Here is a 121,211-nt window from a genome sequence, read left to right as displayed (position 1 = left end):
TAAGTGTAGATGAGTTGGTTTCATAAACGTCTTTCTCATTCTAGATCATGTGTCCACGTTTTAGGTTTTGGGTTGAATTGTATTTATAACTTAGCATTGGTACAATAATTAAGATCCTTGCCCCACTGATATAATCAGGTGTGAAACCTTACAAACCTGTATTCATGCTATTTGTTGGCTTTCCTTACTGCAGCATGTTTGTAGGGGGATCACAGTTAAATTGTGGTTTGAATGAAAGTGAATATTCAGTTTGGCAGGTGCATCCTGTCACTGATGTCTTAGAAGATCTAACAACCAAAACTGTTTCATTTTTTTATTCCACCTGTTCAGAATTATAAAGGCTGAGCTTTTTTATTTTAGACCAGAGACATATTACATGTATGTACAACATAGTTTTCACATAATTAAACCTGTTTCAGTGACTCTCCAGTGACTCTCCATTACGGTTCTTACTAATTGGTTGTAGTTTAACAAGTTTAGTCTGTGAGGTTTATTACTTCCTGCCATGGTCAATTTTTGTTTCTTTTCCATTTTCCTTTTGTTTTCAGGGTCTGGTGATGCATCATGCATCATCAAAATACATACTGCTTGTACTAGTGACTCACTTTTTTATGGACTGACATTTCTGCTGAACCATTTCTGAACCCAATTTCCGGCAGAGTTGGTTTGGAAGAACAATTTCCCAACACTCCAAAGACACTCCAAAGCTGCAAATCTTTCCACCCTGCAGCGTTTTCGATGCAATCTTTAATTTTTATGACTGATATTGTTCTGTCCCTCCCTCTGCTGCCCCAACTCGCTCCTAAACTTTATTCTTGTAGCTCAGCCAAAATTTTTGTGTTCTCAAATCATGACTTTTAGTTGAGTTCTACAGAAGAACTGCTGCATGTCCCAAGAAATTACTAATAAAACAGCTAAGACACTGTTTACAACACGCAAATCAGACAGCCAGTAAATCCTTAATCTCTGGTTCAAGTTCTTGTTTAAAATTTTTTTGACAGAGAAGTTGAGATTTAATACAGCAGTAAAACACATTACTGTAATTATGACAAACAACTGGGAACACAGCATCGCTTGTTTATCAGTGTCTATCCAAATCTCATATTTTTCATTGACCACATCAATGTTGTATTTATGATTTATTGTCATGAACTGCAGCTTTTACTCATAGACTCAGCATTAAATTATATCATGTTGCAATGCACGACAGCATTAAGAAATACAAGGAGGTGCTCTCTAAACTGTACTGTCTTCTATGCATCTATACACACACATTCTATATTGTGAGTCTTTCTGTGTGTTTCCAGATTTAGCTGTCAGTCCTCCTGGCTTGTAAATACATCATCTGCACTTTATCAGCGTTTAAGGGAAGAATTTTTTTGGTGCACTTTTATTGTATTGCATAACTGATATAAATCATGTTAGTACACTATGAGAAGTAAAATAAGAATTTGTGCTTTTGAATAGTCTAACAGACTTTTGGTGTTTCAGTGGAAAATAAATATACACAACATGACATGAAAAGTGGCTACCTTTTTATTTCTGCATAAAAAGCCACCCACACAATCAGGAAACACACACTCTCTTTATATTAGTCATGTTTTCCTGAGAAGTGGCTGCAGTGCATTTACACTTTGTAGTCTATACAAATATCATGGTCCTAAAGTTGAAGTTGAGATAATCTGTGCAATTTCTTTGTACTTTCTTTGTTTGGTTAGACAGAATTATATCCTATTTGAGTTAGCTTTTATAGGGAAAGCAGTTGTGGACTGAAACAGATTGCATGATGGCAACAGATGGTTGATGGTAAATAAGAAAAACTGTTTATTGCAGCTTTATAGTACATTAGTGATATAATAATTTCAAGGTTCATATTATTATTATTATTACTTTGTGTTATTTTTATTATTGTTGTTCTTGTTGTTAATAGTAGTAGTAGTAGTAGTAGTAGTAGTAGTAGTAGTAGTAGTGGTGGTGTCCTTAGCCATGCCTTTATTTTGAAATTTGCTGTACTTGAATGCGATTGGCTGATTTCGCTATGACGCCTGACAGGAAATGGCCACGCAAGCGCAGGGTATCATAACATTGCATGTGAAGTGTATTTGCTCGTCATTATATCGTTTAATTTCATTCATTTAATGTCGCTTTTTCGTGTCCGTCTTTGACAAGAGGAGGTTCCAGAGGAAGGAAACAGTTTTGGCTGCGGTGACATGAAAACATGTCGCTGACGGCTGAGAAAGCTAACGTTAACCAGCAGCAGCGACTAGCTAATGTTAGCAAATGGCTGTTCTGCTGTGATGTTTGTCACTGCGCAAAGTAAGTGAAACCGTGTTATTTTACACACACACCAGCGGCTCTAAAGGGTTTTAATGTCGATACCGTAATTCATAGTATCACTCCAACCTGTCTCCAGCTTGAATTAGAAGCTAACAGCTAAGTGTTTAGCTAGCAGGGGAACTGAGAGCTTAATAACGGCCTGGTCGCTCGTCGAGGAGCCCTGCGGTGCATGTGAGACACCTGACTTCTCTCTGTTTTTTTCTGTGTTTGTGTTTCAGATGACAAGAAGACGAGCAGAGTAGAAGTGAAGCTGTGTGTCCCGTACAGTTAGCTAACAGCATGTGACTGTGCTCATCGCAGAAGTTGGTTTCAGTCAAAGATGCCTCGTTTGGAAGAGTTGGCCAACGTTGCCCTCAGGGTGCCAAGCATACTGGTGCTAGACCTGCTCTATAAATGTGACATTGAAGGCTTGACAGAGCATCTGAAGGCCAAAAATGAAGACATGCTCTTCAAATACAAATATGTCATCTGGAACATGTACTACCTTTGTAAGTAAATGACAAACTTCATCTAAATCTAAGCCTGTAAATATTTGGGCAGATACACAATTTAATTTCTTCAATCTCAGTAGTTCAGCATGTTCTACTCAAAATAAAACAATTGATCCTCCGTTAAAGGACCAAGCTTCAGCTGTAATTTGAACAGATTCACATGGATGTTGAGGAAATGTGTGGAAGATAAAACCCAAGTGACACATAGTGACAGATTTGAACTCTTTATAAGGAATAGTTATGTTTAAGATACTGACTGAATGTAATCTAAATATGTTTTGGTCATTGATCTTAAGAACAGCTGAACTTTGTGTAGTTGTGTAATTTTTGTTTTTTGGCAGATTGGGGACATTTTCCATGGTGGAGAAGGTAAAACGAGGGGCTGTCTTAGTGCTGAAACAGTTCTAGTCTCTTGGCAGCTTAAACTCCAGCTGGACACTGCGTTACTATTTAGGAACCAATTTGACAACAGGAAAATGAAAGTAAATGAGAAACTGAGCTTATGTTCTGCCTCTACTGTGAATATTATATTTCCCTCCTCTCACTGTCATGTTAGTCCCGTCCAAATGGCGCTTTTGTCAACCTGATAAGTAATGTCAACAATTAAAAATACAGCAGATCTGATGAAGGGGTTGGATGTGTCTATATTATGTGTCTTTCCTGGTGTCAATGAGCATCTGTCCTCTCAACTCTCAATCAGAGAAAACAACATGATTCTCCTTTACCTTTCAGGTCACCTTATAAATATGGTGGTGTTGGTTCTGCCGTTGAGACACATTGTGACGCTCTACCTCCATATCCTTGCTGCCCTTCTCCTGTATATGGGGCATCAGATTTCCAAGTGAGATGCGCTTTTACTGCTGCTACTACTACTGCTACTACTACTACTATAACTGCTACTACTGTAACTGCTGTACTTAGATTTATTGTACCTGGATTGTTTTTTTTTTCCCTGTCCTGGCCACTGTTGCTCACTTTCTAAATTTGTGGTGTAAGAACAAGCAGGTTTTTCTTTAAAAGTTGTGTGTTGGAAACTATAAAAAGACCAATGATGTAAATAAATAAATTTTAAAAAGTGGTTAAAATAGGAACTCATTAGATCCAAAATAAATAATAGCCAAAGTTCCAGGAAATGATTTTCCTTAGTATGATAGTTTTCTTTTAAGTGCTGTGCAAAATGCAGCATAGACTACTCCTCAGGTTGTCGAGTGCTGCTGTGTGTTCTGTTAATGTGTCTGCAGAAACAAAACAAGAAACAGTGTATATATATTTTAAAAAACTGTTTTTGCTGTTCATCTTTTAGGGATTATGTTCGTGAGGAGCTGCATTATGGTTACGAAGGAGCCGTGTATCTAGATTCTCTGGCCTTTAACAGATTTGTCTCTGCAATGACTAGTGAGTCCCAAAATTGAACCCGCATGTTGATACATCAGATATAGTCTCAGTTAGGTCCATAGTCATAGACAGTGATAATATAAAAAATAAATGAAGGGAACTGTTGAGTCTAAAATACACGTCCATCCATACAGTTGTGGAAATTGTATTTTCTGCTCAGGTCAGATTATCCTCAGCACACTCTGTGCCTTCCTGATGAAGACGAGAAAAGTGTGGTTGTTTTCTGCTCACATGCTCCCTCTGCTGGCTCGACTCTGTGCTGCTCCTCACACCACCCTTCTTACTGTTAACACATTCTCCATGGGACTGACCGGAGCAGGGATCACCTTGTTCCTCCTCTCAAATCTCTTTGTGCCATATCGCCTTGCAAGGGCTGCCTATTCAGAGCTACTTCAACTGGAGGTACTTTTGTTCTGAAGTTTGTTTTTATGCCAAAACATTTTTATAGCACATGCTGTTTGTCTAAAGCAGCAATTGTCTAAGGCATTCCTGTCAAGTTTTTAAAAAAGCACTTTACCATATATATATATATATATTTGCATTTATATTATTGGATTTTTTTCTATTTGTAATGGAACATGACCCACAATTTAATCTGTCCACATAATGAAAATATGCTACGCCTTTACCTCCTGGTTATTGGTTCAGATGTGTTTTTTCACCGTTACGTTTCCTGTTCTTACACTCTTCATCACGTCACTGGTTTCCTGTCTCTCAGGTGATCGAGCTGTACAGACTTCTGGCTGTGGGAATCTCTCTGTGGAACCAGTTTGCTGTCCCTGTGCTCTTCAGTGTCTTCTGGTTTGTTCTGTTCATTGTCCAGCTGTGCTCAGACATCATGTCAGGCAACGCTGCCTCTGCAGTCCATCAGGGAATCATGTTCTTCCTGCTCACAAGGTGTGATGTGACTATAATATTATTCCTTTGTGTACATGTGTTCCTCTTACACATGTTTTTAATGCTTTGATGTTTTCTCTGTTTGACTTGTTAAACTCTGCAGTGTCTCTGAATGTTGTGCCACACCATATTCTCTTCTGGGTCTGACCTTTGTTGTTTCCTACCTGGCTCTTGGACTGCTCAACCTATGCAAGTTCTACCTGGGAGGTTATGCGGCTGTTCAGAATGAGAATGTCATGCACAGGTGAGATGTTTCCTCCAGTTTTATAGTTCAGCTTGGTGCACTTTCCACAGCTAAACCTGCAGTAACTGATTGTTTTCACACCCCTGGGGGCAGCAGAAGGTTTTAAGCTGTTAAACTTATTAACAACCACTAGTTGATTTACACATAAAGCAGCTATGGCTATGACAACATCATTCATTTGTGGATGTGTTAGTGACCACCTGTCATATTTCTAATATTCTTTTATTCTTTTTTTTTTTTTTTTTTAAAGCTATTTTAATATTTGTCTCTTTAGCTGCTAAAGGCTTCACTCTGCCTGCTGGTACTGAGCAAGTAATGTACAGATGGATTTTAGAGCTTTTCACTGAAAACTGCAAAAACAACACCCTGTGAATAGTGAGACTGAGCTATAGCAGTAAAGTTGCAGCTGGACAGATAGACAATGAGCTGAAACTCCTTGTAAAGTGGTGTAAAGTTGAGTGGAACCACACTTTCAGCTGATGGTTCATTGTTCACATTGTTGTTATGGAAATATGTTGATTCTCCTGTATTTGTATTGGCTTGTTGGACTGCACGTGCAAAACGTGATAGCATCTTTCAATAGTTTTGTTTGTAGTGTTGCATTGTTTTTGTGTGTGTTCTCTCTTCCTTGCAGTAGCTGAAAATACCAGCATGATGTGCAAGTCTACAGTCAAAGTGCTGCTGTCATGTGTTACTTTGCTTTATCCTTAATGTTTTGTCATCCTTGTTTTCAGAGGAGTGACTGAGGGCGTGACTCTGCTCCTGCTTGCTCTTCAGACGGGTCTGTTAGATATGCAGGCACTGCAGCGCACCTTCCTCCTCAGCATCATCCTCTTCATTGTGGTGACTTCAACCCTGCAATCCATGATAGAAATAACAGATCCAATTATTCTAGCCCTGGGTGCATCACGCAACAGGTACAGTAACAGCAGCAACAGTGATTTTTTTTTTTTTCCTTTTAATAAGTTAGGAAGTATTGTCAAACCTTCTCTGAAGGTTTTGCATAGTTCTCTTCAGTGTGTTTTTCATTAATGTTTGTTTTTTCTGTGCTTCAGGAGTTTGTGGAAACACTTCCGCGGCCTCAGCATGTGTCTGCTGCTGCTGGTTTTCCCAGTGTTTATGGCTTATAAAATCTCCCAGTTCTTTCATATGGACTTCTGGCTCCTTATACTGGTTTCTAGCTGCATGCTGACTTCACTCCAGGTAAGGAGAGGCACTTTATATTTGTCTTGTGAAAGAATTAGCTGGATTATTGTACCATGTATTTGAAGATTTGACTGAATAACCTTAAATATACATGTCCTATCAAAAGACAGTGTCAACTTATGAAGCACTTCTTTATTTTGACATTATTTTAAATTGATTACAATTTTCATCAGTTCTTTTTACTTAGAGCAACAATGATTAGGTGATTGATCAATTAGTTAATTGCAGTAGCTTTGCCATGTCTGATTTTCAAGTAAATAATAATGATGATATGCCAGTTACTCTCTTGTTTCAGCTTTTGAATGGGATGCTTTTCTGGTTTTCTTTGACTTTTATTATTGGAAAGTGAATGTCAATGGGTTTTGTACTATTTTTCAGAAAAAACAAGACATCTGAAGACATCACCTTGGTTATTTGACATTTAATAGACTAAAGAGAATCAGTTGAAGAAAATATTTTGCTAACAAAGCGGGATATAACAAATAATTGTTATAATTGACCTGATGTGCAGTAGACAATCTTAATATTTTAGAAAGAGTGCTTTTAGTAAAAGGTTGTAATTCACATTATTTTGTCATACTGCTGATTAGTTTTGATGCAAAGTACTAAAAATAATTGTTTCCTGCAGGTTATAGGAACTATGCTGATCTACTCGCTCTTCATGGTGGAGCTATTTCGCAGTGACCCTATCGAGAGCCTGGACGAAGTGATTTACTGGGTGAACGCCGTCAGCAGGGTGCTAGAGTTTGTGGTGGCGCTGTGTGTGGTCGCTTACGGAACCTGGGAGTCTCTGTTCGGGGAGTGGAGCTGGATGGGCGCGTCAGTGATTATCATCCACTCATACTTCAACGTGTGGCTCAGAGCTCAGTCTGGCTGGAGAAGCTTCCTACTCAGACAGGAAGCAGCTAAGAAGATCAACTCCCTCCCCAGAGCCACGGTCGAGCAGCTGCAGCAACACAACGACGTCTGCTCCATCTGTTTCCAGGTCAGTCATAGGGAATCATCAGAGTGCTTATGAAGCAAAGCTAAAGCAAAATATAAAACATGGTAACTGTAGTGCGGACCACATTGAGCTGGCCTCATATATGTGCAGGGGTTTTGGTATTTTACAGTTTTGTCTTTGTTTTTCCAGTGTTGTATTTGAAGAGTAAGCCTAGAAGAGGCTTAAGAATTGCCTCTTCTTATCTGTTACCTGGTTTCTGGTTTTCTGGCATGTGAAACCTTGTGTGAAAACACCAAAAACAAAATAATACACAAAATAACTTAACAATATAAACATTAGAATCTAAAGTTAAAATACAGTGGCACTTTATATTCAACAATATTGCCCAGCTCTGCTTACGTGTGGCATAGACACGATATAAACTACTGTGTATTTATAATACTTAACATGCATGTTGTACCTGTTTTACCAGTCTAGCCCCACCTCCTCTTCTTCTGGTTTAGATATGAGCGTTTGGCTCTCAGCCATGTGTTTTTGTGTCCTTGACAATGGTCACATGTTTGTCAAGATAGCAGCAAGAGAAAATGCTGATAAAATAACAGGGAAGTTATAGAGAAGTTATTTAGAGCAGCACAGATCAAGCATTCTTGGATGAAAGAGTCAAATAAATGCAAAGTAATAAGAAGAAAATAAGTCAACAAAACAAAAGCTATTTGTTGTGTGAACTATATGTATAAGTATACATGTACAATACGTGTAAAATACACATACTAAAGTATATAGTAGTAATAAATAAAAATAATAGTAAGTAATAAAATATAGTATTGTTATATAGATATATGTAGTAGAATGTAGTGTTAAATAAAATACTGCTATACAGGCCTTAATGGTATTTCCAAGTCAGCAGCTGCGTTTAAATGTTTCTCTGTACCGGTTTTCCATCATACGTTGTCTATACTTGTAAAGTATGTATGTAGTAGAATGTATGTCTATATTTTTAAAGTATGTAGTATATATGTCTATATTTGTGAAGTGTTATCAAGTCACATGTGTCTCTCTTCACAGGAAATGAACTCTGCCGTGATCACATACTGTGGACATTTTTTTCATGGCAACTGCCTCCGAAAGTGGCTGTACGTGCAGGAGACCTGCCCCATGTGTCACCAAACAGTCCGGCCCTCTGTGCCGAGCCAGAGCCAGACTTCAAGTGACACTCCAGTAGCTCCGCCTCACAGAGACATGGGGCCAGAATCAGCTCCACAAGAGGGAGATCTGAACATGGACTCTGGCATGCCCCGGGTGACGCAGCAAAACGATGCGAGTTCTGATCCCAGTGAGCAGCAGGAGGACAGGAAAAGCTTTGGAGATGGAGATTGTGGAACAGAAGAAAAAGACCAGATGGGTGAACCTCTCAGAAACACACCTCAGGGTCTTTGTTTCAGCTCCAGGGGAGACTTTGTTGGATTTGTCGGCCCAGCGTCAAGCTGCTCTTCAGGTGGCCTTTCCAGTTCCCATGTGCTGCTGAGTAAAACGGCTAACATGCACAACCAAGATGAGGAGAATGGAAAGGATTCATCACTACCATTGATTCCTGGTGCTGTGTATAAGAACATGATGGAAGGCCTGTCCAACTCTGAAGGAGCAGGACTTGAAAACAGTATTACTAGACTGCAACAGAATGACAGTGGTAAACATAACAGCTGTGATGGGACAACTGAATCATGGAACAGCCTTGATTCACCAGAATCACAGAATGCTGATAAAAATCAACAGGCATGTGGGTTGCACCTTGCAGAGAGTCAACCTTTTGTCAAATCATGCCATGAGAATTCTGAACTTTTCAACTGCACTGACAATCCTCAGAGTCATAAAAGTAACGGCACATGTTCAGATTTGGACCTATCCAAGTTCAGAGAGGGCGAACCTGTACCACAGATGCCCCCACTCTCCTCTACAGACGGCACCTTCTCTTGCACAAGCACAGACAACCGTGACTGACTGCCCTGCATCAGTGCCTTGAAGGGGATAAAAGGGTGATGCTCCATGAAGGAGAAATAAACACATTTGCCTTTTCTCTGCGAACCAATAGAAAGGAAAAAAAAAACTGCATCTTTCAGACAGTGTAATGAATGTGCTTCAGTCTAGCAAACAAGTCTGGACTGAACAAAAAGACTAAATTGTGTTATTACTTGTAAAGAAATAATAAAAAATAAAATAAAGATTATAACAACTAGAACCATGTACAACTACCAGGTAATTATTTTGCTTCAATATTCACCAAATTCTAGCAGTTTACAAGTAAAATTGTTTACTTAGATTTACTTGATTAATTTTCATTATTTCTTTTCCAGTGTCCTGGTAATTCTTATGTAAAGTGATTTTGTGCAATGTGGCAAAAGGCAGCCTTTATTATTCATCAATCAGCCCTTTGCACTCCAAAGGGTTTCTGTCTCCCAGTATTGAATTATGGCTTTGACCATGTACTTTCTTTCATTTTTACTGTAGTGTCTAGATTAATAAAATCCCACTGGTGCATAGTGGGGCTGGCATTGTGTTTCAAACATACAAAGTATAAAAAAGAACATTACTCCTTTAGTTCTAAGCAAACAGTGACAGTTGAGACAAGAATGATTTTAGATAACATATTCTATGTCACTTTGGTTTCAGCACAGTATCATAATCATTTTCACAAAACGGTTCACTTTTTTTTTTTTTAAACTTTACAACTTTGTCAGATTAACACCCAAAGATATTAAGTTAACAATAATACAAGTGAAATAAATGCAGAAAGTTTAAAGATTCGTGAGTGACTGATTAAGTACAAATCATTTTTTGAAAACGTGTCCTAGCTGATTATTAACTACTGAAACAATAAAAGCTGGGACGTCTAGTTATAGAAAATGTACTGGCAACTACCGGATAATTGTCAACATTGCTGGTTTTCTTAAAACACACATGTTGGTCAACTGTGAGTTTGAACTGTTCAGGTGAAACAAGACATTGTAAAATGTCATTAAGGCATGTGGGACATTGTGTCGCAGAACTGACGAATCCTAGTCGCAGGAAAAGTGAAAGGACAACAAAACAGGTCACAGATCACAAGAAATCCGTTTCAATTCCGGGTTCCGGGTTGTTAATCCAGCTTTGTTGTGGCTTTAATTCGAGTTATTGTATGGCAGAGGTTCTGATTCATATCCTTTACCAACTAAATGCTGGCATGTCTTGACTGATTCTTGACTGATCAGCAACGTGACCAGTTGTTTTTTGTTTTTTTATGTTCCTGCGGGCTTGTGACCAATCTTCATCACCTCCGCCCCGTCACGGACTGAGCTTCAAATACACGCAGACAGCCGCTAGTTGGCTAACGCCGTCGACCGAAACCAGAGGAGCAGCTTTGTCGACACGCACTTATTGTTCAGCCTCGACAGGGGACGCAGCTCAACCAAAAACGGGGCTTTGAGACTACGGGGGCAGCGAGGGCTACCGGAGGATACTGTCACATTTGTGTCTGGGCGAAAATAAGCTGGATAAGCTTCGCCAGCTAGCTTTGTTCCCAACTCCGCGCATACGTAGCTTTAGCTTGCTAGCCGGCTAACTACGCTAGCTCGAGAAGCAAAGGCCGTCGATTTGTCTAAGGTGGTGGCTTATCGTGGAGTGTTACGGGTTTCTGGCGCTGCTTGGATCGTAAATCCGTCAAATTAAAAAGCAGAACACCGAGAGAGGATGGCTCTGAAAAGGATCCACAAGGTAAGACGGTATCGTTAATGTTAGCTAATGTTAGCTAGCGTAGTTAGCTCGCCGCGCTGCTCTCGATACTGTACTCAGTAGAACATGGCGGTGGAACGTATCCAGAGAAAAGAGCTTTATTCCTCTCATTCTTTATCATTTGGTGTGTTTGTTTGTTTGTTTGTTTTTCTTTTTGGTACCGGTCAACACGGCTCCGGCTGTATGCGGCTAGCCTAGCTAGCGTTAGCATTTTCAGTTACAGGTCGGTGTGTTTGTCGAAGTGGAAAAGACGACAAAAAAAACACACACACAAAAAGAGGCCGCATTAATTTCCCAGCACTCCAGAGCTTCACATAAAGACAAATGTTTGAATGTAGGTTACTAATCCTTCACTGTAGCTTCTAACTATTGTGTAACATCGATGTTACTAGAACCATGACTCATATTTGTCATTGACTCCAGTTGTGTTCATGAAACATTTCCTTGGTATGTAATCCCGTTTGTCCTGAGCCTGTGTGCATCACAGGGTGTGTGCTGGCAGTCAAACTGAGGAAATTGGCAGCCGTATGATAGTAATACCTCTTTAGTGTTCACATCGGGGCCTTTATTTTTTTCCACTCTGCTGGTGACTGGAATCATCTTCCTGGAAAACCCAGAAACTTGCTTGTGAAATGTGTGTCAGAACACTTAGGGTGGGGCAGTGACCTCCACCTTTTTTAAAATAGCTGTAGACCTAAAATAACTGCAGAGGCTGTGCTGTGTTTATGCTTATGTATCATCTTGCTGATAAATGTGGTGTGGATGATAACACAGTGGGCCCTGTGCCCCTGAGCTGGTGCACAGTTGAATGGCAGGAGATAACAACACTGGTGGTGTGGGGGGGGTTGTGAGTTGTGAAATCAATGCACACAACGTCTGGTATCGACACCCTCCATGTTGGTTGGCATTTATATGAAGGGTAGACACTATGCTGCATGTTGATTTGAGACCTCGTCTTCTAATTGTTTTGCCTGTGCAGGTGACTCTGGTCTAATTGGTTATTGTTCTAAACCTATTTTCATTACAGGAGCTTAATGACCTGGCTCGTGACCCTCCAGCACAGTGCTCAGCCGGCCCAGTGGGTGATGACAGTAAGTGTCCCAGTGTTCGTCAGGTTTTTAGGACTGTGGCAATTAGTCTAACAAAATTAATATGCAGCTATTTTGGCAACTGCTTTTTTGTCATTTTTCAAGCAATACTACTAAATAGTTGAGTATATTATCGGTTAACTTGATAAACATCAGAGACCAAAACTAATTCATAGTTACGTGGCTACAAAACATTGTTGGTAAAAATTCATAAAAGGAAATGGTTTTACTGTGAAGACCGTTTAGAGTCCTAGTTCCTGTCAGATCACATACCTCCAACCTTTCCCTGTTTCCTCACCTGTGCTTTCTGTTCTCTGCAGTGTTTCACTGGCAAGCAACAATCATGGGACCCGTAAGTAAAGACTTTGACATAATTGTTGCCTTTTCCTACAATAACGCAGAAAGATGTTGGAGTCTGTCACTGCTGTTGTGTCCCTGGCTGATTTAAATGTATTTATCAGTCAAAGGTTAAAATTTGACTTGATAATATGAAGCTGTGGACACAAGGTTGGGATCATTGTTTCTGAAATATGCAAATGCATTTTCTCTCCCCCCTTAGAGTGACAGTCCATATCAAGGAGGTGTTTTCTTCTTGACAATTCATTTTCCAACAGACTACCCCTTCAAACCACCCAAGGTAAGACAGCATGAGTGATAACAGCTGAAACGAGGTTCGCCTCTTTTGTGCTTTGCTACATTTTATAATTAAAGGTATGCTGTCAATCAAACATCTGTCTAGAAGCACACAAGTCTTTACAACACTCAAATAATGACCTGTAGATACAGTGCTAGAACTAGGTCAGTCATTTTATGAGACACTGAGTAACTCATTCCATACTTTGTAAACGCTTAAAAGTAGCGTCAAACGTCAGTGTGGCATCATTAAAGTATTTGTCAGTTTGACAAGCCACACAAAGTAATACCTGTCATTCCAGAAGTTGAGCGTCCGGTGTCAAGGAATTGCATAAGACATGGTGTGTGATGCGGGCTCATCTTACTTGTCCTTTCTGATATGTTTTTTTTTTTCCCCCTCCTTTTTCAGGTTGCATTCACAACAAGAATTTACCACCCAAATATTAACAGTAATGGCAGTATCTGTCTGGATATTCTCAGATCACAGTGGTCTCCTGCACTTACTATTTCTAAAGGTATGGATACTCTGAAAGAAACAAGGAGCTTATCAGCCCCATCACTTTTTAGCAGACAGTGGGATCTGAAATTAATAATTCTCAAAGATGTAAGTTTAAAAAAAGACCTGATGTGATTCTGTCCATAAATCCAGTTAAATGTCCAAATCATGTGCATTTAAATGTGTATCTTTGTTTGGGGGGCCTAAAATTATTTTGGTCAGTGTTTTATTTGTGATTTAATGTTAAAACTCCTTTCTTGTAGTTCTTCTCTCCATTTGCTCACTCTTATGTGACCCAAACCCTGATGACCCATTAGTGCCAGAGATCGCACGAATCTACAAAACAGATAGTCAGAAGTAAGTACATGTTCCTGTGTGTGTGAAAAACTGTTGTCTAAACATATGAAATAATCAATTTCATATGTTACACCTTTTAATGGTGTATCATTCCCACTGACTGTGACCTTGATAGCTGCTTACTGAAATTCACCTGAGTCATACTTAACCTAGTTTCACTCTGTCAGGTACAATAAACTAGCTCACGAATGGACACTGAAGTATGCCATGCTTTAGGGTAAGGCCAGGAGGCCGTGCTGCATCTTGGATAGTGTGATGGGACTGGTCGGTTGTTATGTGACGCTCTGGTATTACTGGCATAACCAGAGGCTGTGTCTCTGTTTTATTTATTTTAATAAAAAAAAAAAGTCTGCGGTGTGTGAGTTGACTGACTATACTAATCTCTGGCTGGTTGTATGTGTAGAGTGACATCTTGGCCACACTCTGCCTTTTACATGTGCCTTGATACCTGCTGCTGTAAATAAGTCACTAGAGTTTTTTCTTTTTTTGCTGAGCAGTCCTGTCCACAGCTAAAGCGTCCCTTGTCTGAGTATTTGTGGGATGCCACTAACGCAGAACAGAGAAACTGACATTTAGAATTAATGTCTTAACTCCTGCTAGGAACAAATGAAAGTTGGTTAAGAGACTTTTTGATCTATTGCAGACTCATTTGAGTTTGATGGCAGTCAATGAAAAATTGACAAGTTTTTAAAAAAAAAAAAAAAAAGACAAGGATTCATTGTGTAGCACATGAAATATACTTACTATACACACCAATGTCAGTAAAGTGTATTAAGACAGTTTAAAACCAGATTTTTATAGGGAAAGGGAAAGTGTCTTATATGGCCAAGTATGGTAACCCATACTCGGAATTTGTGCTCTGCATTTTTACCCAATTCCAAAGTACACACACATACACACCCAGAGCACTGGGCAGCCAGCGCTGCGGCGCCCGGGGAGCAGTTGGGGATCCGGTGCTTGGCTCAAGGGTCTCACCTCAGTCGTGGTATTGAAGGTGGACAGGGCGCTGGCTATTCACTCTGTGCCCCTGCCGGACCTGAGACTTGAACTTGCAATTTTCAGGTTACAAGTCAGACTCTATCCATTAGGCCACGACTGCCTAGTTGTTAGTTGTTGCAGACTATTTTCCAACACATACCATAAATTTAACATAATGATAAGTAAATGTAATGTAAATTTACACAAGCCAACTCTGTTGTATGATAATGCAATTCTCACCAATGACCATTGGAAAAATATTCTTGGTCAGAAGTACAAAGACACAAAAAATAAATAACAGCATTCCTGAATGATGGTGTCTGAAACTGAAATCTAGCAGTCAAACAGCAAGGACAACGTGCATTGAGTTTCTGGTTGCAGTTAAACTTTCAGGTGTTCAATGAACAATAGGCAGTGTCTTTAAACGGTATGCAATAGCAGCATCATGACTACTGTTTCAAGAAAAGGGACCAAATCATCTGCTGACCTTCCTCCTGTAGCAAGTCTTTGCACAAATACTTGGAATGTTTTATTGAAATGAAGAGATTCAAGTGGCTGCTTAGGGCATGAGTCTAAACGTGGTTTAAAACATGTCAAAATTCATTTTTATGTCAATATACTTTTATTAAATTTAAGTCAACCCTTTTACTCAATTGATTTAATCTAGTAAAAGTCTAGGACTTTCTATCTGTTATGGAGCTTTCTTAGAAACAGGATTTCATCTCTGTATGAGCATAATTTCTACTTGTCCCTAATGTTGGACACCAAGCCCTGGGTTTGTTAGGGTCGAAGCAGTCATCTTTGCATGTGAACAGACACTAACTCCAGCATGGAAAGGTTGGTTGGTGCAAAAAAAAAAAAAGTAGGCTTACTTGTCATTCATTTGTAAAGACATAGCCTGACTTATCATAGAAATACTGCACTGTTTCAAATATTAGAAACCTGTGAATGAAGTACATGGTATTTTATTTTTGTCTTGCCTTGTTTAAAAAGCATGTGCTTAAATAAATCCAGACAAAAATTAGGGTTATGGGGTGATTTTGGGGGGGAGGGTGGTGTCTAAATATTCATGTTAATCTTTGTTTTTCTCTTTGCAGATACACCAAAATGGCAAAAGAATGGACACAAAAATACGCAATGTGAGGGCATTACTGGGAGAACTGGTGGAAAATCTTGCTGTTGTTTCAGACTTAAAATTCCAGGATTCAGTTTTTCTTTCACTTTTTTTTTTTTTTATTTTGATTTATTATTATTATTATTTTTTTTTGTTATTCATTATTTTACCCCTCATCCTTTTCTCCACTGTGCGCTCATAAGAAGATAGTGTTTTCTCTCTAGGACACGTGCCAGTTTCTGTGAAGTTTCAACTCCTGTTTTATATGGAGTTTTAAAAAAACAAAACAAAAAAAAACACCATGGTTCTAAACACTTGGCTTAAGCATGCACCAGTAAGACCTAAAATTGGTGATTTTAATAAATTACTCTGCACACACTTAGTAGAATCTGATGCGACTGGTCTCCGGATGCTGAGCAGCTCCATGGTGGTCCAGCTGATAAACTGGCTGGATCCTGTGGGGTTTAGTTACTTAAGCCTTAGGCTGGGTTTCTCAGAGGATTGGTTTGAAGGAGAGAAAAAAAAAAAAAAAAGTCCTAATTTCCAAATTTTTAAATCTCCAGTTGGCACAATTCTGTTATTTAAAATGAAAGTGGTCATATCTAAAATGGAAATGCTACTTGTTTGAAAGATTTAGGAAACTGGTTGGTGGTTCCTGGGATATTGTGACGTTGGTATGTACTTCTGATCATTAGTATAGGTATCTATTACCCGAGGAGAAAAGTGTATCTTATTCCACTATCAGTGTGTGTACAGAGAAGCACAGCAGTATATATCAATGTTAAGGAAACAAAATATAAGAACTTTAATGTTGTATTTTATGCATGTTAATAAAGGTAGGCTATTATATCTGATGTTTCTGCAAATTTAATGGATTGTAAGGCTGAACAGTTGGAAAAATATTTGGTTCCTCTCGATGGCTTTCTATTTTTTTTTGTTACTTAGAAGCCAGTAGATGAGCAGTTAGTTTTATGCCCACTTGAACACTGTCTTCTTGTAGCCTTAAAATATTGATGCAAAGCTAATGGTTGATAATCAACTTGTGGCTCTGTTTCTTTTTAGTTTTCCCTTCAATAAAGTTACTTAAACCATACAACAAAACCTAGTGCTGCTTGTTTTTCATCTTGAATGCACTGAATACAAACTTTACCTTGTTGGCAGAGAATGACTTGTCACAGGATAAATCACATTTTCACTTTTGTAGAGTTTAAAAATGCTAAAACTTCATTCATACAAAAAAAATTCATTTTAATTCACTGATTGTAAAGAATTGACTGACGCTGGTGTTCAGTAATATGTTTAAATAGAATTACATAGTTTCTTACATTAAGTTTTTTTATATAAATTAAAGGCTGAAAAAGATGAGACATGTTTTTGTCGTGAATGAGACATTTCCACATCTGGAAACCCAAATAACTGCACTACCAAGCGGGTGTACGTTAAGTATTAATGTCAATAGATTAATTAGAGCTTGTAAACATGTTGACGTTTTACCAGACACAAACATATGTTTAAAAAAAACGTTAAGTATTTCTGATTTTTCATTAAATCAGAAAATGTGACACTCGTAGTCCGATCGCCTGACAGTCACGTGGAGGTCATGTGACAAACACGGAAACAGGTTTATTGAGCAGTGTTTCGTACAGCTAACATGGCGCCAACAAACCGCAAACTATGACTCCGTGTGGAAATAATTTCATTTGCGTGTTAGGCGTTTTGTTGTGTGTGTGTTTCCGTGTGTTTTCCTCGGTAACGGAGCAGCAGCGGACCGTGAGTCTGAACGGTAAATGGGGACTGTCAAGCTCCGATGGGTCCCTGTCTCTGACTGCACAGGTGCCCGGATGTGTCCACTCAGCTCTGCAGCAACAGGGATACATCCAGGTGGGACCAATATGAGCCTTTGACCCAATCTCATGTTTTAAGTGCTTTTACTGTTGCACATGAAAACAGTAAGAATGAGTATTTCTGAAATCCTGGCTTTGTCTAAATGTCAGCACATGATGTAACAGCAGGTGTCAGTAAGAACCTACATCAAACTTTGACTGTAGTGAAATAAAAATATCTTTATAAGCAGATTAAGCCTGAACACTTTTCTTGCAGGACCCATACTTCAGGTTCAACGATGTGTCTTATCAGTGGATTGCTCTTGACAACTGGACATACACGACCGTGTTTGCTGTCTCTGCCCAGCTCAGGTGAGTCCAACGATGCATTTAGTTTCTGAGAGTTTTCTGTGTGCGGATGCTGACTCACCTGTGTGTGCATGAACAGGGCCAGGCAGAAGGTGCTTCTTGTCTTTGATGGTGTCGACACTGTTGCATCAGTTTGGCTCAATGGAATCACTGTCGGAAAGACAGACAACATGTTTCGTAGATATGTATGTTAAGCATCAAATGAGCGGTTCTCAATGCACAGTACATGCGTTCTTCCACTGCAGTGTTTGTTTGTTTGCTCTCTTTAAAGTATGTCTTTTTCTGTGCAGGACTTCTCAGTAAGGGACCTGCTGAGGGACGGGGACAATGTGCTGAACGTCAGCTTGCTGTCTCCGGTTCTTTATGCGTCCGAGCAGAGAAAAGCTCATTCTGCCTACAGAGTTCCTCCTGAATGTCCCCCAGATGTCCAGAAAGGAGAATGTCACGTCAATTTCATAAGGAAAGTGAGTAGGTTTTGAGTCAAATAGGCACACCAGTCATGTCCCCACAATACCAGTCATGTCCCCACAATACCAGTCATGCCCTCGAGTTTGTTTTAAACAGATAAAGCAGAGAAAACAAAAGTTCAGATGCCAAAAATCAGGTTGAAATAAAAAAAATCGTAGATTTTTAATATTCACTCACTGTGTTTTGGTGCAGGAGCAAAGTTCCTTCAGTTGGGATTGGGGGCCTTCGTTTCCGACGATGGGACTGTGGAAGGACGTTCGACTGGAGGCGTTTGACATCCTGCAGCTTGTCCAGATTTCTTCTGTTCCTCTTTACAGTATGTTCCATCAACTGCATTTAAAAAGATTTTGATTACAAATGCAATAAAAAATAACTCTTAAACAGATAAACAGTCAATGATCGGTGTTAAAACTGACTAACACTGGGTTCTTCACTGCTGGCAGTTTGGGTAAAAGAACCCAAAGGAAACTAATCTGGTTCCCATTAAAAGTAAAAAAATATTCCCCAGTAAATGGGTTTTTATTTGTCTAATCCGTTTGTTTGTCCAGATTACAGCCGATCTCAGTGGACGGTCCAGGTTGAACTTCTTGTTGATGCTGTTGAGACAACTACAGGCCAGATCACACTGTCCATACCTGAACTGGACTCTGACCAGACCTTCCAGACAGAGTTTCTCTCTGGAAAGACCAAGAACATCTTCATCCTAAACATAAACACGGTACTCGATACAGTCCAGTCAGACTATTGTGTGTAGGAATGAGAGATTTTTAGGTTGTCTGTCATATCAATATAATATATTGCCTTTATTTTTAAAAACTATGTTGTTGTAAAACCTGCTTCCAGAGCGACCAGGTGAAGTTGTGGTGGCCCAATGGACACGGTGACCAACCCTTCTACCTGCTGACCCTCAGAGGTTTTCAGGATGGACTTTTAATCCTGAATACCGAATCTAAGGTCAGAGGTTAATACCTGTCTACTTTTACATTCCTTTCATATTATGTTTTTGTATTTGCTTAAATCAGCTTAAATCATTGCATTAAACCTGACATAGAAAAATCCAGTAACTTTTAAGTGGAGTCCAAGTGCTGATGAAATGTATCCTCCAGGTGTATTTTCGCACAGTGGAACTTGTTCAGGAGCCAGTCGTTGGGTCTCCAGGTCTGAGCTTTTATTTCCGCATCAATGGGAAACCAGTTTTCCTGAAAGGGTCCAACTGGATCCCAGCCCACTCCTTTCAGGACCAAGTCACCCCTGCTGTGTGAGTTTAGTTGGAAAAGCTTCTTTGCCTTTCATTCCTGAATGTTAACCACAAAATTATGACATTATTCTTGGAGACGTTTCTTCTCCTCTTTTTTCTCCTTCATTTCATCTGAGTCTTTGAATCCATAATGAGTTAAACTGGATCAGGATTTTTGACCTTTTCAGTTTATTCTTACTGGGTTTGTCCAATTTTACATACATGAATACTAAAACTACCTGCTCTCTGTTTGTCCTGCAGCCTAAAGAACTTGCTGCAGTCAGCGGTGGATGCCAACATGAACGCCCTCAGAGTGTGGGGGGGAGGGGTGTATGAGCAGGATCTGTTCTACAGCATTTGTGATGAGCTGGGAATCATGGTAACTGCTGTCATGCTAATGATTGCGTGATGCCACAGTGACTCATGGACATATTATAGAACAGACGGACCCTCACAGTGATAAATATGTGTCTTTAGGTTTGGCAGGACTTCATGTTTGCCTGTGCTACATATCCCACTGAGGACAGATTCATACAGACAGTAAGAGAAGAGGTCGTCCAACAGGTGAACACTGTATTTAAATCACTGATTTGTTTTTTTATAGTTCACTAAATGTCTGCATACTGTGGAGAAGCAAATGAAGAAGTACTTTTCATGCAGTGGTTCTATTTAAAATACATGAATGTGCAGTTTGTCTTATTGAGGTTTGTCTTATTGTGGCTCATCAGGTTCGGCGCCTCAAGTCTCACCCCTCTATAATAATTTGGAGTGGGAACAATGAAAACGAGGCGGCTCTGGCTACAGACTGGTTCAATATCCCAGCTCCTCAGAAGTCTACATACATCAAAGACTATGTGACGCTGTATGTGAACAACATAAGGAAGATTGTGCAAGAGGTGAGTGAAACAGTGATGCCACATTTTAGAAACCAGCCATATTACTGAAGAGTGTAGCCTTTAGTTTAGTCACTTATTTTCAACGTGCTTCATCTTCTAATCCAATTAAAAGTCAGTAGAAACAAAACGCTAAGAAGTGACAGCCTAATATTTTGCTTCAGGAGGACCAGAGTCGCCCATTTCTGGTCTCTAGTCCAACAAACGGTGCTGAATCGGAGCAGGAGGGATGGGTGGCAGCAAACCCTTATGACCCTCACTACGGGGACACTCATTTCTACAGCTACATTCTGGACTGCTGGGATTGGAGAACTTTCCCTCGAACACGTTTCGCCTCTGAATATGGTTTCCAGTCCTGGCCTTCCTTCTCCACCCTACAGCCGGTAACTGAATAAACCTATATTTAGTCTTTTATTTTCCTAGTTCATTTCACCTGCAAACTATTACTTAGCATAAGGATTGTCTCTCTGTTCTTTCTGTGTACAAACACTTTACAACTGCTGACTCCAACTACTGCTGCTTCCTGTGATATTAAGGTTAATAAACCTTACATGGTTCATAATCATATTCCATGAAACACCTTATTGTAACAGAGCGTAAGTATAATAAAACAGGAAGAGATAAAGGGAGGAAACCTGGGGAAGATAATACTGTAAAGATAAGTCTTATACGGTTATAAAATGGGCTTTTATTTTGGTGAAATATTTGCAGAATGTTACATTTGATGAAAACATGGCTATAATTATAATATATACTCAGAGCCCCCCCCCACACACACACACACTATATATTATATATTTTATAATGGTATAATTGTAATGTCCTACAACAGGGGACCATGCTTCACCCACCAAATTAATCATTAACAAATGTCATTAAAATTGGAACTAAACTTAACAAATTGATATATAATAATTATTACTACCGGTTCTAGTATTATGGGGTAAATAGCCATATAAGTATTATTACTACCGGTACTACTAGTATTGCAGTGTAATGGTGTTTTGTGTGTGTTGTGACCGTTCTCCAGCAGAATCTATTGCTTGAGCTTGAGCTTGGTTTAAATTACAATAAAAATATCCATCACATGTTCAGAGCTTAGTAAAGACCCTTATTGTTTTGCAGTCTGGGCACAAAGACAAATTTTTATCGGTCTGGTTTTGTGATGTTTCAGGTTTCCGTGAACGAAGACTGGAGCTACAACAGTAACTTCAGTTCCCATCGTCAGCACCATGAGGCGGGGAACCAGGAGATGTTACTGCAGGCTGCTTTTCACTTTCACCTGCCAAACTCCACGGAGCCTTTGAAGAGATTCACAGACACTCTCTACATCACCCAGGTACCACCAATTAATGTCTCAGCTAGAGGGGACAAGGTGTACAGAGGTACAGTGGCTTCAGCTATGGCTGAACAGGTGTCAAGATGTTTTTAGTACGCAGCTTTTATTATTAGGGAGAAAATATAACTTTTCATATTCTTATTTCAAGCCCACAGCTTTGAGTATTTCATCCAAATGTTTTTGGTATGTGAGGAATCAGCACTGACAACTTTCTGTGTCAGATCAGTATTTTGCTTTAAATACATAAAAAATGCATAATTTTAAAATGGTCTACCTTCCTGTACAACATCTAAACACTGCCTATATGTAGTCATGATCTTATTTGGTGTCCAGGTCATGCAGGCTCAGTGTGTGAAGACTCAGACAGAGTTTTATCAACGAAGTCGGAGTGAAATCATTGAGGGCAAAGGTCGCACTATGGGTGCTCTCTACTGGCAGCTCAATGATATTTGGCAGGCACCTTCCTGGTCGTCAGTCGGTGAGAGAACAGAGTGTTAGGCTGATCTGTTTCTGGCACTTTCATCATTGGGTTTTTGTATTTGAACTCCTGCATTCAACACTTTGTAGAGATTTGGCAATGAGAAGTATAAAATATAATCAAATAAAATAAATAGTAAAAATATAAAATATCCTTTTGGTTTGTGTGTGTGCGCAGAGTTTGGTGGGAAGTGGAAAATGCTGCATTATTTTGCACAGAGCTTTTTTTCGGCCGTCCTTCCTGTCGGGTTTGAGGATAACAACACGCTGCTCATCTACGCCGTCTCAGACCTGAATCAGGACCTGAAGCTCAGGGCTGTGGTGCGTTTTTAATGAACTCTGTCTTTGCATCACATCACTTTGACATGTGCATTTGTCCAGTGGACTCACAATTAATGCACAGTAGGTTTCAGTTTACTTTTATTCCCATTTCCTCACTTCCTTTGAGGTTCTTACTGAAATAAAGGTTTTTCTATACTGGAGTTAGAATAATTAATAATTTTGTTCAGCATTGCTCTGATACATCAGCAGAAACAGTTCTGTTGTTTTGTTGATCAGGTGACTGTGTATTCCTGGGCTGATCTGGATCCTGTGTGTACACTGAAGTCAGACCTGATCCTGGTTCCCGGAGGCAGTGCTGTGCCTATTTTTAAAGAGCCTGTCGCCACCCTGCTTGTAGGATGTGGGCGCTGCACCCGTCTCACCTGTCTGCTCACCTTTCACCTGGAGGACCCCAGCAGTGTCCAGCAGGGTCCCACCAACCATCACTTCCTGTGCTCACCCAAAGAGGCTCAAGGGCTCCAGAGACCAAACATTACAGTAAGTTTTAGTATTTTAGAGCTAGAAAATGAGATTCAGGAACCTGAGGAGTTCATAAAAATCTTTAGAGGCAACAAAACCAACATTTTCACACATATCAGAACATTTAAAATGCTCCTAACAGAAGCATAGAGAAATATTTAATATGGCTGTACAGCAGTAGATGGAACACAGTGAAACAGTGGCAGACAGAAACTGTGTGTGTGTGTGTCCTTACAGGCCAAGGTGCAGGAGGGTAAAAGCAGCTACACCGTTACCCTTCATTCAGCCTCCGTTGCTCCTTTTGTCTGGCTCGACGTGGGAAACATCCCTGGACGTTTCAGCTCCAACGGCTTCCTGATGGTTTCTAGAAACATGACGGTCAGTTTTAACGCGTGGCGTCCCACCAGTGTGGCCGAGCTCTCCAAATATCTCACCATCACATCTTTAAGGGACGTGTACTGACCTGAGATAAGCCAGAGTCCATGTTGAGGTGTACCAAAGTGCAGACTAAAGAGACAGAAAAACTGGTGACAATCATGTATCTGAGCTGAAGCTGCTAAATGTCCAGGTAAAGGGTCTTTTAGAGAAATGCTTGTAGGTTTTTGAATGTCAGAAGGATGTTGTTGGACTGTAGCTGATTTGTGCCATCTTCTATATGTTTGAACTAGTTTTCTGGCCAAACAAGGTAAAAACGTTTTTCTTGTTGAAGCAGAAAAGCCTCAGTAACAACAGTTATTCTGCTGTAAATTCCCCAACAATGGAGGTTATCTGGCTGAGTTAGAAACTCTTAGCAACTGGGGGACCCGCTGCATTTAATCACTGGCAGGAAACTCCAGGACACATCAGAGTTTCATTCACAGAAAACCCATCAGACAAAGGAATGAAAGGGCCACATGAACAAATGCTGTTTATCTAAGGTGCTTTCAGAATCACTGCGAAACATCTTAGTTTTCTTTAGTGATTGAAACGGATAAATAAATGAAGTGAAGCCAAATAGCAGAACTGTTTGATTTTCAGGCCATAATTTGTGTCTATTTAATAAAGACCCTCTTTAAATCTAAGATGTCTTCCAGTGATGAAGGAAGTTGCTGCTTTAGATGCAGTTTAATCCAGTGATTGTTTATTGTGCACTGAAAACTATTTTTGCATGTTTGCACTTTATTCAGACTCATTTTACATCATGGATGTGTTGTGTTACTTACAGTACTGTCCAAGTTCTCTGCTGTATTAGTTTGCATTGAATCACAACATGTATGTGAAGTGTCAGTCACTGCTCAGATCAATTCTATTTTCTCTCGAATGAATTAAACAGCAATAATAATAAAGTGTCAGCTGTAGGAATTTCCACAACCTGGCAACCCAAAGGTTTTTCTCTGTAGTTGTTTTTAACTGATTTATAAAGTATTAATAATCAATTAAAGTTTATTATTGAGGCCTTTTAGAATCTGCTAACCATCAAAGTGACACTTACATGTAAGGACCAAAATTATTACACTGGCTGGGCCAAATTCACAGAATAAGTATTTTTACTCTTAAAATACTTTAAGTACATATTGTTGCAAATACTAATGTACTTAAAGAAACAATTGAACGCAGGACTTTTACTTGTACTGAAGTACTTAGAAATGAACACTGCTGCTCCAGTAAACTCCCTTATTTGAACATTTTGGAGCTGTTCAGTACTTACACAGTTGTGTATACAGTTTGTCATTGCATCACACCCGCTCTTCCGATCTCTGCAGACCTTTGAGTCCTGCTGCATGCACCGTGCAGCGACACCCGGCTGCCGCCAGGCTGCGACACCCGGCGACTCACATCTACCAGTGTTTATAATCTTTTTTCCATTTCCAGCTGTTTCATAGATGAACTAACGCAGGTACAGATGTAAACCAGCCACACCGGATTATACACTCTGCATGATTTTTCCGTCCAATACAGTCACCACACACAAACAGGAGTGTGTGTGTGTGTGTGTGTGTGTGTGTGTGTGTGTGTGTGTGTGTGTGTGTGTGTGTGTGTGTGTGTGTGTGTGTGTGTGTGTGTTGCATACCAAGTGAGAAGTCACAAAGGAAAAAACACTGAAACAGTGCGTGCGCGCGGTCCCTCACCACCGTCTTTCCTCTGTATGGCTGATCTTTGAACCTGATCCGCCTCATCCAGTCCCGACAGACCTCAGGGTACTTCAGGGGGGACTACTACTACCAAAATAAATTGAACCAGCCTGGAAAAAAAACTGCAGGACTTACTCTGTGCCCCGCCGAGGAGGTGATCCTGGACTGCGCCGCGGATGTCCTGATGTTTGAGTGAAATGTTTTCAGATGCGCACAAGTAGCAGGTTTTCCACAGGACGAGAGTAACACTTAAACCTAATGATGTTTAACCTGAGGTGCTTTTTTACGTGTGTTTTGGCTTTTGTCACAACGTCCCAGAGTATAAACGTGATTGGACGGGATGGACAGAAGTTTTTGGAGAATATTTTACGCTATTATGGTGAAAACAAAACCATCTCAATGGAGAATCTGGAAGATTTGCTGCTGCTGGTCTCTGACAGACGAGCTGAGTCAATAACTGAGGAAAATCCACTGGCAAACCAAGATGTGAGCACATGTGACTATTTATTACCAGTTTAACATATTGATCAACATTTACTTATTATAGTTTTTTTTCAAATTGTTTTTATATCTGTAGCACATTTGTTTGACATATATTGATTAGACTTATTTCTGACTATTGATATGATCATTAATGACCGTTTTATTATGTGTCTTATTCTTACTGATCTCACTCATTGAACTTTTAGAGGTAATTCCTGCCTCTTAACGATCCTTTAATGCTCTAAGATAATATTTAAGTGTTTTCATGAATTATATAACCTTAAACTGTATAACCTTAAACTTTAAAGAATGGTCTTTTGATGATGCTTTGCCTTTTAAACTTCAGTGCTACATTCATGAATGAGTCATTAATGAGTCCTCTTTTATCACCAGCTAATAATAATAATAATAAATTTATATGGCACATTTAATTAACACTGATGCAATAAGATTCACAAAAGAAAGAAGACAGATGCGAGTAATTGGAAAAACATCCTGCAAAGCATCAGGAGGGTTTTTATAGACAAGAGAGCTTGATAAACAATAAAAAAGCTGTCTAATCATGTCTTTTGGCCCCTCAGTGTCCCTCAGCACAGCAGATCTTGTCCCACTTTGGGTTCAGTAATGTCAGCCAGCTGACTGTGGGACATCTGGGGAGGATCTGCCCTGCTGTGTTGACCCAGGTGCTGCTGCCCTCCTGCCCCTACACCGCCCTCCAGGCTCTGCCTCAGCTTGACTACAGTGGTGAGTTGCTTCATCCCAACTGCTGCATGTGTCTGTCGCTTATTTGTCCAGACCCCTGCAACTCAGATAGTTCCTGGTTCGTGGAGGTTTGTTGCCTCAGGTCACGTCTGGCAGTGCTTTTATGCAGAGTGACACAAATATTAGAGATTTACTGACAGTGATGATGTGGATGACTGAGTGTCTTTGAGACTGATTGGCTTAAGTTTCATTTTAAATCGAGGGTGAAATTTCCTCCCTTGCTTTCCTGTTTTGTTTCATTGTGAACCTCCTTGTAACACACCATGTAAAGCTGGTACAATAAAGTTTATTAGCCTTTAACTGTATTCACCATTAAATGAAACAGAAGCATATGTGTTAATTAAATGTCTTATTGTTGTGGCCTTGTATTCAGGTTTCCAAGTTGTTATTTTTGCAGTGCCGGTGCTGAGAGAGATACTACAAGAGATACTATATAAAAACAATAAAGATCTGGTACTTTCTAGGGCTTGTTAAGTTTGGAAATGTCATAGGATGTTTAAAAATGTCTTGTCTTAGTTTCTAAATGCTGACGCATTTCACACATCTCAGTTATCCTACTTTCTGATGTTTCTCAGTATGAGGAATCATTTTTATCTACATGACAGAACGGTTGGAAATCTCTTCAAATAAAATATAGCATTTGCAAGAAAGTATTATGGGGTCTTAGCGCCCTGGTGCAATTCAGTCCCAGAACCCCCCCTGACCCAAAAGAAGTCAAGCTGACCAACAGGCCTTTACCCACTCGTCAGCCAAATCACTTTTGTGTTCATGACACCTGATTATTTCCCAGTTATTACCTTCAGGTCTGTATCATCTCTGATAGTGTTTGTTTCTGTTGATTATCTGACCTCTGCAATGCTTTCTTGACCAATAATTGCCTTTTTATCTTCACCTCACCTGATTTTGAGTCGTGTAGAGTTTTACAAAGTGTTTCACCTTATCTGGACACTGCTCAATCCAAGGTTCATTGTTGAAACATTAAAGCACATTGGGCACCAACACTGTGTGCAGGAGATTGTGGCTTCTGAACGAGGCTTCACTGGGTTTTGACCCTGTTGATATACTTATTTGAGGACAGGACAAAGGTAGTTTAACTCTTCTGCTAATCTTATTATTTATATGTGCTGCACAAATGCTCAGCTATGAAATCTGTGTTTCAGCAACAAGCAAATATTGTCCAAGTATCTTTCTATTGTCTTCTCTCAGTGTCATGTGAGGCTTCAAATGTTCTCCCAGGTAAAAATAAAGTATTAGAACAAGACAGACTCATTTCTCTAAAACTATTTAGGTACCAATACCGAGGTGGTGTCTGTCGGTACGAAATGAGGTTGTCACACTGTCCTGGATTGACTCACAGAGCCACTGACTCATCCTCCTCCCTGTTGTTCACAGTGTTGTTCATGATGCAACTGTTTCCTCCCTGACCTTTTGAACTGAATTTTCCTTTTGCAAATAAATAGTGTTAATAGTCGTCTGCTGAGCTACATGCTGAGGAGGTCAGCTAACTGCAGCCTTATTCACCAACCCTTTTAGTGTTCATTAGTCACTAATGGCATATGGTTTTATGCTAAAGTTAGCTGTAAGCTGTCATGACTGTTTAATGCAATATCGCATTTCACAATGTTTTTATTTATAAAACATCTAGACATGGATGAAGCTATAGGAAACTATAGGATTGTAATGTTGACTAATAATGGTACAGTAATCTCTGTTTATTGTTTCTTTCCTGGCAGTGTGGGGTTATGGGTTTCTGGCCGTCACTGTGATCAACCTGGCGTCTCTGCTTGGGCTCCTGCTGATCCCCTTTACCAAAAAATCTTATTTTCCTAAAGTGCTGACATACTTCATTGGCCTGGCCATCGGGACACTCTTCTCCAATGCTGTGCTTCAACTTATACCAGAGGTTTGTGAGGGGTACAGTGGGTTTAATGGACACAATCAGCAAATCAAAAATTTGTGCATCACTGATGTTCTCCTGTTTATCCACAGGCCCTGGGGTTTGATCCCAAAACTGATAAGTATGTGCTAAATGCAGTTGGAATATTTGGTGGATTTTACTTCTTGTTTTTCATGGAGAAGGTGCTGAAAATGGCTCTGCGGTTAGATCATGAGGTAAGATAACAGCGCAGTAAGTGGCTTTGTTATGTGCTAAACATTTTTCTTTCCGTTGTATATTTATCAGTGAATTACCCCAGTTTATTGATTAACACACCAGGTATTTACTGTTAGCATGTAGTGCTAAATAGCGAATGTTAGAATGCTAACACACTGAACTGTGAATGTGGTGTCTTTCTGGTCCTTAGCATGGCCACAGCCACTTTACTCCTGCAGAGCCGCCTCAAGAAAACTCCCTCCACAATGGAGACATACTGGGGAAAACTGATGCTATCATTTTGACTAACATCACCACCATCGGCTCTGACAGGAGCAGCTCGGACACAGAACCTGCACATACAAATATGACAACTTCTCAGGTACCAAGTCACACTCAGGTCATCTATCACAGTATAACATACAGAGGCTGAATTAAATTGTACGAAGCCACTGAAGCAGTACTTTTATTATACACTGAAGTTTGCTGTTTGGTATTGATCACTGATCAGCTTCATGACCCCTGCATGACAATCAACCTTGTTCTCAGTCAGGTTTTATCTAATGATTAGCTCAGCTCTTAAAATAAGCTTGTCCTCCAGGAAATCTAATCTAAAGTGTTTGTGACACTGATAGTGATTTGGTGTCCGGCATATTCCACTATCACAGAGCAATTTATCAAAGACTGTAAATACATGATTGCATTTTAAACATCCGATCACTCATTAGGGTGTGGGTTCCATCATACGGCGTGCAACAAAACCCACAAAGTAATATCAGTAAAATATTATGTGATTCAAAATTGTGTCATCTAAGTTGAGGTGGTGGGAACTTGATCATGTGTGTGATTAAAAACAGGTTAGACAGACTCCACTGAACATACAAACACTCAACTACAAGCTGAATGCAAAAAAACCAAGTATGCCAGTGACCAATGCAAGAAACTAAAAATGATTATACCTGTGATTCTGCAAAAACACCACAGCTTTCTGAGTTTTAGTGAAATGGTGCAGATGTGGACAGTATTTCAAAATACTAAGAAAAATGAGCAGAGAATTATATCTTAATGTGAGTTGCACACACTTCTTTTGTTTTTCTGTGATTCCCCCTAATAGGCTGTTATCAGTGACAGGTGATTAGAGCTGCTGTTAATGTTTAACTGTCAAATCTTTTTGCGTCATATGGAGCAGTTTGGCTTTGAAGGGGTCAAAATGCGAAACAAGCAGACAGACCAGTGATACAGAGGCATATAGCAGGGAAACCGAGCTGAAAGCCTCAGATCCTTCCCCTCCTGACTTGAGCACAAAGACTCCTTGTTTGGCTGTGGCTGATAGAAGGGGCGTTTTGTCTCTCAGAGTATCTTCCGCCAAGGCCCAAATGCTCTGTTTGTGCCCAACTGCTCTCTGGTTTCCCATTAACAACATTTCTGCCATGATATTTGTAATTGAAGAGCTCATTTGTGATGCTGTTCACAAATTCAGTAGAAACTAACATTTCCTGTAGTTGATTTATTTTTTATTTTTTTGTGGACCAAGCTGGACATGCTTATTGTCAAAGTATGTTTCAGCCCTGCAGGCAGCATAGCTCCTTCACTGGCTTCAGAAGATGAATCCCACTGACTTGGTGTTCCGCTAGTTTACATCCCTGCCATGAGGTTATATGTTAACCTTCCTGTTGTCTTTGCGTTAATTTGACCCATTTTCAAAAGTTAATATGTGATAACTTTGGTTTTCTTCCATATAATTAACTAAAGGTGACATGGATGGTTCCCTACTATAAGTGTAAAATATATGTTAATATGTTGGAAACAAGTTCACTAAAAAGGCGCAACTAAAAAACTGGTGATCATTTTATACCTCATGCTTTATAAGCAGTCAGAACAGAACGGGTCACTTTGACCCAGGAGGGCAAAAGGTGTGTCGTGTTGTCTTCAAGTTTACTACACGCATTTGTCCTCCTTCCAGCCTCTGACAAGTTTATTCCTTAGCTGTAAACTGACCTGCAACGTAAGAAACTCATATCACAACAGCATTTAGCATTTAGCTCAAAGCTCCACTGAGCTGCCTGGTTGGCTCTAAACCTGTTTATATTTTCAAATATATTCACCAATGCCAAAAGTAAAATATTTAACTTTGTGCCTAATTTTCTTGAATGATTTGAACTTTGGGTTTTAGAGATGTCACACATGTCACTGTTTGCGTATGTTGTCACTGTAATCAAACAGTAGCATGTTGCCTTTAACCTGTTCCCTCACTATTCCAGGATATCCAGGTGTCTGGTGTGTTTTGTCACTGGCTGAGGGGCCAACGAATCACCAGCATCAAGACTGTGGCGTGGATGATAACTCTGAGTGACGCGCTGCACAACTTCATTGATGGTCTGGCTATTGGCGCCTCATTCACTGTGTCAGTACTGGCAGGGTTCAGCACATCTACTGCAATTGTATGTGAGGAGTTTCCCCATGAGCTGGGTGAGTGGTAATCAGTGTGAAGTCATGGATTATTTAACCTCTTCAATCCCAGTCATTACTTTTTTAAACCTCCAGAAAAGGAAAATAAACAGGGAAACAGTGTTTTACATCTTTTGAAACTAAAATGAAAAGAATCTATGATCTCTGTTGACCTCTAGTGACGAGCTACAGGATTGCACTAACAATGCATTTCTCTAACACACACTGTTATTAAATTTTCCTTATGCTTTGGTAAAGAAAAAGGGCATATCTCTTCAATCTGTGTACCTTCCATCAGTCCAAATTCTTGGTGGAAGATTTTTTGTGAATGCGAAATATTAAAAAAAGTTCTTTTAATGGAAGAGTTCTTTTAATTTGTTCCCTCTGCAGGAGACTTCGTGATCCTACTGAATGCTGGTATGAGCATCCCACAAGCAATTTTCTTCAACCTTCTTTCAGCAGCATCATGTTACTTTGGCTTAGTGTTTGGCATCCTGCTCGGGAGCAACTTTGCCCCCAATGCAATCTTTGCCATCGCAGGAGGAATGTTCCTGTATATTGCACTGGCAGACATGGTGAGTTAGAGGACATTATCCGAGGATACTGAAGAAATGTTATGTAATAGCTCCTCTTGCCTGAAGATGCCTTTGTTGGTTCTGATATGAGCAAATTTTTATGCTTTTGTTATAAAAACAATCAAGGCCTTGGAATCCAATGTCAGCTGTAATCAAGTTTAATCAAAATTGACTTTACTAACATTATTCTTTATTAACAAGCAATGATATATATATAATGTGTTACTCAGAAGGATAAAACTGGAGAGATATTACATGATTGTGGCCATGTTGACATGATTGTAGCTACAGAAACAACTGATTTACACTTCCTTTTGTACATTATAATTTCCTATTATGCTACCTGTTGAAAAATCAGACCATTATCCCTTAAAGAATTGAGTACAAGACAAATAACTGACTCTCTTTGTCTCAGTTTCCAGAGATGGATAGCATAGCACGAGAATATCAGCAGACTTCCACCAAGCTCATCTTCTTCCTGATCCAGAACGCAGGGCTGCTCACTGGGTTCACCATCATACTATTAATCACCATGTTTGCAGGGGAGATCAACCTGGGCTAAGAGAAGACAAATAAAAGAGAAACAAAAACTGAAAATAAAAATTGTTATGAGCAGCTTCTCTTTCTGTTCACAGCTTACCGAGCTGGGCAGGAAAGTGACTGTAATGTGAATGTTTTGTACAATCAAAACTATATGTTTAAAGGAAAAGTAATATTTGTATATGTTTTGACTATCAGTTTACTGTAATGTTTACTCCATAAAAAGGGAAAATCTTTACAATCATTTGATGTATGAAATCTAGTCAAATTTGTTTTAAGGAGACAATAAATTATTTTTTCAGTCTTTGTATATTTTGAAATAGCTCTGTTTATTGTACCTCAGGGGGGCTGTATTTTGAAGTATTTATTTATTTGAAGTAAATATTTTCTATTAGTGAGAACAGTTCTTTTTCAGTGTTGAATAGCTGTAGTGTTTTGTCTGTGTACACTCAGACTTGGTTGTGTATTAGGTATACCTAAGTAAAACTAGTTGTCTTATACAACAGTCCTATTTTAGAGGTGTTGATTCAACTATATAAATGTTTCAGAGGCTCCTACTTGTATTTGAATCCATTTAGTGGTTTTTATTTTCTGTCAGACTTTGATGACACTTGTCAGGCCTCTATATTTCATCATTTGGATTGCTGTTGGTCAAAATTCAACTCTCCTTACTGAAAGTATCTCAAAACACACACACAGAGAAAGAAAATCAATGTAGTTCAAAATACGTTTCAGGTTTTAAAATCATACCCTCAACTCGTAAACAATACATTCAACTGTAAAATAATAGGAGAATTATACAATTTTAAAAAAAAAAGCTTTTAGTAATAAAAAGAATAGGATGTTTTCCCCTAAAAAAATCAGATTTTTTTTCTCTATTTATGAATAAAACAAAATTTCTCTGTGGCTGTCAATCATCATTAAACGGAGTGGAAAATGCTGTGGTCCCTTTGCGTCCCGTAAATATGAACATCCAAGGAAAATAATCAACAACCGAGGGGATGAAACATTGATCGTTAGCCTCCCTGTTGTAATGTTGACTCACATAGACTGAATATCTTTGGCAGACTTCCCCCAGTTGATAAAGATGCGTTTTAACAGATCTGTGCCAAAAGATCTGTGTAGCAGTTGCATGTACAGAAAGCATGGAAGGCATTTCTCCCATTTTTTCTAGTATACCGTGAACGCACTATTTCCGGTTGCTGTTTAGGGAAGTAGCGGACACATTATATGCGACAGTTTTCATGCTCAGCACGTTCGTACTCAGACTTCAGGTGTTCAGGTAAAACAGGTAAGTCATGTCCATTTATCCTTTCTACCTGTTAACTGGGTCTCACAGCTCAAATCGACAGCGTTAACAGTTAACACTGATGCTAGCTGCTGTTAGCTAATCCGAGGAATTGTTGTGGCCAAAAGTGTGGCCTGTCGGTGGCACGAGCCATTACAGGAGCGGCCTCTAGGGGCGCTGTTCTGTGGCCTGTCTGGTCCGTGCCTTTTAATCTATTTATTTATTTATTTAAAATTAAAGAAAACCCAGAAAGACTTTACATACAGACCTATATATTCGGGAAAGTCGTGCTGTATTTTATTTTTGGACTGTCCGCGAAATCCTGCTTAGTGTGACATCGTGTTGTGATTTTAATACAGTGACATGCGTTTATATAGATGCCACAAACCACCAGGACCACACATGCCATGGCACGGACCAGACAGGCCACACTGCTGCCACTCAGACCCCTAGAGATGGTCTCTGTAATGGTCCGTGCCACACACAGGCCACAGAACAGCGCCCCTAGAGGCGGAATTAGAGTTTTCGCGTGTTTACATTTTCTTCAAGGTGATAACGTAACGTAATCGATCACCAGGATATACGTTAAGCGTAATGTTGATTGATTACCTGATCAGGTTGATCGAATGGGAAACATAGTAGGTTTAAGTAGCGTTACCTGGTTTACTTATTCCTCTTTTAACAGCCTCATGTGACCTGCAGACTTGGCTGAGGGTCATTGTGGTAAAAAAGTGAAAGTGTGTTATTGTCTTTTGTCTGCATTTGCTGCAGTACTTATGCAGTACTACTTAACTAAAAGTACAAATACAACAATATAAACATACTATCATGCCAGGCATGCACATGCACACATTTAACTTTCATAAAAAATAAATAAGAAGCAAAATATCGGAGAAATGTGTTTATCTGTAATTGATCATAAATGAATTCAGATGCATCAGTGTGTAAACAATCATTTTCATTTATTATTCATTCCAGTGATTCCCAGACTAGAGCTCAGCCCTCTCTGAAGGGTCACAGGATAAATCTCAGGGATAGTGAGATGATTCATGTAAGAGAATAGGAAATCTGTAGTACGTCAGTAGTGCCAGTACGTCCAAGTTGCCCTTTAATGCTACATAGAGTACTATGAGTCCTACTTTTAGGGAAGTGCTCCAGTATTCTGTGATACTGAAAAAGAAAAAGACACGAAAAGAACAACAGAATGAATATATGATGACAGATTGTTGATCTAGTCCTTGGTACTAGTTTCTCATGTCTCGCATTTTCACTTCCTGTTGCTTTGAAAAGCAGTGCAGAGTCATGGCCAATATTCAGGTCCGGAAATATCGGGACGATGATGCTGAGGCTGTGAAGGAGATCTTCACCTTGGGGATGAGTGAGCATGTCCCTTCATCCTTCATGCATCTTCTGAAACAGCCGGTGACCCAGATGGTGCTCATGTGCATGTTCTGCGCTCTCCTGACCAGCTCCAAATCCTTCCTGCTCCCCATCCTGGCTGCTACCCTGCTCCTGGCTGGGACCAGACAATTTGTCGTCTACATGTTTAACCAATATATTGACACCTCCCTCAGGAAGGACCTGAACAACATCTCCGAGACCTACCTGAAGCAGAAGGACTCGTGTTTTTGGGTGGCTGAAAGTGATGGTCGGGTAGTCGGCACGGTGGCTTGCCTCCCCTCCAAGGAAGCACTTGGGTGCTTGGAGCTGAAACGCATGTCTGTTCGGCACAGTCACCGTGGGATGGGCATCGCTAAGGCTCTGTGTCGGACAGTAGCTGATTTTACCCGTGACAGAGGTTATTTAGCAGTCATCCTGGTCACCTCCGTGGTGCAGACAGACGCCCAGAAGCTGTATGAACACATGGGCTACGTGAAGATAAGAGAGTTTCTTGCTCCTGAGCTTGTTGCCAAAATCATGAACTTTACTCTGTTTGAATACAGACTCGATTTACAGAGAGATGAGAAACTGACGTAAAGACGGTGTAACATGTCAAGGTGACGGTATCACTAATCTTTCCATTTTCTCTGCTCATGTTTTGCCAGTATGTTTTATTTGAGGTAAACATGTAATGATGACAACACAGTACCCACATGAGGAAGTAATACACAGTTGCAGTACAAGGTTGGATATAATTTCTCTTGTTACACTCACAGACCAGATTGACCATTTATTGATTTCTCTTTTTTAAACTTCTTCTTCTTGTGTTTTTTCAGCATCATGAAAGGAATTTAAATTGTTTAATTTTGTAAATTTGATTTTTGAACATTAATTCATACATCTGAAGTTTTTATAAATTATGTGAAACATTCATCCTTTTCTTTACTGTACCTTTATGAATGCCCTGATGGGACACATTGGCTCAGGATCTTTTCCTCTACTGATCTTATTAAAGAGGGACTCCATGCAAATTTGCAGATGAGTCTTTTTACAAGTTTTAAGAAGTACAAATACACATGCTAAAAAAATCACATCTTTTGTGGTTCCAGAGGGAGCTGGTAGAGTCTGATAAAGACCCTTAAGTCAGTGTCTGTTGAGGCTGAAGACCACAAGGTAATCTCTGCTTGAGGCTGCAGGGCACCAAGTTTTGACAAGGAAGAAGAATGGTCATCCATCTATTCTCTATAACTCTTAGTCCAATTCAGGGTCATGGGAGTTGGAACCTCAGCTCTTAGCGGACAGAGAAGCAGGATCCACTCTGGACAAATCGAGAGTCTATCACAGGATAAACAGAGAAACAGCTATGGGCAATTCAGAGTCTTCAGTTAACCTAACCTGCATGTGTTTGGACATTGGGAGGAAGCACCGGCAGAAAACCCAGACAGACACGGGGGAGAACATGCCAACTCCACAGAGAAAGACCCCAGTGTCCAACAGTATTTGAATCCAGAACCTTCCTGCTGTGAGCCGACAGTGGAAGACGAATGTGCAGAATAAAAAACAAACTAGTTTCTGCACTGATTTTTAGTGAAAGTGCGACTGGTGGAGTACTCTTTAAGTGGATCATGTGTTGACCATGATGTGACTGATCCACAGTTTCACTCATAGCAGGCAGCTAGTTCCCATTTTTAGTTACATAGAAATGCATCCTTAGTAGGCTTGTTGTCCTGCGATCAGTTTCCCAGAACCTGTTAGAAAGCAGAAACTATGCGGTTGTGTGTAGAGCTGACTGACGTACATGTGTAATTTGTTCTTCCCCCTTTTTGCTTTAATCTAAAATCTACCCATATCTGTTTCTGTGAGGGAGTCCAGATACCTTTTCAAATTAACAGCTGATCTTGATTTATTATTAGTGGTTAGCACTGTTGCCTCACCTTTCTGTGTGGAGTCTGCATGTTCTCCCTGTGCTTGTGTGGGTTTTCTCCAGGTACTCTGGTTTACTTCCACAGTCCAAAAACATGTATGCCAGGTAGTGATGGGCAAATGATACCGAGGCTTTGGAGCTTGTGTCACTCTTCCTGAAGCGGAGTGATTCGGAACGCTGTGTCAGAGCTTGTATCAAAACACCAGTGTCACGTGACTGATGACCTTCGAAGATTCGAACGTCATCACTGTTTCGCTTCGCGCTTCATTGCTTCAAAATGTTTCGAAGCTTTTCATTGGCTCATAGTCTTTCAGTGTGTGTCATTGGCTCATGGCGTTTCAATGCATTCTGAGCCAATGACAGCTTGACAGGTTTGACAGATTTGAGTGGTTTGGTGCCATACCAGCTATATGAGATGCATCATTATGCTTCAAAATGGGGTTGTGAGGAGATAGAGATTTGGAGAGTGAGAGTGAGAGTATTTTCATGGCGAGTCCCACCAATAAGTGACGTTCTAAAGTTTGGGATCATTTTGATCTCATACCACCAAATAAGGTATAATGCAGTTTATGGCATACATGTTATGTTTCCATAATTGAACTGTATTTTTCATTTTTAAATGGGTCTCAAAATTATAATTGCTTGTAGGTGTGGTGTTTGCTCTGCACACAAGAGTTGTCTTACAGCAACAACACATCACCTATGCTGAGACACTTGCGTGCCAGGCATGATGACAATCATACCCAGCAAACCAGTGACCCTGTTAACACTGGAAATCCTGATAGTAAGCTAAATATATATGTATATATACTGTATATATGTATGTGTGTATCATATTCATATAGCAACTTTTCTCCCACACAGTGTCCAGAAAACAGAAGCTGGATGAGGCCTTTGTGGACATGATAGTTAAAGATGGTCAGCCTTTTTCTATCGTTGAGGATGAAGGGTTCCAAAATTTCATTAAAATCCTGGACCCATCATGCTCCATTCCAAGCCGCAAAATTGTGAAGGCAATGGTGGAAACACGGTACACTGTAACCAAAGAGAAGGCCTTGGCAGAAATTAAGCAGACTTCAGCTGTTAGTTTGACTGCTGACATGTGGACACCAGTCAACATGGATGCGTACCTTGGTGTCACTTGCCATTATGTGTCAGACAGCCTAGATCTGGCTACTGTGCTTTTAGGTGTGCAGTATTTTCCTTTGACCCACACAGCAGCTAATATATCAAATGCAATTGCAAATTTGTTGACAGAGTGGGGAATCACTGAAAAGGTCTGTGCAGTGCTGGGATTGGTTACTGTCATGGGATTGAAACAGTGCCAGTGCTCTTTAAAGGTTGCTATGGCTTCAGTTGTCCACCAGATGTCACCGTCACTGAAGTCTTGAAGCTTTCAATCTTTTTCGGCACAATTGTTAGGAAAGCCTCAGTGCTTCATGAGGCTTCACTTGCACACCACTAATGTCTGGTTGATTGGTGACTCTAAATTGACCATAGGAGTGAGTGTGAGTGTGTGAGGTTGTTTGTCTCTATGTGGCCCTGTGATGGACTGGGGACCTGTCCAGGGTGGACCCCTGCCTTTCACCCAAAGAGAGCTGGGATAGGCTCCAGCAGATCCCTGGGACCCTGGTTAGGGATAAGCAGGTAGAGATAATGGATGGATCTTATACTTTTCCTTGGGTAATATTTAAATTAGCACATTGTCCTTTGGTGATTTGCCAGCTACAGTTTCCTTCCCTCTAATTTTAACTTACTTATTTACCAACACCAGCATGTAACTTATCTTCAGTTTGAAAAGTGTAGGACATGGATAAAAGAAGAAATAGGACCACTCAGGAAAATAATTGCTCTTTATGTAAGAAATTATTTTGTAATGAAAACACAGGATATTAAGTACAATAACACACATTTAAAATACATATACTCTGCCGTCTTTTCTATGTGTATTTAAACCATGGAAGCTGTTATCTGTGAAAAGATGTATATTCTCAGGGTATTCAGTGTTAGAAATTTCACCGGGCTCCTCGGGGCTGTGGTGCGGGCTGGGTCAGGCAGCAGCTCGGACACCTCAGGCCGGATGTGTCCGGTCAGACTTCCATGGATGGATGTAGCCTGCTCGGGACGAAGCTGAGCGGTTAGCCGGGTTTTAACACACAAACAGGTAAGACTTGACACACACCGGTCTTCGAAACGATTGGGGGTGAATTCAGAAGATGTGTACACACCTGTCTACAAATATAAATGTGTATGTCTTTTTAAAATAAGCTCGGTAAGATATTTATTTTTTTTTTTTAATGGAGCAAGCTAACGGCTACTTTTGCTAGCAGCTGGTCAGGGAGTGTCCACTGACATCACCGAATATTTATCAAAAATGATCATTTTATATATGTTTTCCCACTTCATAGCGATTAAAAGACAGTGTTAGCAGTTTAAAACCAGACATTTATCAGTGAAAACCACGAGGTTACACATATTTAATGAGCTTTGTTGTGAAGACAGTATGGAGCCCATTAGGATAATGAGGCTCTGTGCTAGTTTAAACTAATTAAGCCTCAAACCAGGCAGTTTTTCCTCTTTTTTTTTTATCCAATTTGGTTAATTTGTCTGGAGAAAAGGTCAATTTAGGCAGCAGCCACACCCATGTTGTAATTTAGTCTGATTCCCACCAGACACACCAAGCAAAAAATTATGTAATTTAGTTTATTTTAGGTTTTTAGCTGCATTGCTCTTAATTAAGTAGCTGACATAACACTGTGGTGGTGCATGAGGCATTGGGATATGTTTAAAATAGTGGTTCATCCTTTTTGCACCTTAGATATAGTTTAATTAGGTACTTTCTTAATAATTTAATGCACATGAATGAATAGTGATGACCTATTTTTCTTGTCTGGCACAGTGAAAACACCAGGCTTGAATATCATTAGCATGCAAAAGAAGGCACATTTATAGATTTAACATGCAATTAAAATATGTTTATCCACACAATAGAGCTATTCAAAATATTTTTAAACAATTATATTTGTTTATCACAAAAAAAATAGCAAATAAAGCTCATAATTTCCCAGAGCCCCAGATGACATCTCTTATAGCTTTAAATAGCAAATTCTCACATTTTAAAAGACCTGGATGAGAATTTGATCATCACAATTCTTACTATTTAATTTTGCTTTTAATCAATCAAGAGGGTGAACTACATGGGCATAGGGTCATTGAATTGCTTACTTTTGAAAAATTGGATGAATCTATTATTTGACAATAGAAGAAATAATTTTTAGTCCTTAATAAATGTTTTGGTGATGTAGGTAAGAACGATGACATGATGATGATATCTTTTATCCTTTGATTCAGCAAATTATTACAGAGCAGTCTCTTTCACATGCCAGACTTTGTTCATATTTGTCCTGCTGAATGTTGTCTTCATTTATGTCAGATTTCAGGGTGCAGTCATGCTCATCTTTACCTTGTTTGGTGCCGTTGTTTCTCTTGAACCAGCAGACAGACTGAGGTGCAGCGTTGTCGTAATGTTTCTTTTAAAATCCCTGAATGTCACTTCACTCTTCAACAGACTCACAGCAGCAGACGGTATTTGGCTGAGTCAGTCATGGCTCTCTCTCTACCATTGTCCTCATCTTCTTTAAGGACGCAGTTCTTCTGATTCTGTCTGTTAACTTCTTTTACAGTCCCTTCCTCAGACAAATCCCCAACACCCCTTCTTTTGGTTCTGCCTTTGTCATTTGCATTTGGGTGCAAAGAGGCTGCAGAGGTTTGTTTTGTGTCTGTCTCTCATGTCTGAAATGTTAGGTTGGGTTATCTATATTTAAGCTGAAAATGTATATATGTATTATATATATATATATATAAATAATACTACAGTGAGGGCTGTTTGTTGACATGTTCCATGCTTGTTTGCTAAAGTGTTATGGGTGTTGCATTATTTGCTAGAGTAAGGCTGGGGTTCTTTTGTTCTGCTGCTGAAATTCACATCAGCGTCTAAGCTGAAAGCTTTTCCACTAAAACCCTGCAGCGTTTGCTTCCATTGCAAATAGATGACAACATAGAAATAGAGGGGACTCTGAGTTAAAAAGCCCTGGCCACGCAGCTCACTGATAAAAGAGTTAATCCTCGCTCTGTGATGGGCCTCAGCATCAGACTGGGCCCTAATGCAATGTGTCGGCTTTTGCTCTATCACCTGGGCCTTTTGTGTTCAAGTAAAATGAAAAGGCATCAGCACAATTTGAACTAGTTCACTTTCCCATGTTTGAAAAATGCTTATTGCCTGTCTTTTTGCTTTTTTATGTAAATTCGATATTTTTACCTTCCTAGTGCTTATGCTTTTAGTAGAAATGGTTTTTGAAGAAATTTTAAAATAATCTGGCAGAGACTGCACTGCAGGTATAGCTGAGTTTTAGAATAATTTTGGGCTCTATTACAGTATTTCTTTGCTGTACTGATGACCTTAAATGAATTGTTTTTGTGAAGTTATTGAGCATTCTCAGTTAAAATGATTATTACAGGATTTTGTACTTTAATGATTTGTCTTATCAGGACCTATACTGCCATTTGATCAGCCACAGAGCCTTACTGAAGAGCCCCAAATCAGCGCTAGACATCTACATCATGCTGAATTATGGGACATGCGTAGGAATAATGACTGTCAGGTGTATTTTGGGGAGCTGTAAGAGGCATATTTGCAGGCTCTAGGACCCAGCACCTTTGTCTGGGCCTCCACCACCCTCTTTTCTACAGAAGCCAGTGCAGACACTAGCGCAGGGCAGTGCTGCTCAGCTGATGCACTCAGCAGATCACGCTTGGCTGTTTTCTACTCTTCTCTGCTCTGCGTGGCTGGGGGTTTTTTTCCTCGTCTATTCATCGGAGGGGGGATCGGCATCGTCTGCCTCTCAGAAACTTCCTGACGGAACCAATCGCTTCGGCGGGAGGAGGAGGAACAGGGTGTTTTGAGAGCTAGAGCTGTACTGTGATGGTCAGGATAGGGGTGATGTGATTGCGAGGAAGACGTTCTGGCAGCATCTCTGAACCCCCCCCACTCTCCTTCCGACCTCCTCTTCTGTCTAGCTCTCCACAATAACACGCTCTTTCAATCAAGACAGGCGTTTCGGTTGGGTTGGGGGGGCACGGTGACCAGGAAACATGTCACAGACTAGGAGGAACATGCACAACCGGGTGAGTCTGTACAAGGCGTTTATGCATCCAAGTCCGGAGAATGAATGGGCCACAGACTGAGGTGTTTAAGTTAGATATGTGCGTTGTTTTTGTTACGTTTGATCATTTTTTTTCTGTCATCTCCTAATCGATTTCTACTTTGAATAAAAGGGTTTCTAATCCGTTTTAGTTCTGCATCGCTCTGTCTGAGTTATCACCCCTTTGTTTGGCTCAGATGCCCCTTTGGGTTCGGCATCGCTGCTGTGATATTGGGGATCAGACCTTTGTGATCTTTGACCCTGTACACTAGGAAATGACGTATGAGGTGCAGGCAATAGGTTAACCTCACAGGATGACATCATGCTTGCTACATGCAGTATGCTTTACCTACTCTTTTCTTTCCCTCATTGCACAGAAAATCCCTTTCTTATGAAGAATATGCATTCAATTTTAGAGACTGCATGTTAGCATGACAACAATTTGGTAGCTCACTTTTTAGACAAAACAAAGGAGCATCATCCATCTCACGGTTTGATCAGTGCAGCACATAAGTCTGTGTCACTGCTTTTAGCTTCTTCTAACATTATAGTCAGTTTGAGCCTGCATATGTTGTAAGAGTAGAGCGACACTAAATAATTCAGCATGCCCTCCTTGGGTCCTCTGAGCCTCCAGCACATGGCAAACGTGTCGGAGCAATGACTGAACAACCCTGAATGCTTCATTACAGACTGTTAGTGTAAGCAGAGCACAGCAGCTCAGCCACAGCACTTTAGTTTGAAATATTTTATGGCTTAAAGAGGGCATGAATTATAAAACGCTGTAGATGTTTGATTGCAGACAGGTGCATTTGAGATGTGTTGTTGCCCTGAAGGTTTCCTGCTTCTGAAACGTAAATCTGAAATGATTTAATCTTGTTAAGTAGAGGTTTAAAAGCCCAAATAAAAACCCTGAACTGTGGCATAGAAAACACCTGACAAAGAGACAAAGAGTCAGTGATGCAGCACATACTGCGCATAACCAGTTAAAATGTTTGTTGCCATGTTGGTTATTCATAATAAGCTGGAAAATTAGACTTTAAGCAACAGGAAGATAAAATGATCATCTCTTATTTTCTCACTATTTCATAGTGTCATGTTGCCCACAAACATATATTGAAGATATCGAAAAAAATTTAAGTCATCGTTGAACAGAAACCTGAGAATATAAATTGACAGCTATTCTCCTCAGTGCAGACCTCCATGTGTTGTGGCTGAGAAGGGTTTTTTTTTCTTATTTACTGTGTTTTGACCAGTAAGGCTTTTGTTAAGTTCATGTAGTTGAGAAATTTAAAGCTGCAAACTGCTCATGAGGAAGTGATCACATCCCTGAGCTTATAGTTTTATTGTTTTAATGACTAGATAGAGAGAGAGAAACACTGAAACCAAACTGTTGATATACTTTATATTGAAATACTATGTTCCAACATAAAGGTCGCTGGGGTTAAACACCTTGACCTGGGGCGATATAGACTGTTTATCAATCTGTGCAGTGCAGACCTTAACACTAATTTATGTGACTTTTTGGAAAATCTCAGACAGTTCTGCACATGTTGATCCGGGCAGAGATTTGCTATTAGTGCTAATCAACTTTTAGTAAAATTATTGTGTTGATTAGTCAATTATTTGATGTTAATTAACATCAATAATCAATTGATTGTGTTAAATTTTTGGGCAAGAATTTGCTCTTTCCTGATCCTAGACAATTCACACATTAAATGAAAAATAATTGTACCTGCAGCCTTAAATTGTATTATTTAAAATGTAACGTTTGTGTTAAATTTGTTTGCTCTAGGTCATTGTTTTGATTCATCAGTTAAATTGAAATAAATAGTAGAAAAAATATTTGATTATATTTCCCCTATGGGACCTGTGCTCCCTGAAGTCCATTTTACTTTTCAGAATCAGTGTGTTGAATGAAAAATTATAATTTGTGTATTGTTATTTAGTTTTGAACATTAAGGTTTCATCAGGGAGTCGTTTCAGAAATAATATTCTTCAGCTCAGGTGCTGGAAGCAGAACTGTGTGACACAGCAGTGGATGGGACAGATGAGGGTATAAAAGCTTCTGTTTAAATGTTTTCAAGTTTCTGATGTCTGTTTATTCACCGTCGTGTGGAGGTTTCTGTGTTGTTAAACAGCAGCACACAGACAGTGTATGGTTACAGAGCACGTTCTCTCTCTGGGTAATAAAATCTGCTCCTTTCTGTGCTGTTCTGCTGAGTCACCAGCAGTTCTAGCACATCTCGCTGTAAATTGGGTTATGCGGGATTATTTGATTACAAAATATTGCAGCTTGAGTAAATTTCCCCTGCTGAAACATCATACTTTGTGATTTGTTCTGCACACATCAGACCTGAAATCTGACATCACAGGTTATTGTTGCCCAGGAATTATCACAGAAATTTGGCCTTTCAGCTTGAAATCAAGACCAGTGCTGTTAAAGCATGCAGGGGCATTTAGAGCACAGAATAAGCACAGGGCCTTACTTTCACTCCTGTGTGGTCCTGCACTGCTCAGTGGGTGTGAATGACACTAAAAATGCTTTCTGTTCTACCTTTTCCCCTCAGCCACTGTGTGCTGTGTGTGTCCTGCAAACACTCTTTTTACTGTAAATGTCCAGATGGTGTATTACAGTAACGTCTGACATTTTCAGTATTACAGCAATTATACAATTCATCCTGAAGGGCATGAAGCATTTTTTTTTTTTTTACTGTAAGGTCACAAATGTCATTAATCTTTTCAGTGTCATAGATTTCAACAGGAGAGTTTTCACATAGTTTGGAAAATAATCACCTCTGCAAACCTAAAGCACTCAGAAAAACCTTGATATAACCTTGATATATTTTCATGTGCCGTGAGCAAATGTTAAAGCTTATTTATATTCTCAAATTATGTAAATCCTCATTGGTCACTGACCGCACTAAGAAACTGAAACTGGAACAAAAAACTCATTGTCAGCTCTGTTTTTTTTTTTTGTTTTTTTTGATGAATCATTTATGCTTTACCTGTAGTTTAAAAAAAGTAGTTTGATGTTGAGTGACCTATCATGGGGGCCTTTGTAAAGGAATCAAAATCAAAGTCCTTAACTCCAACTCCATGTTTTTCTTGTTTTTTCTCTGTCCCACCCAGACCACCAGCAGCGGCAGCAGCAGGATGAGCTCAGACGGGGGCGGGCGGCCCGTCAAGGTGGGCTCCCTGGTGGAGGTGATCGGGAAGGGACAGCGGGGCACGGTGGCCTACATCGGCACCACGCTCTTTGCCTCTGGAAAATGGGTGGGTGTCATCCTGGATGAGGCCAAGGGCAAGAATGATGGCACCGTACAAGGCAAGCGCTACTTCACCTGTGAGGAGAATCATGGGATTTTTGTGCGACAGTCACAGGTAACAGCAGCAGTATTTGGAAAATGATGCTTTCCTAATGCTTAATATTTAGTCCTATTAAAGAGTGGAGAGGATGGTGCTTTTCTTTCCACCAGTTTATTTTTTATGATCTTTGAGATTTGGTTTTTCTTTTCTTTGACGCAGTGGGTTTGTGTGGGGGTTGATGTTTTTCATTGCATGGGGCCTACTTTTTCTGTTGCTTCAGGCTGCTTGGTTGTATTTTTTTTTTTTTTTTTTTTATCCAATACAGCTCCAATGTTCAGCTCCAATGAAAAATACTGCATAGTGCACCTGCCTGTTAGTGTGTGTGTGTGTGTGTGTGTGTGTGTGTGTGTGTGTGTGTGTGTGTGTGTGTGTGTGTGTGTGTGTGTGTGTGTGTGTGTGAGATATCAATTTTATCAACTTGAATATTATTTCCCCAAAGCCACTGATTCTCATTTCTGTATGTTTTAACTGTGTGAAGTTGTATATCTCTCATTTGGGAGTGAAACTCTTCACTTGTTTAATTTGAGAATTACATCTTGATCTGAATAACTTTTTAGTTTATGTTCCAGACATCAATTTAGATAAAAAAAATAAAATAAGACTTCTTGTAATCTGTAAGAACATGGGGCAGTGACATATTCAAATGAACATCAGAAGAGTTATTTTTGTGGCTGTGCTATAAACATCTGTGTGTTTCTCATCTGCTGATGAATTAAAGAGCTGACCATAAAAACCTGTGTGTTCGAGAAGACATGACTGACCTTCACTGTTTCTCAGATCCAGCTCGTTGACGATGGAGCAGACACGACGTCTCCAGAGACACCTGAGCCCGGCACCGGCAAGGTTCTCAAACGAGGTAAGAACACACACACACACACACATGTTCAGATGTTTTAGGATTTTGGTCAAATTGCACAGTGAAATTTAGTCAAACCAGACCCTTCACAAACAGAAGCTGCTGTGGGGACATGTCAGCAAACACATACTGGTGTTTGCAAGCAAGAAAAACATCTGAATGTGAAAAGTGCTGCAATATGTGAGCACAGAGAAGTCACCACATCCTACATCAACACCTGCTACCTCTTACCTCCGTTCTCGTCCTGACTGGTCATTGATCTTTGTGGAATAGCATAAACAGCAGTAATGTAACACAACATTTTGGACCCCATTCATATGCAGTCCCGGTGGGCCCCCTTCCCCCGTTACTATATCCATTGTCAATCCTGTGCACATGCCTATGGTAGGTTTGGATTTATTCCTTCATCTTGTGTTGTGTAATGTTTACTAAACATCCACTTACAGATTAGGCCCTAAGTACTTAGTTCCCTTGTTCCGCTTGCTGTTACATGGGGTTTTAGTTGCTCTGAGTTGCTTTGACCTAAACCTTAAATTGTGTCACGTTTTTTCAGTGTCACCTTTCGCTCATAAATAAATTGGTTGTTTTGCATCTGAAACGCCTCGGCCAAGTCTGCATCTGTATATGAGTGAATTAAGCAAAGCAGCTCACTCACTGTGGTTTACAGTGTCAGCTCAAGGTCTAAAATATAAATGTGCTGTGATAAATATCTCATTACTAAGTGGTCTCATTTAGGTCACCGTTCAGGAGATGGCAGAAGAATAGAAATAGATGCCAGATAACAGCATCATACAGTACTTTCAGGAAAGGTTCCAGGATATGATCTGGTCTGATCTAGTAAGACTGATTTTAAACAAAAATGACCAGGTGCTTATTTAGATATGACATGGACATGATAAATTGCCGTCAGTGTAAAGATAAGGGGCTTTATATACTTAAACATACAAGTATCAGGTGCGTTCTTCCAGTGTCAACTGAAGGCAGAACATGGACCAAGAAAAACTGATTTGAGACAGGACAGGTCATGAGGTTTTCCACAACTGAAAGTGTCTGACAATCCTGTATAAGTATCTGCCAGAAAGACAATAACTAATGTTGACTCTAGTTTGTTTGCTTCAGTTCTTTGTTGGACTTTATACCCCATAAAGGATAATAAACACCGATTATGATTCAAGAATTTGCCTTTTAATGTCTTTGTTTCTCTTTTATCACATCAGAGATCCTGGAGACGCCCAAGTCCACTAAACTGGTGAGTCAGAAAACTGCGCACTGTGTCACTAGGTTCCCCTGCAGCAAATCAGAAGCAGCTGGACACACACACACACACACACACACACACACGTATGTGCATACAAACACACACGTACGTGCATACAAAGACACATATCTGCACACACCGACAAACTGTAATATCTAAAGTAAATACTACGAGTTCCTGTTGACTGATGGATAACATGACACTGTGCTGCACCTGCTCTGGTGTTTCAGCCTGATCTAACACTGGGAGTTCATTCACTTTTTACTCTGGTTGCAAATATCTTGCCTTTTTCACAGGTTCTGTTTGAAGAAAGTGTGTGAGAAGGTGCTTGGTAACATGGAAAATAAGTGCATTTGTTTAAGATGAAATGCTTTTGTTTTAAATGTCTGAAAGAGACAGTATTGTCATCCATAAATCCTAAAATATTTAAAAAGTCTATTGAAGATTTACAGAGTCACTTTAGAGAAATTAAATATAATATATAAATAATTAAAATAGTCTTAAATAATTTCCTAGTATTCAGGAGTTTCCCTGAGAGCCACATCTGTGAAGTTCTTTATCTGACCAGCAGAGGGAGATGTTTACTAAAAAAATGCACCCATTGCTGTGGTGTGATGCAGCCACGGGTTATTTCTGAATGTAAACACTAAACAGTGGTTTGTTTAACTTATTCAAATTAAGATGATGTGATTTGATGTGTGGCTGTAGATCTGATCACCAATACAGGTGGCTGCTTATACTCTTGAGTTTTATTTATTATTTCTATAAGGGTTCATGTTGTGTTGCCAGCAACAGATTCTGGACAAAAAATTTTAAAGAAATGCTAAGAATTTTTGTTTAATATAGTCAAACTCTGGGAGGATTTTTGTGATTCTAAATGAACAACAGTTTTCAAGCAACAAATGGAAATTTTCAGCTTTATCTTCAGTGTTTTTATGACTCAAAAGCGTCATAGGATTTACTGACCTGGGCTGTAATGTAGGTAAAATATCTGAAATATCAAGCTCCTTAATAATTTTCTCCACTGATGAAGGTAGAAATTGTAGAGATGTTCTTAATGTATTTTTATTCACAGAAGACAATTGAGTAACTTATAAATCGTGTTTAATGCATTTCTTTGTGTAGTTTGTGTGAATATGAGCTGGATTGAATGGAGATGTGTGTACATTATGTTTGAGACATGGCTCACCAGCAGAGAGCACTGACACCCTACACTCCTCCTCACCTTCAGCATATCATTGACAAACCTGAGCTTTAACCTTCACCCTCCCCTCCTTCCCTCCCTTCCTTCCCTTCTTTCCTTCGACCACGCAGCGAGGAGTGAAGCCCAAAAAGGTGGTGCATGTTTCTCTAACCTCGGTACAGTGGTAATGTTATGATGATGACTGTAGTAACCGTGACTCTGAATGGCCTCGCTGCTGCATGGCAACAGGGCCTTACCCCTAATTTACCCATGATTCCTCACATTCCTCGCAGCTCACCACACCGCCATCCGTCGTTAACCAAACTGCTCTGTGTTTATGTGAGTGCGAATGGACACTGTTGGCCTGTGTCATCTCACCTCGCTCTCTGCTCCGTTAGCTCTGTGGTACATGGTGTGTGTGTTTGTGTCGCCTCAGTGTCTGTCTGCTCTTTGTGCATTTTCAAGCATGTTGTTTATTAAGCCACAGTGAAATGGAAACATGTCTTTCTCATACTGGTTGATTCTCTGCGTCGTACTGAGACGTTTATGATCATTGCCCACAGAGTTTTATATCCAAGGCCCAGCAACGTCCAGGAAAACTGTAACGTCACATTCCAGCTGATAATACTGTCGCAGGTTTTAAGAGAATCTGTAATGCTGTAATATTCAGCTGCAGACTAGATAACATAGATGTGTCTGTGGAGGAACAACAGGTTTCTGAAGAATTATTCAGAGGTTTTGGGAGGTTGGAAGGTCAGAACCAGCAGCAGCAGCAGGTCAGCTGGCTTTGGTATTTAGTACTGTTGGTTGCCACTGTTTCAGTAAAATGACTGGTGTAACAGTGACCTTTGACACGTGTTTGTTTGTTTTATTATAATTTGGCATCACTTTTTTTTAATGACATTTAGAATAAAGCATTAATCAGTAAAAATGAACAGATTAATTGATTAAAATATGTTCAGTGCCGTCCACGTTTGGCACATGACGCTCTTGTTTTAGATATTCCTGCTCTTTCTTCACACCTTTGCATGGGCTAGGTTTCAACTCTCAAATAAACACAAAAATGCCACAAAGAACAGATGTGGCAATATAGTGCAGGAGTCGATTTTAGGCAGTTTAGCTTTAAAAGCAGCTGGATCTGAGATCTATGCGCCTGTGAATTCAATCATTTTCCTGCTTCTATAGTCCACTTGGCTCACTCAACCTTGTTTCATCTGAATGTGAATCAAGCAAGACATAATATCATTTCCTTGTGACGTTAACATTTTATGTTGAGCCTCCTGAGGGTTCGTCACAAGGTCCAGTGCTTGTTAACCGTCCTCCTCCGCTGAGTCATATATGCAGGAGTTCCTGAGCTGCATTGTAGAAAATGTCAGAATGTGACCGAGGTGAAATCAGCCGCCCTCCTGCCTGCAGACTATGGATTTTCTGTCAGCTCAGTTCTACTTTATCGTCTCCAGTTCTGCACCTCCTCCCTCGCCGGGCTGATTTCCAATGTTAAGAGTTTGGTTAGCCTGAAGCAGGAGGCTTTAATATTCAGTCATGTTGTCCAGATGTAACTGAGGTTTCAGAACATGCAGGGAAATTAAAAAATAGATGATGAACCAAAATGAAATAATAATAAAAAATAAATAATAGTCTTCCTACTATCAGCTGAAGATCACAGGACCAGAAATTTGTGTCCAGTTAATTTAGCAATGTAAATAAGATAAGACAAACTTTAATTAATCTCTGAAGCGATTTTGATGATTGAGTGACACATTTGTAGGAGGTTACATCCATACAGAAAACATTTTGTGCTAGTTGTGCTGTTATATGCTGTCGCTCCTCTGATCTGACACTTGGGTATCATAATCGTCTTCCTCAAGTTTTGTCAAATGCCTGAAATAACAGCCACCTTTTAGCTCATCCAGGACCAGCACAGCGTGTTGGGTTATGCTGTGTCAGTGCTTCCTGGACAGTAATTTTACCCCTTTCATCTTGCTGGAGGCTGCAGAGCAGTGATCCTCCCTGTGTCTGCATGGAAAGCAGCAACTTGATACATCTCCACCCATCCCATCATCCCCTCTGTCTGCCCATCCCTCTCAGAGCAGCACTTAGACTGTGTGGTGGAGAGAAAGTAAGGGATTGCAGAGATGTTTAATAATTTAACTGGACAGATTTCTCTCAGCTGCTCTGTAATGGATACACATAAACTGTTTTTCTTTCTGCTTCAACGGCCTGGACTCTTGATTTTTCTTTTTCATACTTACTGTCATAGAGTTACTGCACCATCTAGATTTATTGTAACCTTATAGAGTTTCATTATAGTAATCTTGAAGGACCTCTGCTTATTTTCTATGAAAGTATTTTGGGTTTAAAGCTCACAGCTTAATCAGAGCACCCCCACTGAATTAATCCTCTTACATCCTGCTGAGCTGTTGCTGCAGAGAAGATCAGTGGAGCTGAGAAAGATATTACGATAGCTACTGAAATAACCTTTTAAATCACGTTCTCACACTAAAAACTCCTCTTACTGCAAACAGTATCCCCTTCACAGCTCCTTTTTGTTAAAGTCTGAGAACTGGCTGTGATGGAACTAGTTCTGTTAAACCTTTCATATTTCTTCTGTTCTCCTTTATTAGAGCAAATATGTATTTTAATGGTGAGACAATAGAAAATTGTCACCTGTCTGTGCCACTTTTATATCCATGCAAACCTGCTTCCAGACCTTTGAAATGCCGCCTACATTGCAGTTTTTTCTTTTCAGTGATTTTAAGTGCATGAAGTGAAATGAAGTGGCAGCTCGGTGATTATCAGGCCAGGACCAGTGTAGCGGTCCTTTTAATGTCTCTGCTTCTATTAGGCTGTTGCTGGTGACTGTTTTATATACTGCTTAGATATCAGTCACTGTGATAATAAGATGATAAACGGTTAGTTTATAGTTAGCATTTATTTACATATAGTATGTTGGAATGTTTTGTACAGATTTTTGTCAGCAAATCCCATGAAAAGACTAGACTGACATCCGACTAGACTAGACTAGACTGACATCCTACTAGACTAGACTGACATCCTGCTAGACTAGACTAGACTAGACTGACATCCTGCTAGACTAGACTAGACTAGACTGACATCCTGCTAGACTAGACTAGACTAGACTGACATCCTACTAGACTAGATTAGACTAGACTGACATCCTACTAGACTAGGCTAGACTAGACTGACATCCTAGTAGACTAGACTGACATCCTACTAGACTAGACTAGACTGACATCCGACTAGACTAGACTGACATCCTACTAGACTAGACTAGACTGACATCCTACTAGACTAGACTAGACTGACATCCGACTAGACTAGACTGACATCCTACTAGACTAGACTAGACTGACATCCTACTAGACTAGACTAGACTGACATCCTACTAGACTAGACTAGACTGACATCCTACTAGACTAGACTAGACTGACATCCTACTAGACTAGACTAGACTGACATCCTACTAGACTAGACTAGACTGACATCCGACTAGACTAGACTGACATCCGACTAGACTAGACTAGACTGACATCCTACTAGACTAGACTAGACTGACATCCTACTAGACTAGACTAGACTGACATCCGACTAGACTAGACTAGACTAGACTGACATCCGACTAGACTAGACTGACATCCTAGTAGTGTGTGCTGAGGAGATCCAGTTCAGCACAAAATACGTTGTAATATGTCAGTGAGCCATGCTGTTGCACAGACTGATCTGGTCCAGCATTACTGTGAACTCACACGGTAGTTTATTAAGATTCAATGCAACATACAGCGTCCTGCTCCCAGAAATACTCACCAGTACACTGAATGTGTATCTGCTGCATTGCCTGGGACCTGGCTAATCTGTATGGGATAAGACCTAACTGCAGAGGAAACTGTGATGCCATACAAGTGTGGAGGACAGGGTTTTGGACTATCTGGTTATACTTCTGTTGGAGTTGGATAATTTTAGGGCTCAGAGCTGGATAATGATAATGAGATAATGAGATGGATAAATGCAGAGTATCACTAGTGTTATTCTTTAAGTAAATTCATGTAAATAAAGTGTTATTATAGAAACAGAATGCGACATACCGTATCCATCCTAACCCAGATCAGGTGTAGGGCACTCCTCTGTTTTTGAGCCTCGCTTCAGTGAGCTGATTGGTAGGATATGTGAGCGTTGCTAGGAGACAGGAGAGGCTTGCATCAGTTGTTGCTGCTCATTTTCCCCTCTCACCTCAGCTTACGGCCCCACCTTCCCCGTCTCTCACCTTGTTTTCCTTCTCTGTCTGGCCCCAGTCACTGCTTCACCCAGCCTCCCCCGTTACTCCCTGTCTGTGGTAGAGGTGGTGAGTGGGTGAGCAGCAGCGAGTGGGGTGGGGTGGGGGGAGGGTGCACAGTGATGTAATGCAGGAGCAGGGCATCGGATGGGCTGACGAATCACAATAAGCAGAGAGAGAAGAGGGGTGGGGGGTGAGACAGGAGGAGGAGAGGAAGGTTAGGGGAGGAGAGGCGTCTCCTGTGAGCAGTAGCAGGTCGGAGGCTCGCAGCAGCAAGATGTCAGAGCCTTAATCTGAGCTGAAAGGCAAAGGGAGGAACCGACTGAGGGCACAAGCAAATGGATTATGAGAGAAGCTGAGAAAGAGGACATCAAGCAGGACGATAGTGGGAGGAAGGGACGGACAGAGGCAGGGAGAGAGCCTGGGAAAAAAAATCGCCGCGGCCATTTGCACCACTGCAGCTTCCCCAGCCTGAGCAGATGCCTGTCTGACTGACTGTTCGGCTTCAGCTGTCTGTCTTTCTCTCCCAAACCTCTGTGGATCGAGCATCTTTGCCTGTTTTATCACCTCTGTGTGTGTGTTTCTTGGTGACTGTCTTGTGTGTCTTCTTCTCTTGCAAATATGATGAGACAGACTCCTGCGCCCCGGAAGGTACAGAACTCCATATGTTCGTCGTTATCTGTTGGGATGTGCTCTTGTCATTTTCCATTTGTTTAGTTGGCAGAGCTCCTTGTTGTGCAGGTCATGCTTGGAACTTTCAGTTGTTCCTCATTTTGTTTTTGATGGGAATTGTCTTTTTGTGTCTCTCAGGTGACATTTGATATTCCCAGTTTGGAAGCAGAAGCTTGGTTGTGCTCTATTTTGATCTCAGATGTCTTTTTTTTTTATTTTTTTTTTTTACTTATTTGTTGTTTTTGCTAATTCATAATTCGTTTTTGCAGAATATTTCATGCCCATGCATACATTCAGAGAGTGTCAGTTTATTTAGCACACCTAACTAAAACTGATGTAGTCTAATCCAACAGTCCTGCAAATAAATCCTCCATCATGAAGGTGATGATGTTCAGTTTTATATAGGATGTTGCATATTGATTCAACTGTGTGATTATCCTGCTGTTGTGGGACAGTATTCCTCTCTGGATAACACAGTACAGTTCAACAGAACTACAAAAATCCAAAAAGGTCATACAGTTTAATTAGCAGCTCTGAATCAGTCTGAACAAAAAACTTAACATGATCATCTTTATCGGGACCTTTGGATTAGACTGATAATAACCTGACACCTGAGTGTATGTCTGCTGTTTTTATATCCCTGTGGAGTTCAGTTGTATTTCTCTGTCTACGCTACAAGCTTTTATCTTGTATTTGGCCTCCTCATGCAGAAGCCATGTCTTCCACTGCACTTCACAAGGTCAATGATGTTGATGTTTTTTTTTTTTTTCATTCTTCAGGGAAGAATCAGATAATTTCACTTATGGTTGCAGATGCAGCCTGATGTAATCTCAATACAGCATGCTCTGTTATTTACAGCGTTCTGGCTTGAGAGGGCTGTCAGCCATTAGCTCAGACTAGTTTCTGCTGAATGGTCTGGCTCCAATCCAATCAAGAACGATAACAGGCCAAAGTGATGGCTGTGGCCAAACTGAAGCAGAGAGGAAGTTGGTGTGTAAAGTAAAAGGTGGCAGTGTGTGTGAAAGTGTCTCAGACCTGTGTTAAATCTGGTTTTGTTAATGAAAAGTAAACTAAAACAGCTATTATGCAGATTATCACAGACAGAAGGGCAGGTCTCCCCTCTACCTGCAGTTTCCAGGGTCAGAAATTAACTTTAAAATGCAAATTCAGGCTTGTTGAGAAATCATCTAATCAAAAATCACCTATAACAGCAGGTTCTTACTTGTAAACATGTTGCAGTATATTTGGTGTTGACTACGTCCACACAGAATATAGATTTTGTGATAGAGATGAGAATGGTGGATATTTTTCGGCGTGCTGTGGCTGAAATGCGGTGTGTCAGGGTAACGAGCTGTAATCCCAGCACCGTCTGCAGTAGAACCACAGCAGAACAGAACTGGGGTCCAGTGAAGTGGATCTGCTGCGTCCCCTGAGACACAATGTAGTCATTTAGTTCGGAGCATCTGTACCAGCCACTGTGTCCATGTTATCACTCAGGGTTTTGGTCACATGGGTGGAAGAAAAGAGCCTCCGGAGACCAGCTAGAGCAAGAGAGATCAGAAGGAAAACAGCCTATTATCATGTTAATGGATCCACAGGAGATGGTTTTTCTTCTGTGGTCTGTTTCAGGCCCAACAGGACTTTCATAGGTTTTTACTGTCAGCAAAAACAGGTTCAGTCATGTCAGTTTCATCCACACATTTGTGCTTTTGTCTGTGATTTCCTTCAGTATGAACTTTGCCTTATTTCACTAACCCTGGCTGTTTGTTCCCCTTCCTCCTCTCCTGGTGCCCTTTGACCTTTTCCTGCTCCTGCTCTTTTTCTCCTGCCTCCTCCTCAGACCACGGCCAGAAGGCCCAAGGTGAGCCCAGTCGTCAGCATCGTCAGGGCTTCAGTTTATCTTATTTATGTGTGATTATTGGTGATTGTTTCACATCCAGCAGAATGTTGTGTGAGTGTGTGAGTGTGTGTGTGTGAGTGCTGCCAGCACAGTAGTGACAATAGATCACCAGACCACAAATACAGTTTATTTCCATTAGAGGAATCACAGTTTTGATTAATAGCATTAGTACTTTTCTGCACAGCGTACTGAAGATTCTTCTTCATTTTATTTGTCCAGTTTATTATTTCACATTTATTTTTATAACAGTCTTCACTGAAAAGCCCAGGATTTTATATTTCTGCCTTAAACTGATGTAAAGCTGCTGTCGTTGCTTTGTTTAAAAAACCCCAGAACAGTGTCAGCTGTGTTTGCTTGTAAATTTTGCTTTTATTTGATTACTACAGTTCATTTTGCAGTCTTGTGTTTGTGTTTTTAATCTGGTCTGGAGGTGCACTGAAGAATCAGCTTGTAAAGGTTCATAATTTGCAAAGAGCCAGGGTTTTGAATGATGACTGGTATTTTTTTAAAAACCCAGATTTAGTGTTTATAGCGTCTATTTTGTTATTCTCGGCTTCTCCAGCAGCCCAGCCGGCCTGCGAGCACTGGTGGGAAGGGGGCTGCCTCCGGCTCGGCCTCCGCCTCTGCCGGAGAAATGAGCAGCAGCGAACCCAGCACACCAGCCCAGACGCCCCTCGCTGCTCCGGTCATTCCCACCCTCCACTCTCCTGGAAACCCTCCAGCCCCCGTCCCCAGCAAGGTCAGGATCAGCTCGAACACCAGCCTGTAGTTCACAACACATATCTAATGTTTTACTTTCCACTGAAATAAAACAAGCTGAATCCATCAAACACTGGAGGAAATGGAATTTTCCAGTACTTTGTTTTACCCTTGAACAACAAAAACACAAATAACTCTAAGCATATACTCAGGAATAAGATGTGATACTTTGGTTTTATAAGGCAGCACTTACTGTGAGATGAAAGAAGACTTGGTGTATAAAACACATGAGCAGACATATAATCAGATGTGACAGCTCCTCTAAATACCCCTGTTTTTGACAGAGCTGTCAGTTCGTGTTGATGTCATTGTATTGAGTCGCCCTGAATACATGAAGACACAATCCAAGAAATGTCTGATACAAGGAGACACTGAATGTCTACGTTACTCTGCTGTTTTAATTACAGGATTAATCCCAAACAGCTTATCTTCTACAGGCTCACACGATTTAAGTAATAACTTAATGTCGGTAATTACATAACAATTTAACTACAGTCTGATTCAAACGATTGTCATGAACTGGAGATAAACCGTATCCAGGCTGGTGCTTCTTTAAAACAAGACTGATGAATAAGAGATGAAGTGATGATCTCTGGACTTCAGCAGGATTCAGACTGTCCATGTCCAAAAGTTATTTGATTTGCATCAGTAAATTTCCTAAATTGTCTGTGAACTCTTTGTTAATCTTGAGCAGCGTCCAGGTTGATTGTTATTTGAGGTGATGATAGAGAATTAAATGTCAGCAATTATCACGTTAACATTTTGTAAAAGTCACGTTCTGATTGGTGCTTCATTTTAAGGCGGCCATAACCGCTGGCATTTGTATTTTATCCCCACAGGAGGACGTCACTATGGAAACACAGGTGCAGTGACGTGATGTGATGTTTTTGCACTTATTCAGGTGTTGTTTGTCTCACTAACATGTTAACAAGCTGTAGGAGCTGAGAGTCCTGGTCTTCGACTCTGTGTGAGGTGGCTCTGCCTCTGTTTGTCGGGACAGGATGTTTTTGCTGCAAAATGCATTTTTATTGAATTAAGGTGTGTGTGTGTGTGTGTGTGTGTGTATATAAACACACTCCCTGATACAGCATGTCGCTGCCTTTCTTCTCTCCACAGGTGAATTTTCTGCATGACAAGTGATGTTAAAGCTTTCTAACACCTTAAGATGAAAGTGCTGCCGCCACACAGAGAAGGCTTTGATTACATTTGATCTGATCACTGGAAAAAAAACCCAGAATATTCATGATAGTGAAACAAACATTAAAGAATGAAATGTAACAGATCAGGGTTGAAGCCTCTTTTCTTTTCTTAATCTCATTAGAATCCTCCTTTTCTTCATCACCAATCTTCTTTTTTCACATATCCCCCTTTCTGCCCTCTCATCCTGGCATTACCCTCCATCCTCTGTCTGCTGCATTTGTCCTTTATCCAGGAGGAGGAGGCTCTCCGTGCTCAGGTGAAGGACGTGGAGGAGAAGCTGGAGACGCTGAAGATGAAGCGGACGGAGGACAAAGCCAAACTGAAGGAGCTGGAGAAGCACAAGATCCAGTTGGAGCAGCTGCAGGAGTGGAAGTCCAAGATGCAGGAGCAGCAGGCCGAGCTGCAGAAACAGCTCAAAGAGGCCAAGAGGGTAAGAGGCAACAGCTGGATAAAGAGCTGAATGTGTGGGTGGAGGATGATGGAGAGGCTGCTTCAAACGTGTGGTATAACATCTTATCTATGATAGAAATCAAGAAATGAATTATTCTGAAGCTACTGTGTATTACTGATTTTAGAGAAAGCAAATCAGCAATTACCAGAAAATGTAAATAAAATCAAATTTGTTGTAAAGACTATATACAGTTACATATCAGACAAACCTGAGGACTGGTCATCACCCAGTTAGTCTGTATGTGCAGGAGGCTAAAGAGGCCCTGGAGGCGAAGGAGCATTACATGGAGGAGATGTCGGACACTGCGGATGCGATCGAGATGGCGACGCTAGATAAAGAGATGGCCGAGGAGAGAGCGGAGTCTCTGCAGCTGGAGGTCGACTCCCTCAAGGAGAAAGTGGAGGAGCTCACCATGGACCTGGAGATCCTCAAGCATGAGATAGAAGAGAAAGGTACGGCTAATGCAACTGGGGAAATCAGTCTCAAAAGTAATTAGGTAAACTTAAAAAACAAAACTTATTCAAAACAATACAGTTTTATTCTTGCCTGTGTTTTATGTTTATAATTTTATTGTGAAATTATTGTTTATAGTTTTTAATTTCTTATTTACACTAGAATTTTATACACTTTTATTCACTGGGAGTGTCCATCTGTGACATAAATCGAAGTTACATTTGTTTGGGTGATTTTGTTTTTCGCTGTAGATCTTAGTTGTGGTTTCCCACAGGTTCAGATGGAGCTGCCTCCAGTTATCATGTCAAACAGCTGGAAGAGCAGAACAGCAGACTGAAAGAAGCTCTGGTCAGGTGGGTTTGTGGAAAAGACGGAAAGAATCAGTTTGTTTTTTTTAAAAGGTTGATGGTGAAGACAAATGGGAAATGTCAAGAGAGAGCAATGAAATTCAGTTCCTGAACTAGATTTTAACCCAGGATCATGTGCTCTAAACCACGTTTACTCTATGTGTCAGGATGCGCGATCTGTCAGCGTCAGAGAAGCAGGAACATTTGAAGTTGCAGAAGCAGATGGAGAAGAAGAATGTGGAGCTGGACACTCTGAGGAGCCAGAAAGAAAAACTACAGGAAGAGATGACAGTGGCAGAGAAGACCATCGACGAGCTGAAAGAGCAGGTCAGTGTGTGTGTTTGGTCAAAGCCGAACTCGTGGCTGACTGAGCTGCTGCAGTGTCATAAGTTAGTCTGCAGCCTTTTTGCTGACCCCCTGTGCTGTAGTAGTTTTTGTTTTTGTGCTTCCAGGGCCTAAAACAGCATTGTCGTTTCTGATGCTGCTGCTCTGTTGCAGGTGGATGCAGCCTTAGGTGCAGAGGAGATGGTGGAGATGCTGACAGAAAGAAACCTGGACCTGGAGGAGAAAGTCCGAGAGATGAGAGAGACAGTTACTGACCTGGTGAGTAGAAAACACCAGGATTCTTTAACAACAAATCACACATTTGCTTGAACCATAGACTGATGAATTCCTCACTAACCAGACGCTCCGCTCTATTTACTACTGACAGAGAAAATGAGAGTGTTGCTGTTTGCAGACTCATTTCATTCTTGATACAGATTGAGGTCTTTAATATACATATACTTTACTCTGTGTTTATCATTACAGCCGTTGTGGAAATAAGAGTTTGAATTAGATTCTTTCACTGAAGACGTCACCAAATCTTTTGTTTGTCCTGCCTGGGTTGTCACCAACTTGCCAAAAAATAAAAAAATCACTGCAGTTTGTGCAGCAGTTTTTCTTTGTAGTAAAACTGGACAATCTCAGTCATGGAGTTTTTACATTATAGATGTTGTGGCTTTAAATGCAGCCCTTAAACGTGAGCAGTGTGCAGGTAGTTAATGTGAACAGTGACTCCTGCAGCGCCACCTACAGAAACTCAGCAGTAACAACATGATTCAGGAAGTGCAGCAGAAAATGGGATGGATCTCCCCAGTCAGAAAAATAAGAACCTTAATCAATGTCATTAGTGGTCGTCAAAGGACTTTGGTGACAGACTGACACGGAATTGGTCTTTGTCTCCTCCCTTCAGGAGGCGATCAATGAGATGAACGACGAGCTGCAGGAGAACGCCAGAGAGACGGAGCTGGAGCTGAGAGAGATGCTGGACCTGGGAGCAGCCAGAGTCCGAGAGGCAGAAAAACGAGTGGAAGCTGCTCAGGAAACTGTGGCCGATTATCAGCAGACCATCAAGAAGTACCGCGAGCTCACTGCTCACCTGCAGGTACACGCACCGAGGACACCTGTTATTCTAGTTGTACATTGGTTGATTAATTGGTCGCTTGCTGCTTATCCTCCCTTTGTTTGTGGCTGCAGGAGGTGAACAGAGAACTGACGAGCCAACAGGAGGCTTCAGCTGAGCTGCAGCAGCAGCTGCCGCCAGCAGAGATGTTTGATTTCAAGATCAAGTTTGCAGAGACAAAGGCCTACGCCAAGGTCAGAAATAATAACAGCTCTTCTGTCTGACTAACATGTGATTCAGCCTGATTGACCTTTTCTCTTCCCCTGTGTTTGGGTTCAGGCTGAGAGGAGGCAAAGCTGAAATGTGTTTCATTTGTCTGTTTCCAGGCCATTGAGATGGAGCTGAGGAAGATGGAGGTGAGTCAGGCCAACAGACACGTTTCTCTTCTCACCTCCTTCATGCCCGAGTCCTTCCTTCGTCACGGTGGAGACCACGACTGCATCCTGGTGCTGCTGCTCATCCCCAGGCTCATCTGCAAGGTCAGCACCACACAGTTCCCTTTTTCAATCACATTTTCTCAATGGTAGGAACAGCGGAGAAAGGAAGAGTGATGACACAGGACCAGAGTTTGCAGATTAAAAACAGCTGTGGGGGAAAGAAGCTTGGAGCTTGAACCTGTGTTTCTGTGTCTTCAGGCCGAGCTGATCAGCAAACAGGCACAGGAGAAGTTTGACCTGAATGAGAACTGCGTGGAGCGGACGGGCCTGAAGGGAGCTGTCGGGGAGCAGCTGAGCTTCGCCGCTGGGCTGGTCTACTCACTCAGTCTGCTGCAGGCCACGCTCCACAAATACGAGCAGTATGTCCTCAGTCTTGTGTTCTTTGGAAACCTGCTGTGCAGTTTGTGTGATTCTTAGAGATGAGGAGAGTTTTGGCTAAATAACTCCAGAGTTCTTTCATCTTAGACGTATTTATGTTCAACAAAATATTTTATATACGCTCAATTGCTGTGTGTGTCTGTGTGTGTGTGTCAGAGCTCTGGCTCAGTGCGGTGTTGAGGTCTATAAGAAGATCGGTTCTCTGTATCCTGAGATGAGCGTCCATGAACGGTCTCTGGATTTCCTCATCGACCTGCTGCACAAAGACCAGCTGGATGAGACCGTCAATGTGGAGCCACTCACCAAGGCCATTAAATACTATCAGGTACACACACACACACACTGTACTGTATATACACACACAAGTTAAATGGGTTTCTTTCAGCAAGAATGAAAGGCAGTGAGACCAGCAATGTTGTCTGGTTTAGAGACAGTGGCACTGAGACAAAGACAGGAGGCAGAGCTGGAGGTAGCAGAGCTGAAGATGTTGAGGTTCTCTCTGGGAGTGACGAGGATGGATAGGATCAGGAATGAGGACATCAGAGGGACAGCTGATGTTAGATGGTTTGGAGAAGAAGCCAGGGAAGCCAGATTGAGATGGTTTGGACGTGTTCAGAGGAGGGACAGTGAATACATTGGTAAAAGGATGCTGAGGTTAGAGCTGCCAGGAAGGAGGCCTAGAGGAAGACCAAAGAGGAGGTTCTTTAGTAACTTGCTTTGATAGATTGGTGCCGATACAAAGTTAGTACTTATATGAATAGTTGACATTGCATCGCCAAAATGATAACAGAGAAGACATGATTCCTCAAATTAAAATAAACTATGGCAACAAAAATAATGTTGAACACATCTCTGCTTTTTCTGTTGTTTTGCAGCACCTGTACAGCATCCACCTGGCAGAGCAGAATGAGGACTGCACTGTGCAGCTGGCTGATCACATCAGAGTGAGTACAAATGATCCATCCATGCTTCTACGCCTTTAACATATATTGTTGCTCCCAGCTCATGTTTCCTGCAGTGCTGATGATTTATGGTGAATTAGTCTGTGTGAGCTGTTTGCATGACGATTATCTAGCTGCAAATATGTGGCTTTACCATTTAGTCATGTGCTGTTGTGCCATGTGTAGTTTACCCAGAGTGCCTTGGACTGCATGGCCGTGGAGGTTGGTCGTCTGCGGGCGTTCCTGCACGCGGGTCAGGAGAAGGCCGACCTCGCCGTGCTGCTGAAGGACCTGGAGACATCCTGCAGCGACATCCGACAGTTCTGCAAGAAGATCCGACGCAGGATGCCAGGAACAGACGCACCCGGCATCCCAGTTGCACTCAGCTTTGGACAGCAGGTAACCATGGCAACCAATGTCAGTCTACACTGGAATTACTGAATTGCTGGGTTTTTGTATTCCATTCAAGGATTACACTCTAATAATGGTTGTAAAGATTTCGCCGGCTCCACGTTAATATCCAACCTTCGCCCTGCAGGTGTCGGACACCCTGTCAGACTGTAGGAAGCACCTGACCTGGGTGGTGGCGGTGCTGCAGGAAGTGGCAGCAGCTGGAGCTCAGATGATGTCGCCACTCGGTGAGCAGGAGGGGCTGGCCGCTGTCAAACTGGAAGATGTGGCGTTCAAGGCGGGAGAGCAGGTGGGTACAATAAAAGTTTGTGTGGAAATAGTTTCAGTAAGAAATAAATCCAGGCTACAGAGTTAGTGTAGCTACATTCATTTTATTGTAATCACAATCATTGTAAGATGAAAATGTTAAAGCAGGTTTTTCTATAGCGTAGACTTTCTGAGATGAGGAACAGCTCTGCTGTGTGCAAAACAAAAACATGGACAGGAGACAGAGCGTCTTAGTCTGCAATGTCTTTTTAATTTCAGATCTACGGCTCACAGGGGGCCAACCCCTATGAGTATCTGCGACAGTCCTGTGGCATCGTCATAGCAACCATGAACAAGATGGCCACCGCCATGCAGGAGGGCGAGTATGACTCTGAGAAACCTCTAAACAAGGTAGTTAGTGCGAAGAAGTGTGGGATTTCTCTGCAGGTCTGGACATGTTTCACTACAGCAGGATTTTATTCTCACGTTTGACTGTCATCTCCTAGAACTCTCCACCTGTGGACGTGCGAGCGGCGGCTCTGCGAGCAGAAATCACAGATGCAGAAGGTCTCGGCTTGAAGCTGGAGGACAGAGAAACAGTCATCAAAGAGCTGAAGAAGTCCCTGAAGATCAAGGTAAAGAAATAAAAACACATTAGATACAGTTTTTTCCTTGCTGTAATACTGTACAACAAATATACTACTTTATAGTATAGTACTATTTGTACCATTTTTACTTACATGATGTATTATATATCAAGAAAATTATGACAACGGAAAACCTGCGTGTGTTGGTTTGCAGGGAGAGGAGCTGAGCGAGGCGAACGTGCGTCTCAGTCTACTGGAGAAGAAACTGGACAGCTCGTCCAAAGATGCAGACGAACGTGTTGAGAAGATTCAGACTCGGCTGGACGAGGCCCAGACTCTGCTGAAGAAGAAGGAAAAGTAAGAAGGATGCACGAACGATCGATTCAGACAGGAACAGGTGTCCAGCTCTGTGCTGATGATGTTCTCTCTGCAGGGATTTCGAGGAGACGATGGACGCGCTGCAGGCCGACATCGACCAGCTGGAGTCGGAGAAGGCCGAGCTGAAGCAGCGAATCAACAGCCAATCAAAGATGACCATCGACGGACTGAGAGGAACCGGCTCGTCAGGAATCGCTTCCATCGTCACAGGAGTGGCAGGAGGTGAGTGGAGGGAAAACTACATGACACAGTACAGAACTGCAGGGATTGGTCCAGTGAAAGAAAGTGAATCTGTTCATTTACTGTTATGGTTTATTCCTGCCTTTGTTCATATTTTCAACACTTCCTCTCAAAAACCTGGTACCCAAACATCTGTCTGCACAAATTTCCTGTGCTCACACTCAAGTCCTCCCCATCAAACTCCAAAGTTCTGCTCTCACTTTTGGCTGTGGATTTTATTCCACACAAATTACAAGAGAAAACCAGTGGTTTGAGGATTTTAACAGGGTTATTCACAAAAATGTGAGCGTGAGGAGGAGGACTGCAGTGTGAGCACAGGACTATGCTCTTCAACACAGGAATAAAACCTATACAGTTACTGTTCCAGCCACATGCCATGAATATCTCACCTGTCTTAAATTTTCAAAGACTAAATTGATTAATCCTCAGAAATGAATCTACACGTGTGTGGTTGTAACAAACAGTGATCTCCTCTGTCTTTACTCTCTTCTCCCTTTGAATCTCCTCGTTTCCCCCCCTTACCCTGCAGAGGAACAAAAAGGTATCTCCATCCTTGTAGTGACACCTGTTGTGATCCTGCATGTGGATTTCAGTGAGAAAAACTCTAAAAATGAAGCATTTTAATTGTGCATGGGTAATGAGTGAAATACTGCATGCATGTTTTTATCAGGGTCTACACATCTTAAAGTGTAGAAAAACATTGACCTCAGTTTCTTCAGTGAACTAGTCTGATCTAAAATGGGTTTATTGCCAACTTAATCCAATCATGAAGTCCAACATACTTTGGAGGTACAATTACCTCAACATTGCACTAAATTGCACAACTTGATTCGAAGCACTTCATCCCATCAGTGACCATGTGCATGCTAACTGCAGAAAACTGTCCACAGTGAAGCTGAGCCTGGACTGTTCACTGAAAGCTCCACGTAGAAATGATCACACAAACCTGTTCTCGTCCACAGCGAACATGATGTCCAGTGTTGGATCAGCTTCTGGCGTCCAGGTGATCGACTCTCCTCTGCTGACTCAGCAGATTGAGGCTCAGAGGCTGTGCATCAAACACCTGAAGAACGACAACAACAGACTGAAGGTACAAAACATCTTTCCAACATCAGGCTCATTAATATGCAGACAGCGACATGCAAAGAAGGAAATAGAACAGCAATGGCTGTCGTCCAGTAATACAAACATTATACTATTTAACAAATTTGGAAACAAATGGAACAGCCCTACAGTTTTAACCAACATGCTTCCCTCATTCTCAAATCTAAGACAAACTAATGAATATTATGACACTTCGATGTACCAAATTATATCTGTACATGGGTCTCATCATAAAACCAACATCACACAACAAGTTCCTACACTGAAGTTATAAAAGTCACTGTCGGTCTTTAAGATGTGCTCAGGATTCATCTCTGTTACTGTACAGCTTGATCCATCAGTGTTCAATGTATATTCACCTGGCTGAAGTAACATCTCGTCCTTCTCAGGCAGAGAAGATGCGTGCTCAGCTCGCTGCTCTGCCTCCCCTCCATGTGCCCAAACTTCCCTCCAGAGACCGGGGACGCCCTGAAGTGCTCTCGAGCGCCCTCTATCGCAAAACCGACCAGCTGCTGGAGACTCTGCTGCAGATGAGTGCCAACGTAAAGGTGGTGGACGTCACCGGGAAATCTCCAGGTATGATCTGCAAAGATGAGATTTGGAGCTTTTACTAAGGTGCAGCATCAGAGTAAGATCTCCAGCTGTTAGTGGGATGAAAGGCGAGTGTGTTGATGGCCCCTCCCAGTTTGAGTTAAACATCTGGAAACACAGCAGACATGTTCGCATTCATTTTTTTCTTCATTGCCTCCCACTTGTGAAACCAGCCTAGCTTAAAGCCTCTGCTGCCTCCAGGCCAGGCAGCAAAGAAATGACTGTTTCACAAATAAGCAAGTTTTTTTTTTTTTTGAGTGTTTAGTTACTGTACTAAACTATTAAATTACAGCCAGAGAGCAAGTCACACCCCTTTGCTAATGAATAAAGGATCTGTTGTGTCCTGCAGTGACACCTAGTGCTCAGCTCCTGGAACAAACAGCCAGACTACAGTCCCTGAGTGACACACTGGACAGACTGAAGGTAAACAAGCACACCTTTACAGCAAAAATACACTGCAGCAGCACCTGAACTACTCACCAAGTAGGATTCAGTAATGCAGCAATAACTGCACATTTGTTCTGTTCCCCTCCTTCGGTCAGGATGAAGTAGCAGAGCACGTCGTCAACCAGCAACCCGGAGGTCGAGTCTCATCGGACTTCGCCACATTCCCTTCAACCTCGTTTGTAAAGGTACAGTGAGAGCACCGCTGCAGACACGCTGTCATTCATAGTTGCTCACCTGCTTACACTGGATTCAGAGAGGAAGCTTCTTTTAGCTGTTACATTAGTGACATTTTGAAAATTCATTTTACAGATAAAAGAAAAAGATCATGGTGACTTACCAAGCTGAACCTTCTCTGTGCAGCTCTAATTACATCCACTCTCTTGTGTTCAGGTGAAGGAGGAGAAGCAGGGCGACACCGTGCTGGTGGGTCGGGTCATGGTGCCGTGTCCCCGTGGTCAGGAGCAGGTCCACCGCCTTGTCCTGTCACAGTCTCAGCTGCAGAGGGTCCACAGTCTGCTGCGCACCTAAACCTCCCCTGCACTAAGATCCTGCCTGCTGCTTTCAACACAGCACTCCTGTCATCGGCCTGGTTTCCACTCCAGGGCTAAAACAAGTCTAACCAGGAGGTATTTCATATCACTAAGTGGTGAGATCGAACAATATTGGTGTTCGTTATAATGCTGGTTGATAAGTTTGAGACTGGTCTAATCTCAGGATCATGCTGCATTATCTGAATTCTGGGTGAATTAGAGCTAAAACGATTAGTCTTAATTAAGGAGTCTAATTAAATCAATTAAAATATTAATGAAATTAAGAACAGCTGCTGTCGACCTGCTACATGTTGCCCAGGCTGAAAACATTTCTCACCCTGTTGTTTGGCCCTGGGGTGGAACCTGCAGTGTGGTTTGTATTAGGCTGTCGCTCCATTTTCTGTTACAGTGTTGGTGCTGTTATTAATGCTACACAGGATACAAAGGATGAGTGTGTTGTATGTATTTTATAACTTCACTGTCTGACCTGAAAGGATTTTAAAAAGCTTAAATGACCAGGAATGGTCGGTTTAACTGTGGTTTGATCAAAGAGACTATTTGCACATGTACAAGACAGAAGGGAAGAAAGTCCTGCACATTAGTTCTGGATGTAACTTTACTCCTGCAACATTTCAGCAATTACAGAAACATTTAGCCACATATGTGTTCAGGATTTTGTTCCCCGGTGTTTTTCGTGAAAAACTCCGTGGGCTGCACAGAACAAGAACTGATTCATTTTGAGGGATTTACTGTGTAAAACGCTTAAGTTCTGCAGACTTTTTATGTTTATTTAAAACAGGCTGACTGCACTTAGGGTAGATGGGAATAACGTGGTTTAAGTTATTTAGTATTTATTAAACATGCTGTAAAGGTGTTGGTGTCTACTTTTACATGTTTGGTATGAACGTACCAGTTGTATTGGTAAAGTGGTAAACGGGGGGGGGGGCAAACTTAGATTAATATATGTTGTTTCCTGTTGCTGTTTCAGACTTGATCTTTGTCCGAGCCTTAAACCTGCAGAGAGCACTCACCTGCCTTATTTTTCATTTGTTCAACCAAATCACATTTAAAGCAAGACTACATCTTTGCCAAAGAATCTTTGTTTTATTTCGCCACATCTGCTCATTTCAAAAGACTTTTATTATTAATCTGTGCTGATTGTTTACGTAGGACTATCGTAACTTGAAGCTTGATTTTAGAATTTATTTAATTAACAAGCTAAATGCATCTACGTTTACTGTAGTTTCAGAGGGAAATGCAGACTTTAGTTATTCATTTCTTTGTTGGTATGCTGTCAGTGAGCTGATGTACTGAATCTGCAGCTTGTCTAACTTGTCTCTGTTCTTCCCTGTGTGGCTTCCTGCTCTTGCACAACTGATAACGGATCAATAAAGACATTAAAGCCAGTGTATATTTGTCAGCCTACTGTCTTCTGTCAAAACATGGAATTTAAAAGAAAAAAATGAAAGAACCTGCACAAGCCTGATTTATTTTTACATTAAAACACATTTTCAAGTTGAATTAACTAAACGTTCTACAGGGCTGAGTGGGTAAGTAAAAAATGTCTGATGCCACAGTTCAGAAGTAGAACTCCACTTTACCATAATCTTTAAAATACAACTAAAAAACTAGCCACAAGTAAAAGCTCACCTTAAATTAGGTTTAGTTAGGTAGTTTTGTTCTGAGTTTTAAAAAATGTAAAAGTATTAGCACAGCACTGATTTAATCTACAGTTAGTTTCACTAGACTGACTGATCACTGCCATGCTGCTCTTCTGCCCAGGACACGGTTGGTGATTCTCTGAAACATAAAAAGTTTGTTCTTCACTTTTTGTAGGTGTCTGTATAAAATTATTCCTCTTTTACCCCATGTTTCATTATGAATAGCACAGGAAACAAGCTGCCAAGTATCTTCACTGATGTTAGTCAAAATGTCTACCAGCCACTATGACGGAAACGTTAAATTACAACTTCCTAAGCTTCTGTCTTTTGCCTCTCAGTTTGAGGTTGGCTGAGACGTTTGTGTTTGTTGTACCTTGTTGTAGAGTTGTGCGTTCAGTCGATAAGACCGATACTCTGCCATCCTTCTCTCCTCCTCCCTCCTCCTCTGCACCTCCGGCAGATTCTCATAGATCCTGCAGGAGAAAAATATTTAGACAAAGTTTGTGGAAACTGAAGTTTGATGTAGTTGATCTGTGGTAAACTGATCAGATCAGCTGTATCTACACCTGTGACAAGCAGCGTGACATCAAGTGTGTCTGTACATGCTATAATGAATGTCACATACTGCAGTACTTGCTTTTAAGCAGGATAAAACACATTTAACAAATTATTATTCCATTAAAATAAAATAAAAAACCTTCCTGATTATTGACATGTAGAGCTAAGATGCTTACTGTTTGGACCTCTGGATCATCTCCTTCCTGGGAACAGCCCTCCTAAACAGAGCAGTATCTTAACAGAAAGGAACACACCAATGAGTTTGGTTATTTAAACTGTACTAATACAGGATATCTTCTAAAAAAATCTTTGACTTTGGAAAGTTGTAGACCTTTATAGTCCTGGGACAGTAACTTTATAAACAGCACCTGCATTAAGGGTCTGTGCACTAAAATTACAGACACTTGTGATTCTGTGGCAGCACCATCAGTAGACCTGATGTGATGGTTCAGTGTTGACACGTGGTTAGTACCTGCAGGCCTCGGCAGCCTCCCTGGGCCTCCATGCTGGTTAAAAAGCCCATTTCTCTCTCTGGTGAAGTCGGCCTGCAGCTTCCTCTCCTCCACCTGCAGAGCTAGACGGTGCACCCTCTGTCTGGACTGAGAGATGAACTCAGGACGCCGCATCTCCAGTGCCTCCTGCAGGATTACAGAGGAGCAAACACTGAAGGAGCTTCTTCCAAGCATTAAACATATTTACTTCTCATAATAAACCAGACCTGTCCCTTAAACACATTACTGTTCCAAGAACAAGTCCTTTAAATGATGACTCAAGAAAAACCAACCTGGAGAGAGATGCGTGCCAGACCAGAAGACAACATTTTAGTTCTAGGATCTGGATCAGGTTCAGTGTGATGTCTAAAACTGGGCTGTTGGTTCCTGTCCTCATGGAATTGTCTCTGTCTGAGTGGTTCTCTCCATGGATGTCTTCTGCTGTACGGCTCAAACCAGGCGGTGCTCGGCCTCCACGTCGCTGCCGAGTCATCTGGCTGGTTCTCCTTCCTTCCCTCTGATCTCAGGTCGTCAGCAGAAATGAACCAGGAAACACCTGATATACAAGCGATGCAATAATTAGTGTTACTCTAAAGCTTATACATACGTACAAAACCACCACACTGATTTGAGAGATAAAAATTAGGCTTAAAATTATAAGGTGCATATAAGATAAAAACACTGAAAGTGAGAATTTCCATACAGTACCCATCATTTCCATAATGAATATAATATAATAATATTACAGACAATAAACTAGATAAATGCTTTTATAACAAGGACTATTGGTTTTAACAAACCTTCAGGGTAAGGCTTCGATGGGCTGCTCTTGGTCTTTCTCTGCTTTTGAATCCCCTGACTGGTTGAGGGGCTCCTCTGACCTCCTCTTCCTCTTTCTGCACTGGAGGAGGAAGAGGAGGTCTGACTCAGAGCCCTGGTTTCACGAGGCGAGGGGAACGTGGTTCCCACATCTCTGGTGTGGCGTCTAGTCCCATTACTAACAATCTCCAGCTCACCTGAGGAAAATGAAAACAGTGCACCTTTGCTATATTGAACAACTGCAGAACTGCAACACACCGTGATGCACAGTTTGTGGTAGGGCCATAACTAGCAGTCTGCTGGACTGACCTGCCTGGATGCCTTTGTTGACCAGTTTAAGTGCCTTCTTTGAAGCCAGAGACCTGGAGGGACCACGATGTACCGGGAGCATGTAAGTGCTGGTTGATGGTGCAGAATCAGCAGCAACCTGCAGACAAACAATGACAACAGAAGTTAATAGCTGCTCTATGCCTGTAATTCCACGTTTGCATGTTTGTGTGCTGACTGGTTCTGTGTTGCTGAGATGACACACGGCTGTTGCCACCTGCTGATCTGCCTGATTCCCATACTACCAGAATTTTCCATGATATTTAAGTTACTGTGGTGAAATTCAAAGGCTCAAAATTATCATAAAAAATCTTAGCACTGACACTTGGAGTTAAACTGACCAGAGGAAACCCTGTTTGAGCTGTAACTTAAGTCTCCGAACAAGAAAGTGGGTGATGTGCAAAGACACAAACCGATTCGTCAGTGCCAGTGGTCTCTGAGGGTGTGATGATCTGTGGAGAGTTTTTGTTTCTCCCTCTCCTCTGTTCCCTCCCATCTTTCTGCTTGTTGATGGTGCTGTAAAGTTTGCTGAGGCTGGAGCTGGTTTTCAGATACTGGACTCTATGGGCACCGAATACTCGGATGAGCCTGGCTGTGTCGACAGTGGACATGGAGCCAGACATGGTGGACAAGGTCTCTGTCTCGTCTCTGTCTGCGGGAAAGAGGTGCTGACTCTGGAAGGAGCTGTGGGAGAGGCTGGAGGTGACAGAGGTACGTCTGTCATCTTCTGCAGGTGGAGATGTTTCTCCTTCCTGAAGGCTCTGTGTCCAGGCCTGATGATACATGGGAGTTTTACCTTCTCCCTGTCTGCGTCCTCTGACTGTCCACTCCACTCCTCTGGTCTCATAAAGCAGACTCTGGACTTTATCCTGTACGACACGCTGCCTTTTCTCTTTCCTTGTAGCATGGTCTCCCCTCCTTCCTAGCTCCTGCTTTGTGGTTGAAACGTCATGATACTCCTGCTCCTGTTGTTCGGACACATCAGTAGCTCTGGTGCTATGAATAAGACGAGACAAGCGCTCTAGACGTTCCAGCAGTGTTGCTTCTCTGTCACTGGTAGGACGTGACTCCTCCAGGCTCCACTGCTCACAGAACCTCTGCCACAGCTGGTCCAGACTGCTGCTGCTCTGCTGGGATTCAAGCTGTGGGACATCAGGATGAGTTGCTTTGTCATTGTCCACCTCCACATGAACAGACTGAAATGTCTTAGTGCTTGGTTCTGGTTGGTCATAACTAAGAAACTGGACCGGGCTGGTCCCCTGATCTCTCCTGGAGGCTTCTTGGTTGCTTGACGAAGGCACTCTGGTAAAGGCCGCAGATACCTGAGAAGAACATTTGGCAGCTCGGCTCATTTTTGTTTGGGAGCTTTTATGTGATGCACCTGTGAGGAGACAACAGGTGTTAAGACAGAATAGAGAAGACTTTGTCTTTAAAACAATCATTTGTTAACACATTGTAGTACATACATTGTGAATGCTTCTATTGTATTGAGTTCATTTAACCACACATACTGTGTGTTCACATTCAGCATTATTATTATTATTTTGGACAAGTGGGGCTTGTTTATGAACGTGCACTTCAACTACATACCAAAGGCTTCATGTCACAGCCAAATAAAATCAGTAACTACTGTGAATAAAAAGTTATTGGCTACGCTCAGCTCACCTCTGTGCTCAGGTTCTTGCATTCTGAATGTGGCCATTTTCATCCTCTTGCTGTAGATGCCCTCTGTGTGCCGGATCGTGACTCCACGGTCCAATCCTGGGTCCTGGTGGCCGAGGACCTCACTGCTGAAGTGTGGGGGCACGGCGTCGTCGGAGCCTGTTCAGAATTCAACAGTGGCTTGTTACCTCATGACAAGTGCTATTTAGACTAGCCTCACAGATCCAGCTTCACAGATCCAGCACTGTCTTCATTTGTGAAACACTAATAATACTGATAGTGAAGTTCCCTAAATCTTTAATTTTCAGCAAGTAATGATTAGATGTTCTAAGACATGGAGTCTACAGCCCCCTCTCTGCCCGTCTCTCTTGTGAAGCCCCAGCTCTGCCTTTGTCTCATTTAACCCCTGAACATGAATAATTTATGCCTTGCCTGGTGTATATTACAATAGACCAGCTGCTACCCACGCCAGCAGAGGGGAAATAAAAGCAGACCCTCCTTGTTCATCACAGATTAAACTGACAACAGAATTCTTTGGACTCATTAATTTTCTTAATTTCTCATTTGCAGAACAATTTTTTACCATTTTTAAGTTGAACAGGTTTCAAGATGCAAAAGCTGTTCACTGTCAATTTCCAAGTCTAATTATACATAATAATATCAGCTTTAAAATGTTGTCACACTTTATTGAATACCTGCCAGCCAAATTTAGTAATAACAATAAGGTTGATCTTTAATACATGCCTGCCACTGAACCAATGGTTGCACCACATCTGACCATAAACCACCCACATTTAGTGAGGGATGAAAAAAAAGCAGAGTGAAAATGCTGTGGGAAACTGGAACCTTTTGCCTCTAAAATATCAGAAAATGAGGAAAATCTCTATTAAAATTTCCCACAAACAAAGAAATTAATTAGTTATTAATAAATGACTGTGCAGATTATTGTTGTACAACAGCAACTGCTGCTAAAAATGTGATGTACCTGTGTGAGAGCTCTCCATGGTGGTGTCAGAGGGGCCTGTCGAGGACACATCGGGCTCTATCTGAGGGACATAGAAAAGCTCCTCACTGCCGCTGGGTTTATAAGGCAACAGGACAGGCATTGCTGCAGGAAGAAACATTAGCACCATCTTTAATACTCAGAATAAAAACCACTTTAATGTCAATTTTTGAAACACTAAGATATTTTACAGGAAAAACCTGCTTGTAAATTCTCTCTATTGTTCCTCAGAGATATTTTTGTTTTTCAAAACAAACCTACCTGGTGATTCGGTGGTTAAGAGTCCTTGGGAAACCTCAGGTGTGTGGTGTGGTGTCAGGGATTGTGTAGAAGTGGAGGTGATTCTTCCCTGAGGAACTTTGGTTTTAAACAGGGTGGAGGTGTCTGTTTTTTCAGGCCCCCATCGTCTTTCGTGCTCCCTGGTGTTGACCCACTCAGGTGGACTGGACAAACCGACACCTTCATCTGGACTGCTGACAGGAAAAGAGGAATGTCTGAGGGGAACAAAATCTTTTCGTGGCGGCCCTGTAACAATACCTACATGACTGGAGTGGACAGCAGTGGCCAAGCTGTGATCAGTGGCTTTGGGGGACAGAGTGAGATGGACATGAGAGATGTGACCTGTACTGCCAGGGGATTCAGAGCTGGATAAACCTTTGCCCTGTTCGGCTCCAGGACCACCAGATATAGAGTTGTTCTGGTCAGATAACTCATCATTTTGCTTGTAGAACTTTGCACTATCAACTTTGATATTTACACTTCCATAAAAATCTTTCAAGGGTGGAGGAGGAAGTTCATCAAGTTGGGCTCCTACAGCATCTTGTCTCTTCTGGATTCCTGACATTAACTGAGAGTTCTGGTTTTGATGTCTGGTGCAGAGACTACTGTTTGGTTCAAACACAAATGCTGCCTCTCTGGTTGTCTTTTCTTCATCCTGACTATGAAGAAGTTCCCTGTTAGTCTTAGGATGGTCAGCTGAGAGCTCAGTCAGGTGGAGCGGCTCTGAGGCTGGGCTGGGAGATGCAGGTGATGTGGATGAAGAGGAAGAATTGGAGCGCCTGCGGGTGGCAATGGTGATGGATGTGAGGGCCCGAGTCTTCGTTCTAGGAAGGACAACTCCTTCTCTGACAGCAATCTCACATACTTGAGCCTCCAAATCTGGAAAGAGGGGTTTTTGAAACTGCACGCTGGAGTCTGTGAGTTCTGTACTGAGGCTTTGCAGGGGCTGGGACAGATGGTTGTTATTACTGAGGGTGGTGAACGCCTCTACTCGCTGAGGCAGATGATGCCCCCTCTGTACTGTAACACTGGATGTGGCACTGCTCTCTGTATCTGTGCTCCCTTGGCTCTGAAAGCAGAAACAACAAAACAAACAAAAACAAAAAACAGTCTGTGTCAAACCATCAAACCAGACAAGCTCACAGTACTCTGACTTAATCTTTGACAAAGATTCACATCAAAACTTTTCAGCACTGCAACCAGCGCTGGAACCACAGCTGGAAACAGGAAGGTCTGCATGCATGAATAAGGCAATACAACAATCAGAGCGCTCTCTTATATAAAATGACTTTAAACACCCGCTGACACACATGGTTACCTTAAGAGTGAGGTCTGTACTGCCCAGATTGAGGGAAACCAAAATGACAAAAAAATGCAAATTACATGATTTAAAAAGGAAATGTGTCACAAACATGAATTAGTGTTGCATTCAAATACATTGGATTTCAGGCAGATGCTCTGTGAAGTGTAAAGATACAGTTCTCAGAGTATTTTACCTTCATTGGGTTTTTCAATAGAAGCTCTTTCTTGATCTCGTCAATCCTCTTCCTGTCTTCTTCAGCCAACTCCAGAGGCTCACACTGCTGTCCTGATATCTTGAGCTTAATCCACTCTGCAGCATCAAAACATGTTTTTAACATGATATACAGCATTTGAATGTAGTTTATTGATGTGATGTAAGGTCAACATGGTTTGTATTAGAATGAGACACACACTGTGTAGTTACCAATATTGTGAACATAAATTCTAAATTGTTGGGATGATAATGAGCAGATGACTATTGAATTTCATTAGAAACAACCCAACCATTAATTGACCAGACTGTTGCAGAAGTGAGTACAATTTTCCAGAGCTAACTTTCTCTACGGGGATGAGTATTTTGGAAGTTGTTCTGACAGTGTCTGAATTGTCATACCTCTGGCTTTGCTCTCCTCTTGGTCAGTCATGCTAGTTGTACTGGACACCACGGTAGCTGGAGAGTCACTCCGCAGTAATTTGGCCACTCTGTCAGCCAGGGAGCTCTCGCTGCTTCCCTCACTCATCACTCCCTGATCTGGGTCCTCAGGGATGGGTGAGGAGGAGCCACTCTGTACAGGGCCTCCAAGTCCAGTCTTCTCTTCTGTCTCTGGGACACCCACTGTGTCTACAAGAGCAGGGGGGAGCTGTTTTGTACTCCCAGCTGACAGAAGCTTCTTGACTGGTGGCTGTGTCAGGACTTTGCTGTCAGGGGGTGCAGCACTGCAGCCCTCAGGCTCTGCCCGTTTTGCTGATTTGGAGAGTACAAGCAGCGATCCGGCACTTCTAACAGTACCATCTTGTGGGCCTTTGCATGTTTCTGCAGCAGCTGCAGTAACAACTTCTTGTGTGGATGGATAACCAGGTTTCCATGACGAGGTCATATTTTCTCGACCAACAGAGCTTTGTCTTTGTTTCTCTGAAGTCAGCATAGAGTCAGATGAGGACCTGGTCCACAACAAAGAAGATTGAATTCTGGGATCTCCAGTGGCAGAGGATGAGGAGAATGAAGAATCCTGGAGTCTGCTGGTTTTCTTCCTCAGGGAGATAACAATGTTGTCATCAGAAAGCAGACGAGGCATGGTAGGGGAGGTTGAGGAGGCTGTAGAGGACCCAGCTGATACCACCTGTTCCGCTTGAGAGAGTAACTTTTGGATTTCCCACAAAGCATTGGAGCTGACATAAGAATCTTGTGCATTTAGATCCAAAGTACGGCTTGTTTGCAAGGGTAATGACAAGTTTCTTTCCCCACACTTCATCTTGGTATCTCGTTCCATGTTGGTACCCATGAGGTGAGAGTCGAGCATTTCGTCAAGCTGGACAACATTCTGGCTGTTGGTAAAACTGCCATCCTTCTGTTCTTGCTGGGTAGGTGGCAGTATGGAGATATTTGATTCTTCATGAGGCTGGGAGGAAGGTGCCGGTTTGTGTTTATTCTGAGCAGTTTCTGTATCTGCTGAAGGACAAGGCTGCCTGGTCTGCTCTGGGATAGAAACAGCTGGACCCAGGCTGTCTAGGCTGAATGGTATAGATATACTAGAGTCCACGGAGAGAATGCTGGACCTGGAAAATTCTCCTTTATGGGGAATGCTACCTAAAAATACAGGATGACAGTATTTTAGGCCAACTTTTGAAAAGTGAAAATATCATCAGATTCTTTCCAGCAAAAAACCTAAATGTATTTACAAAAGTATAGACGAGACAACATTTCACAACTATATACGTATATATATTTTTAAAAGCCAGTTTCAAGGTTAGGTACCTTCAGAAGGTTGAGTGCTCTTGGTTGGGATACCAGTAGACCCTTTAATTGTAGAGAGATCAGTGGGAGAGAATTCAGGCTCTCTGATGGGTCCTCTGGGCACAAATGGAGTCAAGATTGATGAGGGAGACTGGTTAATACCGAGGTTGTGGAGATACAGCTGCAAAAAAAGTGCACACACACACACAACACATCAGGCATATGTGTTCATGAGGTATTTTTCTCCAATTACGTCACAGTTTTTGTGTAAAATTAACTATTAAACCTGAAGATCATTACCTGTTGAAACTGAATCTGCAATATAAAATTGTACATAAACATTGTAAGCCCATGGATAACTTAAAGGAAACTGAATTCTTGTTTGCATAGGTTTTTCATTTACCGGAATTCGTTCTTCAATGTTGAGCTCTGTATGGGTATGGGAGTATGGGACATAATTATCAACCTCCAGACTGGTGACCGAAGAAGTGCCAATTGAAGTTCCTAATTTTATTTCACTAGTGTAACTCTCTTGGGAACTTGAGATTGTCAAGTCTTTATCAAGTGACACATCACTGAATTGACCAAGCCTTGTAAGAGGTGAGGGTTGAACTGTGGTCCTTGGCTGCTGATAGATGTCCTCAGTCTGGGTCTCCCCTCTTTCTGCAGGCTTCTCTCCCTGCTGATCTTTCTGCATCAACATGACAACCGTGCTAAAAGAGGAGTGAGACTGTGACCTGCCAAAAGCAGAAGCAGAGGGTTGAGCTGCAGACCCGGTGTTATCGTTGTCACTAGGTGCACTGCCCACCGCCTCCCCTCTTATTGATGAAGAAGAGTCAGGGAGAGTTTTGGAGGTGCTCTCTGTAACATTCTGGTTGGCTGCACTTGACACAGAAGGTTGCTGTAAACTGCTCACTTGCTGACTCAGGATACGATTCAGGGTGTCAGATACTGCATTGTAAGCTTTCTTTTTGGGAGAGATGCCAGAAAATCCTTGTAGTGCCAGACTATCAAATAGTGATGTCTTGCTTGAGCTCTGATTTGCCCTCCAGGCATCTACTTTCTGCAAATAGTTGACACTTGGGAGAGACTGAACTTGTTCAGACGTAGCTTCATCTTGGCACGGATGTGCCATGTCTGGGTGATGGGGCTCAGTCACAGGTACAGCTGGCTGTGGAGAGATCTCTGTGTTTGACTGATATGAGCTCTCTTTGTTGGATTCTACAACAGAAAGCTGTGCTAATTTAGCCTTTACATTGGATTTTGATGGGCCATGAAAAACCCCTGGAGTGGACTGAGACTGTGGAAGGAAACTCAAGTAGGAGCCATCAATTCCAGTATGGTTTCCTGAGGACCAGAGGTCTTGCTCTTTGTGAATCCGTTCAATACCTGCTGAAAATGGCCCTGTCCATGGCACACTACCCAGATTTGCTTTTGCCACATATAACCTTTCTTCAGACGTCTCTGTGGGATATGGTGTGAGAGAGTAACCAGGTGAAGTTGGACGTTTCCACTGTTGGCTTTTACATTCATTTTCACGGCTGTTGCACCTCTCTGCTTCAGACAGCAGCTCTCTGTGTAATGCTTCACTGCTTTCATCAGGTTGAGTGCTGCGGGAACCCATTGTGATGTTACAACCCTGAGATGACAGTGTTTTTTCAGGGTTTGAAGTTCTGTCAGGTTGATGTGTCTGGTGCTCGGAAAGAGAAGCTTCACCAGGAGGACCTTCTCTCCTAACCACACCTTGTTCAGTGTCTGGTTTGCAAACCAAAGATACAATGCTCCTCACAGATTTCTCTGAGGCAGAGGAAACAGCACTACTGCTGCTTAGCATGCCAACATCTTTCTGAAGGAGTTCCAGAAGATGCTGGGTGGAAATATCCTTTCTCAGAAAGAATGTTTCATCTTCTTTAGCCTCTCCTACCAGGTTGCTTAATGTCTCTGAATCATATTCTCGGTTACCTACATCATCACTGGATAGTTTGTCAGTGGTGGCAATTAGTGGAGAATGAGCCATTTGCTCTCGTCTGCCTTCATCCCCTGGTGACAAACTGTGTTGGGACAGAGAACAGCAGTTGCTTGCTCCTTCTTCAGAAACAGTTGTCTGGGCCAAAGGGTGTTGGGACAATGAGCCACAATCAGACAACTGAGTTGTGCAATCCTGGGGTGGATGGTGAAACCTCTCAGAAGCCATGGAAACATCAGGGTATGCCCTTGGAAAAAGTAAATTAAATTCTAAACATTTCTTGAAATATATAAATGACATGTTTCAGAAAATAGAGATTCACTTGAACCACTATTTACCTTAAGGGGGCAAATTCAGCATCACTTTGTTGGAATAAAGAATATTCAGTGAAGTTGTGCTCCATCCCAGAATTTGCAGGCAACAAGGAAAGGACTGGCGATAGGTTACTATCCTGAAATTCTGATAATACAGAAAATGCTAAACATAACCCACGGGCAGCATAAACAACCATACATTTTAAAACAGAAGTATAGATCCTACACATGTACAATAATTGCCTTCAACTTTCTCTTATCAAACCAAGTGTGAATATTTCCAAAATAGACAACTTCCAATATGAATTTCCACACCTACATGAATATGATGAAAGAAAAATATATATATAATTATTGAAATACTTACTCTAAAGTATATTTCATTATTAGAACTACAGATTTCCAATGGTGCCTTTTTTTTGCATTATCTAATCTTAACATTATGAAAAGAAAAGCAGAAGAGAGCTTTTTTTTTTTTTATTCATTAGTGTACTACACACCCAGCTGCTGTTGAAGCTCCTGGCCATCTGTTGTGAGCCTGGGCTGCTGCTGGTCCTGACTGGCACTGGAGTGACTTTGAGCTCCCACTTGGTTTCTGGGTGTTTGTCTAACAGAATGAGTTATACCTTCATCTGGTGGCAGCTGAGGAAACACTGCCACCCTCTGCAAACCAAATCACCAAACAAAGTATTATTGTCCGTTTGTGCCACTAAACACTGCTGTGTAATTTTACACATGAGAAAACTGAAGTTTCTTTGCAGCTTAAAACAGCAGCAGTCAAAACCTCTGTAGCCTCTGGATAGAAATATGCTGCACAAACTGTTATCCATCTGAAAATGGCTCTCACAACCTGCTGTTCAAACAGCAGAACACATTCAGCAAGAAATTCAACCAGCTCCAGTGTGACGAGGAGCATTAGAGGAAGTCACTTCACCCAGCTGCAATGACTTTGTATAACGAGCCTGCTCTGACACAGTTCTGCCTGTATTGTAGAAGAAGCCCTGTTCTCATTTTATATGATGTATCATGTTAGATACATTTGTGTTTGAACAAATTACTTTAAACACAGGGTCAGTAGGGGCACACATTATAGGTCTGCTAGTACTTCAGTGGGTTATTCAAGTCACAAAAGTAAGACAGAATCTTGTTCCCATTCTGTTCTTATATATTTATACATTTTAGTTATATTAAAAAAAATATTCATCTAATTTTGCTGCATTTTTAATATATAAGCATTTTAAGGCTACAACCCTTCGTTGTGTAACATGGTGAGACAGCGTTTAGTGGGAGAAACAAACGTCACATTGTTGTTTGACACTGATTCAGGAGAGTAATGAATATCTAACTACATGAAGATTTGAATGGCTGCATCCACTTTATGTTTCCATATAAGATAATGATTAAGTTACTTATTGCAATAAATCTAATTCAACCCGTTCATAACAGTAACATAATATAAGACGTTTATGCTTGTTCACTGGTATGTCTTTAATTAACGCTAAATTAGCTTAGACTACCCCTGTAAATATAGCGACATGTAAGTGTAACGCTATAGTTAACTCACATTTATTACACGTTAACATTACTTACTGTTAGCACTGCTACCGTTAACTTTGTATTGCAACTGAGTGTCCACCAGTCATCCGCGTTACCAGCATTATTAACAGTTAAAAAATGCAAACCTGTGTCAGACAATGAGTCTGTGCTGAAGATTAACCGTTTGTTTGTCAGTGGGGTGATTAGCTTGCTAGCCTAGCGGAGCGGTTAGCATTCAGCTAACAAGAGCTAACGCGACGTAAACTTTAGCTAGAAGGCCGCTAACGTGTGACGTTACCAAAGAACGACGCAAAAATAGCACAAAACAATTCACATCGGGGATTAAGTTAAAGTTACACAAATCAACTCCACCTGTGGAAGCTCCATGTTGTTGTTGTCAGTCCGCCACCGTAAGCGCGCTTCCGTGAACAACGCTCGTATCCAAGGAGCGTTGCCATGAATTGTATTCGCGCGAGATTAGATTTGAACTGAATGGCGTTTGTACTAAAAAAACGAAACTCTGGGGGGTGTAACACCATCCTAATTAAGACTTTGACAACGCCACAATGAAGGTATACATAAGCGTTTGGGTCGAAAGACTGTAAGTCTCTTTGTTACTTGAGGCATAAATTAGAACATATTTTCACATTCATGAACCGAGGAACCATCTAATGATCCACATGATCCACCCCCAATGCGGATCAAACCATTTTCCCCCTTGACGTCAACTACCTCGAAGCCCACCTGCTGGACTTAGTACATGAGACGATGTCATGTGTTACTTTGCTCCTACGTGTAATTACTTACGTGGATTAGCTGTTTTATTTTCAACGATCGCTACTGGCTGACTATTAGATTCTGAGCATAGTATTAATCTATTTGTCAGGATGTCACGATATAACTCCCTTAAAGTTAAGCCTGAAAAACATAACAATGTTACAGTCAGTAGGCCTACAATACAGTTGAATACCCTGACCATCAAATTTCACAGCAACTAAATACAAAAACCTTCATCATGGCTGAGATTGACTTTTTGGGTTTATATTTCCACAACTTAATTCATCCCTTTGTAAGGCAATAGGCAAAATGTGGTACTCTTATCTTGCCATAATGACATGACATTTATGTCTTGACACTTTAAGGGATGATATTTGACTGTATACACATGGAAGAATTATTTTGTAAAAATAAGAGATTATAGCTGATTGTAGCTCATTGTCAATTGGTGTAAAACATCTGTATTACTGATTGAAATACACTACTAAACAACTGAATGTTGTTCAGTTTCTCAAGTCTTTTCTATTCTAACTGTGGCCATATTAATCAAACACATTAGACACATACTTTTGTAAAAAATATGCACCATGTAAAACTAGAGACAGGGTCTCCCCTACAAGACAGACAGAGATTGAGAAGAACTCAGTCGTGTATCAACAGCCCCAGTTTCAGTACCCATCTCCTGTCTGCTAATTTTTTAGGGAATTTGCATCACCAAAGTGCAATATCACCTAAGGTAAGTCCTGCATTATAGTTTGTGCTAGTGTCATGTAGAGGAAACTCATGTCAGGATGTAGTTTTAAGTAGCTGGAATATTTTACTCACATGAAGTTGCATCTGATCTGATTATCTCAAACTAAACATAATTCAAGAATTACTGGCATATAAATACATTCGGTGGGAGAAGAGCATTTGTAACATTTTAATCATGAATTATTCCATCATCATATTTAAGTTTCCATACCTATGTGTATTCTCAGTTTAGTTCAGGTTTGCGACTTATATCTGGTTTGGGGCATTTCTAACAATTATCTTTGACTCAATTAAGTTTCCAATGTTATTATGTTATATTTATTATGTTATATTACTTCATATTTGTTTCTCAGGAAATGCTTTGTCTGCCTAGCAAATAAAAAGAAACTGAAACTTAGAAGGAAGCCTCCCAGTGTAACAGAGCTGGAAACATAGCTGGAAAGTATCACTATGTGGTTTCATAATACTGCTGCAATTATTATTATTATATTATTAATTGATTATTAATACATCAACATGGAAAAAAATTGCAACTATTTTGATAACAGATTTACTATCAAATCATTTTTGACAATGCTACAATAATAGCTGTTTTTAGCTCATCATATAGGAAAATGTTCTTTTTTTCTGTGTTTATATTACTGTAAATATCCATCCATCTTCTATACCCGCTTTTCCTGTTCAGGGTCACGGGGATCCGCTGGAGCCTATCCCAGCTCTCTCTCGGGTGGAAGGCAGGGTACTGTAAATATCTTGGGTAACAAATTATGTAAACAAATAAAATCAACCTTGAGTTTTTGGGGCCCCTGCGCAGTTCCAGCTTAACCTGGTTGGTAATCCAACCTTTTATTTTATAACAGAATGAATGAATGAATAAACAAACAATATACACATACATTAAAAATGTATAATGTATGTTTTTTTGTTCAGTCCTTCTCTTTGTTAAATGTTCAATGTCCACCTAGGATATTTTGATATTAATACAAACCAGATTGTTTATTCTTTTTTCTTAAGAATATTCAATATCCAGTCCTAATCTCTATATTTGTTGTACTGGATATAGGGCCTATCCAATGCAAATTTCTAAAACAAACATGCAATATCGCAGCCCTTTTTGCCGTCAGTTCTCCACTCAGGTTTCTTCCTTCAAACCCCGCCTACATTTATAATGAATTAATGACAGTCGTGACATCCAATCAGAGCAGCGAACAACAACAAAACCCAATTATTTGCTCTCTGATTGGTGGAGAATTTCGGAGGTGGTAACAGCCTGTAAGACTTAACCCAGGGACACAATCCTTCTCGCCGTCCAAACACGGAAAGAAGAAGAAAACAGGGAGCGAGAACATTTCTCTACAATAACATATTTTAACAGCCGGACACCAGGACAGAGACATAAGCCAAGACCATGCCAAGAAAGAAAGACATTTTTAAACGTAATGGTCAAAGCTAATTTCTAATCTGTCGCTAGGTTTCATTTCCTGAGAGCTGACGTTTTTTATTTATTAGCTAGTGAGTTTAGCAGCTAGCTGCATAACGTGGAGTTGAGTGACTACCAAAGCGGTGCTAATGTGATTGTAATTGTAATATCTTTGACATCGTGGCACTGTAAGGGTAAAGTCCCATGTTTAACTAAACCAAGCCTGTACGAACTTTAACCCCACGTTGTCGGTCCCTTTCAGATGGCGGTCATATCCCCAGGATCAGAGAAAACTCGGGACTTATGCACACACACGTGAGTATGATTCAGGCATTTAGTTACTGTTGGTTATTACTGTCGGTCAATAACCGGCCTTTCCAGTTATAACGCTTCTTCTGGTAACCTGCGAATGGTTTATATGACGTCATAGCTACCTACCTGCCTATGTGGACACAGCAGGTAGATCACAGTTCAGCCTGTATTGTTCTGCAGACTTTAAAATATGATATATGTATATTTACATACACACACACAATATTTAAATATTTATTCCCAGTCTGCCACTAGCTTTTCTTACGCTTCTCACTCTTGTCTAAATGGTGCTGTCAAGGCTTTTTTTGGGGTCAAATTTTCCTTTAAAAGATTTAAATTACTTGATTATGAAAATAGATGCTAACTAGTTAATTGTGTAACTGAATAATTATTTCTGCTCTACACTGATGGGTGTATTTAAGTTGCTGTTTTGTTTTATTTATTATTTATTTTTCTCCTTCTCAGGAATCTATTGTAGATGTGATAAATGGGCGTCATCCTGGGAACTCCTTCCTGGATGCCCTTGGTAAGACATTTTTGTATTGGCTGTAAAAGCTTGTTTCGACTTGATGCTGGAAACATTTTGTTGGTGCCAATTTAGCAATAACCTTCCAATTCAGCCCATGAATCCCTATTTCTGTATATAAGATAAGATTAAGGCCAAACTTTATTGATCCCACAGCGGAGAAATTCACTATACTGTTTTATATTCTGAAACAAGAGGAGCATTCTCAACCCTAGCAGGTTAACCATCAAATTAGCAGGTCCTCCCATGTGGATTGTGGAGGAGTCTGTAGTAGATTATCTATTATTACTAGAATATCAGATGCCACTACTCATACATCTGTGGTGTCAAAGGTCTATAGCACAACATGAGTCGTATCACTTTCTTCCTGTGGTGAGAAAACTGCAGATTTCATAGTGTTTAATGTTGTTATGCTGGTTCTCTTTTTTTCAGTTTTTTTGCAAGAGCTTTATTGACAAATGCATGTCATTTTCAGTAGGTGTAGCTCAATACCTGGTACCTGGAGCTCTAGGTACACCAAGGCTTGTGTCCTATTATCAAACAGTATAGACACATCACAGCCAGCAGTAAAGTACCAAAGGTCAGGTTAGGATAAGACTGGGATGACAGTGACATTACCAGACCAGTCTTCCCTGGAGCTGGGCTGCTAGCTGCTGAGATGACAGGTGGTTCCTCACATCTGAAAACGTCATGTCAAGTTTCCAAATAGACAGTGATCGTGCATCTGAAATCAGAAAAAGTTGATTTTTAGCATTTCACAAGTCCATGATAACTCAAGTACAGATGGGAATGTAGATTGAGAAAGAGCTTGTTTAGTGGACTATCCTGTCATTTTATTGGGAAGTTTTGAATACGAGACTCTACTTCACTTAGAAAACAGAAGAAAGCGATAAGAGTTTTCATTATGGTATTTTTAATTTGCTCTGAAGATGCATGTCCATCCATCATCTATACCCACTTATTCCTATTTAGGGTCCCAGGGACCTGCTGGAGCCTATCCCAGCTCTCTTTGGGTGAAAGGCAGGGGTCCACCCTGGACAGGTCACCAGTCCATCACAGGGCCACATAGAGACAAACAACCTCACACACTCACACTCACTCCTATGGGCAATTTAGAGTCACCTATCAACCTGACATACATGTTTTTGGACTGTGGGAGGAAACCGGAGTTGAAGATGCATGTGTTCACTTGAAATGCAAGAACTCTTATGAATAAATACTCTGAATTCCTCTTTGTCTGCAGGTTTTGATTTCTTCCGAAGCTTTGGTGGGAACTTTCATAATGACATCATATATTCAGATGATGATGATGACGACGACGACGATCTTTTTTTTCTACCCAATGCTACTCACAGGCCTTTACAACCACATCCGCGAATAAGGCAACTCACTGATGAGGTAATACGCTTCTGTTTAATTTTCTTTGACGATGAAACTAAATGTTCATGTTATTTGTTCCTGGTTTGTAACGTGACGCAACTTTTAAGCAGCAGAAAGGAAAATGTAATTACAGGAGAATATTAGTTATCGAAACAGAACTGTCACATTTAGCAAATGAATTCTTGTATATTCTCAGATGGTGCGTTTTTGATTCCCTATTTTCAGGAGGCTGAGAAACATGCAAAGGAACTGATAGCAGAAGAGGAAAAACGTAAGGAGAAAACTGAGAGGAACAAGCGTAAAAAATTGGTCAGTGTTGACAACATTGTTTTGAAATGAATTGTGGTGTTTTGACAGAGGCTTACATCAGTTTCTTTTCTTACAGCGTAAAAAAGAGAAGAAACGATTAGAAAAGGAGAACGCAGTTAAAGTTTTACCTGTAAGTCTTTTTTTTTACTGTTATTGCTGTGAATCACAACAAACATGCAAAACTATTATAGTCTGTAAATAAAATCCAGAATGTTACTGTGACTACTTACATCATTTCAGGAGGAAGAACAAGGGATGTCCGACTCAGACATTCAGGATGAAACTCCTATTATTGAAAGTAATACAGAAGCAAATGAATATCCTAAATCTAGTAAAACACATAATGCAGCTGAGACTGCTGGATGTGATGAGAGCAGTGGAAATAATACAAATGAAACAGTTGTGCAGACAAAAAAGAAAGAAGATGTGGAGCAAAAGGTTTGTGGGAACTTATATTTTTTGAAGAAGAAAAAAAAAAAATGCAGACCCAGGTGTAAATTCCTCATCATTTTAGGAACAATATGACCTTTTCATGAGTGTGTTGCAGGAGATTATCCTAGAACAGCCACCTTGTCTTCTCCTCTACAGGATCTGGATTTAAATAATTCATATGCTTCGGCTGCTAAATCGGTGCCTGAGGAGACATGTAACCAGGAGCCTGCAATACGACGAAAAGAGGAAAAAAGTAAATTACTGGATGTTCAGCAGCCCAAGGAGGTAAAGCTAAACATTGTAGAGAAACCTGAAGTTCAAAAGAAAGAAGAAGAGAAACCTGAAACAAATAAAGAGGTAAGAACACTGAAATTTTATCCAAACAATGGCTATCAGACCAGACAATGACAATGGGTATAGATAGAGACAATAACTTAAACTGAAGAAAAATATAGTTGGACCTCAAACCACAAACAAATGTACTGACCCTGAACCCTCAAAACAGAAACCAATGGACCCCACTGCAGACGATTATGCAAAAAGAAGCAGAGAACTTGCTAGTAAGTAGATATCTTTTATTAACATTTGAGAGTCTGGCATAAAACCAACCTGTGAAAGTACTAACAAGGCAGAACTGTCCTTCCTTTTCCTTCCAGATATAGGAAATCACTTGGCTGCCTCTGGACAGTATGAGATGGCAGTGAAATGCTTTACTGATGCTATTAAATTCAACCCAAAGGAATTTAAGTAAGAACATAGACTTAAACTGACATCAGCCTTTAAAGCACCCAGAAGCACAGACTCTAAACAAATTATGTTTCCTCTGTGTTTCAGGTTGTTTGGAAATCGGTCCCTCTGTTATGAAAGAATGCAGCAGTATGAGAATGCTCTCAGGGATGCTGACCTAGCACTCTGCATGGAGCCAAACTGGATAAAAGGTTTATTTAGGAAAGGAAAAGCTCTCTGTGGGCTCAAGGTAAATAGTTACAACTACGTATGATGTACTGCTGCAGTCCTTATCAATGTGCTTCTAGATACTTTGAATACTTTTTCACTCATACTTTCTCGACATTTTGCAGTTTGACAAGAAGACACCTAGAAATTAAACTTAACGTGCAGGGTGTTTAGTGTGTAGGGTAGCAGCCGAAATGTTAGAGTTGTGCTTCTTATGACATCAAGTTAAACTAAATCTGTCTAAACATCATTGTTCCTGTCAGAAATGGTAACATGTCCATCCTCCCAAACGTGACAAAAGGTAAACAAGTTTACAGGATCAGGTCACATGTAGCGTTATCTAACATAACTAGATGTTACCTGCATAATTCAGCAAGGAATTGTTGTGTTAGGAATTGGATTGATTGTTGTGAAATGTTTACTAAATAAGAGCTGGATAAACTACATGACTGCCTGTGATTCCTCCCCCACTTCTTCAGAAATACTATGAGGCCTCGCTGATCTACAAGGAGGTGTTGAAACTGGACAGTGTGAGTGCTGAGGCCGTACGAGAGCTGAAACGAGCACAGACGTTGCACCTTATGGTATAAACACTCTTCTACACCTGTTTTTCATGTGTTTTGTTATTTAAGAGAGAAAATTCTTAGTTACTCCTGTACACGTTATGTTATAATTTATTAAAAAATGATTACTCACCAGAGTGACAGAACAGAAAACCATCACAGCCACTGAAAGTGTCCAAGTCCTGGATGAGAGCAGAGTAGACTTTGCATGTTACACATCAGTATCTAGAAAGCACATTCAAATGAACAGAAGAATAATCCAGCCGGACAGTTCAGTTCATGTTTCTAGCACACAGTTTGTATTGTGCACACAAATTTCACTTGTTTATATCTTCCTGTCTGTGAACTGTTTTAGATGCTTTAATGACTGTATGTAAGTTTAAAAGGGTCTCTGTACATACAATGTAGGAAATGGGCTTCACCTGGGCGCAGAGCTCCGAGGCCTTGAAAACACATGCCACATTAGAACAAGCCATTGAAGCGCTGTTTGGGGGTGATAGTAACCCAGGCCCTGGAGGTAAATATCACAGAAAACTTCTGTTTTAACAGCAGTAACTTCAGTTAAGGCTAGGTAACTGAATCATCTTTATATTTAGATGCCAGTGCCAGTAGAGAGAGACACAACCTGGACCAACGTGTGATGCAAGATGAGGATGAAGGAGAGTGGACTGTCCTACAAACAAGTCGGCCTAGAATGCAGCAGGTCAGAGAGTCTGATGCTTTGGGTCACAGCAGATCGAAATCTAACTCTCCAACACCTCATTCAAGGAATTTTGGGAAACCGTAAGTTCAGTGGTTGGGTATTTTTATTTGGATAGTTTCATTCCACACATTTTAATACCACATTCACTGTACATATTAACTTCAAGAAGGTCTTCAAAGTGAGGGCTGCAGCATAAACAGGCAGCGCTCCTGTGCTGATACAGGATTTAATCAGTATTATTCATCGGACACAAAGGATTATGAAAAGAGCCTCTGAGGACCAGTGTCATTTTTTTCCTCTGGAAAATGATCAGCATCGACTCGTCAGTCTGGTCCTCTATGAGCTGTCAGTGATTCCCAAACAGAAGTGCCTTAGCAATGTTGCTGACTTGTAACCACAGTGCAGGCTGACTATTTAAAGGATTTCTTTCTGTTTTGCATAAAGGGAACTTTTCCCCATTTGGGTTGGATCCTTGTCACCATCTGTCACCTACCCAACACTGCACGAGCTCTTCAGCAGGTGAAGTACTACAGTGAGCCCCTTCATGCCTCTGGGCATGTTTTTGTTTCAGGAGCTCCTTCTACCCTTTATTCAAATCTAATGTAACTGAATCTAAGTTTACAATTTCACAGTACACACAGAATGTACCAGAACCAAGGGCTGAATTGTTGATATGCCTTTAATTTGGGCATTTTAGAGAGGGACTATGTAGATGCACAAACACTAGCAGATTATTATTATTATTATTATAGCAGGTGGTGCTAAGTCTCCAGTGTAGGTGCTTTTAAACCACTGGAGGATGAGGTACTATAAGTTAGAGCACCAGTCAGACTGTAAATAAAAATACCATGGAAACGTACAGTGCTCAACAAAACTGAGTACACCAGCCTATACAAGCTGGGCTGGATCCAGAGAGAGCTGAGGTTTTGGTCTGTGCTTGTCTCCTGGGTGGACCAGAAACTTAGTGAATGTACAAATTAAAACTACATAGAAAAACAAGTAGCTGGCAACACACTTAATTAAATTTGCTTTGTCCAGAAGGCTGAAGTGTTGACTCTTGTTATTCATTATTGCTATAGAATTGATGTACTATGTGCATTTGCCCTTACTGACTCAAAGCTGCAAAGCAAACTGCCCCGCAGGGACTTTAAAGATTTGCTCCAGTTTGCTCAGCTCATGTCTTTACTCTCTCTCTCTCAGAGTTGGGGTAGTCTACAGCATCAAGATGCTGCTGGAGCAGCAGTGTGCCTTTGTGAACTACGTGAGAAAGGAAGACTGTGACAGAGCCATCCAGTGTTTCAATGTAGGTGTCCATCCCTGTTTGGAAATATTCACTGTGTACTGAGTCATTTAACTTCTGCTTCTGAACAGCTTTTTATCGAACCACCATCTCAGCCACAGAGTTAAGGCCTAGAAAGGTTTGAAAATATTACAGTTTTAAAATATCTAGGTTAGGTAGATATTAGAAGCAGCCTCTAAGGCACTGATGTCTCAGACAAATTAAAAATATACCTGTGCAAATTAGAACTAAAACTATTTTAGTTGTGGTATTTGTAGAATTATCTAAGCAGAGCAGGAAGTGGTAGGAATGTATTTTATTCTGCAAAGTTTTAATGCCATGTGCTTCTCCAGTGTGTTAAGTGTATGTTTATAGCCGACTATAAAACTGTGCTCATGTTAACTGTCCTTTTCCTCTTTAGGGAATGGTGGTGGAGGGGGCTCCTCTGTCAGTGCGATATCCCATTAAAATCCACTCCGGTCTTGGCGTATCCAGATCAGCTGGCACTGACTTGCGCCACAGGTGAAAACATGCCTCATCATAATGATTGCACAGTTTAGCCTTTGCTTATCTGTAAAGTGTAGAATGACGAAAGCTAGAAATCCAGTTTTCCCCAAACCCACTAGACTTTCTATTATTTTATTACAGTTTTTACATCTTCAAAACATGGTGGGTTTTTGTCCATCTGCCTCATATTTCATCAGTGATTAACGTCACACACAAGCACTATATTGACAATGAAAATACAGTCTAAAACATACATCCCTATACTTTCATTGTTAAGGTAATAAATTGTTTCTCTGTTTGGTGTAGTTCTTACAAGAAAGAGTGCTTCTTCTGGAGGACCACAGGCTGCACGAGGCAGGACTGCACCTACAGGCATGTGCCAGAACACAAGAACATCGACAAGGACAAATTCACCAGTAGACTGGGACAAATGAATATGTAGTTAATGTAAAATAAAAAGCATGTCGTGTTTCCTATGAAATTTGACGCAGTGGTAGTGCCAACCCAGGTTTAATCAAGTGTGTTGCCAGCTACTAGTTTTTTGGGTCTTAGTTTGTTTGTTGCTGTTTTTTTTAAGTTGGGCTGAATGGCTTTGTTTTTACATTCTGTTGACTTTTTGAAATGTTTGCACTGTGGCGGGCTACCACTGTTGTATGACTACATAGGACACACCAAACTACATTGTGCTGCTCGGTTATAGTAAGACTGTGCGTCAAGCTTTGAGCATTCCTTTTGCAGTTGCATTTCGTCAGGTATCATTTGTGAACTAATCTTTTTAAAAGATGGTGTTGAAATGTTTTTACTTTACTGTAAAACTGATTTAACAGATTTTTTTTTTTCTGTTGACCTTCAGTTCTCACTAGGTGGCAGCATTGCCTTTAGCCCTTAACTTTTAAGTTAAGGGCTTTCATTGTAAATACAATGATAGATGAGTAGCTATGCTGCTGGCACATTTAATGTGCTATGTTTAGTTTTGAATTGTGATTTGTAATGGCACTGTCTGATTGCGGAGTGACTAATGGTTCGGTTCAGCAGTTATGTACAATATGTTTAAATTTTGTTTGTTGAGAATGAGAGAAATGTGATGTTTGGACAGAGGTTGTCATAAAAGTGCCTTTTAAAAGCACTTTGGCTGCAGTTTTAACATGGTTCAGCCCAGATAGAATTAAAGCCTCAACTCTGCATAAAACATGTGCCATACACATTAATATATACACTATAAGACCAAAGACTGGGTGTAGAGGAAACATGGACGGACCTGGATATGATGCAAAACAAACAAAAACAAAAAATATTTGGCCTAATGATTTTCAAGCCTCTGTATGCAGCCCTGTGTAATTTGGGATATCATTATGGGGTCAGAGGAAGCAGTGGCTTGAAGATTAGCGCACCAAAACATTACCAGATTAATCCTGGAAGCAGCAGTGTATCTTGTTTCAGTGTCCTTGAGTGAGAAGCCCTCCACAGTTGTCTTTGGTTACCCTGAGTGCCATTTAAATGTAAGAAACAACTATTGTCCCTGAGATTTAATCTAAAGTGTCGTTCTAAGCCCAGAATGCCTTGTTCCCAGTCTCCCTGACTGTCTCCTTGTTGTTAATGTGGGTGGGAGCTGTGTGCTGCTAAAGCACAGCAGGATTGTTGCATAGTCCAAGCAGGTCAAGGTCACTTTTGAGACTCCTGTTATGCAATGTTTAAGGTGTGAATTACAAAACCTTCCCAACGAGCTGAAAACTCTAGTCTAAAAACAAGGTGGGAGCAAAGAGAAAAGTTGAGGGATTTAGCTGTGAAAAGTGTTTATCATCGACCAGGCAGAGCAGCTGTACTCGAGGGCTTTAATTGGCTGATGGTGGCATACCTCACAAAGCCCTTTTGATCTGTGTGTGATTTGAGAGCATGGAAGGTCTGTAATACTAATAACATGAACTCTGGTTGAACCCAAAGGCAGCGCTGGGACATGTGGTTGATATATTACCAACTTGCAAAGAGGGTCTATATTTAAACTTATTGGCCTGCTTGGCTTTGCCCTGCTTGAAACCTGTTCAAATTCAGATAAAGACTGATAAGGGGTTAGGGTTCACAAACAGGCTGGAATCAACATGCCGCCACACCGGGCACTGACAAAGCCTCGGCCCCTCACTTAACTAAAGCAAACATTGGGAAGATTAAGTGCATCTTGTTAAAAGGCTGCCTGGATTATAGCGCTTTTTAGCTGATTTCTTTCTTTTTTTCTTTCCTCTCAATACTAACAGGCCGAAAAGGAAACAAGAACACAGAAACTAACCAGCAGACTTGACATGTTGCTCTCCCACTTTGCTTTTTGATATACGGCTCTGCAGCAAAAATCCTCCTCACTCCCCCTCAAGAGAAGTTTTGAGAGTAATTGAATACATTTCTTCTAGTGCATGGATACACAATCTAATTCTTATTCTAATACTGTGGTGTCTGCTGGTAAATAAACGATTGATGTGACATGAGGGAGTAACTGAGTCATGCTGTATAGCAACAGTCAGATTTGCTTATCGGGGAAAAAGAATAAATGCTACACTGCAGCTTTGCAGCTGCTTAGACCGCAGGCCTCTGTTCAAACTTCATAACTTTCCCAGCAGAGTTGCTGCTGCTGCTGGTGTTTGCTTGTCTTTAAAGGAATGACACTTCGGACTCGTTGGCCTGTGGATTTTGGAGCAACACACCAAATTAATCATTTTTTGTTCCATGTTTTATTCGCAACACATTCTTGCCAGGGACACTGTCTTTGCACTTTAAAGTCCCTGAAAAGTTCAGGGGTTTTAATCAGCTTCTTAACAGAGATGTGACCCAACATGGTGCGTGATTTTCTGCCAAAGTTACAGCTGTTTTGGTTTTTTCAACAGACCTTAGTGTCTTAACTGGTTTACCAGTGCTTCTCACTGGGCAGCATGTTACTGTGCAACAAATCAAGATTTTTCAATATTTAAGGCACATTTCTGATGACAGTTATAAGGTTGATAATGCTGTCAGTCAAATGTAATTACAACACACACACATTGTGTGCATATATATATATATGTATATATATATATATATATATATATATACATATATATATATACATATATATATATATACATATATATATATACATATACATATATATATATATATATACATACATATGTATATATATATATATGTATATGCACAGCTTGTAATGAATGTGATAATTGAGATCAACAAGATATTGTGACTTTAGACTCACATAACAATGAGGCATCTGGTTCTCTGCACTCTCTTCCCAACTGACTTCCTGGATTCCTGTGAAATGAATACAGTAATTGTCACAATGAGAAATTGACCTTCCCTTTAATCGAGACACAGCCCCCCCCCCCTTAACAAGTTAAAATAGCACAAACCCAATTAGGGAATTGATTGCTTGCTTTCATTTTCTTCATTTGCATCAGGGGCATATAAGAAAGATTAATTAATGTCTGGTCTTTTGTCCACACTGTCATTTCTGCTTGTGGAGCATCTATTGCAAAGAAATGAGCAGGAGAAAAGTCTTTTGTTTGCCCTTGACAAACTCATTGCTGATAATCTGCTGTTAAACATAGACCAACAGAAGATTAAAGAGTCTTCACTGTTTCATGTTGCTGCACAAATACAGAAGTTTTTATGTTGAGAAAAATGCATGTGTCAGCATATTCACAGTCATTCATCATAGGTACACTTAATTACCAGTTATATTTAAAGGCCCATTACAGCTTTGACACTGACTACCATGTTTTTTTAATTCATATCATTATTGTGAGAAACTGATGGAAACTTGCGGGATAAAACTGGTGACATTCAAGATTTGTGTCGCTGTCAACAAATCTCATAAAAAGACTAAAATCAAAATGCGTCCATTTCTTTATACTTGCCAGCTTCCCTAGCTTGTCTGTGGCTCACTGGTTCCTACTGAACAGAGGATAAATCTTTAAGTCAGCTCACTAATACATCCCACTACTACATCTCAGTAGTTTTCCTGAATACTGCAGCTTTTAGAAAACATTTCCAAATCTAGAGAAAATTCTGTATTTGTTGGGGAGTTTTCTTTCTGAGAGCAGGACAATTTATGTCAGCTACATGTATTTTTAATTGTGCTTGGACAACAATGGATAGAGACACGCATGACTTAGACAACTTAAAGCAGTGGTATCCTACTGTTTGGTCTGTTTGCACTCTAGAAGGTAAAAGGCACAACACAACTTTCCTTGGAAACTTAGAAAATAAAAAAATGTAGTAAAGATCATTGATCAACAATTGTATTTGGGTCTTTCACCTCCGCTTCATTTTAACAAATTTAGATTCAAACCATTCAAATAAACCTCTGACTGTGAGAGAAGCAAACCCCTGAAGAGTAAACTGCACCGGGCCACTGTAGTAAAAATGTAATTTTCAGTTCCTGAAGAGCCAAAAAAAAAAAAAAAACCTCTAATAAAAGAATATAGTGACTGGTTTATTTTATAACTCTGTAATAGCTCTTACAGCCGATAGCAGTCAGCAGATTGCCAGTGGTAAAGCTAAATCTGTGGCACCCAATGGTCACAAGACCCTCACCTCATAGGACACAGACATCCACTGAGAATTACCCACGAAACACAACAGACCTATATTAGGCTTAAGTCATGCAGGAAATATTTTTTGGAAGCTTTATTTATTTATTTATGTTGTTTTTTTTATTTTTTCCTTTCATGGTATGAATTAATTGCTGCATTTTATTTTTTTATTTTATTTCTTACACAAAAAGCACATTGAAACTACAAGTAATTTAAAAGGTTATAGTGTCGTTCATTGACATTGACACATATAAGACAAGTAGGATCTGTATAATGCCCATGTTTCTATATGTTGGCAGGTAAAGTATCTCAGTGAACTTAAACCTGCATCCACAAGGTGCATCTCTGTTTTTATTTAAATAAGTCTCTCAGGTTTTTATGCGTGTATGTGCATGGCAGCGTGACAAGCAGGATAATGATTCTGACTTCTTTTGTTGTCTTCCCTGATAAATGGCAGACAGAGGTTGAATCTCACATCTCTTTCATCTCCTTCGGTTGTGCACAGGCACAAATTTCAGGAGCGCTGTCACTTTTTTTGGTCTAAACATGATCAGAGACTTGTAAACAAATAGGTTTTCAAGGCACCACTGCACATGAAATGATGTAAAACTGGACATGCCTCCACTTGAGTTTGCTTTAAGTATTTACAGGACGTAACGGGGGTGGGAGGGGGGTATGTGGCCTGTGTGCCTTGTAACCCATTAAGACCTTAAGATAGGTTATATTTCATCTCGCTATCGAGCTACATATCTGGAGATAACATGCATGAAAAATGTCACAACCTGTAAATCCTCTTATTGTTGCCTCAAGGAGTTTGACTTCCAATAATTGATGCCCATTTCCATACATCACTAGTTCTCATTCCTGCAAGACCGTTAATGCTAAATCTCACATGGCCTTTCACATTGTCCAGTGGCACTTTTCCGTTTTGTGTCGTTCATTTTTCAGAAACCATAGACTAACCTCCACAGCACAGAACACAATCATGTCACCATTATTCTGTGGATTATTTCTCGGACGGTGATTTACAACAGGAGACGTTCGTAATAAAACTTTGCCCCCCAGGCTTTACCAAACTATGGGCTTCCTGTACAAATGAAACCTGCTTCCTTTAATACAGATAATGCAGAGTTGTGTGTTGGCCCTTGTTGAAGTCTTCTTTTAGAAAGGACTGGTGTTTGTCAAGGGATATGGAACAACAATTCACTGTCGTGTTTTGTCACTCACTCCTTAAAGGCATCAGTCTGGTCACATACATCTTCATTATTTAACCAGTTTGCACCACTCCAGGCTTTATTGTTGAAGCACCTTGTGTACAAGTGAGACAAGGTAAACAAGGTGGTTTGCTGTGTAATGTTTACCACCCATTGAAGAACCACTAAGGAGGCTGTTTATCTCTCTTGTGGTTAAAGAGGTTTTGTAGCAACCAGGATGTCTGGGACAATTTAAGACTTCCCCCCCGCTCGCTTTCTCTGAAAATGCTGCAGAGGATCCATCTATTCCCCTTGTTGTAATGAACCTCCCTGGGGGCCTGGGCGCACCATGTGAAGATGCCTTAGCACCAGAACGATTCATTACCTCGGAAATGTGAGCTTTTGTTCCGTTTTCAGCAGAGCCCCATTAATCTTGGGCTGCCTCCTGGCACGCAGGGCAGGTATTGCTTAGGTAATTACAGTTAATCATCATTCAGACGTGCCCATGGACCACGGCCTCCTCAGTGGTTATTATGCAGGAGAAAATCTTACCCCTTACACTGCTGTTTACCCCCCCCCCCCCCCTTACTGTAAATATTGCATTCCAGTTGCACCATGAAGAAGCCTATTTTCTCTTTTTTCCTGTTTTGTGCTGGTAGCCCAACCACAAGAGTTTTGGTAATTGTGTCCTGTAGGATTTGACTGTAGTTGTGCAGCAGCCTCCCATGCACAAACAAGTAAACATCCCAGCGTGGCCCCCCGCCCCCTCCAAACATTTACACTATCCAGCTGTCACTGTTGCACAGCTACTGGAGCCTACTGTTCACCTGCTGTTTATGATTGTGATTAATGGACAGATTATAAGAAGGATGAATTTCAGGAGCAACAAGCAGAGAGAGGCCATCTGTATCTCGACTTCATACAGCCGTGGGGCACACACAGATAACTTTATCACTCTGGGTTTAATACTGTGTATGAAACATGGAGCGCTATGATGGTCAAAATGTTTAGATTTGGAGCTAAAGCATCAAGTAGTCAGTCTGACAAAGGATTCATCAATAATTCTGATATATATTTAACTGTTCCAGTTGTTTCTAACTTTGATTTAAGACCTAATACCTGCAAACCTGATGACAACCTCAGCTGGTCTTTGTGTTTAGCACTAATTAGCTAATATTAGCCTGCACACATGCTAAGCTCATGAAAATAGTGAACATCACCTGCTAAACCCCAGCATGTTATTATTATGAGCATCTTAGCAGGCCGATGTAGTATTTATCACTGTGCATGAGTGCAGCCTTACTGAGCTGCTAACATAGCTGTACACGTTTAGTGTTGTGAAAATGCAAACAAAAGCTGCTGGTAGATGCAGCTGAAAGTGCAATAATAACCCAAACTATGTGATTATATAATTCCATGACAAAGCCGGGGACAGTTTCCTTCCTTGAATGAATAAAACATTACTTGATCATTTAATATTTCTAAGATATTCATATAATAAAGATGTTATTGTTTACAAAAACTCACAACTCTCATGTTGGATGTTTATGCAAACTAGAACAGAAACTTTAGTGTTTTGACTAAAGTCTACTAGTCATTTACTGTGGATTTCATTTTGAAGCAATCTCCGCCTTGAAAACACAGCGCATGATGTCACTTTGTAAGATTACTTTTTTTTTTTAAGCATGGGTTACAACAAAACACTTTAACTGTGTAGTTCCACCCCATAAAAACATTCAGACAGCCATCCAATTGCAAGATTAAACAAACAGCAGCATCTAGGGAAACTCCTGATGAGCTCACATTCCTCTGAAGACCAACCACAGGCTCTCAGGCTATTGATTAACATTTAAGATACGGGCAAAAAAAAAAAAGGAATCAATGTGTGTTGGTCTATTAAAAAGACTTGCCCTTAGCCATTTGTTTGTAATTTGAATGAAGATAAATCCAGTGCTTAAAGGCTGCAGAAACAAATGAGATGAGTTTTTGTCTGGTTAACCTCCTACCAGGAGAACAAAAGCAAACTCAAACAAGACGGTGCTGTTGTTTGCTCTGCTTGATAAAAAACACAAAAACCCTTGAGATCAGAATGAAAATGTGTTGAAACATTTGGGTCCCCCCTGACAGAAATGAGAAATGAGGGAGGGCAGCAGCCTCTTATCTGCGTCAGAGGAGGGAATAGTTTTTCTCAGGTTTTGCACCTGTTGGGCTGTTTATTGAGCTGTTTCTATGGATTGGGGGAATGAAAAAGTATTTGGAGGAAATGCAAAATGTATTGCAAGGGAAAGCGAAAGTACTGCATTAAAACAATTAACCCTTAGGAGACTTCACAGTGAGTGACGACAGAGGACACAATGTACTACATCACTAAATCTGATGGGAAGACAACAACTAACAAAAAGATGTGTTGTTGTAATGACGAAGAAGACACACACCTTGTAGTTTATTTTCAGTAAATCCCACCAGACACACACCAGGTCCTGCTGCACCAGATCCACATATGAAAACAGTCCAACAAACACACTATTTACCTCTGAACAGGTAGATTCTGCCTAAATCACAGTGCCCAACTGCTTGAGGAATTTCTTTAACCTTTTAAAAATGACAGCAAATATTTATGACCTGCTTTAAAAGATTTATATCTTCAGTAAAAAACCAGTGGGTTTAGGGCTGAGGGCCAAAGACAGCACAGAGAAGTTGGAAAATAAGATGGACTTTGTTCACAATGCAAAAGATAAAGAATAACACCAGCATGATCCTTTAGGCTTCAGGATATTCAGGATTAATTGGTGTCATTTGGATTATTATGACGTAATTCCAGGAAAAAAAAAAAAAAGCCCCTGATTCTTCCACTGAGTTCAGGACTGAACATCACAGGAAGAACAAGTTAAGGAAAACACCTTCCTCAAAGAGATCTCACCGACTGATTTCTGTATGTGTGTGTGTCCTTCACATCGCTGCCACCTTAAACCGCAAGACACCTGTCCCTTTGTGTGCCACTTTCAACACACACCACACACACACACACACACACACACACAGCAGAGAGAGAAAACCTCTGGGGGTTTCTGCCCAGTCATTTGGCACATTTTTGATGTTGAATCAAAAAAGACAAAATGAGAGAGTGAGGAGGGAGAGGGAGCAATCTAGGCTTTCCACTTCAGTGAAAGGCACTCTTTGTTGAGCACTCCTGTGCAACCCACCCCTCCCCACTCCTCCCCCACCCTACCCCCTCTCCAAAGCCCGGGTGGATTTTTCATTAAATGCTATCAGAAATGTGACTGCTCCTATTCACGGACAGATGGAGGGCTGACTGTGCGGCTGGACACCAATACTTTGACTCGAGAATGACAGGAATCTGGGCTGTGGGTTAAAGTCCGGCTGGACTGGGGAGAGTTGATAGGACCTGACAGAGGAAGAGTAAACACTGCATCACTTATTTGCTTTTTATTTCCTCCTCACGTTGCTGTTTCCAAGGGTTTCTTTGTGTGTACAAGCCGTGTTTCCAATTCCTAAATATGTTTAATATATTCTTCAGGGCCAGTGTGTTCTCATTCTGATTTTCTCTGGTTAGACATCCATTGTTTGCAGAGTAAAGAAAAGCAACCTCACATTTGTTATGTTCAATGGCAGCACAGTGTTTTCCCTCTCTGTTCTGTGGCTCCTCCAAGTAAGACCTCCTTGTCCTCATTTTCAAAAAAGCTACTTAAAGAGTTAAGAGCACTCTGCCTAAACAAAACAGCATATTGTGCCACTGTTTCCTCAGACAAACAAAGTGACCAGATCCATCCACTGTTCATTTCTCACTAAAGCACGAAGATGAACCTCTCATATTGTTAGAAAGCGGTCGATTATGTCACAGCACAATAGGAGGCAGATGAAAATACTAACAATGATTTCCGCCAACAGCAATTTAATCCTCTGCCGTTAAAACCTGACACAAAGTGAACAAAAGCAAGAAGCTGGCACGAATAAACCTCTGAATCTGAAGATTAAGCAGGAAAAGAAAAAAAAAAAGAGGACCTTTTGTCTAAAAAGACCCTTTATCTGCTTTTGAAGTCGGTGAGACCTGCCAGCCGTTCTCAGCCTCTCTTTGTAACCGGCCCCCATGTCCCACAGCAAACCACCACCTCACTTTCATCTGCCCGTCATCTTAGGGGGCAATTAATGCCATTCAGGTCTACCCACTACACAGAGAGAGAAAGAGAGAGAGAGGAAGATGGTGGGAAGGCTCATCTACTTGTTGAAGCAGAGACCTGACAACAGTTTAATGTACCCTAATTTGGTCCATATAAGACAAGTGTCACTTCTCGATCTGATAAAATGCATAGTCGCTCTCCTCTCCTGTTCTTATTTCTATCGGATCGGGCTTCTGTTTACAGGCAGACAGTGTGGAAACCAGCCAGGCTGTTGCTTAATGAATATTTCACTGCCTCCACACAATAAGCCTCCCATGATAGCCTTATGAATAACGTCCCACTCTGCAATTCTGCTGTGCAGTGTGCAATGCCTCCAATTCATACTTGATAAAGCTGCATGTGAGGAGAAGCCCTGGGTTTTATCATTGACCTTTTCGCTCTCTGCTGTAGTTCCTTTACTCTGGGGACTCCCACTGTTTCTCCTTTGCTGTTCTAATACAGTGGCTCCAGCTCTGGCGTCTGCGAGAAGCAGGGGAAATAAAGGCTCCATTTGCATTACGTAATTTCATGCATTATTCAGAGCTTCAGAGAATCATTTCACCTAGACAACTCCTCAGAGGGCAGTGAGGAGATAACTGTTAGTGACAGGACTGGCTCATGAAATGCAGAGTGACTTAACCACCCAATCTGCAGATATTACCCCAGCTTGAATTGGAAATAGACACCGGCACACTCACACAGACGCGCTCTTACAAAAGTACACTCTCTGTGTTATTCCCACTTTGTCTTTTTTATCACTCAGAGGGAACAAGAGATATCAGATGCACACTTTTAGGGAATATCTGTTTGATGATGCGCTTGATTTTTCAAAGGGTCTCACAGACCATGGAAAAATACAGCACAGAAGAACAGTGCTGTATGGGTAGGAGATGATTTGCCTTTTACTTCCCCACACACAAAACCCCAAAAGAGGCAAAGATTTGAATTCAGATACTGTTAGATAATGATGTTCTAGTTCTGCTTGTTTTCTCAGTGCAGTTATTCTGCAGCCTTGTCAAAACATAAAGATTTTATTGTCATAATCAGTCTATTTTAATAGTCTGCATTAGTTTGGAAGCAGATCTCACAGCAACAGCAAGTCCATCATGACGCAAAGAACATGAAGACAGACCAATTAGTGCAATCAAATAGCCGCTGTAGCACATAAGCTGCATAGCGGGGCTGCTCACAGCAACTGGACATTGTTTCTTTATTGTCCAAAGCTCACAAGAGAACAGAGCCTGAAAGAGCCCACAGCTCCAATAGTGGTGCAGTTGTTATCACAGTCAGGGAATACAGCAACACAAGACCATGGAGAAATAAAGCTTTCTCCTTCTAATCATAGACAATAGAGTGTATTTCATTAAGCCAGATAATGGTGTGTGCATTTCATTACCATAGATAACTAGGAATATTTAGATGAGGGATGAGGTGCTCATAAAGCGCCAGTTGGTAGCCATGGTAACCCGGATCTTGGCAAACAAAAGAGTCGGGGAGAAATGTTTGCTAGGGGATGGAAAGAAAAGGGGAAACGGAGAAAAGAGGGAAGGAGGCAGACTGAGAGGAACCACAGAGCTAAACATGATCCCAGGCCAAAGCAACCAGGCCGAACGCTTCCATGTTGTTTTTCTTCCTGCATCCAAAAAGAGACTCAGGTGACCACCATGATCTGCCTTTGTTCTCAGCCCTTAAATATGCTCGTCTCCGTAGGATGCTTAGGATAATCACATGCTAATGTAGCCACAGGCCAGATAATAAACTTAATCACCCAAATGTGGAAATCAATGTGCGGTAAGAAAACCCATCCATCCATCTTGCTCTGCTCCTGTGAATATTACAAACCCCATGTGCCGTGCTTGTGCTGCCAGTCAAACCTGACTTATATTGTGTGAATTTCAAATGAGGATCCTAGGGCCTTGGATACCAAATCAGCCCAAAGTGTGACCTTGACCTTGGGAGATGGTTCTCATTCATCCTGTTTCAGAGCTGTCAGTTTGAGGACAAGCACCAGGACAGGTTATATTACTGTGAATGACACTATGGCAATGGAAATCCATTTCTTTCTGGCAGCATGCAACATTAGGCCTCCTGCTCAGATAGAGCTGTATCATTATTAATGTAGAAACATCATTTGCGGCTGGAAAATTAACGGTTAGTGTGAATGACAATGAAATACAGCTGATTTGACATTTACAAAATATAACACTGATTACAGTTACTCACATTTTTCATTATAAATTGGCCAGTCAAGCTTTTTTTACATGATAATTACAAGTCAAGTCACAACTGCGTCATTTAGCTTGACAGAGTGAACTATACAGTTTACATGATCTTGTCACTACCTATCTGAATATTTTTCTCCACATGACAACTGATATGAAGAAAAATGTTTGACTCTGCCCTAAATGATTTTACTTACTACAGTTTTTAATTTAGTGTGAGTTTTTATTTAGAAACTGATATTGTGTTAAGAATCTAAAGCTGCTCTGCCAGCCTGTAATTAGGCTCATTTTAAAATGATAGTGCTGAGTGATATGTAGCAGGTATCGTGTGCTAGCATGAGAACAGTTGCTAATTAGCCTCAACACATAGTTCAGCTGGTGTCAATGGGAACGTCACTAGTTTGACGCTCATCTGGACACAAAGAACAATTAAAATGATCAGTTATAAGGATGATGGGTGACACAAGGATGCAAAGCAGCTGGACAAACTGGTGGAAAAAAGCTGGTTCACTGACTTATTGTGCTGTGGTGGATTAATGCACGCAGAAAAAGGTAGAGGCCATCCTGGAATACACAACGTCCTGATGGAGCAGAGAAGCAGCTGCAGTGGACGACTCACCTCACTGAGCTGCAGGACTGAAGGACACAGGAGATCCTTCATCCCCACTGCCATCAGGCTCTACAACACCTTAGCTAAGGGCAGATGACAACTGTCTACTCTCACTACTGACTGACCAGAATTTCCCTTTGGGGATGAATAAAGTTCATCTTATTACCAAAGATAAGATATAAATCCCTCTAGAGGATATACACACATTTGTCAAGATAACTGAAAACTAACAGGAAATGTCAGGGATCAGTAGAATCTGTTTTACAAAATAACATGCAATCAAACCACAAATATGAACCTCCAGCAGTTATAGCAATAAAGATATTTCAGTCTAGACAAAGTGGTGGTCTGGCCAACCAGGCGACTGATGCTGCCATCCATAGAGCTATGCCGCATGCACAGATGACACAGAAACAGAAAATAACTCCACATGACCTGCACATGAAGTTCAGCCATTAGCTGAAAGCAGATAGGACTCCATATGGACAACTGTGTTTCGTTACCCCCAACACGCCACTTTAACAAGAATGTAGCACTGCTGTCAGGCCTTTGATCACTTTTTTAAACTTTTATTTATCCTGGGAACATACTGAGCATGTTCTCACTAACATCCTGCCTCACATTCACCAGCACTCATCCATATTTGGGAATCTCACATTCTCAAGCCTGCAGCCTCCATACGAGAAGCTCCGGGAAGAAATTCAGCTTTAGAGCTTTGCTGGTTAGGCTCATGTGTGAGTTGCCAGATATAATTTTTGATGTGTATTAAATTTTAAATACTGGCCAGTAGTGGTCCAGTGTTAACAAGATGGAGGTTCCTCACTGAAAACATAGTAGGGGAAGCAGTGCATTCGCTCAAAAAAACAACTTGAATATGGACAATCACAGCGGGCTCCACATCCTGCATTCCCCCATCTTAAGAAACCTGAGAAGACACCTTCCTGGGATGAATTTTTCCATCAGGTTTTTTGTTATCTAAACACAAAAAACCTGATTTTTCTGGTTTGAGCTTCAATGAAAACATCTGATAAACCACACAGGTGAAAACACACACAACAGAGTGAATCCAGCCTGTGACAGTCAGGAATGATAATGTGGATTCCCCTGATGATGTATGTGTGTGTGTTTGGAACCAGACTCCAGTCCTGGCCCACAGTAATAGGATCAGGCTGTTTGGGCCAAACAGGCTGAGCCTCTCCCAGGGTGGCCCATCTGGCCAGTGCCCAGGCAGCAGCGCCAGCCTCCGACTCCACTGTGTGGGGACCCATCTGTGGTCCTGTGTGGTATCGACCATTACACCGCAAGGCCTGTTCTGATCTGCACATGGGTCCACTGGTCTGTGTGTGTTCTGCAGATGGGACAGTGGGTCAACTAATAAAAGCAAATCAGCCTTGGTGAATGTTTTAACCCAGCAGAGGTGGACAGACTGGCGAGAATTACAGCAGCAAGATGTTACAGTCAGGTAGCGTCAGGTAAGTTGTGTGCAAATCCAAGTCATTGTTTTTGGGTAATAATGTTTCTTTCTTCAGCGTATGTGCATATTAAATAAATAATATTAAGCACCTTGTGTTACACAGAGGCAGATGTTCGTGGCTGAGCCAACTGTGCCGATGAAAACTCATTTGACAGCCTTCTTTCCACAACATTATCAAGAATAAAACTTTGAAGGAGAGAACTAAGATGAAATATATTCAGGTTCACTGCACAACAAATAAAAACTACACGACAGTAGCGACGATGAAAGAGGGACGAATGTACTAATGAACTAATTATTGTTTCAGGCACAGGACTTTAGCTCCTGCTCAGTAAAACACTTGGTCACTGCAAAAAAATCTTTCTTGTTCAGAAGGTTTTTTTTAAAGCTGCTTGGTAATAAGAAGCTTTAGCTGCTCCTCTCAGCATAAGAAAATTATCTTAGCGAACATGTGAGTTAACTGAACGATTCACTTCTCTGTAGTGGAGAAATAACTACAATAACTACAATCTGACTAAATCTACAATACATTTTCACCAAAAGACCAACACGTCTTCTGATCCAGCTCCCCCAGTTTCCCCTACAGACTGCAAAACAGGACTGTCATTCAGCCGTGTGGGTACCCAGTCCTAATATCTGTTGTGCCAAAGTGTATAGTTTCTTGGTAATTCAGTTTCAGGAAGCTCAATGTGAAATGAGAGAATGTGGACATGACAGCAGCTGCATAGCTGAAAGATCACAAGAGACAGCCGAGCATGAGCTAATATGAGAGAACGCACATCTGCCTCAGAGATGAGATGTGGTAGAGTTTACTGCATATGAGCAGTAGACCACAAACCGTAATGAGTAGAGGAGTTTACATTTACAGCACATCAGAGCCAATCAGCTCCATCAAAATACATGAGCTGGAGTGAGAAAACATCAGTGGTCGTACCAGAACGACACAGACACTGCAGTAAAACCATTTTTCCACACACTGGGTAGAACCTCATCAACCGTACACACCACGTCACCCACAGTGCAACAGCATTCACTCCTATCATTAATTACTTAAAAGATGAAGTGTGGAAACATTTTGGCACAGAAAGTATTTTATTTATTTAGCTAAACAGAGACTAAGAGTTTGAATAATCAGTTCTGATACTTGTTAAATGCACACACTGACTAGACTAAAGTGCAGTCATCATGCTAGTGGCTGAGAGGCTGTAGACACAGAAGTGTTAGGTGCCAACACCAGCGTGCTAATAAAATCACACTGACAGTATTAACATGCTGATGTACAACATCACCATCTTAGTTTAGAAAACAAGAAAACATTTGCTAAAATAAAAGACATGCATCCTCTGAGGACTATGAATGTCGGTACAAAACTTCACGGCAAGCGATTTCTCTTTCATTCTGAAGCGAAGAGGCGACTCTGACTGAATAGAGATTCACGCCATTAGGAGGAAAAGTCAATGCTGTGCTCAATTTGTGCACAAATACAAAAGGCAATAAAAACACACGAGACTTGGGACTTTCCATGGCAGATGTTTTTGCTTTAATGTCTGTTTGGGAGCTCTAATAATGATTCTCCTACCATATACTGTACTTATCTCTGAGAAAGTTAGCTACTTTCAATATTTATTGCTGACTCTAAACTGTAGTTGGCATTTGCTTTTACTGTTTCTGAGAAATGACTTCCTTTTTATTGAGGTTAGCCATAGCTCTTTGGTTCTGTTGAGGTTTTGGTCACTCAGGGAGGACATATCTCTGAAAAGCAGCTCTGCAAATTGAGAAATGTTTCACTTATTTTTCAATCTGCAGTCTCTCCTGCTGTAGGACAATGGGGCAACACAAGGGGAAGATAATTTGGACGTTTTTTATTTTTCATATACACATTCACCACTTTATAGCACTTTGTTACAACTCATTAAGCTCTATACTAACTCCATATATTTAAAAGCATGGATACCCACGGTGGCAATTAAAGCAGTGCTAGTGTTAGCATTATGCTCCAGCCATAAAGTAGATGCACATATCAGCACTGTTTGAGTAAAGGTTATTTCTACGGGGCTGAAATACTGCATGTAGACTTCAAACGGCTCGCACTTCACCCGCCTGGATGCACAGTCTAAAAGCTCAACATGGTGTGTGGGACAATAGTGGCGCTCAAAAGCATTACGGTAATCAGGGCCAATGGAATTTTCCCTGCATCATTAAAAAGGGATTGGTCTGTTCACTGTGTTCATGGGAAGTGCCGTTAGTTAACCCAACAAAGGTGCTCTAGCTGTGGACTCCCAGAGATGAAGGGCATCACAGGGGCTCAGCGAATCCACTTCTAATCCTCTCGGCCCCATTGTACCGATACACTCTAAGCCCTTTGACCACTTCCCGCTCTAATCTCTACAGATTTGGGCGAGTTAACAAGTTTCTGATCCGTGGGCTCACAACGTCCCTCCTCCACCTCCACGGCCTCTGCTTTCCTTGTGGTCTCATATTTAACAGTAATAATCGATGTAATTTAGAAAGACCTTTTTAAACTAGGGTTGCAGCGTACTTTGCAGGCACTCACAAATATTTTTTAATGGTCAATTTTCAAGCAAAAATACCAAACATGATGGTTCTAGTGAGGATCCACTGCTCTTGTTCTCCTAATGTGAAAGAAAAGTGAATATCTTTTGGGTTTCACTGGAAAACACTGCAGTGAAGTTTATAAAATTACAGTTTTGATAATTTCTAATTTCTCATAAGACCAACTGGTAACAACAGTACTAATTAGCTGCAGTTGTAAGTTTCACTAGTATAAACAATTCGACTTAATTAGGATGAATTTAAAGTCTGCAAAATCTGTTAGCTAGAGAAAGTGTCATATATTCAGAAGGATACTGAGTTTATATAAAACGCATAAAAGCTGCAAATCCTCACAGCGGAGCTGGAATCAAGCACCTCAGTTCCAGCACTTCAATCAAGTCGAGAGGATATTGTCTATATGTGTGTGTGAATGCGTCAATGCCTAGATGTCAGGAAGGGGGTGGGGTTTTTTGAACTGCTATTACTAAGTAATAGTAGGCTGCATTCAGGGAGCTGGTGGTCCTTACAAAGCACTTGACAGGCAAAAAGACACCCCATGATTTTGGGGTGACCTGGGTTTGTTTAGCGTTTCCCATTGCTGCTGGTGACAGTGACACGTGTCTAGGGTTGGGCTGGGTTGACTCCAGGATTTGGGGTCTGGGGGTGGTGAAGGGTGTGTGTGTGTGTGTGTGTGTGTACAGATGGTTGGACCGTTAGAGATGCTGTCTCATATTCCCAAGAGTGGAGGCAGAGGTCAGGGATCAAAGCCCCAACTAACTCCCCACCCAACACTGGGTCTGGGAAGGTACAGAGATCCAGAATGAGCCTCTGCTCAGCCACATTATGCAGTTTCCACCATTAATGCCACAGCAGGAATAGCAGGAGTCTATAGGCGCAGTGGTTGACTGTGTGTGTGTGTGTGTGTGTGTGTGTGTTTGTATGGGAGTGTTGTATGCATCTCTGGTGCCAGACCATTGTAGCTTGTACAATATAGCAGTGCAGCTGGCACGTGCTACAAACACACACACACACACACACACACACACACACACACACACACACACACACACACACACACACACACACACACACACACACACACACACACACACACACACACACACACACACACACACACACACACAGACACACAGACGCGCTCACACACATGCCAGAGTCTAGAAAGGTCTTTTAATTAAGGGATTTGTTAATTTTCTATTCAACTTGACAGTGATGAATGGGGGTGCACTGCCTGCCCATCTCAGCCTCGGCTGTTCGGCAGACAGAGCTGCCTAGGAGGCCTCTGGGTGTGATCATCACACTCTGAAACCACATTTACACATGAAGATAGTTAACCCTTTGCAGGCCAGAGTCACTGTATTTAATGAGGCTGATAAAAAGGAAAAAAAAAAAAAACTACTCACTGTGTGGAGGCCAGATAGGACTGAGAGGTAAACAGAGTTAAACAATGCCATGCATTGTGTGAATGGAGAAAGATTTGTTGCTGCTATTTGGCTTGAACAGAAGTAACACAGACTATTATCATGTTGGCCAGTTTAACCTTATCATGCTCTCTATACATGTTTCTGTGAAACATCAACTAAACCCCTGAAACCTAAACTATAATTTTCTTTCTTTTTTTTTGTTACAGGTTGGGGAAAAAAGTCAGCATGTCAAAATTCTTATATCAAACAACTGTCACTAATATTCTTAAAGCTTTATGTCATTTTCCAGTAAGTTATAGAACAGACTTTATCTGGATTACAAAAACCTTGTGATATGCTGGAAGAATAGAAATCTAGCAGGTTCCTTCCATCTTTAGGGAACAGTCAGCGAATAATTTCTCAGTGCTATCAACTACGGAGCTGTTACCTACTGCGCTGCACAAACCCAGAACTTTATTAGGACCTTAAATGGATCCCAACTTCAGCCTTTTTAAATTTATATTAAAAACGTCTTGTTTCACAGTGACTGATTATTTCTTCTACTGTACATAAAGTTCCTTTATTAAATTTGGGGTGATTTATTACTGCACTGTAACTACTCTGAAACTCGACTCCATGTCTATTATTTTTGTTTTATTTTATTCTTATGCTAGATTTTTGTATTTATTGCTTTAAATGGACTCTGCCCTGTGATTTCTTTGTTTTAGAGGTGTCTTGACTGAATGAAGACGTAAAACTGAGTATATTTCATTCTCATCATCAAAACCTTCTTTGTCGCTGCTAAACATGTTTTGCATTAAAAGTAATATAGGCACCCTGAAGCAGCAGAACCACATATCATATTGTCCCCCATGCCATTTATCTATTGTTATATGGCAGCCATTCATCTTTTAAATGCTCTCTCATGATTTCCTTTGTGTATGCAGAGCTGGAGGTGACCTTGAAAATGGACCATGTGGTGTTTTCTGATGATAATTTATTCTCACATACAAGAAACTGTCTTGCTAACATGATTTTCTTCTTCATGCTTTGTGCCATCTACACTCACTGCAAACTTTCGCAGCAGCAGCAGCAGCAGCAGCAGCCAACATACTCTCTTTTCAAAAGAAGCCTTTTCAGGATTTACAGGGTCATGCAAATTGTGGACACATGTTGTTGAAGATTTTAGTAAGATTTAAAGTCTAATTCGCTCTTTGTCACACCAAAGACATTTCTCTCACTGCTGAATTTATACTGATTGTCAACGTACATAAAAACCTAGGGTCCCTAATAAAACCTGCTGATAAAGTTGTCATAAAAAAAGGTGTGAAAACAATACTGGATATAGACGGAGGACGATAAAACTTAAAATTTTTATATAGACAATGATTTTTTATAGAAATTCCCCTCTAACACTGAATCACAAGATCATTTCCAGAGATTCACCCTGAGTCTGTAATAGACTAATATTGATTTATTTCATCAATGAACCCCACCCAGCCACACACACACACACACACACACACACACACACACACACACACACACACACACACACACACACACACACACACACACACACACACACACACACACACACACACACACACACACACACACACACACACACACACACACACACACACACACACACACACACACACACACACACACACACAATTGCAGCAAACTGGATCTTGCTTCAATTTTAATATAAGATGTGCAAATGACTTTTGTCTCAACTTTGACTGTCCTTAATATTTCTCTGGATAGTGTGACAAAAATAGTAACACAGTCCCGGGCGTCAGGTCAGTTATCAAGCTTTTCTTTTTTTTTTTTTTGTGAGACTGTCTTACTGCGCTTTGACTGACACACACACACACACACACACGCGACACGCTCCGTTTTAATGCATATTAATGAAGTTAAACGTCCCGCTGTAGAGAGGAGACAATGGAGCAGAGGAGGGCTGGTTGTGAGCACAAAGCCGTGGACTCGGGGGACGCAGAACAGGTGCAGGGAGGACGTGGCCGCTCCATGTGGAACGACTCACTATAGGTTCACCAGTGCAGGAAGGAATGTGACAAAGTAGTTAAACGCATGATGCCGATTTTGTTTTGTCTTCGGGTTTAGAGTCGGAGGTTTGGGACTATTGTTATTGTCAGTTTCTATAGGTGCTGCTCTTTTTGTTCTCCCTTCACTCATGAATATATCAAAGTGATTCATTGTAAAATACCAACTTTCAGGATTTATCTCAAAAAATAAGTTCCCATCTTTTTAAGTCTGTCTTAAAACAACACTCAGATGCTTATATGTACATTTAAAACAGCTTCCAGTTGCTGTAATATTCCTCCTCTCCATACTGGTCATAAACAGATCATTCCTAAAATCTTTCCCACTTTATGTTTCTTCACAATCTGGGATGTGGCCACTTTTTTTAAATCTTTCCTTTGTCACTGGTTGATAATTTTTACAGTTCAACTAATCTGACTCCACTTTTTCAGATGTTCTTTATTTAAAAGAAGAATACAAAGATTAAAAGGCGACAGTGTCTCTGGATGTCACAATAAATCAGACTATTGCAGAAGAATGGATGCGTTTTTTATAGTGAACTGAAATGAACCACTTTTTTCTAATTGTGCATGTTTCTCAAGCCGTTGTGATCTATGTGCATGTATTACTGTCACACTTTATTATTATAGGTGATCATGAGTGCAATAGTCTGCAGCTGCAAATTCTGACCTTCTGTTTTTACTGAAACATCTTTACAGAGAAACCTCTGCGACTTTACACATGAAGATCAGTTTACTATTAACACTGATGGTGTAATCGGTTATCTGATCATAACCTAAACCAAGGTTTATAAAATGTACACTCCACAAACACTCCAGTGTTTTTCAGGCTCGATTATTAAAACTTGGCAATAAAAAAAATCAGTTCCTTGGAAGTTCTCCAACTTTCCACAAAGGTGTTTAGAAACTATGACTTAAGAAAACTCCATGTCCTGGCTGTCAATCCAACAATAGTGGTTTTCGATCAACTAAAAAAAGGCATTTTTAGCAAATTACTCTTCACTCTATCCTTTTAAGTTTTTAAAAAAAACAAAAAAACTGTAAGAATGAACTATGGAGAACAATATAACTTTCTATTGAGACCCCTAGGATAAATAATTCTCTTATGGGGAGATAGGCTGGTAGCGGTAAGTGATGTTGTGGGAAGGTGGAAGGACTCGGCCAGCTCAGTGGGTCCCTGCTCTGCTCTGTGGACCCTCCTATGGGGCAGGAGAGATAATCAACTTGAACCAAACCACGCCCCCGTGTTTTATTCAGAACTTATCAGCGCCTACATGCTGAGTACTCCGCATACTGAGCCCAGCAAGGGAAGAGAGAGTCTCGCCTCCACAGGGTACCCATGCTGATAAACACATCAGAAACGGCTTTTCACTTGTATGGACATTAAACTCTGCAGTTCAGCCAGGATGGATTTTCTAGACCGCGGTTACCTGGACGCGCGGTCCCCGTATGATTACACCTTCAATTTCTGGAACGACTACCTCGGCCTGTCGACACTTGTCGCCAAAAGTAAGATCAACAGTCCGTCCTGTAGTCCCAACTCTATAACCGAGTCTCTCAAAGCGACTCTTGGCTTAGAGGACGATTCCCCGGTTTGTTCCTGCGTAACTGGGCACGGCAGGGACAGCGACGGGCACTTGGACTGCTGCTGCACGGCCCCGGGCTCCCCGCCACTCTCCATCTATGATCTGAAGGAGCGCATCTCGCTCCTCAGGCCGTACGAGCATCTTGCTGGGGACTCTCCGCTGGGAGACAGAGATTCACACCCCTACAGGGGAAGCTTCTCCGGCCTCGACCTGCTCTCCATGGACCGAAGGCGCAAACAGACTCAGAGGGGGAAGCCGGAGCCGAAGGTGTGCGTCTTCTGTCGGAATAACGGCGCGCCAGAGGAGGTTTACGGCACCCATATCCTGAAGACAGCCGACGGCAGAGTCCTGTGCCCCATCCTGCGGGCATACACCTGCCCCCTCTGCAGTGCCAACGGTGACAACGCGCACACCATCAAGTACTGCCCGCTTTCTAAAGACCAGCCGAGCCAGAGAGCGACGAAGGGAGGCAGGCTGATTGGCAAGAGACTGAAAATCTTCTAGAAGAGGAAATGATTGAAGTTTGAGTTGCACTGTTTGAAATTACTAGTAATGTTGCCCCATTTCAATGCACAAGACAAGTCTGGAGAGTGAGAGAGATTTTAAGAAAATAAGATTTTTATTGATTTTTTTTGTACGTGTCACTGCTTCAGTTGTAATGTTTTGGTCTATCTGGTCACTCTGTGGGCACAGAGTTTACATTTGGACGCAATACCCCCCACCCCTCCTCCAGAGCACTCTGAGGACTTAGTGATAATAAATGAACCAAAGTACTGTACAGCTCAGCCCGTAAATGAGCGCCTTCATGCTGTCATCAGAAGTTGCTGTGTTTTAAGATCGCAAACAGCCCTGTACCTGTCAGGGGGATGAAATAAATGAATATGCAGCACTCCTGATATGAATGTTTAGTCCCACAGTCCATTGACCCATGAAAGTAAGCCAGATGCAAGATATACGTCTTTATATGGAGCACATTTTTCCTGAGAGAAATGTTTTCTACCAAAGGAATACGCTTTTGTATTTAGCCTAAAGATCACTTCTGTATTGTTTCTAGGTTGGATGTCTTATATTCTTTATGTGATTTAATGTGCATAGTATTTTACAGAGTTCAAATGAATGTAAAACTGGAAGGTGTAGATCTGACAAGCAGCTCACCCACATGCTCCTCAATTAGCACCGAGCTCTTTTATTTTTCGTCACTAAAACACAAATGTTAGATGATTTTTTTTCTCCTCCAAGTGGAAATGTGTAACTACAATTCTTGTAAATGTAAAAAAAAAAAAAAAAAAAAGGGGGCAAATGATTTTAGCAATGAAAATCTTGACATTCCAAAGTCTTTATCTGTCAACAGAAATGTTTTATGTACTTATTTTTACCTTATGTATCATTGGGAAATATATTCACTGTAAATGACTTCTGAATAAACATGTCATTTGCATTTTCTTACTGCTTTCTACTATATCACTGCTGATGTAACATCATACACGTCATGATGTAGCGACAGCACAGCCAAATAGTTTATTTCGAGATGAGATTTATACATATTGTGTTTTTATATAAACATGAAGCTGTTTCCTCTTCAAATGTTTCTGCAACAGTAACACACATATGAAATGCAAACGCGCCATCTAGTGCTCAAAACCTTAAATGACAACATCCCCTGCAGTCTGTTCAAATATTGACTGTTCAAACAGAAACGTGATACAGACAGAAGATAAAACTTTTTATGTTTAATAATAGATTGGTTGTAGCAATGGAAAGTAATTGAAAATGATTAGAAACGTACTTAAACCTACAGTATATGTGACTTAATGTGAGCAACAGGCTGATACTGTTTAATTTAGTAGGTAGTTTCCTTCATGTTTATGATTAAAACTATCTCATTAACACAATCAAATCTTTCCTTTCACATTATTTATATATTATATAAGAGGAGAGTTTACTTTGGGAAAACACAGACATCTAGTATGGCTTGGTTTTTTTTTTTTAGGTTTGAATGGCTTCAGACAAAACTTTTAAAAATAAGTCCTGTGGATTTCTCACATTGTTTTTGACAGCCCCTCTAAGGGGAGGTGAAAAAGATTTGATTGTGTTTTTTATTGTAAGAAGGTGTTACCTATAACAGTACAAATGGTTCTGTTCTATTCAAGTATCCCAGTAAACCATGTACAATACCAGGGTCCTGCAACTGAAGCAGTTTAGTGAATAATGATCATTTTTATGTTATATCAATAATCAAAATGTCCTCTGTGGGTCCACCCAAAATCACAATAAAACCTGTTTTCTCTTTGAGCCTTTATATTTAATGATTAGTGACAAACAGTCATGAGAAGCTGTTCTAAATAAACAAACCAACCAGACCTCTCAGATCATCTGGGACAGACTTTAGAGCCTCATAGAGTCAAAACAAAACACAAACGAGCAGCATTTGCTTTTTATGCACAACATATTCGAACCAAACCCGCAGAAAATCTGAAGTCACCTTCAAGTCTCCAATGCTTTAAAGCTGAAAGTTTAATGCTGCAAATACTGGCAGCCATAACAGAGAACGTCACAAGACCACAGGAGACGCCAAGATTTTCTTCCCTAGACTTATTTTTCCCCCAAGCACATTGTGTTACTGCCCAAGCATTTTAAGGCCATCCTGCCCTGATCAGGGTGGTAGCTGCAATGTTCCTGTGTGTGTGTGTGTGTGTGTGTGTGTGTTTTGTCCCAGTTATAAAAGCTTTTGTTTTTTGTTCCCCTGCAGAAATTTCAGCAGCTGCTACTTTTGATCCAAAACTAGTCAGTTTTTGGTAGAAATCAAAAACACACATTATAATACAGGTTCCATGCTCCAGTGTAATTTTGCTGCATAAACCTCATATTAATAAAGTACTGACCTGTTCCTGTTGGTACTTAAACATATGTACAGTGGAAGAAAAGATGCATGTGGGGAATAAGTGAGTAACAACTGGGTGTTGCAGAGAAAAGGAGAATGTATATTTGGATAAATGTTCACCCTGTGGAATATCACATCATATAATGACCCACATACCATACTTGATGTTAACTAAAACTTTATTATTATTATTATTAGCCACATGGCAATAACATTTATTGAGTGAAACTACAATATGTGTTAAAAGTAAAGACAAGGAAGCTGGGCTGGAAAATAATATGTGGCTCTTTAGCCACATTACACTAAAGAAAACAATGTTAGTCTCAGTTTTAACCAAACCAGTTTTGTTTCCCAGTAATGTGTGTACAGACAAATCATTTATTTCTCCTTTCGTCTGAAATACCTGAAAGTTACTCACTTGTTGTCCACAGTTTTATTTTCTAGCACTCTACCTTACGTACCAGTATTTTTTAAAAGTATCTGATTCATATAATCTGTGTTGTAATGTGCTGCTTAAAAATATGAATCTTAAGAACATGAAAAGCATTTGATGCCTGTTTGTTTTACAGGTACCCTCTTACCCTCTGCCTCATGGCGGGTGTTAATTGGCAGGAGTGTTTACGTCAGCAGATACAGACACTTTCTGCCTCGGTCAGGACGGCTGAGGAACATCAGTGACTCATCAGTGTGTAATCTAAATAGATGTGTCTGAAGCTGCTCTGGGAACTGACAATACGTAGGACAATGCAAAAGGGTAAAAACCAATGACAGGACACTGATGTAAAGCAGTTAGAGAAGATAATCAGAAATAAATGTGTATAAAGGGGAATATACCATAGACCCAGTCACATGTAGGGTTCAGTTTGTTGGACAGGGTTACCATATCTGACCCATGGGGTTTAATATACAACTGATCGATCTTGTCATATTATTTCAGATAAAGATGAGGGCGCAAATTGCCCACATGAATTTATTCAAGTACCACAAATCCCTGTGGTAATTCGTTTATTGTTTTCTAGCCCATTAAAACCTTTTATGTATAACACACCCCCCCCCCGGTCTTTATGCACTATATCGATTCTCTCTAAACAGGCTGCGGAAAACACTTTGTTTCAAGTCATTTCCACGAGGTTTGCTTCAGGTTATTTCATCACTTCATGTATATGCAGGTGAGTTCACTGCTCGAGAGCCTGTACCGATGGTATAAAACAGAATGTGCCCCTAAAAATACTACAGAGTAATGAGATTCAGTGATTGCAGTGAAATTTTCAGGGCAGAGTAAAAGCAACCGTGCTCTACCACATTTACTCTGCCTGCCGCTGCTGACAGTGAATCAGAAAACCAACCTTCCTTTCTCCTCACTGCAGCAGCCTGCTATTGGCCCAGTGGATGCTGACAACACCGATGTTTCTGTGTGGTGGGGGCGAGGAGCAGCTTCACTTTATAAAAGCCTGGGGTCTGCAGCATCACTGAGCTGGTGCAGTGCAAAAACGCTCGCTCATCCTCACCGATGGTGTGCAGAACAAGGGGGACATAAAAAAAAAAAACCTTCTGAAACTAAAACATCCGTAACCTTTTCTAAACAAACAAAAAAACCCACAACAAAAAATTCATCATGAGCTACGATTCCTACTTCTCCTACCGCCGCCCTTGGGACAGCTACAGAGGCTCCCGAACCACCACCAAATCCTCCATATCTTCCTCCCTCTACTCTTCTTCTCGAGCTCCTCCGTCTGGGAAGAGGACGGTGAGGCTGGCCTCCTCTTCCCTGCCAGATGCATCTGAGAGGATGGACCTGGCTCAAGCGAGCTCTGTCAACACAGAGCTGCTGGGCCTGCGTTCCCAGGAGAGGGAGCAACTTGTGGACCTCAATGACCGCTTTGCCACCTATATTGAGAAGGTGAGACACCTGGAGCTGCAGAACCGAGCCCTGCTGACCGAGCTGGAGGCGCTGAAGAGGCGGCACAATGACCCATCTCGTCTGCAGGCACTCTTTGAGGGGGAGGCTAGGAGTTTGAGGGCCATGATTGACTCGGAGAATGGTGAGAAGATGCGGATGGAGGCAGAGAGGGAATACATGCGTGATATCTATGAGCAGATGAAGGAGCGCTATGAGGAGGAGGCGAGGAGGCGTATGGATGCTGAGGAGGCCCTGCAGAGGGCCCGAGAGGAGGCGAGCAGGGCCGTGCTCGCCAACTGTGACACTGAGGCCACCGTGGTCTCTCTGTGTGATGAGATGATGTTCCTGAAGAAAGTCTTTGCAGAGGAGCAAGCAGAGCTGCAGGCTCAGCTGCAGGTGGTTAACATCAGCGTGGACGTGGAGGTGTCTCGGCCTGACCTCTCCACCGCCCTGCGAGACATCCGGGCACAGTATGAGCGGCTGGCAAACAAGAACATGCAGGCCGCTGAGGACTGGTACAAGAGCAAGTTTGCGAGTGTGGCAGAGATGGCCAGCAAAAACAACGAGGCTGTGCACGCCATTCGGGAGGAGACCATGGAGTACCGCAGACTGCTACAGACGCGCTCTTCAGAAATCGAGGCTCTCCGGAACGTCATCGACTCACTGAATAAGCAGCTGGAGGAGCTGGAGGAGACGCAGGCTAAGGAGGTGGCAAAGTACCAGGTGAATAAAGGACCAAATATGTGGTCCCTGCTCCGTGTTTCTCCCCTTTTCATGCTTCAATGTGACCTGAGAAGTTTCCTGGTCTCCACTCAGAAGAATTCTTCTTCTTCTAATAGAAGCACAGGAAAAATGGGCAGGGCAGACAGAAGGATGAAAATGGTGTAGGTAGCGTTAGAAACTTTACATACAGCAAGCAGAGAAACAGCAGCTCCACCTTCTTCATGCTGTAATGCCCGGCAAAGGAAAGAAGCAAGGGTGAAATTCTGCAAGGTTACTGAATATTAAAAAAACCTCACTGCACACAAAAAGAGACCAGGGGCCTTTTTTCCATATCTCTCTTACCGATTTCCAATTTTTTTATAGCAAATTACTGCAAAGCAAAAACTAAATGCTTCCAGTTTTAATAACGTGTGAGGCATCAGTATGTGTGTTATTCTGTGTTTTTCCTTCACAGATAAGAATAAGTGAGCTGGAGAGGGACATCACTGAAGCCAAGCAGGAGATGGCACGTTACCTAAGAGAGTACCAAGACCTTCTCAATGTGAAAATGGCCCTTGACATTGAAATAGCTGCGTACAGGTGAGACGTTCACTGACACACACACAAATGAACAAATACTGCATAGTGTCATGTAACTGTTACTACTGCCATTTAGTTTCTGTCAACAAAACACTTCGACCTTAACTTTCCCTGAGTAAACATGTTTTACTGAACTTGACATTTACAATTAGTGTTTTTCACACTTTGGTTTGTGTAAATACATAAATAAACTCAGTGAGAATCTGTTTGTCTTATTTACAGGAAACTTCTTGAGGGGGAAGAGATTCGCTTGACTTATCCTTCCTTTCCAGCCCTAAACTAAAACCTAAATGCCACCAGCCTGGCACAAACCTGAATTCTTCATACCCCCTCTTTTCCTGCCTCGACCTGACCATCACCCCCTTTACCCTCTTCATTTCTTTTCCAATCCTCCCTCTGACATCTCTCCTCCCAAAAATACTCCCTTTCTTTGCTCTTCCCCAAAACCAAACCACAGACCAAAGCTCATTCTTCTCAAGACAGATGCGCCCTTGTACTAAACAAGAGGTCCACTAGAAGTCCCCCTTCTTCTACACACGTTCTGACACCACACACCAAGAAGACAGAAAACTAAAACCATTGAGTGGCTGCACTGCATTAGTTACATAGCTACGTTGGACAGCATTATTGTCTTGGCTGAGTTCATCACTGTCAAACACTCTAAGGTCCAAGCGTCAGAGTCACTATTTGACTTTCTGACCCCTCTCTGTGCAAACATTTGACCAATTGTTTGTGAAGGAGGACACAAAGCCAAATTATCTCTCGATGCTCGGACTCTATCTGCGTTTGAAGTAATGCAAGAAAACTGCAGCATTATTGACATAGAACTCTACCAAACGATTACGCGTCGTCCTGCACCCCTGGTTCTGTAGTTGTAGTCAGTGAACCAGTAACCTTAAAACTTTCTTTTCAATTATATTAGAGACCCAGTCGTGTCATTTTTAGTTATTCTTCCTCCGCATTTACATCAACAAAATTACTGCAAACTTTGGTTGGTTTGAAAATCAGAGTGGATTTTGGTCTTACTGTTTGGATAACTCAATTTAAATTTGTCATTTCTAGTACAACTGTCTTTTCTTGCATAACTTTCCAGATGTATGTGAATGCTGAGGAAGACTAGCTGTTACTGGTTTGTCTTATAATCACAGTGTGTCTCTCAGCCTATCTGCATTAGATTTTTTCATTCTGTAAGTTTATTCAAAGCTAAATAAATGAAACTGAACTGCAGGAGCTACTTGTTTGTCTGCTGATCGTAGATCTAATGGTGCTTTACATCTGTGAACCAATGTCTGCACCATTATGCTTGGTGAACCTGTAACAGCCGGCAACAAGCTGAATAAACATATAACTGACCTGCATATTCGTTCATACCTCGTGTTTTCATTTGAGACTTTTCACAATATTCAGTAGGTATTACAACATACCATATAACAGGCTAAACACATCTGCTGTATGTGCTTATGTACTGTCTAATAATAGTGAAACTGAGAATATGCAGAGGAACTGCCCGAATGCATAAAACACATTCTGCATAAAGAGAAGACACCTACTACAACTGCAGCATAGTTTAAGTTTGGATGGATAAAATGCCATCAGAGACACATTTTACAAAAGCAAACAGGCCACAACAGATATACATTTGGAGACTGATCATTTAAACTACTACTAAATTAGAAGTACACCTCATGATCAATGACTTTAAGTTAATAAAGTAATCATTTCATCGAGGTGCTGGTGTAATAGTTTAGGAATAGGTAAGGACACATCTCACTTACAGCTCTCAATGTCACAGGAACGACACTCAGCAGCACTGCACCATTTCCCATCAGTCCATGTTCCTGGAAGCTGACTGGAGCTGTAACGTGCTGGGACACTGCCTCAGCAGGATCATCCATCACTGGGCTGACACCACACATCCCGCTGATCCTTAAAGAAATGCATAAAACATGCACAAGTTTCAAAAAACAGCACATCGTCAGTACAAGACAGTAACATGTCCTTTAAAACATTTCTGCTGTATCACAGTTTCTTTAACAAAAAGTATTTCCAAGTACATATGTGGTGAGTTTTTGTCCAGAACTGTCTTCAGGTCAGAATGTCTGCAGTGACAAAGTGTAAAGGTCCTGATGTACAGTATAGCTGTTATTCAGGGCCTCTTCAAAAAGCTGACTTCTGATTCAGTAACGTAAGTTAACGACACTTGACAAGAGGTTTTTACCTTTTGGAAGCGTAGCAAACTCAGGGCTGGGTAGAAAATACACAGAGCAATCCACAGATAGATAAGAAGCAAAAAGAAAAGGAAACATACTTGCTGTAATAACAGGGAGACTAGTGGGAATGTCAGCACAAAGGGTTTAGCAAGGAACAAGGACCCAATCAGACACAGGTGAAAGCAATCAAGGTTAATGAGAACATAAAGCTAGAGATAAGTAACTACAAAAACACAGGAAATGACTACAAAATAAAAGTCTAAAACAGGAAACACAGAGTGGATCCTGACAGCTTTTACAATTTTTTCCATTTAAGCATTGTGGAGTTTGGTGATGGGAGATATATTAATAAATACTATAAAGAAATATAAACTTGTCCAGGGTCAAAGATTTAACTATCCTGCATTGTATAGAAACGAGCACTCTTGATTTTATATTAAAGCAAATACATAACTTTTATTGTCAGGTGATTTATCAAATGACAGTGTAATCTAAGTTTAGTTCATTTATCTATTATTCAGTTCATTTTCTAGGAAATTCACTGTATCAACATCCATACGATCAATGTAATATTAAATGATATATGTTCAATCAAAGCAATAGAAAACCTGAGATCATTC

The 121,211-nt window shown here is 41.0% G+C and overlaps 10 protein-coding genes and 1 long non-coding RNA gene across 20 annotated transcripts; 9 read left to right on the top strand and 2 right to left on the bottom strand.

Annotated features, from left to right (window-relative positions):
- Positions 1–2,055: 2,055 nt before the first annotated feature.
- LOC113131389 (RING finger protein 145) lies at positions 2,056–10,166 on the top strand. The gene is made up of 11 exons (XM_026308559.1): positions 2,056–2,316; positions 2,556–2,825; positions 3,561–3,669; positions 4,132–4,223; positions 4,384–4,625; positions 4,942–5,120; positions 5,224–5,364; positions 6,099–6,281; positions 6,420–6,567; positions 7,199–7,555; positions 8,579–10,166. Exons 2-11 carry the CDS (start codon positions 2,657–2,659, stop codon positions 9,509–9,511), a joined length of 2,553 nt encoding a protein of 850 aa, XP_026164344.1. The 5' UTR covers positions 2,056–2,316; positions 2,556–2,656; the 3' UTR covers positions 9,512–10,166.
- Positions 10,167–10,633: 467 nt separating this feature from the next.
- On the top strand, positions 10,634–17,037 carry LOC113127155 (ubiquitin-conjugating enzyme E2 D2-like). Of its 2 annotated transcripts, XM_026301462.2 has the most exons (8): positions 10,634–11,260; positions 12,306–12,369; positions 12,687–12,718; positions 12,926–13,003; positions 13,409–13,514; positions 13,759–13,852; positions 14,020–14,069; positions 15,928–17,037. In XM_026301462.2, the coding sequence occupies exons 1-7, from the start codon at positions 11,237–11,239 to the stop codon at positions 14,066–14,068; spliced, it is 447 nt and encodes a 148-aa protein (XP_026157247.1). In that variant the 5' UTR covers positions 10,634–11,236; the 3' UTR covers position 14,069; positions 15,928–17,037. The 2 variants fall into 2 exon arrangements, with proteins under 2 accessions (XP_026157247.1, XP_026157255.1); XM_026301470.2 differs by lacking the exon at positions 14,020–14,069 and having other exon boundaries at positions 10,642–11,260.
- Positions 17,038–17,562: 525 nt separating this feature from the next.
- On the top strand, positions 17,563–24,710 carry manba (mannosidase, beta A, lysosomal). The gene is made up of 17 exons (XM_026310473.1): positions 17,563–17,825; positions 18,045–18,139; positions 18,216–18,321; positions 18,427–18,600; positions 18,797–18,920; positions 19,153–19,322; positions 19,448–19,558; positions 19,711–19,862; positions 20,103–20,220; positions 20,319–20,405; positions 20,570–20,737; positions 20,899–21,117; positions 21,909–22,073; positions 22,407–22,551; positions 22,729–22,871; positions 23,109–23,369; positions 23,589–24,710. The coding sequence occupies exons 1-17, from the start codon at positions 17,619–17,621 to the stop codon at positions 23,811–23,813; spliced, it is 2,670 nt and encodes an 889-aa protein (XP_026166258.1). The 5' UTR covers positions 17,563–17,618; the 3' UTR covers positions 23,814–24,710.
- A 931-nt stretch (positions 24,711–25,641) lies between these two features.
- On the top strand, positions 25,642–32,635 carry slc39a8 (solute carrier family 39 member 8). The gene is made up of 8 exons (XM_026304262.1): positions 25,642–25,948; positions 26,527–26,689; positions 28,441–28,610; positions 28,697–28,819; positions 29,011–29,181; positions 31,061–31,268; positions 31,638–31,822; positions 32,238–32,635. Exons 1-8 carry the CDS (start codon positions 25,721–25,723, stop codon positions 32,382–32,384), a joined length of 1,395 nt encoding a protein of 464 aa, XP_026160047.1. The 5' UTR covers positions 25,642–25,720; the 3' UTR covers positions 32,385–32,635.
- Positions 32,636–33,547: 912 nt separating this feature from the next.
- On the top strand, positions 33,548–36,065 carry nat8 (N-acetyltransferase 8). Of its 2 annotated transcripts, none has more exons than XM_026303004.1 (2): positions 33,548–33,653; positions 34,941–36,065. In XM_026303004.1, the coding sequence occupies exon 2, from the start codon at positions 34,953–34,955 to the stop codon at positions 35,625–35,627; it is 675 nt and encodes a 224-aa protein (XP_026158789.1). In that variant the 5' UTR covers positions 33,548–33,653; positions 34,941–34,952; the 3' UTR covers positions 35,628–36,065. The 2 variants fall into 2 exon arrangements, with proteins under 2 accessions (XP_026158789.1, XP_026158781.1); XM_026302996.1 differs by having other exon boundaries at positions 33,549–33,653; positions 34,944–36,065.
- A 2,739-nt stretch (positions 36,066–38,804) lies between these two features.
- dctn1b (dynactin 1b) lies at positions 38,805–68,041 on the top strand. 8 transcript variants are annotated; one of them, XM_026309399.2, is made up of 33 exons: positions 38,805–39,118; positions 40,638–40,720; positions 45,285–45,536; positions 46,299–46,377; positions 47,595–47,626; positions 48,950–48,970; positions 53,743–53,760; positions 55,622–55,642; positions 56,244–56,420; positions 57,280–57,303; positions 57,873–58,070; positions 58,339–58,543; positions 58,819–58,897; positions 59,059–59,218; positions 59,390–59,494; positions 60,126–60,317; positions 60,410–60,529; positions 60,662–60,814; positions 60,971–61,131; positions 61,307–61,475; positions 62,026–62,094; positions 62,278–62,490; positions 62,630–62,791; positions 63,028–63,159; positions 63,255–63,383; positions 63,550–63,692; positions 63,769–63,935; positions 64,483–64,494; positions 64,916–65,043; positions 65,447–65,633; positions 65,998–66,071; positions 66,191–66,280; positions 66,486–68,041. In XM_026309399.2, the coding sequence occupies exons 3-33, from the start codon at positions 45,309–45,311 to the stop codon at positions 66,621–66,623; spliced, it is 3,786 nt and encodes a 1,261-aa protein (XP_026165184.1). In that variant the 5' UTR covers positions 38,805–39,118; positions 40,638–40,720; positions 45,285–45,308; the 3' UTR covers positions 66,624–68,041. The 8 variants fall into 8 exon arrangements, with proteins under 8 accessions (XP_026165184.1, XP_026165174.1, XP_026165132.1 ...); XM_026309389.2 differs by lacking the exon at positions 40,638–40,720 and having other exon boundaries at positions 38,806–39,118; XM_026309347.2 differs by lacking the exons at positions 38,805–39,118; positions 40,638–40,720 and adding an exon at positions 40,858–42,138.
- Positions 62,854–65,033, bottom strand: LOC113131771 (uncharacterized). Its single transcript, XR_004463022.1, has 3 exons — positions 64,900–65,033; positions 63,530–63,672; positions 62,854–63,329 (listed from the first exon to the last, which is right to left on the bottom strand). It is a non-coding gene; the product is annotated as an uncharacterized LOC113131771 (long non-coding RNA).
- A 49-nt stretch (positions 68,042–68,090) lies between the features above and the next one.
- On the bottom strand, positions 68,091–80,942 carry alms1 (ALMS1 centrosome and basal body associated protein). Its single transcript, XM_026309332.1, has 18 exons — positions 80,870–80,942; positions 79,462–79,624; positions 78,986–79,106; positions 77,085–78,894; positions 76,703–76,862; positions 75,341–76,534; positions 74,922–75,037; positions 73,408–74,494; positions 73,129–73,251; positions 72,147–72,302; positions 70,895–71,862; positions 70,464–70,581; positions 70,136–70,351; positions 69,629–69,891; positions 69,317–69,482; positions 69,021–69,078; positions 68,660–68,759; positions 68,091–68,425 (listed from the first exon to the last, which is right to left on the bottom strand). The coding sequence occupies exons 1-18, from the start codon at positions 80,882–80,884 to the stop codon at positions 68,381–68,383; spliced, it is 6,879 nt and encodes a 2,292-aa protein (XP_026165117.1). The 5' UTR covers positions 80,885–80,942; the 3' UTR covers positions 68,091–68,380.
- Positions 80,943–83,321: 2,379 nt separating this feature from the next.
- On the top strand, positions 83,322–92,883 carry LOC113131607 (uncharacterized). The gene is made up of 18 exons (XM_026309067.1): positions 83,322–83,463; positions 83,710–83,762; positions 84,225–84,285; positions 85,529–85,683; positions 85,891–85,974; positions 86,051–86,104; positions 86,215–86,412; positions 86,563–86,763; positions 86,912–86,966; positions 87,063–87,153; positions 87,241–87,382; positions 87,840–87,944; positions 88,332–88,440; positions 88,520–88,706; positions 89,071–89,145; positions 89,827–89,929; positions 90,327–90,427; positions 90,719–92,883. The coding sequence occupies exons 1-18, from the start codon at positions 83,436–83,438 to the stop codon at positions 90,852–90,854; spliced, it is 1,938 nt and encodes a 645-aa protein (XP_026164852.1). The 5' UTR covers positions 83,322–83,435; the 3' UTR covers positions 90,855–92,883.
- A 19,135-nt stretch (positions 92,884–112,018) lies between these two features.
- LOC113128836 (nanos homolog 1-like) lies at positions 112,019–113,587 on the top strand. The gene has a single exon (XM_026304435.1). The coding sequence runs from the start codon at positions 112,089–112,091 to the stop codon at positions 112,800–112,802; it is 714 nt and encodes a 237-aa protein (XP_026160220.1). The 5' UTR covers positions 112,019–112,088; the 3' UTR covers positions 112,803–113,587.
- A 3,079-nt stretch (positions 113,588–116,666) lies between these two features.
- Positions 116,667–119,739, top strand: neff2 (neuronal intermediate filament family member 2). Its single transcript, XM_026294512.1, has 3 exons — positions 116,667–117,802; positions 118,257–118,381; positions 118,604–119,739. The coding sequence occupies exons 1-3, from the start codon at positions 116,795–116,797 to the stop codon at positions 118,662–118,664; spliced, it is 1,194 nt and encodes a 397-aa protein (XP_026150297.1). The 5' UTR covers positions 116,667–116,794; the 3' UTR covers positions 118,665–119,739.
- Positions 119,740–121,211: the final 1,472 nt, after the last annotated feature.

The sequence above is a fragment of the Mastacembelus armatus genome, chromosome 22 (genome assembly GCF_900324485.2).
Source record: "Mastacembelus armatus chromosome 22, fMasArm1.2, whole genome shotgun sequence".
NCBI classification, from domain to species: Eukaryota; Metazoa; Chordata; class Actinopteri; order Synbranchiformes; family Mastacembelidae; genus Mastacembelus; species Mastacembelus armatus.
The sequence above is the reverse complement of the archived record's forward strand: the minus strand, read 5'-3'. Positions and strand labels throughout refer to the sequence as shown.

Excerpts from the sequence above, each read along its gene's own strand:
- LOC113131389 (XM_026308559.1), top strand. The coding sequence starts at position 2,657 with ATGCCTCGTTTGGAAGAGTTGGCCAACGTTGCCCTCAGGGTGCCAAGC. Across the intron at positions 5,121-5,223 it reads ATGTTCTTCCTGCTCACAAG|TGTCTCTGAATGTTGTGCCA; the intron begins GTGTGATGTGAC and ends TAAACTCTGCAG. Across the intron at positions 6,282-6,419 it reads CTGGGTGCATCACGCAACAG|GAGTTTGTGGAAACACTTCC; the intron begins GTACAGTAACAG and ends TCTGTGCTTCAG.
- LOC113127155 (XM_026301462.2), top strand. The coding sequence starts at position 11,237 with ATGGCTCTGAAAAGGATCCACAAG. Across the intron at positions 11,261-12,305 it reads CTCTGAAAAGGATCCACAAG|GAGCTTAATGACCTGGCTCG; the intron begins GTAAGACGGTAT and ends TTTTCATTACAG. Across the intron at positions 13,004-13,408 it reads ACCCCTTCAAACCACCCAAG|GTTGCATTCACAACAAGAAT; the intron begins GTAAGACAGCAT and ends CTCCTTTTTCAG.
- manba (XM_026310473.1), top strand. The coding sequence starts at position 17,619 with ATGACTCCGTGTGGAAATAATTTCATTTGCGTGTTAGGCGTTTTGTTG. Across the intron at positions 18,140-18,215 it reads GCTGTCTCTGCCCAGCTCAG|GGCCAGGCAGAAGGTGCTTC; the intron begins GTGAGTCCAACG and ends GTGCATGAACAG. Across the intron at positions 20,738-20,898 it reads TAAGGAAGATTGTGCAAGAG|GAGGACCAGAGTCGCCCATT; the intron begins GTGAGTGAAACA and ends ATTTTGCTTCAG.
- slc39a8 (XM_026304262.1), top strand. The coding sequence starts at position 25,721 with ATGATGTTTAACCTGAGGTGCTTTTTTACGTGTGTTTTGGCTTTTGTC. Across the intron at positions 25,949-26,526 it reads ATCCACTGGCAAACCAAGAT|TGTCCCTCAGCACAGCAGAT; the intron begins GTGAGCACATGT and ends TTGGCCCCTCAG. Across the intron at positions 26,690-28,440 it reads GCCTCAGCTTGACTACAGTG|TGTGGGGTTATGGGTTTCTG; the intron begins GTGAGTTGCTTC and ends CTTTCCTGGCAG.
- nat8 (XM_026303004.1), top strand. The coding sequence starts at position 34,953 with ATGGCCAATATTCAGGTCCGGAAATATCGGGACGATGATGCTGAGGCT.
- dctn1b (XM_026309347.2), top strand. The coding sequence starts at position 42,106 with ATGTCACAGACTAGGAGGAACATGCACAACCGG. Across the intron at positions 47,627-48,949 it reads CGCCCAAGTCCACTAAACTG|CGAGGAGTGAAGCCCAAAAA; the intron begins GTGAGTCAGAAA and ends TCGACCACGCAG. Across the intron at positions 61,132-61,306 it reads ACGCTCCACAAATACGAGCA|AGCTCTGGCTCAGTGCGGTG; the intron begins GTATGTCCTCAG and ends TGTGTGTGTCAG.
- alms1 (XM_026309332.1), bottom strand. Across the intron at positions 74,495-74,921 it reads TATTGAAAAACCCAATGAAG|AGCCAAGGGAGCACAGATAC; the intron begins GTAAAATACTCT and ends TTCTGCTTTCAG. Across the intron at positions 73,252-73,407 it reads CTTAACCACCGAATCACCAG|CAATGCCTGTCCTGTTGCCT; the intron begins GTAGGTTTGTTT and ends TTCTTCCTGCAG.
- LOC113131607 (XM_026309067.1), top strand. The coding sequence starts at position 83,436 with ATGCCAAGAAAGAAAGACATTTTTAAAC. Across the intron at positions 85,684-85,890 it reads TAAGGCAACTCACTGATGAG|GAGGCTGAGAAACATGCAAA; the intron begins GTAATACGCTTC and ends CCCTATTTTCAG. Across the intron at positions 88,707-89,070 it reads TCAAGGAATTTTGGGAAACC|GGAACTTTTCCCCATTTGGG; the intron begins GTAAGTTCAGTG and ends TTTTGCATAAAG.
- LOC113128836 (XM_026304435.1), top strand. The coding sequence starts at position 112,089 with ATGGACATTAAACTCTGCAGTTCAGCCAGGATGGATTTTCTAGACCGC.
- neff2 (XM_026294512.1), top strand. The coding sequence starts at position 116,795 with ATGAGCTACGATTCCTACTTCTCCTACCGCCGCCCTTGGGACAGCTAC. Across the intron at positions 117,803-118,256 it reads AGGAGGTGGCAAAGTACCAG|ATAAGAATAAGTGAGCTGGA; the intron begins GTGAATAAAGGA and ends TTTCCTTCACAG. Across the intron at positions 118,382-118,603 it reads ATTGAAATAGCTGCGTACAG|GAAACTTCTTGAGGGGGAAG; the intron begins GTGAGACGTTCA and ends TCTTATTTACAG.